The following is a 144,179-nucleotide window of genomic DNA, read 5'->3' as shown; positions in this document are numbered from 1 at the left end:
CCATCAATCAGGGTAAGGGGAACAAGAGGACCATAGTCCCTCATAGGAATTTGTCCCAATTGATATTCTGGGCAAGACATGCAAAAGCAACAAACCTCCTCATTAATTCCCGGCCAATAATATCGGAGCTTAATTCTCCCCAATGCTTTCTCAGTGCCCGAATGGCCTCCTAGGAGATGGGCATGTGCTAATTCACAGACCTGCTGCCGGAAGGTTTGGGGAACTAGCAGCAGCTTCTGCATCTCCCCCTCATGCTCAGCTACCTGATACAACAGATCATTCTCTAAAACAAAGTGTGGCATGGGTTGATGAGTGTGCTGGCCATTAACTAGAGCAATTGCATTTTTTGTGAATTTAAGGTAATTGTCATTCCATTGTTCTCTTTTAAAGGAAGCCATCATTTCTCTAAATTGAAAGTGTAATTGGGAGAGAGGGTCCGGGCCCACCTCAATGGGCGTGGTTATCTCCTGTCCCGCTGTGGTGTTGGATGATGATGTTTTGGCTCACGACAGTCCTGGAAGTATCACGTCACACTGAGTGGCTGCTTCTCCTGTCTCGGCCGGCTGGTTACACTGCGTGGAAAAAGCTTGAGACGCTTTTTCTCCATCTATAGCTAGGCCTAATTTTAATGTAGGAGTGGGAAGTCCCACCCCAGTATCACTGCAAATGCTGGATTTGGAAGGACTGCTATGACTTATTTCACTAGTGATCCTTCACAGCCGATGAAACAGGTGGCGGATCAGTACAAGGCCTCGGTTTTATATCCATTTACAATCAGCACTCCTGTATGAGGAATCATCAGAGGGTTTATCAGAGCACACCAGCTCCTCCCCACCATCCACCTGGGCCAGAACCGGAAGTCTCTTCAGTCATGTGTTCTTCACCAGAAGTGATGTCATCAAGGTCAGAACCAGATAGTGACATCATCAAGGCTGGAACCAGAAGTGACATCATCAGGGTCAGGCAGAATTTCCCATGAACGGTCTGCAGGAAAGTGAAAAAAAAGATCAGTGCACTTCGCCACCTCCTGGTCTGGCGTGTAATTACTCTCATTTAGACCCTTAAGCTGCCTCCCACGCACAGATGTGTGACAATATATATATTTGCTTTAAAACATGTTAGCAAGAAACACAGTTATAGGAATATTGAAGATAATTTTTATCATGCAAGTATCTGATAAAAAATACAAAATAAATATATGCAAATTTATGCAAACAAATTTACATTACATAAAGTCAAGATTGGTTTTGATTTACATTTACAAAATGCATGTCCTTCATCATTATCAAAATTAAAATGAAACTGCAAAAGCTGACTATTGTTATTGCATAAGTAGACAGGAATATACTGTATACTGTATAGTAACAGAAATATCTTAGCTATTAAAAAGCTGAAAATTAAACTTTGGACGCATTAATTAAAAAATAGATTAACCTTAAGAACAATGATGCTGAGCTGAAGTGCAGAGGTTCCCAACTGGTGAGGCACTTGACAGGTGAGCTATGACAAGCTTTCAAAGCTCCCATAGCTTATGTCCTTGTAGAATTACTCTTTATTTAAGCACCCCTTGTCATTTAATTTAATTTCCTCCTTAATGAAGGTTTTTATGTGCTAGTCTCTCATCTTGTTGAACAAGTAGGTATTAATAAGGCAGGAAACAAAGTCTGTTTGAGGAGAAAAAGGAAATGTACAGATAACTAAAGTGTGGATCATTTAAATGGCATAATGAACACAACTGTTTCATGTTTTCGTTTAATTTTCATGTCTTAATCCATTCAGTAATACCCATAATCCTCGTAAGTATAGGAGTGAAAACAGCCCTTTTGTGTACTGTAATTAGCATAAAAAGACATAACTACTGGCCCTGTCAGTTAGTGACATTAATACAATTATAGTGACTTTATTCTTAGGGTTATATAGAGTGTTTAATTATGATTTATATTTGCAAACACAGACATACCAAGGGTTAATTGTGCAACAACTTGACAAAGTCAAGCCAATATGACATCAGTCTTCATCATTTCTAATTTAGCACATACTAGTCACATGTAGTCACCTGCATATGAAGAAGTGGGCTGCCCTTGAGCATGGGAAAGGTGCTATATAAATAAAATGTATTATTATTAAATTGTAAGAGAGCTACAAGTTGTATAGATAAAGTGGTTAAAAGGGTAAAAAGTTTTTCCACACTGCTTAATAACATCCCCTGCTATTTCATCAAATTGTCTGAATATTTATATCTAGAAAGCAGACAATGATTAACAATATATATAACACAATGGTCTGTTTACAATGATAATAATAGATTTAACAAAGTTGTTAAAACACAATTGATCTGACCAAATTCCCTAAATGCTAGAACTAATACCTTTAGGCTCACTTCCCTTTGGAGAATTTATGAATTACTGTATGTTGCAGCGAAAACAGGCCCTACATCTGTAAAGATTATTTTTGAAATCAACAGCATCCGGAGAGTCAGATCTATTGAGAAAAGTGTTTAGTTCATTAACTCTGTACAGAAGACATCCTCCCACACAGACGCAGGAAGAATGTGCCAACTGCTCACAGACAGTGAGTGCCCTGTCTGAAGGAACAAAAAAAAAAAAATCACATCCGATGGAATCAATATACTAAATTTAAAATACAAGCAAAAAAAATTTTAGATCATTATCAGATGTCAAAACATATGGTGTATAAATAAAAAAGAAAAAATTAATATACAGCACAAGAAATACAAAGATGCAGAAAAATATATCTTTAACCAATAAGCCGTTAAGACATGACCATGTGTTTGCAACGTGAATGGGGGGCAAAGTGGGACCACTAGACAGACTTTTGCTCTGTTCAGTGCTTTTTCCTCACCTTGCACCACCTTATTCTGGATTAGAGCTTGATTTCCATGACCTTAAAATGGAGTATGCAGAATTGAAAATGTGATAAAATTAGATGAATAATTGAGTTTTCTGAATTTGCACACTCTTACTTATGAATTACAAAAGAAAATTAAAAAGGAAATGCAAGCATAAACAAGCAGCTCATTCAGTACAGGTCAGCTAACCCAGGTCCATTTCTTTGAAGTATTTCTTTTCCAATATTCTGTATCTATGGGAGGTATATTCTGCAAAAAAGACTAAACAAAATGCACTATTTGCATGTTGTGAACTTGAAAATGTAAAATGCAATGAGCAGCAGGAGGCGCCAGTGCCTATTTGCATTTTGCTTTTCATTTTTGCAGCTTTATTGCTGTTCAGGCTGAAAATAAAATTGCAAATGCTGTTCATTCTTTTTATTTTTAATTTTTGCAGCATTCTTGTGCATTGATTTTGAAAATGAAATTGCAAAAGAGAGATTGCATTTTCATTTAATGATTTTAATTTTCATTTCCCTTTTTGCAGAAAATACCTCCCCATATATTATCCACTGAACCACAGTGCCTTTAAAAAGTATTCACCCTCTTGGAAGGTTTCACATTTTATTGTTATGCTAAATTGAACCACAGTGGCTTTTATTTGGTTTTTTGACTCTGAGGCATTTGTGGTAGCTCGAAAATTGTTATTGATCATTTGCTGGTGAAGATCTACAACCCTCAGCAAAATACTTGGTGTATTTGATCATGATTCGCCATAATAAGTGACTTTTTGATTGTAAGGTGGTAAATTTCATTTTACAGTCACTCTCAGGTCTTAGCACAGTTTTGACAGCAACTTCTAATTACTTGTTTGTAGAGCTTAAAAAATGTTTAAAAAATAAAAAATTCAAATTCAATGCATTTGTTATATTATCTGTATCATTTGATGCAAATCAGTAATTATCTGTGACAAATTCCTTTTCCTAAAGATGTCCATATTTTTATATTTGTTGTCTTTCAGTTTAAAGTTACAGACATTCTCATATTCCTCCAGTTCAGGATGAATGGCATTTTAGTTGTTAGACTCCCTGAAGCTACTTTAGTCCCTTGAGCGGTGTGTCATGATCTCGCTGTAGTGGCTTTGAAAGATCAGTGCTACGAACACCCGACCACCCCTCTTTTCTTCAAGTACATGGAAATGTTGGAACAAGATAAGAAGAAGGGACATCTCTCTGGTGCAGACAGCGATTTACATTGTTATCTCATTGTGGCTGAGCTGAGGTATTGATTTTTTTTTTGGGGCTGTCTTCAATGCTTCAAAATGTATACGCTTTTTGAATACAAACTCACAGAAGGGAAGGTATCTTACCTTTCATGATATTTTTGTACAATAAATAATAATTTTCTATAAATAAAGGCTAAAATGTTATTGTTTGCTTTATAAAGCCCTTTAATAGCAGCATTACATAATACCACAAATAAATCAAAAGACAACTAGGGTAAAAGTTCTATGCAACAGTAAATAAAAGTCAAACCTGTAAACAAAAAAAATTCCAGATACCACAATTTTTGCTATATCTTTTTCAGAATGCTCTTATATATATATATATATATATATATATATATATATATATATATATATATATATATATATATATATATATATATATGTTTTTTCTTTTCCTAGATTTACCCTTCTCCTCCACAGTTTAAAGTTGCAAATCCAATAATTCTGACTTGATTAAAGTGCACATTACAGACTTTAATTTAACTGTATCTGCATACATTTCAGTTACACCATGCAGAACAGACAATATTTTTTCTACACAGTCCCCCCATTTCAGGGCACCATAATGTTTGGGACAATTGGCATCCCAGGTATTTTTGATTCCTCAGGTGTGGTTCATGGCTTCATAAGATTCTTTGGCTTGCTTCTACCCTTTAGAGTCTGTACTTGACATTGTTCAACATGAGGACAAGTGCTGCGCCAATGAAAGTCAAAGAAGCCATTATGAGGCTGAAAAAAGAATAAAACCACATGAGACACTGACAAAACCTTAGAATTGCCTAAATCAACTCTCTAGAATATCATTAAGAAGCTCAGTAATCACAAAGGAACTGGTAGGCCAAAGAAGATCTCCACTGCTGATGACAGAAGAATCCTCACTATGGTAAAGAAAAATCCCTGAACTCCTGTCTGGCAAATCAGAAACAGTCTTCAGGAGGTAGATCTGTATGTGTCAGAGACGACTATCTGCAGAAGACTTCATGAGCAGAAATATAGAGGCCACACTGCAAGTTGCAAACCACTAGTTAGCCACAAAAACAGGATGGCCAGATAACAGTTTGTGAAAAAATGATTTCAAAGAGCCTGCAAAATGCTGGAAAAAGGTCTTGTGGACAGACGAGACAAAGATGAACCTGTATCAGAGTGATGGCAAGAGCAAGTATGGAAATGAAAAAGAACTGCCCAAGACTTAAAGCATACCACCTAAAATATAGCTTGGGCATGTATGGCTGCCATAGGTACTGGCACACTCATCTTCACTGATGATGTAACTGCTAACACCAGTGGCACTATATAGAAACATTTTATCTGCTCAGGTTTCAGTGAATGCCTACAAACTCATTGAATGGCACTTCATCCTACAACAAGATAATGACCCCAAACTTACTGCTAAGGCAACAGAGGAATTATTCAAAGCTAAAAATTGGAAAATTCTTGAATGGCCAAACCAGTCATTCGATTTAAATTCAATTGAGCTGGAGTTCCGTATGCTGAAGAGACAACCTAAGAGGACAAGCCTCTGAAATACGCAGGAGATGAAGATGGCTGCATTTGAGGCTTGATAGAGCATCACCAGAGAAGGTACTCAGCACCTAGTGATGTCTATGAATTGCAGACTTCAAGCTTTCATTGCATGCAAGGGATATGCAGCAAAGTATTAAATATGACTGCTTTAATAGACCAACCATTGCTGTGTCCCAAACATTATGGTGCCCTGAAAACGGGGTAACCATGTAAAAAAAAAAAGTTTATAGGGGATTTATATATGGACTCCCATCCTCCTTAAGAACTCGAGGGTAAATATTATCTGGTCCTGGTAAGTTGTTTGTTTTTATCCTATTTAATCTAAGCAGTACTTCTCCCTCTACAATTTCCAGATTGTTTGTTATGTAATTGTAAACTGTGGAGTAAATCAAGAAAAATGTATCTTTTTTATTTGGAACAAAAAGCCTCTTACCTTACCTCCCTGTGATCAGGTACTTTAGCAATTCCTTCCTCCTTCCCTTCAATTCTATAACCTCAGGCAATATAGTAAAGAACAAGTCAGGTCAGGTCAGGTCAGGTCAGAGAGTATGCACTGGTACAGCGTGTTGCCGCACCCACCACATGATGAAACAGCTTGGGATCCCGGTTGGCAACTCCCCAGGCAGACACACAGTCCGGTCCCACCCTCTAGAATTGACCATCTACCTGCCACAGCCAGGTGATACATGAGCATCCCTTTGGGTCTGGTCCAGCCACTTGGGTCATCAACAGTGACGATCCTGCGAGCCAGATCACCCTCTGGGAATAGCATCACAGGGCCAAAGCACTGTAACTGATGCACCCTCACAATGCCATTAATGTGCCTCATTCGGGACTCTGTGAGCAACAACAAACAGAACACAAAGTCAAGCCAGCAGTACCCAAGGATTCTCTGAAGAGACACAGTACCGAAGGAATCCAGTCTTCTTCTCAGGTCACTGGATAGCGTCCATGTCTCGCAACCATATAGCAAAACAGCAAGCACCGGAACTTGGACCTTCGTCCTTTTGCAAAGATATCAAGAGCGCCACACACCTCTTTTCCAGTGACCTCATGGCCCCATGCCCTCCCAATCCGTTTACAGACTTCATAGGAAGAGTCACCAGAGACATGAATGTCACTGCCGAGGTAAGTAAACCTCTCGACAAGGTCGACATTCTCTCCGCAACAACAACAACAACAACATTTATTTATATAGCACATTTTCATACAAATAATGTAGCTCATAGTGCTTTACATGATGAAGAAAGAGAAAAAAAAGACAAATTAAGAATTAAAATAAGAGAACCCTAATTAACATAGAATAAAATTAAGGTTTGATGGCCATGGAGGACAGAAAAAACTAAAAAAACTCCAGACGGCTGGAGAAAAAATAAAATCTGCTGGGGTTCCAGGCCATGAGACCACCCAGCCCCCTCTAGGCATTCTACCTAACATAAATGACCTCAATCAGTCCTCATTGTATTCAGGGTTCTCATGAAAGGACTTGATGATGGTCACGTGGACTGCAGACAGACACACTGCTGATAGCTGTGCCCAAGAGGTCATTAAAGGACTGGATCTTGGTTTTTATCCAGGACACTTGCAAGCCCAGACACTCAGACTCCTCCCTCAGTCTCTCGAGAGCCCTGATCAGAGCCTCCATTGACTCTGCGAAGATCACAGTGTCATCGGAAAAATCAAGATCACTGAATCTCTGTTTCACGAACAGATGCCCCATAGCCTCTGGACTCCACGACCCTGTCCAATACCCAATCCAAAGAACCAGCCAGGAGTTACACATATAATTATGTATTATTGATAAAAATGGAAAAAATTTTTAAGGAAGTAGAATACTATGTGAAAATTGGCACAGGCAGGTCTCAGATTATCTTCAGTCTAGCTTGCCACATGTCCATTGAATGGAGTATTGAAACAGGCACATACCCGTCTCAATATGACTGCCGAGATAGAGCTGTCTTCTTTATGGTCTTCTCTTCATGTCCAGATAGTGAAAGAGAGAGGTATAGCAAGGTGATGAACTTCATACCATTCTTACCATAAAACACAAACCAATGGGCCATCATAGTACAGAATGGCCTTGGATACAAAACAAATCATAAACAGCCATACTTTAGACCAATAGAATTCAAGTACAACTCATCCCCCAGTTGCTTTAATCAGTCAGTTTATGGCCTTCCTGTAGGTAATGGTTTATAGGCTCTAAGTCCCAAAATAGCCACCCTTGCCAAAGTGGTCTGATGCTCCATCTCCCTCACCTTAATACCGACATCCTGAGTCAGTCTTAAAGATTGGGAGGTCGATTAGTTAACACTAGAATTACCAGAGCCTACAAAAAAACTTGTAGATCCGGCCCACCTTAAACCCCATCGCACCTCTCTCTGTCAGCGTCTTTTGTCCTGTAAATGTGCCGATAAAGACAAGCAGCAACCAGCCTGCTATTCCATCCCCCCACCGCTGCAGAACGTGCACAAAGTTCTCCCAGCTCATGCCTTGATTATCTGGGAGTGAAGTGCTGGAGTTTTAGAATGGAAATAATAGATCGTTATTTGGAAAACAAGCATTTCGTGTTTGTTCCATTTCTACAATAATCTGTGTAAACACATTGTTAAAACAGTAACATTTTTCATATTTTAGTAGTAAATAACAAAATGTTGGCATAAATTATATAATGTGTGAGGCCTAAAGTCCAAAGATCATATCAACACTTTCACAAAAGGTTCAAGGATAAAACAACAGCTTTCATGGTGTAGCGGTAAGATTTGCTGACTTGTAAATCAGGAGTCCCGGTTCGATCCCAACTGCCTCCTATATTTACTGTTTTGAGTAGTGAGCTTCTCTTATTGTTAATATTATACAGTAAACACATACATTTGGTTGGCGTCTGTAACAGACAGTGTACATTTATAGTACTCGTAAAAGTTACCATTTTTTTTTCACTTTTATTCTCTCAGTCACGATCACGATGCATACTACCACCCTAGGGATCTGACGCTGTTCGTTTTTATTTGAAACTGGGAATAACTGTAGATGTGACTGGTGTTTTGAGGCAATGGAACTGGACATTCTCTGATCTGGAGGGATAAAAGCTGACACACAAACACTAGTGAATCTGCCTTCTTCGTATCTCACCGTCACTTGATTTTTTTTTATTCAGTTTTATTGAGTGTTCCTGCTCATGGTGAATTAGTATGCACCTTATGATCCATGATGGCAAACAAAAAAAACAGAGACATAGGTATATATGATATTTGGAATTATTCATTTTATGGCATGTATAGTACATTTTGGAAAACATTGTGGCACGGATGCAACATTACTCATATTATTCATATAACATCTTGTGGATGTTATCAGTGAACGCGTGTTTTTTTTTTTTTACCCCTACGATCTTGCCAGTCTCCATGTTGCTGTATGGTGATGTTTATTTTGTACTCCAGGACATGCAGAGGAAAGAATAGTACAGAGAGGTCAGTTCAGCACTATATGCAATCATCAAATTCAAATGTTAACAGTTCACACACATGCAAGAACCGTACCAACATTTTGTCATTTACTACTAAAGTATGAAAAACATTTCTGTTTTAACAATGTGTTTACATAGATTATTGTAGAAATGGAACACACATGAAATGCATGTGTTCCAAATAACGATCTATTATTTCCACTCTAAAACTCCAGCACTTCACTCCCAGATAATCAAGGCATGAGCTGGGAGGACTTTGTGCATGCTCTGCGGCGGTGGGAGAATGGAATAGCAGACTGCTTGCTGCTTGTCTTTATCGGCACATTTACAGGACAAAAGATGCTGACGGAGAGGTGCGATGGGATTTAAGGTGGGCTGGATCTACGAGTTTTTTCGTAGGCCCTGATAATTCTAGTGTTAAATATCAAAGCACCGCTGTTCTCATCAATGAAATGAAACATGCCTCCTGAAACACTACCTAGTATTACATTTGCTTTGTCTAGTTTGCAAATAAAGACATACAAAATATTTATCAATATATATGCTATAAATCAGTCCACACAAGACAAGAATATATTTCAGCCATCCCTAAACCAAATTTTATATGCAAAAAAGTGTTTGGTATTGGGACACTTTATAGACTTTTACATTAACAATAGCTTTGCAACCTTTTCTTACATCAACACGTTTCTTCCAGTTCATGTAGTGAGTAGTGAGAATGCTTACACACAGCAAAATTGTCTTTTCAAAAATAAATCACAATTTTATGGACAAAAATATCTATTTTCCAGCATAATGTAAACATCATTGTTTTTTTTTTATAAGGAGGTTTTCAGCCTATTCAGACTGTCTAAGTAATTAGCCACAGAAATGATTGCAATGCCTGACATTTGTAGTGGTGCTACTAGGGATTGAAACCTCAACTCCCAGCAGTCCCTGCAGTGGCTCTGATTGGTCATTTACTGAGGGTGCAGGGGCTGTTTGGGTACAAGGAGGCTGGTGTGACATTTAAAAGGGGGCCAGTTATCCCAAAAAAAAAAAAAGTTTTTTGTGTTTCATGCCTGTCTGTCTGCCTTCCGTTCTGAAACCTGTAGATTCTTGTTTTGTCCTGGATCGCCTCTTGTTTTGGGCTATGGTCTGTCTGGTGTCTTCCTGCACATCTTGTGAAGAAAGTAGCACTCCTGATCCCATTCATCCGTCTTCATCTCATCAGGAAATACTGGTAAGACTATCTTTACATTCCCATTCAACGTGCTGATCTCTGGACTATTGCCCTCCGTCATTGCATTTCATCAGTTGCCGTTTTCCATGGACTTTATAGTGTGTGGTTTTTGTTTGTCGTTTGTTTGTGTTTATTGTATAATCGCTGAAAGGGAACAGCGATGGGATTGTTTAGCATGTAGTTATATTTCACTTATTGGTGTTTAATACATTATTTAATTGTTTTATTACCAGTTGCTTTATTTGTCTCTGTTTGTGAGTGTGTGCGGGTCAGGCCAAGGCTGGGTGTGTCCCTGGAATCTCCACCAAAAAAATAAATAAATCACCGTCTTATCAATGGTGTGCATCTTCGTGGCACTGGACCGCTAAACATTTGGATCATTAACTGTAACTCACTGTTTCATGTTGCTGGGGAAAAGGCTTATTATGTACAGTAGACTGATAACGCTGAACACTTTTAGAATTTGTGTTAGTGTGTCTGATAGATTGGTATCCCTATCTGAACTTTGTCCAACATTGATTGAGGTCACAACTGCCTACATTTCAGAGGGATGAACCACCAAAAATTTGTGAGACAGACTAAGATGGGGTTTTTCAATTTTAGAAATAGACCCCATCCCTTTAACACCTTGCCTGAAGCTCTTTTCTGTCTCCCTGGATGACTACAACACTTCACTGATCTTGTCATCTACAACCCTCTATTCCACAGGTCTCTGCTACTAAGAGGTCACTCCTTCTCCAGTTAATGCATTAATGCATTGTTTCTGTGCCTTCTTTAACATTATATTTGCAATTCAATGCAAAAATGTGTCGTAATCAAGTATTATGCTGACCACTAACAGCCAATGCTAGTTGTTGGCCCCTTAAACCCTCAGGCATACTTCATGCAGCAGTGATATTTTCCATACCTTGATAAACAAAATGACATTCTGAGAAAGATGGGAAATGACAACTTTTTTTTTTGGATTCACCATGTGTCATACACATTCCAGATGAGAGAATTTCAAGTAGACAACAGGACATGGCCAAGTGAACGAGTAAGTGGAGCTATGAAAGTTGGAAGGAATTTCACATTAGAATCTACATTGCTGATTTCAGCCACAGAAAGTAAAAAATTACTATATACAGTATGTATATGACAAACCTCATATGATTATTTTATTATTAATAATAATAATAATTATTATTATTATTATCATTTAAAGGTTTCTACATTAAACAATATTTAGGAATAGTAATTCAGCCTGGTTACATATGCACATGTCTGCTTTTTAAAAAAAATTGCAAAAGGCTACTGAGGAAATGCAGTAATCTTATTTCTCTGCTGTCACAACCTCTCTCCTCCTACCAGTTGTGGGGGCGGAATGGCCAATGCATCAGACCTGTTTTTTTCTCATTGAGCTCCACGTTTGACTGCTTCCAAACTGGTTAAACCTAAGATTGTCATAGAATCCAAATATCTGCCCAATGTTTTCTGCTCCTGCAAGTGCATTCATGGCAATGTAGTAGGCTGACAAATCAAAACGTGTTACTTTTTTCAAAAGTCACAACTTTGACTTGAATTGATTACAAAATTAAGGTTTTGGCTAAAGTTTTACAGCCAGGTGCCCTTCCTGACACAAACCCTCTCTAATTATCTAGGCTTGGGACTGACACCAAATTGTACTGGTTTGCCCCCCTGATTGAGGTGCATGAGAGAGAAAGAAGCATGTGACAATTGTCCAGGATGTGAGGGCTCAGGTTAAAGCAATTTCGGGGTAACAGACAAGATCCCAGTTAGAGTAGGTCTGCACCAGGGATCTCCTTTGAGTATTTACTTCTTTGATCTGGTTATGGATGTGTTGAGTCATAGGATGAAAGACTAATCTTCTGGTGCAAGCTTTTTGCTGCTGACATTGTGTTGTGTAGCACCAGAAAAGTAGAAGTGGAAAGAAAGTTGGAAGAAAGGAGAGGGGCTTTGGAATATAGAGGGTTGAAGATTAATAGGAAGAGAACAGAATATAGGAGGGTTAAAAATTAGGATTCAGAAATTAGTCTGCAGGGAGTGCCACTGAAAAGAGTGCATACCTTTAAATATATAAGATCAGTGGTAGCCCAAGATGGAAAATTCAATGCAGAGATAATCCATAGAGTGCAGTGTGGATGGAGCAATTGGAAGAATGTATCAGGAGTATTGTGTGATCAAAGAATTCAGGCGAAGGTTTAAGAGAAGGTTTTTAAGACAGTGGTAAGACCAGCAATGATGTATGAGGATGAGACATGAGCAGTAAAGGGAGTGCAGGAGAAGAAGTTTGATGTGGCAGTAATGAGAATGTCACGATGGATACGTGGAGTTACAAAAAAAGGACAGAATAAGACATGAGACAATCAGAGAGTGAAAAATAACTGTATATCTAAGAAAGTGGCATGGACATGTGATGAGGAAGTACAAGGGAAGAAAAAAAGCATGGGAGACCAAAGTCTAATTAAAAGAACATCTAAAGGAAAAGTGCTCGACTGGAGAGGAGGTGCAGGACCAAGCTGTATGGAGAAGGTTGATCAAGCACATTGATCCCATATAGAAGTGGGAAAAGATCAAGAGCAAGAAGAAGGAGGAGAATACTTTTGACTGAATTACTATATATACTATCTGTCATTTTAAATGATTAAATTGAGCAATTATTTTAAATCCTTTTCAATTAAAGGGAATGCATGTAGGAGACTTTTTAAGTAAAAAAAAGTGAAAGTAAACAGTCCAACAGATACAAACAAAATTGTAGAGCTGAGCCTGTACTGTGTCAGAATTTTCCAAATAGAGGTGGAGCATAGTCACTGAAGAAGCTTCTTTGTCTATATTTTAATCATCTTGGCTATGTGCTCACTCTGAATCAACCTCACAAACAAGGCCAGAGTATTTACATCTTTATGCAGCCATTATGATAATTCCCCAGTAGTCCAACTGGTAACAGATATGCTCTAATAATATCACAGAACCTTCAAATGAAGTAAACCAAAAACTGCTTATCCCTTTAAGAGATGAAAGTCAAGAAAGAGCCATAACCAGATAGCTTGGTCCTAAAGTTGCAGGATATTTGGTAAGTGGTGACCATCTACTATGATGACCAACTTGCTCTGTCCTGATTGGTTCCATTTAACTCTTCCTATCACAGCCCTGCCTTAGTAATTTAAAATATAAATGCAGATGATTCTACGGTATACATTCCATATGAACATTATATTTTTTTAAATGTTTGTAACACTACACAGATTGCTGACCTTCATACTCTGACAGACACAAAACGTTTTCACTCCTTTTCTTTATACTGGTAGCATTGTACATTCAGCTAATGCAGACAATAATTACAAATGGCAATATTCAAACCTCTCGTCCTAATGCCGGGAAACATACACAAGGCAGCATCAGTTCGTGGTGGTAGGCAAACTCAGCCCCCCACACAGAACACTCTCATTACCAAAAATTACAAACACACACACGCACACACACAACAAACTGTTTAAAGCTGAACATTTAGATGTAGTCCCCAAGAGCACCCTGGGATGTCAAGGCCTTCTTTTGCTACAATACTTTCTAATTTTTCTCGTTAAATTACTGTCGTCATTACTCCATAATATTATTATAGTTTACAAGAAGAGTTACAAGTAGTTGCATATGTATTTAAATAAGTAACACATTATTATTGCAACACGTATTGTTTTCTGTTCACAGCATAATCTGCTACAGTTTGCCACTTATGATTTTATTAACCTGTCAATTCAAAATTTTAGAATACAACTTATTGTCTGTTTTCACGTTTTATTTGAATGGAATTTTTCTTGTATCAAAACCTACTGGTTATTTAATATTTATTCATTTTATGCACAATAATAGCCTGTTCAATGTTCACTGTATGGTCTATTTTGACAGTTTTTTCACTGAATTCCTCTTTTACTACAGTACTGTAATATTTTATTCACTGTGTAAAATGTAATGTGATGTTGCTCTGTTTGGTGTGCAATAGAGAAAAAAAAAAAGATTCATTGATTTTGTTGTATTGTGTTTTGTAAGAAATCCAGTCAGCTGTCACACAGACTACCTCTAAAATCAGATAAGAAGTCAGGCAGCCACGAAGAGTGTGATTTCCTGAAGCCAGATGCCACTAAATGATCCATCCCCTGCTGCTACACATTGGCACAGAGTGCCGGCAGGAGTAGATAATATACAGTATCCATCATCACTCTATCTTCCATGTTATCAGATGATGAGATAACAGTGAAGCAGGCTGTCAAGGCTGTGCGTATGTTTCCAGAAATATGGACAGTCAAAGAAGTGGTGCAAATTTGTGTCATGTAGTGAATAAATTCAATAATATATCTGAAGGAAAATGCTCATATTGAAACAAATTTAACAGTAATACACATTTCACTAATCTACTGTATACTGCAGGTAATTTGGGAAGCAGGTCAATGTTCATTTGTACATTCATACTATCTATGAATGTATCTGTTGTTTCCTTTATCACTGTAGATGACATACTGGTGATGCTTTTTTATCAAATGATAAAAAAGAGATATACAGTACCTGGAAAAACTCTGTTTTTCATACAAAACATTACTACACTGACTAGTGACAGGATTTTAAAATGCAGTGATTGTTGTAAATAATCTACAGAATGGCTTAAGGCCTAAGAGAAAGAAAGGACACAGGGGAAATGCTGTTGATGTTCTCCAAGAAAAAGTGTGGTATTCATCAAACATGTTGGCAGAAAAGGAGAGATAAGCACTGGGTCCTGAAAAGTAAGAAAAGTGTAAGATTAAGTAATAGTACAAATGCAATGTAAACAAGAGCTACTTACCAGTAAGTATGTTTTTATTTGCCATGGATGCAGTGGCATTTTTGGCATGAGGATTCTGGTGGGGACATACTAGAATTTTCTTTTATGTGTGCAGATGTCTCTATTGTAAACATTAACTTACCTAACTTATAATGTTTGTCCCTCTTTTACCAGTGACTAGTGGAACATGCAAGTTTATGCACCGTTCATGTCTCAAAAATCAATCAAACAATAGGATGCTTGTGCCTGGTCTTTCTCAGCTGGCATCAGGTGATTCTTGTGTCCTCCAACATCACCGTCATTTGAAAAATATATCCATAAAGATTTAAACACTAAGTAAAGTGAATGCATATTCTATGAAATTAAAGAATGGGTTTAATTAACAACAAGACTCTTCACCTAATTAAGCAACTGGTTGGACTGAAATTGTTTGAAGTTTGAGGACGTGACTTAGTTGGTCTTCTGTTGACTCACTCACTTCACATCTCATTTCTGTTTGGGTGCCATTTAAGGAAAAACATGAAGCAATTCAGAGGAACGATGAAGAGATTCCAGGGAACAAATCTTAAAAAGACAAGTCAAGTCAATTAAAATTAATTCAACAGAAGTTAATTAGCAGCAAAACATGTCACTAATTAAGAAAAGGGTTAGAATGAAAACCTGCAGCCACTGTGGCCCTCCAAGACTTGGAGACTGAGATTCCTGGCCTAGAAGCTATTGCAGCAAAGCAAATAAAACACCTCAGGAGTGCCCGAATGCCCAGATGTCTCAGGGTCTGTTTATCTCTTTTACTTTCACCTCAGGAAGAAGTTAGAAGCTGAGAGCCCAAGACATGCCTATGTGGGATTACCAGATGTCCAGAGGGCTCAACTGTGTGGTAAAATGAGAGTGTGAAAGTAGAAAAGCATCTAAAAAGGTGGACTCATGCAAGGAACTTATCTCTAGCTTTTGCCTTGTTGTCTTTTACATTTTGTTCCTTGTCTTACCTAAGATGCACTTTTTAAGTTCCATTTGGAATTTGCTTTTTCATTGTCAATTATTCTTTCTTAAAAAGGTAATAGCCCCTATTTGCTGGAACCAGCTGCAGTTAGAAATTAGAATTATAATTTTTAACAAGTATATCAATTAAATCAAATACTATAAGCTTTGACCGTCTCATTTGCCTCCTGTTTATAGCAAAGAGGACTTAATCTGAGTGGGTTGTTTTGAGCCTCCAACAAAAGAATAAGGCAAGAAGTAAGCCAGCAGCTATACCACATGCACTTCAGAACAGTTAATCCACCTGAAGCTAAGCATGTTTGGGCCCAGCCACAACATGGATGGGAGACCAACCAGGAAAACCTTGGGTTGCTGCTGGAAGAGGTGTTGGAGAGGTCAGCAGGGGGCGCTTACCCTGTAGTCTGAATGCGGATCCCAATACCCCAGTGCAGTGATAAGCTGTAAAAATGGTGCCTTCCTTCAGATGAGACATAAAAACCAAGGTCCTGACTCTGTGGTTGTTAAGGATCCTTGGGCATCCTTAGTAATGAGTAGTGTGAATCCTGATGTCCTGGCTAAATTGCTTACCATTGTCTAGTCATTCTGGCCCCCTAAGCATCCCCTGTCTCTAATTGGCTAACTATCTCTCACTGTTTCACCACCTAACAGCTAATGTGTGTTGAGTGTACTGGTGCAAAATGGCTGCCATCATTAGTAGTGGTTGAAGTGTCTCCCCTCTTACTATTTAAAGCACTTTGAGTAGTTAGAAAAGCAATATACAAATGTACACAATTAATATTACGTAAAAAACTGACAAAAATCCAACAACTTCTAGCTGAGTTTAGTAACTCTGAAGCCAGAGCTTACAGCTTTAATAATAATAATAATAATAAATTTTATTTATATTGCACTTTATATTTTAGCAATCCCAAAGTGCTACAGAGTAAAAATAGAATAATAAAATAAAAAAAAGAACAGAAGAGTCTATAAAATACTTTAACAAAATGACTTTCTAAAAAGATGAGTTTTTAGGTTTCGCTTAAAGGCCTCAGTCGACTGTGGGGCTCTCAAGTGTTTGTCATGGCTGTAGGCCGAAACTTTTTCTTTAAAAATAATTTTTTACAAAAGATGTCAAAACACAAATCTCTTTCTCAAATTGTGCTAAACATACAAACAAAAATTTCCAGAAATGTGTGTGAACTATATACATACGTGGCAGTATTGAACTCTATGATGTGATTGAAAGCAACTAACTGCATGCATTGGTATACACCATTTGCATTACATGCTGAACTGGTTGTATTCTTTTTTGTTCTGCCTGCTGTTAGAGACTACATCATTGGACAGTTATACTCTCCATTCTGAAAGTGGTCTATGAGGAAAAACAATTTAAAGTAATCGTAGGTACAACAGACTCAGCTCATCTCATAAATTTTGCTGCCACCTAATGTACATGTAAATTTACATTTGTATCGACTTTTGTTGATAACTGCATTGAAGGAATTAAATACTGTAAAAATGTTCTTTATGGTGGGTTTTATAATATACTAGCAAAATACCCGCGCTTCGCAACGGAGAAGTAGTGTGTTAAAGAGGTTATCTAAACATATATATACATATACATATATACATATATACACATATCTACATATACATATATATATATATACATATACACATCCACATATATATACATATATATATATACACATATCAACATATATATACACATACATATACACACATACATAAACACACACATATACATATATACATATATACATACATACATACGTGTGTTGTAACACGGGCTGTGATTGTTACATGGGAGGGAGACGACAAATCACAGCTTCCCGCTTTCTAATCGGGCCTGTGATTGGTGCTTTGACTGATGCCTAGATCCCACAGTATGTCCCCTTAGGAGAGACGTTAGGCAAGTGTAATTGAATAGCGGTGCTGCAAGTTTAGCTTTACACCTGTTTTTAAGGCTTATTGACTGAAAGGGGCTTTCATGAAAAAACTTAGGGCTTTGCTACAGGATACACCCTCCACAAGTTAAGGAAGTAAAAATAAAGGTATATATTTCTGTTTTATCCATCCATCCATTTTCCTACCCGCTGAATCCGAACACAGGGTCACGGGGGTGTGCTGGAGCCAATCCCAGCCAACACAGGGCACAAGGCAGGAACCAATCCCGGGCAGGGTGCCAACCCACCGCAGTATTTCTGTTTTATTTAAACCTTTTAAGTTTGTATGTGGGCGGCATGGTGGCGCAGTGAAAGGTGCCAGTTAGGAGACCCGGGTTCGCTTCCCTGCCAGGAGTTTGAATGTTTTCCCCGTGTCTGTCTGGGTTTCCTCCGGGTACTCCGGTTTCCTCCCACAGTCCAAAGACATGCAGGTTAGGTGCATTGGCGATTCTAAATTGTCCTTGGTGTATGGGTGTGTGTGAGTGTGTGCGCCCTGCGGTGGGCTGGCACCTTGCCCGGGGTTTGTTTCCTGCCTTGTGCCCTGTGTTGGCAGGGATTGGCTCCTGTATTTAGGATATAGCGGGTTGGATAATGGATGGATGGACATTTGTATGCATAGCCCCATTTGCCTGTTTTCATTTTTTTTCTTTCTTCAGTAATATTTCAGCAAACCCGGAGCTTGTCAGTTCAAATCCTGGTACTGACACCACTGTGTGACCCTGAGGAAGTCACTTCACCTGCCTGTGCTGCAAAAAACAAAAGTAATGTAACAAATTGTACCTCAGATGTTGCAAGTTGCTGGAATAAAGGCATAAGTAAAATAGATAAATATGTATTATACACATAGGAACTATTCATTTATTTTCAGTTAAGTCATCTGCAGCAAACCTTTATAAATGAGGGTTTCTCCTTTTTAGATAGTGCAAACTGTTTCTTCTTCATTGAGGTTTTCTCTTGGAGAGCTTTTTTCATTTCATTGAAAATTAAAGCAGCAGCTGCCAAAAAATGTAGCTTTCTTATTAATTTTTCCAACATTGTGTAAAATAACTTTATAAAGTAACATAAAAGGTTTAAATACTGGTTATCCTTTTACACTAAAATATTACTAAAGAGATACAAAAAAAGTAAAATGCATATGTTCTTTTTCTTTAAGGAGATTAAATATTACTGAAGAAAGAAAAAAAAAAACTAAAACAGCCAAATGGGGCTATGCATACGAACTTAAACGGTTTAAATAAAACAGAAATATATACTTTTATTTTTACTTCCTTAACTTGTAGAGGGTGTATCCTGTAGCAAAGCCCTAACTTTTTTCGTGAAAGCCCGTTTCAGTCAATAAGTCTTAAAAACAGGTGTAAAGATATTGACAATAAGCTACGCAAACCCACCAAGACATGGAATCGTTTAAATCAAGTATCATTACATCTCCCTTTCTTAAAGAGAAGTAAGGCAGTACTTATAAGCTTAGTAATGTTATACATTTCAAATGCTACTTTGATAAACTTTATCACTTCAAACAACTGAACTATCCAGAACATTTCAGGCATACATCCAGCATTCAAACTATGTATAAAAAGCACAACTGTTAAAGGAATTCAGCATTTCTTAATTGAAAATGTTCCTTTAATCCTCAACATGTCTCAATGAGTCGTTCTGGTGGTTTTACTTGACGTTTTGACCTTCTGGTTAATTGTGTTTGCAGTTGAGATGTTCTTTCCTGATTTATACTTGTTTTCTCGTTAATATTTGTTTCGCTGGTGTTAGTGTTCTGATTAGAGGTTATTGGTCCTTTGATGTCTCAACGGTTTCTTCTTAGAACAGCTCCTATCACGCAATTCCGTCACATACTGGTCTATTGTTTCGCCGCTTTCTGGAAACATGTAAAAAACTTGTGCCGCTCAAACGTCACATTGCGCTTTGGGTTGCAATACGCTTCGAATTTTTCAACTAGTTTGTTCAATTTCATATTGTCTCCATCTTCTTCAAACAGAAAATTGTTATACATCTCTAGCGCCTCTTCGCCAATTACATGTAGAAGCATAGATGCTTTCATTTTTTTCACTTTTCCTATCTGCTTCAATCGCAGCAAGATACAACTCGAATCTCTGTTTAAATCTTTTCCAATTTTCAGCTACATTTCCCTTTAACTGGATATTTGGTGGGGGCTGTAATCCTTTCATATTTTTTTTTCTCTTTTGCTAGAACATCTTAGCGCTTTCTGACCACGTTTTCAGGTTACTCACAGACACAAGACTCGTTCAAAAGCTGAACCTCTTCTTCACATTCCTCTTCCAATCCGCCACTTCTGACACCATGTAGTGATCTTGCTAGGTTCGTAGTTTAATCAATACACAGGATTGAAAGATATAATAACTTTTTAATAGACAGACTTTAGAGACATTTACTGTACAAGTTACTACTCGTTCTTTAGTTCACGCCCATTCTCCTACTTGCATCGGCATTCACAGGCATTACTAATCATTCTGTAAGTATCCCTTAATAGACCTTACTAATCAACTATCATTACAAAATCCAACGTGGTTTGTGCCCTTCAGAATGAAAACAGTTTGCATTTACTTTTTTAATGAAAGGCGAGCTTTTAAGCCTGAGAAATCATCCCGTAAATGCACACGTTTAATTGCACATGTGTTAATATGTATGCTTACACAGTATTAAACCCACCAAGACATGGAATCGTTTAAATCAAGGCACTGAGCTACATTTACTGTACGTTACTACTCGTTCTTTAGTTCACGCCCATTCTCCTACTTGCATCCGCATTCACAGGCATTACTAATCATTCTGTAAGTATCCCTTAATAGACCTTACTAATCAACTATCATTACAAAATCCAACGTGGTTTGTGCCCTTCAGAATGAAAACAGTTTGCATTTACTTTTTTAATAAAAGGCGAGCTTTTAAGCCTGAGAAATCACCCTGTAAATGCACACGTTTAATTGCACATGTGTTAATATGTATGCTTACACAGTATTAAACCCACCAAGACAAGGAATTGTTTAAATCAAGGCGCTGCGCTACCTTCTTCCAGATCGGCCCCAAGGCGTTTCACGTGATTATGTAGGAGGCATGATGACGCGATACGCAACTCCGCCCCCGTCCATTACAGTATATGGACAAAAAAGAGGTTCCAGTTATGACCGTTACGCTTTGAATTTCGAAATGAAACCTGCCTAACTTTTGTAAGTAAGCTGTAAGGAATGAGCCTGCCAAATTTCAGCCTTCCACCTACACGGGAAGTTGGAGAATTAGTGATGAGTGAGTGAGTGAGTGAGTGAGTGCGTGAGTGAGTGAGTGAGTCAGTCAGTCAGTCAGTCAGTCAGTCAGTCAGTCAGTGAGGGCTTTGCCTTTTATTAGTATAGATCCTATTAGTTGCTCAATGATAGCCACAGACTGCACAAGGTTCAGGACATATATAGTACGTCAGCTCTACAGAATGTTGTCAAGATTTCTGTTCCTCAGGTGCAGGGATAATCCAAGATTGTATGTGAACTTATATGGTTAGCAGAATTGACGGTTTTGCATTTTTATGTTTGTTTACTTTATTTGGAGATCCGTGTAGTATTATTAAGCCATCGTCAACAACTCACAGATGGTCAAGTAAGGTGTGAAGCATAATAAAAGGCAGCAGAGATTTCATAAGAGGCAGTAGGTAAGAACAAATTCCTTTGGCATGACACTTATTTTGCCCATGGGCAGAATGCATGTACACTTTTCATCTTGCTCCTGGGACTGTTTTATTTATTCATTTTTTGTGAGATATTATTGTTTGAATGCTGCTGCTAAGTATAATAAGTATGATAGTTTGGAAAAAGTCTGTAGGTTAAGAAAATGTTAACACTTTATAAATAAGCATGCTGCTGACACTGATACAGTAGTTATGGACAACTACACACAATTTGATTGACATGAAAATTACTGGCCATTATGACAAATTTTATGGCGAGAAGCAAATATCTACAAGGGATGTTCAAAAAGTTTCTGCACTTTCATATTTTCATTGGAAGCGGTGAAGGCGTAGTAATTGGGCATTAAAAAGTTGGTATGACACTGGGAAAATTGCATCACAAAGACAGGTGACTATAGTATGTAGAAAAGTAATGTAATTTATTTTTGAAATTTTTAGTAATTGGGCATTAAAAACTTGGTATGATACTGGGAAAATTGCATCGCAAAGGAAGGTGACTATGTAGAAAATTAATGTAGCTTGCTTTGATCTCCAACCCCTGTGCTTGTGCTACGCTCTAGCCTCTTTGCGGTTTTGCCGCTTTTACATTACTGCGAGTAAGTAACTATATTAAAAAATATTAAAATGTAATAACTTGAATGTAAATTATTTTTCATGTTGCGTTGGAGTTATTCGTTGCATAATACAATTTCGTTCTGTCATTTTTGGCATTAATTCGTTTGACTTCATTGTTTCTCAGTGCTAGGATTGCCCGTGTACTTATTTTTACTGTTGATAACCCTTCATGATGAAATGTCTCGTCTCGTTAGAGCAAGAACTGTGTATGTCAAAAGCATTCACACGAATGAGAGGTGAGAGTACCGTGTGCGTGGTTTTCTATGGTTGAGAGAAGGACTTGAAAACATCTCATGGCCAAAGTCTAGAAAATTAAAGTAATTTGTTTTTGAAATTCTTAATAGAGTTAAAAAAAAAGTGCGGAAACTTTTAATCACAGCAAAGTTAGGAGAGGGCGGCACGGTGGCGCAGTGGGTAGCGCTGCTGCCTCGCAGTTGGGTGATCTGGGGACCTGGGTTCACTTCCCGGGTCCTCCCTGCGTGGAGTTTGCATGTTCTCCCCGTGTCTGCGTGGGTTTCCTCCGGGCACTCCGGTTTCCTCCCACAGTCCAAAGACATGCAGGTTAGGTGGATTGGCGATTCTAAATTGGCCCTAGTGTGTGCTTGGTGTGTTTGTGTGTGTTCTGCGGTGGGTTGGCACCCTGCCCAGGATTGTTTCCTGCCTTGTGCCCTGTGTTGGCTGGGATTGGCTCCAGCAGACCCCCGTGACCCTGTGTTCGGATTCAGCGGGTTGGAAACTGGATGGATGGATGAAGTTAGGAGATAGTAGTGGTGTTTTTGACATGAAAATTCTGGTGGAGTTAAATATCTGCAGACAATCAGAAGGGATGCCAAAACCCTGTGACACTGAAAAATAGGGATGAGTGAACTCCACAGTGTTTGCTTTGCCTCAAGTTCAGAGAAATTACAAAAGTGTGCGCAAATATCGCCGAACTTGGCGAAATGCATTTAAGTCAATGTGTAAAGACTAACTGACCTATATTTGATTGGATTATAATGGTGCAATCACCTTTAAAGTGTCCCCAATTCCTAGGGAAATGGCTGCCAATTGTGCTGGCCTGATTATTGTGGCTAAAAAGGTGACCTGAGCTGTGTGGCAGCAATGCCAACCACTGCACCACCATGCCTCCGTGAGGTCAAAGAAGAGGACAGTCTATAATCATTTTCGCCAGGTGCATTCCTATTTCTAAATGTAATTTTGATGAGACAAACACTTTGAATAGCATTAGAGCGTATGATACTATCTACAACTATTAAAATAAGTTTGGGTGAAATTCCACATGCATTCATTTTTAAACTACTGGTGATGGGATTTTAAGGCACATTGTTCAGAATCAGGAAAAGAGAGTATCAGTAGTTCAGCTCACTACTCGTGTTTGTGATTGAGTGAAACATTTAACAAACAACTGTTTAAATACTAAATTGGGCAATTCCTTGGACAACAGAATACAGATTTGAACAGATCTTTGACAAATGAAACTTAATTTGCAGTAATAAAAGCTTTAATATATAAGAAGGAAAATAACATATTCATGCAGAAAGGAGTCTGTGAAAGAAAAAAAATATTAACTGCTTCCAAGTTACTAAGGGATAAAAAAAAAAACTAACAAAGCTATTTTTTCTATAACGGCAGGTTATTCATACAGGCATTTGTCATAAGACAGAGTGCAGTAAACTGACAAAGGACAACTTCTTTTTATGGAACTCATCCGTTAGACACAGGAAAGATGACTTTTCCTTCTTCAGGGCCCCCTTTGCAATGTACACTAAATAGAAACGGTTAGCCGATTCACACAAGGTAAGGTTAAATGCTTAGATAATCATATTGTGCTTATTGATAAGTAAGGGGAAGGGAGAGGGAGGAAAAATATTAAAAGTCGATTCAAACAGGGGACTTTTGCTCTTCTGCCTTGCAACATAGAATCCATATACTCATCTCTGACTGAATAAAGACTAATTGATTGAAGCATTCCTGTCTTCCTCGGAGATCTCCTTCCACCAGTCTCTATGATGTTTTTGCCTTATCCTACAGTAAATCTTTTCAGAAAGAGCATGCTATTTTTCATTCTTATACATGTCACAGTTCTCAGTGCCTCTAGGGTGGTAGCACAGGTAAAGCCCAAGGGAACTTCCGATGCCTGAGAGTCTTATTTTTTTTTTCCTAGGTACTGCCCAGAGACCAACATCAGCCAGCCATACCCAGGCAGATCACTGCAAGACAGGAACCGAAGAACAGCTTAGAGAGAACCTGAGCACAGCAGATAGAGTGGAACAAAATAGGGGCTCTCATTTGACTGTCAAGGATAGGAAAAACTCCAACCTGTGAGAGTTTTAGAATTTGTTTATGGAGTGTCAGGTCATTGAGTTCTCACTGAAAGTATTTGGTGAAAGCTGTAAACCATGTTTCATTTATATACCATTTGCATTCACTCACTGGGGGCAATGTACCCTCCTCCTACATTATATGGTAAACTTTAATTTTTGCAAAGCAGGTTTCATTTGTTAAAGATCTGCTCAAATCTTAGATTGTGTTCAGAAGAAATTAAAAGGGAAAGTAAAATGCTGGGTTGTAAGCCAAGAGCTGTTAAACAATTAATGACCACATCTGCATTACTGTTACTCGGTGTTATAAAGAAAAAAATGTAACAACACTAGAAAAAGAGATCTCCCACAATTACATAAGCATGCAGACATTGTACAGAGAGTTTCCTCAGAATATTATGTACATTCTAAGGAGGTGAATTGTAACTAAAAATGGTTGAACAATGTTAATTTAAATCAAAATGCTTCTTAACCATGAAAAGAATTGTAAAATTGGTATACCGAGCCCTGGCAGTGTCTGTTGCAAATCTGTGTTGTCACAGTTCTAGGTCTCTGACTTGTCATCAATAGTTTGAGCTATTGCAGTGCTCCTTCTGTCATACATTTCTTTGCAGACTTTGTGTGATGTGTAAGAAACACTTCCACATAAGTCTGTTTTTTCCCAAGATCAGAAATGTTGTCATACTTCAGTGAACTTTTGTCCTCTTTTGTTAACAATCTGGCTGTTCACTGTCAGTCATTGCCCTTTGTAACACAAAAGCTATTGAACTGTCAGATTTTGTGGCTATTCATTTGAGTTCTGTAGCACTTTTTATTTTGCTTTACCGAAAGTGAAGATTCTTGGCTCTAAATCCAAAATCTTCAGCCCTCCTGGAGAATTAAAAAAGGAACCACTTAAAATTTTATAAGACGGATACTCTGCTTGTTATCCTTCTAGCTACGGTGGATTTTGAAACATTTTGAACACATTTTTGTATGCATGACACATTAGAGAGAAAATGTAAACCTGAAAGAAAGAAAGAAAGAAAGAAAGAAAGAAAGAAAGAAAGAAAGAAAGAAAGAAAGAAAGAAAGAAAGACCCTTAGTAACCTTTACATATTTTGGACTGTCAAAAGTCCTTCTCTGAACACTTGAAATACATATTTCTACCATCAACTCATGTGTAATGTATTAATATGTAATCCATATTAATATTTATTATTTCTGTCCACTGAATTTTGAAGATGTATTTTTAATTCTTTGAGCCAGAACACAATGGACTGAATGAAGTTACAGCAGTGCCGTGAGCTTTTATTTTATAATGACTTTAAAAATATAGTTAGGCAATAATCAGTTGGCTTGGAATATGTGTATTTATATCTAAGAGTTTGTTTAGGGAGAAAATGGTGCCTTATATAGGAAGTCATCTTCTCAATGCATTGAAAAATGTATCTTACTATAATAAAATAATTTTCCTCCCGCAGTCCAAAGACATGCAGGTTAGGTGGATTGGCGATTCTAAACTGGCCCTAGTGTGTGCTTGGTGTGTGGGTAGTGTTTGTGTGTGTCCTGCGGTGGGTTGGCACCCTGCCCGGGATTGGTTCCTGCCTTGTGCCCTGTGTTGGCTGAGATTGGTTCCAGTAGACCCCCGTGACCCTGTGTTCGGATTCAGCGGATTGGAAAATGGATGGATGGATGGATGGCTGGACTATAATAAAATATTAATGGTTTCTTAAGTTACATGATCACTGTTCAAAGTTCCTTACAACATTCTAGCTTTTACCTGTAATTTATTTGATGACATCTTGGTACTCTTGAAGCCATTATGCATTCTAATGAAAGTTTACTTCATCCAGTATAAATCTCATATTCTCCATGATCCACACAGTTCTTATTTATGTTGCATGAAAATTTTTACAGGTTGCTTTTTCTGATTATTATATCAATATTCACAAATTGGGAATGAAGTGATTGCATGTGCCTTTAGTATGAAAGCTTTTCACCCGAGCATATGGTGCTTGTCTTCATCCTGATTAGCCAAAGATCATCTCTACATGAAATATCTTTAAGCTCTCAGAAGACACAGGGATTTACAACTGTAAATAAACAGGTAAGGTTGAGGTCAATGAAATTAATTCTTTAAATTGGACACCAAAATATAGATGGAAGCTGTTCAACAGACAATTTTGCACAAAGATAGGACTGCAAATATACAGTATGACACCATCTACTTTATATAGCACTATAGCTGAAAGAAGCACCTTCAAGACAGAATCATTTCAAATCAACATGCCTCCTTTGGATGGATTTAGTGAATAGTGGAACAACATTTTGGCACAATAATTAAAGTTGCACAACATTTTCTCCAGTTTTTGAAACCTGCACCCAAGTATTGTTTGCAGAGCTTGCACATTCTCCCATGCCTCTATAGAGTTTCTTTCAGGTACTCAGTCTCTTCTCCCTCATCCCAAAGATGGTCAGGTTAGGTTATGTGACAAATCTGAACTGGTACCATGCGAGTATGAGTCTGAACGTGCAGTGGACAAGAGCCACATTCAGATTTTCATCCATTATTAAAAGGATGGACTTTGGCCCCCCCATGACCCCAAACTAATGTATGTAATGTAAACTAAATAATGTCTCGGGAACCTTAATTTCTCTGCTCAAAAATGTTAAGTGAATTGGAATTAATTAGCTATTCCTGGCTGAAATGCTCTCTCCTTGGGCACAATTTTCTACTGTACAAATTGCGTACAAATTGTATACGACGGCATAACCAAAAGCGCACTGAATTTAATATGTCTGGAAAACATAATGTACTCATTATAGCATTTCTGTGCATTAATACTTTGAGTAGAGCCATTAGAAATATTTATGGCTTTTTTCAAGTAGATAAAGTATGCATCTTTCCTAAATCTATTTAATCATCCATTTTCTGAATCCAGTTATTTCATTTTAGACTTATGAGGGCCTGAACAAAGGTGGTGCACATGATTCTACTCTTTCCTCCATATTAATCAGCCACATCAATAACACAAATATTCCTCCGAACTATGATGCTTTTTTGAAGCCTAACTGGGCAACACTGGGGGCAATGCAGGAACATCAAATGACATCCTAATCCACATTCACTTCAAACAGACTTCAATAAAAGTTACCAAACTTACTAGTAGACAGGCTTTCAGATGTGGGAAGAAATTAAAGTATGTGAGGAAAAACCTTGGAGAGTGAGGAAGAACATGCAAAATGGGTTGAAATTGGTATTGATGTCCTTAACCTCCTTAGCATTAGACCTAAGCATCACTCAGGCAATGGTATAGACGTGTCTTGCATAAGACCCGAGGCAACAGCATTAGTGCCAAGCATTAATCGGGCAACGGTATGGGTGTGTCTTGCGTAAGCATCAGGCCTAAGAGTTACCTGGGCAACAGTGTAGCCACATCTTCTCCTAGCCTCATAAAGGCGTCTCGTAAGAAATGCCTCACATCAGCAGTGATGATGAAGTGAATTTGTCTTCACGCAGTGAAATTGAGATGGAGAGTGAAACCAAAAGTGACACTCGTGTCACTCGTACATGCGTAGTGTGCTGTTCATATCATCATTATTATTCACCGTTATTATTATCATGTATATCCTTATTATACTTTCTAAACTTCTGACTTTGTATTTTTTTAGTGTTTTGCACATTTTCCACTAGAAAAATGAAAATAAAAAAATGTAATTTATCAAGCCAAAAAATGCAATGCTTTTAACATGTTTTTTTGACAACAAATGTAACGCTAAGGAGGTTAATGCTGCAATGCAGTAGCTGTAACATCTGTAACAGCAGCTCATTGTGCTTCTTTGTCTCCCCTAAACCTAAAGTAAATACCCATTTATTTTAACTCTGGAACATGAAAGTATGCAGGTGGTCCAGTCAAAAGCCTGGATTGCTTTCACAAACTAAATATTTTATTCTAAACCATGAAAGATGTATAAATCTTGGGGAAATGCTTTAACAACAACACATTACTATGTGAACAAGTAATGTACAATAATTTGTAAATTAAGCATTTAAATAAAAATGTTATATAAAATTCATGTCAGGTTAAATATTACCAATATGTAACTGCTTGAAAACTTTGTGATTAATGTGCACATTTTCAACCATACAGTATGTCCTCTATTGTTCACTTTAAGCCTGCTCTTAATAAAAATACATTATATAGAAAACCATAACACTGCAGTATTTTCTAAAACTTTGCTCATAACATTTAATGACCCCCAAAGACAATCAGTATTCATCAGCCAACTCTTTATATTGCACTTCACATAATTTATGTTAAGTACTGCATATTGTGTGGCACAATATTTAAGAAGGATTAACTTATAATAAGTGCTTTTAATGGGCAAATCCATATGAATAATATCACCTATTCTATTGTGTATGAAGCAATATTGTGAATTATTGTTGGCTACTGTATAAATTACAGCACAAGCTAAGTGGCACCACCAATAGTGTCATAATCAGGAGGTACGTCCACAAGATTTTTCTAATGCCTTAATATGGAAGACCAGGTGGGCTGATAACATTTAAAGTTCAAGTGACCCCTGTCTAGATCCCCCACATTTGTCAGGTTAACAAAGAACTGCTAGCCCATCAAATAATGGATCCTGACTTTTGTCAGATCCTGACTTGGATTAAGCAGTTTATAAAACTGGTGCTTGGATGAATGTGGTACATACACTTAATATGGCATCTACAACATTATAGACAGCTGACAGATGTTAAAAATTCATTACATTTTTCACTGTTAAAATCCTTATTTAAAAAGAAGGTGAAACACAAGTGACAGTTACTGTATTAAGAGACTAGTTAATTAAGTGTTTTGATAGATGCTATTGCTGGAACAAATATATCTCTCATACAAAATTTGCATATATTGAAAGTTGGATGTCTAAACTGTTACATTTTCTGAAAAAAAAAATAAGGATCTGAACAGGACAAAAGAAAAGTGGGATTGTTTCAAAATTTATGAATTATTGTGAGTTTATACTAATTTTTGAGGCTCTTTTCGCAATGAGGCATATTTTTTATGACGCCAACTTTAATTTTGAGGCTTTTTTTTGATTCTCAGAAATTACTACAATGGATGCTGCCCAGCAGTGTGGTCACACATATCATTACATACAGAAGTGGTGGGCCGAACGTTAGCCACACAAAATTACGCCACATGTGAAATCTTCATTACCACACAATATACACAAACATTTGACCACATATTTTTGTTAATTTTCATTGTTGTTTTATGAAAGTCCACTGCCTTGCCTGCTCTTTCAAAGGGAGGACTCAGAGCTTAAGTCTGTGTAGGTAGGAGAGGCACACAGCACACCACGGTGGACTTTACTCCACAGCCCCTAAGGGTGCACAGGAGCTCACCTTAATCTGCAGGGAACAGCAAAAGGCCATTGCTAGCCAATATCAGGGGGCAGGCTACTTATAATGTGTGCTCCCCTACCAAAAACGCTACATGCATTTTTTCACGTCTACATTAAATTCATTACATTTTTAAAAACACACTGTGATCCTAAAAAGTAATCTGAATGATGTACATTGGATAAAATTGATTTTACTGTTGTATTTGCGGATGCCCCGTGGTATGCACCCTGCTGAAATAGCACAAGATGGTACTGAAGTGTGAATGTAGATTTAAAAATATGGCTGCAAATGAATAAATACAGATACAAAAATCACATATTATTTCATATAACATACAAATACCATAATAATAAAGCGCCTTACAAATTTACAAAACAAATGTCAATTATTTTAGTATTGGTGCTCAAGGTCACAGAGTGAGGCAGACCTGTGCATTGAACTGGTAGTCTTAGCCACTGATCCACATTACATTTCACTCAGACCGGAGATGCAAAGTCGATACAAAAGTACAAAACACATAATAATACACTATTGTCTGCACAATTCAATGCCGCCTATAGACCTGTCGTCACTGTTTAGGGCACAACTTTTGAATGAATCACTATGTTTAAACTATTGCATGCAATTTTTCTTAGAGTTACAGATAATAGATAGATAGATAGATAGATAGATAGATAGATAGATAGATAGATAGATAGATAGATAGATAGATAGATAGATAGATAGATAGATAGATAGATAGATAGATAGATAGATGCTACATACAATTAAGCTGACAAAATATTAAAGAACACTCAGCTCTGCCAAGTTATACTAAACTTTTTATTGATGTCTTCAGTTCAAAAGCTTTTTCCAGTATTGTGACTCCAATCTTCAAGAAGGGAAACAAAGCATCCTGGTAGTTACAGACCGCTACGTCTTACTTCTGTGCCATGCATATATATAAATTATAACAAAAAATACATTAGAAATGTACCTATATGAAAATAACATACAAAAATGACAGTTAGCATGAGTTTTTGACAGGAAGATTTTGCCAAATCAGTCTTTTAGATTTTTTTCAACAGTCAACTGCAACAGTTGACAAAAGCAAAGCATTCACTATAATTTATTTAGCTTTTAATATGGACCCACACTGAGCATTAATGTTGAAACTAAAAGCTGTAGGCATCAGAGGTCCTACAAAACTGGATCTCAAGCTGGTTAACTGGCAGGAGACAAGTACAGATAAAAGGAGTGTGGAGAGAGGTCATCACTGCAGTCCCTTAGGGCCATTACTTTTTCTGATTTTTATTATTGACATGGATTCTGGTTTAGTGAATAAACTCATGAAATCTGCAGATAATACTGAAATTGGAAGAATGGTAGATGCTGTGAAGGCAGCAAAAACAGTTCAAAAACACCTGGACAAACTTTAAAACTGGGCGAACTCTTGGAAAATATAGTTTAATGCAGAAAAGTACTAAGTGTTACATATGAGTAAATTATAAATTGAAGATGGAAGACACTATCCTAAAGGAAGCAACTTCTGAAAAGGACTTAGGGGTTTATGTTGACACAATGTTTTCATTATTTAACTATGCACAGAAGCTATTAAAAAGGCAAATATCAATTTGTGCTTATATAGGAAAAACTGTTAAATATAAATCAAGGGCTGTAGTTATTAAACTATAAAATGCACTAGTGGCACTGCATCTGAAGTACTGTGTGCAATACTGGGTGCCACATTACAAGAAAGACAACCAAGTGCACAAGGAGACCAACCAAGTACATCCCAGGACTTAAGGATAGGTCCTACTCTGATAGACTCAGTGAAGTAAATCTGTTCAGCCTCGAACAGAGCAGACTGCATGGGGACGTAAATCAGGTCTTCAAAATTCTAGAAGTGATTGACAAAGCAGATCATGGTGAATCACATACTTGGGAATACCAGAGGAAAGTAAGGAGAAGTTCATTTAGGACTGAAGCCAGGAAGCACTTCTTTATGCAAAGAGTTATGGAAATCTAGAACACACAGCCAAGTCATGTAGCTGAAAGTATCTGGATGAGATATTGGGACAGCTTAGCCATTCACTAAACAAATGAGCTTCATGGACTGAATGGTCTTCTTTCATTTGTCAATTTTTTTATGGTTGTATGCATTTTGCAATGATGCAAAAACATACATTGACACTTGCCCTGCAAGGGGGTGCAGTCACATTGGCAGTAAAGAATGTGGACTATTTGTCAGGGCTTCTTCTTCTTTATATATTTCAGGTATATGTAAAAGTAATGAATGCATACTTATGTCTACCAATTTGTTGATTTCTTTACAATAACCAGACAAAGTAGCTAATGAGCTTTATAGGTGTTGGACTACCTTTGGAAGCAGTTATAATCATGATCATGACTAAGTGATTAATCTGTTAGGGTCCTCTTTGAAACGAGAAGGGCCACAATTACAACAAAGGCTTAAAGATTGACAGGGGGCATTTTTATTTTAAATAATAGATAGTATATCTAACCAGGTTGCCCCAGCTGTCTGTAATAATACTGTTGCTTAAATAGCTGTTTGAAAATATCTGTTTTGGCCATAGCTTTTATTGCACAAGATTCATCGTCTACATTTTTTGTTTCCTTTAAATTCTCTTGCATGTCTTGAATTTTAAACTGTAATAATAATAATAATAATAATAATTCATTACATTTATATAGCGCTTTTCTCAGTACTCAAAGCGCTATCCACACAGGGTGATCGAGTTAACAATGAGACACAAATAAAATAACCAGCTAACTTCTGATTATCTGAACTTATTAGTGTTTATCATGAAATTATATTAAAACGAACTATTTCAAATATTTTAAAAGGAAGTACAAAGTGGAGGAGAGATATAAGTTCTCATAGAACCTAAAGGCTATTTTTTTCTCAGTTGTCTGTAAAATGAAGATATTTACTTGACGAAATTTTTAAAGCAGCAGAATGTTACCTAAAACAATAAACAAGACCACATCTTCAACGGTCTGTTAACCACACTTTGGTTGTACTGAGTGCCACTTTCAAGTGGCGATCTGCTAAGGGGTAAAAGTCCAAAAAAAATGACCAACATGTAGTACTGCCACATAAATTTTATAGAAGCATATTATACATATGGGAAGCACAGTGGTGCAGTGGGTAGTGCTGCTGCCTCGCAGTTGGGAGATCTGGGGACCTGGGTTCGCTTCCCGGGTCCTCCCTGCGTGGAGTTTGCATGTTCTCCCCGTGTCTGCATGGGTTTCCTCCGGGCGCTCTGGTTTCCTCCCACAGTCCAAAGACATGCAGGTTAGGTGGATTGGCGATTCTAAATTGGCCCTAGTGTGTGCTTGGTGTGTGGGCGTGTTTGTGTGTGTCCTGCGGTGGGTTGGCACCCTGCCCAGGATTGTTTCCTGCCTTGTGCCCTGTGTTGGCTGGGATTGGCTCCAGCAGACCCCCGTGATCCTGTGTTCGGATTCAGCGGGTTGGAAAATGGATGGATGGATCTGCTAAGGGGTAAAAGTCCAAAAAAAATGACCAACATGTAGTACTGCCACATAAATTTTATAGAAGCATATTATACATATGGGAAGCACAGTGGTGCAGTGGTAGCGCTGCTGCCTAGCAGTAAAGAGACCTGGGTTTGCCCTCCGTGTCCTCCCTGCGTGGAGTTTGCATGTTCTCACCGTGTCTTCGTGGGTTTCCTCCGGGTGCTCCGGTTTCTTCCCACAGTCCAAAGACATGCAGGTTAGGTGCATTGGCAATCCTAAATTGTCCCTAGTGTGTGCTTGGTGTGTGTGCCCTGTGGTGGTCTGGCACCCTGCCCGGGATTTGTTCCTGCCTTGCACCCTGTGTTGGCTGGGATTGGCTCCAGCAGACCCCCGTGACCCTGTGTTATGATATAGCGGGTTGGATAATGGATGGCTATTATACATATGTGCCATATATTTTACATTGTTTTTTGTGTGCTGGTCAACACTGCCTGGGCTTTGACATATTTAAGTACAGGTGGGGGTGCTTTTCTCATGACAGGACTATGAACTGTAAGGTGGCAATTGATGGCATCGGCCTTTGTGGGTGGAATTTTGAAGTGTCTGCGAGGATCTGCTCCGGCCAAGAACCAATGACAGGTCAGACCGCCAAGGGAGGGGAGAAGGAAGGAATCTGAGATAGGATGACCAATCTACATTCAGGCATCATTTTCAGTTAAGGGAAGAAGTAAAGAGGCAGATTCTATCAAAGTCGATTTGAAAAGTACAAACAGTACAAACCAAATACTAGCTTAGCAGACCCTGTCTCACATTGCACTCGGCACTTTAGTAATTTTAATCCTGTAACTGAGCAGGAAGTCTTAAGTTTAATTTCTAAAATGAAGCCCACTACTTGTTCCCTAGATCCAGTGCCAATAAAACTAGTAAAAAGTGCAATGGATGTTCTTGCAGCGCCTATCCTAAACATTATCAATAGTTCATTATTGCATGGCACAGTACCTGATACACTAAAAGTGTCAGTCATTAAACCATTACTTAAAAAGTCAGACCTTGACCCACATATACTAAATAATTATAGGCCTATTTCAAATTTACCGTTTTTCTCTAAAATACTAGAAAAAGTAGTCGCCAGTCAGCTTCAGACACACCTTGCGCATTACAATTTATTTGAGAAATTCCAGTCTGGTTTTCGCACTGGTCATAGTACAGAAACGGCACTAACACGGGTTGTAAATGACATTCTGATATCCTCTGATGAAGGAAACTCCACTGTAATTATGTTGTTGGACTTAAGTGCAGCGTTTGACACCATCGACCATTCTATTTTACTGCACTGGCTAGAAAATGATGTTGGGCTTACAGGCACCGTTCTCACTTGGTTTAGTTCTTACTTATCAAATCGATTCCAATATGTACAGAAATGTGCTGACAGTACTCCATCATTATACACAGAAGTTCAATATGGTGTCCCGCAGGGCTCAGTACTGGGACCTTTACTGTTTTCACTTTACATGCTTCCACTGGGATCTCTCATTAGGAAACATAATGTTAATTTTCACTCGTATGCAGATGACACCCAGTTATACCTTTCATTTAAATCAAATGAAGTTTCTCCAATGTTGTCTTTAATTAGTTGTGTTAGCGAATTAAAGGAGTGGATGAATGAGAACTACTTGTCTTTAAATACAGATAAAACAGATATGTTAATTGTTGGAGGGAATGATGTTGATCACAACAATATTTTGAAATCATTTAACTCAGTTGGAATCCCAGTCAATTTTACTGAATCAGCCCGCAATCTAGGAGTTATCTTTGACTCTAGCATGTCATTTAAAGTGCATATTACAAAGTTGTCCAAAACATGTTTCTTCCATCTTAAAAATGTTAGGAAATTAAGGCGCTTTTTAAATAAACAGGATTCTGAGAAACTAATTCATGCATTTATCTCTAGTAGGATTGACTACTGCAATGCGGTGTTCACTGGATGTTCAAAGTGTTCTTTATACAGCCTCCAGTTAATCCAAAATGTGGCTGCAGGAATTATTACAAGAACAAGAAAATACGAACACATAACTCCAGTTCTTAAATCCTTACACTGGCTCCCAGTTAAGTTTAGGGCAGATTTCAAAATCCTCCTTTTAACATATAAAGCATTAAATGGCCAAGGTCCGGCTTACTTGTCTGAACTTATCGTGACTTACAAACCTGAGCGCACATTAAGATCTCAAGATGCCGGTCTGCTTATGATTCAAAGGATTAATAAAATAACAGTGGGAGGTCAAGCTTTTAGTTACAGGGCCCCTAAACTGTGGAATGGTCTGCCTGCTACTATAAGAGATGCCCCTTCAGTCTCAGCTTTTAAATCCCGGCTGAAGACTCACTACTTCAGTTTAGCATATCCTGACTAGAGCTGCTGATTAACTGTACAGACTGCATCTCTGTTGTTAGTCATTAGCACTTAAACATAAGTAACATGACAGTTATAATTGTATACTAACCCTCACTTATTCTGTTTTTCTTCTTGGTACTCAAATGTGGCACTTGGTGCCAAGGCCCTCCTGCCAAGTTGTTTTGCCTGCCTAAGGAAAAGTCATCCCAGATGGAGGATCACAGGAATCGTGGGAAAGAGGGGTCCTTTCATCGGATTGGCTGGCCTAGCACTGTTTCAGCTGTGGAATGGCCAAATGGGGGAGGCAGCTTGATGGCTGAGATCTCCAGGACTCTACACAAATCCAAATCTTATTATGGGATATATCATCTACTGTTAAATTCTGTTCTGTACTTCTAAAATTTATATTTTTTATTTCTTACTATATTGAGGAATTGTTCTGTTCTGTGTACTGCATTGTATTGTATTGACCCCCTTCTTTTGACACCCACTGCACGCCCAACCTACCTGGAAAGGGGTCTCTCTTTGAACTGCCTTTCCCAAGGTTTCTTCCATTTTTTCCCTACAAGGTTTTTTTTTGGGAGTTTTTCCTTGTCTTCCTAGATAGTCAAGGCTGGGGGGCTGTCAAGAGGCAGGGCCTGTTAAAGCCCATTGCGGCACTTCCTGTGTGATTTTGGGCTATACAAAAATAAACTGTATTGTATTGTATTGTAAAAGATATAAATGACTCAGCCTCTGTCGTCATGGACGAGGGTGGTGAGGTGGCCACCTACATGCCTTTTTAAGACTATCCTTCCCGCATTGGCAAGCTAATCATTAGAAGAGGGTGAGATCCAAACCTTTTTTGCCTTTAGGATTGTGTTGTCTTCCTATCTTCCTTCCTTTGCAACATTTGCCTTTTCATCTTCCTACATCCTCCCCTCCCCACAAGGACAATACGCTGTTTAATCTTGGACTATCATGTCTGAATTCGTGTGTAGATAAAGTCTGCATTGAATGTTTTTTGTGTATATTTATGCATATATATATGTGGGGTTATCTGTACAGGTGTGTCCTTTGTAGTTAAAATTTCCACTGGGTGTTTTTATGTATACTAAGAAAGAAAAACTAGATAACCCACACATACACTGGTCAGCAGCTGCACAAAAAAGTGCCCCTTCGCAATGTCTGCTTGAAAATCAATTTTCTGGTTTAACATATAACTAGAAATGCATAAAGCTATAACAACTCCCTGCATAAATATAGCAACAAAAATACCCTCAACTGTTATGGTGTGGCTATGAATGGTCTTCATCATAACTTTCAACAATTAAATTTGTGTAATTCAATGTAACAGAACATCTTTGAGATCAAACTGTATAAAGCTAACACCCCTCAGTGTCAGTGACAGTACCAAATGCCCATGTCTTCTGTACTCCATATTGCCTTCTTTTTTGCATGCATCACAATACATCTACGAGTATATGGATGAATCTGTTATTGTTCATTTAAACAGATATGTGTGATTCTAGGTTTACAGGGTCATTATTGTCATGTGTTTAGAGTTCAGTGAAAAATTGAGATTTCGTGGAACTGTTTTGAAAATATAAATAAGTGTAGTGAGTCTTTCTTCAGAGAAGGGCACAATCTACAAATTTGTTGAAAATGAGAAATCCAAACCTGTACAATGTTACAGATTAGCCAAGTGTACAAAGATTTTTATCATTTCAGTGACTCACGGTTCTCTTTGCTGCCATCAATAGGTGATAGAATGTTAGTTTAATAGGTGATGAAATCTTCATGACTAGTCATCCTGTGCCAGTAATATCTTTCTCAATGTCATATTTTAAAATTTAATTGTATATCTGTGCTCATTAGGGACTCATTTCCCCAGCTTATGAGACAGAATGATGTAATAAGCACCGGAAAAATCAAAGAACTTTATTCTGACTGTGGTTCCAGCTTTGTCCAAGTAGGAGTAGGCTCTGGAGAACATCAGTGGAACCAAAAGTCACTAGAGGGTGTCACACACGTGCACATGGAAGGTTTCTAAAGGGCTCAAGGGAAGGTAATTCCACACCAGACCAGGGGGTGGTGAGGTGCACTGATCCTTTCTCTTTTCCCACAGTAGACCCATTAACGGGAAATTCTGCCTGGCCTCCGTGATGTCACTTCCGGTCCAGAAGACACCCCTTCTGGTCGTGAGCCTGATGACAACACTCCTGGTTCATAATTACCTCATTTCCTTTGCTGCACTTTAAAAACCCACCATCTCAACCTCACCAGTTAGTTCTGTTTTGGACTCGAACCTGTAAACATCTGTACTAAAACATTTTCCATTTGTAGCCAGGAAAAATTATATAGGTGGCTGCCTCAAATCTTTTTTGAGGCTTTTATCTCAACTTTGACAAGGGTTTATTCTCACCTCTGGACTGGAAGAGTTTTGGAATTCCCAAAAAGTCCCTGGAGGTTGGGATAGAGTGGCCTTGGTTGTTCATCTTGGTGTATTACAACCACAAACCTCATCACTGAATGGAACTGAATGAGTGTCACAAGGATATTAAGTTATACATTAAACACCTTGTGGAATAAAGCAATGAGTAAAACTAAAGAGTCAACTGTGCTATTTCGATTAGTGTGTTATGCGATTTTCTTTTCGTTTTTGTAATTTAACCTGTCAACCAGAGTATATAATACTGAATACTATGGCGGCTAAAGTGACATTTCATAAAAACATCCCACTGATGTGAAAGAGGCACAACTTAACACTCACCACACGTAATTAATATGACTCATGAAATGTTAATGAAATTACAACTCTGATTAAATGTCATTAATCAAAGACGATAAAATATGCCAGCATTAATGAAAACACAGACAGGCGTTCTGCAACCCCTGTGGGCTTTCAGATTTATCAAACAACTGCAAGAACACTTCACTGCAGATAAAAACAGAAATATCAGAAAAATGTCATCAACCAAAACAAAATATCAAAACAATTAAAACACACAGAATTTGCCTACTACAAATTAAATATGAATGACTGGTGTTAAATCTGAAAAAATCATTTCCATCATCTATAGTCTTAAAAAATCCATTTCTTTTAAATTTCAGAAACTTGTTTCTACAACCATTTAAGCTGAGACATCAAAGTAAAGTGACTTCCTTTTTTTATAAATGGCTGTCCATTGCAAGGTTGAAGATTAGACAAATTCAGAGCACATCTTTGTGCACCTGAGCCTCTGAATTTATTATTTTAAATTATAATTCTCGGATTTTGTATTTTCCCGTAACATGTAATACACTACATTGTATTTTTATGTTCCAATCTAATTTTTCAGTAAAAGTATAATCCACTATTTTGTATAACCATAGTTTAGTATGATTAAAATGTAGATTGTCTCTATGTTACAAGATGGCTTTCATAATGAAGTGCTTTTCTAGGCTGTAGGGAAAACAAAAAAGTCTGTCACTTATTTGAGCGTAACAAATCTGATGGAAATATTGTTTATTTTTTATACATGACATGCATTTCTGTGTACCTATTGTTATTCTATAAATGTGCAGTCTTTCCAAACATCCAGTCTCTCCATGCTGTGATTTATAACTTTTACAAAAGAAGACAAATAAAGTTTGCTCAACACGAATAATATACTGAGTGTCCTTCTTAATAAAGTAATTTAGATTATTTAAATATTTACCCCAGTTCTCATTATTGAGATTTTTATAATGGAGTAGGTGCTTTCTGCTTTTGGATAACATTGTCTTGACATGTTAATGGCGACCAGCAATCTAGGTCGTTTTTCTTGTCATCAAAAGGATATTCAGTTAAATGTATTATATAATAAGAAGTGGTTCACTTAGAGTGTCAACAAACATTTCCAAAGTGGAAGCAAGCTAGTTGAATTGGTGATTCCAAATTAATGTGATTGGGAGTGTTAATGTGTGTGTATGTGTAAAATCACAGCTTATCTGCTAAAGTCCTGTGTGGAAATTAAAAGGTGTTCTCTGCCTTGATCTAAACTGCAATTGGGGCTGGTACAGTTTCAAGGAAATGGCTTATTAAAGATGAGAGAGATGACAGACTGGCAGATATGTGACAGATATGTAACAGATGAAGAGCTTGAAGGTTTTTTTCCCATTGTATTGTACCAATGTGGGGAACGTTGAAGAAACTCAGTGAATGCAGAGAACCCAGGAGGAGCTACTACTGTACATTACAATCGCAGTTTCAAAGGGAGACATGTCTCTGAATGAAACTTTGCGATTAATCCTGTTAGCCGATTCTTTTACAGTTTGTTATTGTTGCACCATTGAGACTTGCCTGTAGATTTGCTGCCGGAGCATTTCCTATGATGCATCATAAAATTCAAAGACTAAGTGTTTAAACTAAATGAGCTTCCATTTCATTAAGAAGAGATTAATTTTAATCGGCATCAATAAAGTAAAATGACCTCTCCTCTTAGGGAGTGAGTTTCCCAAAAACATTCGTACTTAACGAGTAACAAATGATTTAAAGAAGTTTATAGGTAATGAATGAGTAACTTTTACACTGGTTTCACAAAAGGGTTCATAAGGCAAGATTCAAATTTTAATGCAAAGTGGTGTCATTAGTCCTTTAATACAGTGTTTCTTAAACTATTAGTCGCGTGAAGTCTGAACTTGGGTCGCTCTGAATCATGAATTACAACAATACTGGAAGAGAAAGGGTTGCAAATTATTTCCCGGAAGCCTTGCGATGGATCGCCACTTGGGCAAGGTGACCATCCCCACCACCATGCGACTACTGGTGCCGCTGACACGTTGTGAAAACACACAAAAGGCTAAATTAGGTCACAAGAAAAAATGTTCAAGAACCACCGCTTTAATAAGATATGTTGGCAAAGTGATCATAAAAATGATAACCATGTGCTTAAGAAAGCTTGTGTTCATGAAAAAAGAAATTAAGCATCTGTCAGATGAAAAGCAGAATAATAGAAATCTGTAGGCTATAAGTCTCTGTATTGATGCCACAAATGGGGTTGTCCATTTTTTGTAAGTTTGCTTTAATGTTATGCATATGTTATAAAAAATTATGACTGAACAGATGCCTTGAATGTAAATGTGAACTACAGTATATAAATGGGAAGTGAAAGATGCAATATGTCCTTTAACTTTTTCTTCTCTGTCTTTTTAGTGAGTTCATACAACCCCAAAGCCATGATCAGAAGCATCTGTCTATAAGGTAAGTAGAGGGTGCCTCTTAAGCACTCCAACCCCTAATAAACTATATATTCATTGAATTATCATGTTCTTCAGGTATTTGCCATTTTTATTAATCTCTACTGTTCTCTGCTTTTTTCCACTCTTTCTGTAGTTGTGCACAATAAGTTACTGTGCAGCCACCTGTGGTGCTCGAATAAAGGCAGGACCCCCAGCTGCCCACAAGACCAACTGCTTTGAATCCTCTCAGATGAACCCTGAAAACAATGAAGAATGAATTAAGAACATTTATATTAGGTTGAATGCCAAGTTGTGGCAGGGTGGTCTTTTGGCCTTGAAACTCCTGCAGATTTTGTATTTTTTCTCTGGCTTAACTGGAATTTATTTTTGTTTTTTGTCTGCCTAGCCATCTGGCCTTATCATCCTACTCATCTTTAGTTGTTTAGAATAGGATATTACATACTGTATATAAGTACTCCACTTTTCTACTAATTATGTGTTTATGTTATTTAAGCCTGTACTGATTTATTTTTTCATTACATATTCATTATTATTCTTACCTAATTTGTTTTTCATTTTAACAGTTTCTTTGACATCTTGTAAAGCACTTTGAGCTAAATTCTGTGTATAAAAATGTGCTATAAAAATAAATGTTGTTGTGATTAAAGCAGGACATTCCTTCGCATCAATGGGCTATAGATATAGCATTAACAAGCATACGGTTAAATTCATGTACAAGAAAGAAAATGAAAATTGCAAAGGTTTTGATGTTGGTACATGAATATCTGAGAAGACAATGTTTTGACTATGTGATAAGACTGTAGTAAAATCCTAAATATTTGGATTGAAGACGTAACCAGAAAACTAATCAGTTGTAAAATTACGAGTCCCTGAAACTCTTTCTAAACCTGCTTAATCCTCAAAACAGTTGGACACAAAGCAAGAAACAACTCTGGGTGGGACACCCAGCAAGTGATGGACACACACACTCATGTTGACCTAATATGGAATTACCAAATTAGTTTCTATGTTGGAAAATTCATATGCAACATCCGCCATCAGGTAGCTGAACATAAAAGTATCATTAGAAGAGGTTATGATAAACTTGCAGCCCATCACATCAATCAATATAAACATTCACTTAATACCTCAATAAGATGCTGATGACCATTCCAGTTCCAGGTTTCTTCTTTTCTTGCAGGCTGTGTTCTCAAGAAAAGCTAAGCTATAACATGCAAAAAAGCACCTGGTAGGAAATGGTGTCTCCTCAGGCATCAGCTCCCAGCTTCTACCACACAAATAAACCAGCACAGACTGATACCACAGCATGTTGGCATTATCTTTTGCAGTTTCTCACAGTACGGTAAAAACTTTAGACATTGTTTTCAGAAACCTCAAGGTTAGTCCTCTAAGATTCCAGGCTAAGTAAGCAAAAGTATAAAATAATGAAAAAAAAAACAAAACTGTAAAGTCTTGCTTAATGTTCCAGCTTCCCCAGCATGCACTGCATTTCTGTTCAGCTTAACAAAACCTCAAATTAGAAGCAAAAAGCTGCATACTTGAACAGTTAAAAAAAGTCATATTTGATTTCATTATTTAATTTTCCTTGCAACCCCTCTGAGGTGATAGGTGAAATCCACACATCTTTTGTGGGGTTTAGAAACCCAAAGAATTCAATTTTGATGTTTATTTTGCTATTTAAGATGTCCTGAGAAAGTTTATTATTATTATTGCCAGCCCATTTTAAGATTCAATCTACTTCCCGTGCCTCTCGACTAAGTCAGACAGTCACATTCCTTATTATGGTCCCAGAATATCACCGCCCTCTGTTACAGTGGAGGGATCTGAGGGATGTGAAATCCAATCTGTTCTTGACTCACGTCATTGTGGCACTACGGTAGAATACCTAGTGCATTGGAAAGGCTGCAGCCCTAAAGACATTCTTGGATGTATTCTGGGGATGTCCATGTTCTGTACCTTTTTTTCTCAGTTTGATGCTAATTTTCTCTGGAAACCGACAGCCATGTTAAGGAGGAGGGCTATGACACGATTGGTCTCTTTATTTAATTTTTTTGCACTTCACTGAAGTAACTGGGAAAAACCTACACATCTTTTGTGGGATTTGATACCCAAGGAATTCATTTTTGATGTCTATTTTACAATTCAAGACATTGTGTAAAAAATGTATTATTTTTTGTTGTGCTGTAATTGCATTTTACTTTTCTTGTGGGTACAGCCATTTTCTGGCAACAGTTTTGGTATTTGTAATGATCATGTATCCCAGAATTCCCTGTGCTGCATGTAATGTTATCTATACAACCATATAAACATGGGTGCATGTATTAGGTTGTTCTAGTGAATTTGAAAATTTCTTAACTTTGATTCTTATTTTGCTCTTTTGTTTGACCAAAGATAAGCTTGATCTTTGCACATCTCTGGTTTATGTATCCCGGTCCTTTACAAAAAAAAAAAAATAGTGTCTGATAAGGCAAAAGATAAAGTATTTCCAATACATCATCTTTCATGGGTTTACGTGGTCATTGCTGTTTTTCTATAGAGGTTTTTCTTTCCTTACCTAAAACATTTCTTTTTTCAGGCACCGGAGACTCACCTTTCAGGCTCTACTGGTTGGAAAATAAGGGGTTATGTAGATGCGAATATGATGGTTGTACTGATTGCACTGGGTAGTAGTAATTTTAAATAGAAAGGAGATAAGAAGAAGTCATAAAGTCAAAATAACAAGCCGAAGGTCATAACTGCTAAAACCTGAAATAAATAAAGCTCAGGATGTGAATCAAGGATTAAAGTCAGAAAACAATAGCAGGAATTCATAGCTAAGATGGAGCATGTAACAAGGTCCAAATCAAGTAGACATTAATTGTAGTCAAGGAACAGAAGAAATTTTCATAACCTGAATAGACTAACAAAAATGATTGCTAAAGGGTTTTCTTAGGAGGAATACTGAAGTCTCCTATAATCATAAAATGCACAATGTCGTGCTGATGATGTCATTCATCTCCCACTACCAGTAGTCTTGCTTGTTAACGGTATAGCAACCATCAACAGAAAATGCCTAACATGGCAGTGTCCATAAGAAAAAAAGACAGTGCTGTGGGAGAATGTAATTCAGTTTCAACAGCATTAAAAACACTTTGCAGTAAAAAAAGATGTAACTAATGAATTTCTTGAGTCTTCAAAATCCTGGAAACAATGTTCCAAAAAACTAAAATGACCAAAGAACAGTCTGTAAAAATTAGTCATAAGAAAATCATGACAATAGTAGGATTTATTTGCCTAATGACAAATTCACTGGGCTCTCTAAAATTGATCTGTGATAATTCCTAAGACTTCCATCTTTTCTTTTGTTTCACATTCTTCAAATATGCACTGCTATTTTGCCTATACTGTGTTGCTTTTTCATGTACATGTGAATATGTCTAGTTTATACCACCACCCAATGACAGGGGAGAGGGGAATTATGACAGACGGACCCACGCCTTAACCAGTCTTTGCAAGATTCCTTCTCCTCACCATTTACTTTAATATGCAGTTGCATTTAGCCTCATTACACAGTTTTTGTGTGTCATTACAGCTTCATTTTTTCATCTTTATTTATTCAAAGAAAGTATTTTTGTTAATTAAAAATTGTTTCTGTGTTTACTGTAAGATATTAAATTATGTATTTTTATTTATTTAGCTATTTTTTGTTATTAATGTTATTAAAAAATACAGTAATCCCTCACCTATCGCGGGGGTTACGTTCCAGAGCCCCCCGCGATAGGTGAAAATCCGCGAAGTAGCGACCTATATTTATTTTATTATTTATACATATTTTAAGGCTTTATAAACCCTTCCCACACTCTTATAAACCTTTCTCACTCTCTTGTTAACCTTTCCCACGCTCTTATAAACACTTCCTATGCTCTTAAACACTTTCTACATTCTTAAACACCTCAGACCAACACTGCACACTGCATGCTGCGATCAGACGTCAATGTGTCTGCACTCGCTTTGTGAAGGGGGGCAGCTGAACTGACGCTGAGCAGAAATGGACTTTGTGCTGCTTCTGCCAAAATGCCTGCTTGTCGCTCTGCGCGTTCAGAAGGAGGAGTGTGTGTGTGTGTGTGTGTGTGGGTGTGTGAGAGCTGAACGCACCTTCGCTCAAACCCCCCCCTCCCCGGAAGCGCAGTACGCTCCTGCCACTTCGCATTGCCAAGGGGGTGGGGAGCTGAATGAACGCTAAGGAGAAGTGGACTTTGTGCTGGCTTTGTGCTGCTTGTCGCTCTGCGTGTCAATAATTTAAAAGCCTGTACAATCAGGCTTTTAGGTGTACATCACCTATTTTCCTGTCTCACTGTCTTGTCTTGCGTGAAGTTAAAATGTTTTATAATAGTGAGATGTTACTCATATCCTTAGCCCGACATCCACATATCATATGTGTTAACAAAGTGTGTTTTATAAGTTTACATGTGTTTAAAGCATGTGGGATGGGTATTTTAAGGCTTAAACTATAAAAATGTTTATTTATATGGTCTTTCTATATCGCGGATTTTCTCCTGTTGCTGATGGGTCTGGAACATAACTTCCGCGATAGGCGGGCAATCACTTGTATTTAAAAACCCGCGAAGTCGTGAATCCGTGAAAAGTGAACCGCGAAGTAGCGAGGGATTACTGTAATTGGTAAAGTTCAATTTGCTTAGTTTTTTTTAAATGTTCCATAGAAGCACTGTACAAAATAATCATTACAACCATTAGGCACTTGACTTAGAGATATTTAACCACAGAAAAATGTAATTGTAAAAAAAATATATAATAGAAATGGTCATGTGGCCAAGACAAGACAGTAACATTTCTGTGGGGGGACCTCCCCCCTTAACTCCCTAAAATTGATTCCCCCATTTCTACCTGATTTTCATTAGAAATACAGTTAACATGTACGTATACTAAATACACAATATATACTGGTTACAATCAACAGAAAAAAAGCCCTAAAACTTATCATACAAGTGCTACATTATAGGTTTATAGAGACATTAGTGTGCCATGTATAGAGCACAGTGAAATTGATACTTTCATGAACTGATCAACATGCAACACATCACCACCCTCCAGTGCCATGATTAGTGAGCAGAACTGCCTCATCTCAAAACTTACATCTTTCTTACATGACAAATCTCAGGTCACAGTTTATGTAGTTATATGAAAAGTCAGTACAAGAGATAGTGAAAGGCTTTATATAAAAGATTGAGAATTAGGCAGGAAAGTTACTAAATAATAGAAAAGCACAATATAATAAATAGTGTAAGGCTTTCTTTGAGAGGTAAACATGAATTAATGAATACCACGATAATTCAGGATACGCTCATTTCTCTTTAAAGCTGCTTTTGTAACCAGTTTTGAAATCAGGTTTTACGGAGAAAAAAAAAATCACATTGTTAGATTTTTGGCATTTGCTGTTGTGAGATTTATGCCTGCATTATTAAATGAAGGAGACATTAGCCAGTTAACAATACTTACTCAAGAGTTACATTTAACGCAGCAGATTCTAATTTAAAAAGTCACAAACTACTGATTCTTTAATTTTCCACATCTCTTCCTTCTTTTCTTACATTTGTCCCAACTTAAAGGCTACCTTTGTGAAATTGTTTCAGAACTCCTGTAAAAGAGCCTTTGTTCTGTTGATTTGATGGCACCCATCATAAGTATGAGGCACTCTTTATAACTTAATTCTTTCTTAAGAATGCCTACACTAATTATACTGAAAAACATACATTATATACTGAGATTGTATCTCATTTACAGTAACACATACACTTTATACTGAAACACTTCACCCTGGGACCTTGTCTCATACATTACTTGCTGAAATATATACAACATATACTGTACTACGATTTTCACTGTGGACAAATACTGTAAATACTAAACATTTTCTTGCTTGATTATAAAAGACTTATGCGATACATACATTTACATAATGTCCATAGTGTGGGCAATTAAGTAACAGCTGGAAAAAAACCTAGGTTATAAATTTGTGTGTATTATACCGTAATCTTCTTTAGGATCCATGTCCAGGCCAGCACAAGTATGTTAATTCTGCTGTGTTGTAATGTAATGTAAAACTGAGCACATGTACTGTCTCCACTCCTAACAAAGAATAATCTCTCTGTCATTGTTTTTTAGATATTTTCCATGAAAAACTGACAATTTCATTGTCAATCATGTAATATCATTCTGAAAATCAGGGAATGTAGCATAGGACAGAGCCCGCCCTGGCTCTTATTACTGAAAACATGTTTAATCACACTGTGCTTAAATTAAATATGAATGATATACAGTAAATTCCAAAATTGAGTCACTATGCTGCACTGTGGAGAGTGTGGCTTTCACTTTTGACTTTCATGTATTCCAGGATATGGTCTATGTGTTTGAGGGTTTCAGAATTAACTATGTATGTTTCTTATAGAGTTTTTAAATTTCAGTTTACAAAACGTGCATCACTACAGAGTGTATACAGCTCAATTTACAGTACATGCATTTTAGTATTTAGTAAAAGCATTTCAAGATAAAGTGCATGAGCAGTAAAAAATGCATTATGTCCTAAATGTCACCTCATACATACATACATACATGATCAGTCTTCACTGCTTATGGCTGAGAGATAATCCTGAGTTGGACTGACTGAACCAAACTGTGATAGTTACTCGTACCTGGAGACCGCATCTCATTTGGTTTCATGCCATTTGAATGTGTGTGGTGGGTGTTAAGTTCATCACATTTTAGTTGTTACACTAATCAAATACTTTGCCTTAAAAAAAAATCCCATGAATGGCACAAATTTAATGTTTACTGATTCGTATTCAGCAATGAAGTACACTGTTTCACTGTGTGTATATGTGTCTGAGATCATGTTTGACGGACATAGATGTTTTTAAATGCTAAATATATTTTATTTTGGAACGAACATATGGAAAAGTTCATCTCGTCATCATTGATGACTTGCTACAGGTACAATAACAGTCTGCACATTGTTTGCAACTTGGTTCGATAATTACTCACTAAAGCTACTGTTGGTATTGCCCGATACTCTGGACTCCCCCATCTCAAAGATATGCAGGTTATATTTTCTGATTATTCTAAATCAGTCCAAATATAAGTAAGTATGTGTGAATTTGTGCGATTGCAAGCACGGTGCCTCAACCAAGGTTGGTTCCTGTAAGGTGCCCTGATGTGCACCCGCTCCCGGAGTCCATGATCAGGATAATTAGTACAGACAACGAATGGAGAGCTGAACAGAAACTGGAGACATGTCCATTACAGTAAGAGGATGAATGATATGTATGTGTTTATTTGTTAGGGTGGTGTGGGGCTGTATTAAAAAGGAATAATCTTGCCATTATTTGAATTTATTAACTCATAAATGTGTGAAACTACAATTTAAAAAGATTTGCAACTGACTTGGTAATATTAATGTGATCGCAAAAGTATGAATTAATCATGTTTTTTTTATTTCTAAACTATTTTTTTAAATTATTTTTTAGCTTTATTGGATCTAGGCTGAGTGACTTGTTTTTCTCGTCATTCACATTTCATTGTATGTTGACCCTGTGTTAACCTATATATGACAAATAAACCTAAACCTAAACCCAACCTAAACTTATTTCTTAAAATGAGGTTTTTAAATAACAAACACAATTCCCTGAGTCTTGTGGTGAAATTCCAGCCTTGATAAGCATCTGCGATATTATTAAACAATATGGTCTGTGTGTCCAGTCCCCCTGGCTTTGGTGTGATTGGTCAGTTTGGCCTTGGTGATGTGACCAAAGTGTAAGTGCAAGTGCCAGACGCACAAGGAGGATTAAAGGTGCACGCTGACAGAGTTGCCTTCAAGGACAGAAAGTATAAAACCACACAGGAGGTGAGAAAGTCGCCTCAGAAATAAGGACTGAGTCTGAGAAGCAGACTTTACGGGAGCACGCTCGAGAAAGGCAGCACTGATGAAGAGACATTCACACACAGGCAAATAGAGAGGAGAGGCACTGTAGGTACACGTAGGGTTAGGGACAGCAAATATTTTATAACTCTTCTATTACCTGTCTTCAACAGATACCGTGGCTTGTTCAATTATTATTGATGCTTAATAAAAGCATTGTACAAAAAAGCATATTTACCTGTAATCTAGACTGTTAGAGTAAGTACCTCAGCTTAGGCATCAAGACGTGAGTGCCTGGCCGGTCATCGTGTGGTAGTTTGCACGTTCTCATTTGGGATTTTCTCTGGGCATTCCAGTTTCATTTCTCAAGAAAAGTGCACGCTAATTTTTAATTCCAAGTTAGCCCTGTGTGAGTCTCCCTTTACCCTTCAATGGACTGGCATCTCATCCAATATTGTTTGTTGCTTTGCTCCCTGCAACAGCATTCTGGATTATGAGGATTTAAAAAAGGGACGTGAACTTTATGTTGTTTTGTGACTAATTTGTCTCGTCATGTCTTCAGTTCAGATCCTGAGATTTCTTTCTATTTTCACTAGAGCCTTTGTAGTTTTTTGTGCACCAACAGCAAAACATTCACATTTTTCTTTTTCTTTCTTAGAAGTGCAGTAGACCATGAGCTCTTTCATGCTACAGTATTTCTAAGGTCCACAGATGTGAAGAAATGCACTGTTTTTATAACATTTTATAATATTTTAGCTACACACTCACTTGCACCATAACAGCCTGCACGTTTAGACCATATACAGTGGAACCTCGGTTTGCGAGCATAATTAGTTCCGGAAACGTGCTTGTAATCCAAAGCACTTGTATATCAAAGCGAATTTCCCCATAAGAAATAATGGAAACTCAAATAATTCATTTCACAACCCACAAATATTTATATAAAAATGATTAATACAAAATCTTTACTCTAACTAACGGAATCACTGCTATCTGTTGGCTCACTGGAATCTTTTTCTTTTTTTGCGACTTTAACAAGGAACCTATCCAATGACAGTTGCTTTTGCCTGAAGAGTCACTACACTTGGACACAAAATTTAAAAAATGCTTTACGCACTGTAAGGTTTCTGAACTCTTTTGGGATTCCCCCCAACGGGACAACACGTGGAAGAGCGTCCCAAAGCAAGCAACCGCAGGCTCGCTGCACTGTAGCAGTTCGCCATAAAAGAGAATCAGAAAAGATTGCAGTCAAGCTATAAGTGCCTACCGTCGATGAGGGATGCAAGGAACATTATAAATGCAAGAGCACAGTATTACTTAGCCACTAACCTGGTCACGACCCTGCCTGATTGCTGTGTCTATGTATAGGAGAGTGGCAGATCCCACTACAATAAATAACCGTGCTGTTCCTGTTTCATGCTGAATGAAGCTGGTTTTGCTAAAGCACTGAGACTCAGCCACGTGTTTTGGGGTGCATGACAGGAACTTGCATGTTACAGCACACACACATGGTCACCATGTTATAGTAAACAGTATACACTCATACGGATGTTGACTATATTAGTGAGGCACGCCGACTGAGAACGAGCATGGGAGACCCACAATCCCCACGTGACGCTTGGCAGACAAAGCGTATATGTACTATTCGTATTGCAAGACCTCGCTCGTATATCAAGTTAAAATCTATTAAAAATTTTAGCTTGTCTTGCAAAACACTCGCAAACCAAGTTACTCGCAATCCAAGGTTTCACTGTACTTAATAAAAGTTGCAGGTAACTGAACCTCAAAAAGCAGCACAAAATGCACAATGATGCTGAATGCAGGAAAGTGTGAATAGAGAATAATGGGGAAGGTGGTTGACCGCAGAACCAGGGAGACCTGGGCTACTTTATGCTTACTGTAGACTGTGTTGATGTATTTTATATAACTTATGGAGTGAGATTCGTGTCACCACACAGTCAAGGCGCCATACACACCTATAAGAGTTACAGTTGACAATAAATCTAAATTGAACTCATTACACCACATGAAACATCAATTCAAAACCTTAAATTCTTTTAAAGATTCCACGCCAGTGGTCACCCACATGTACTTATTAAGGTTCACAGTGGCAAACAACAATTAATATTAAGAGCTTTCCCTGGGATGCGCACACTATAAGAAAAATCTTGAGGAAATTAAAAACACCATAGAGTTGTAGAGGTGTTGAAAATATAGATTATACAAAGTAGCTAAACTGCTCTTGTTGAGAACATCATAGAGAAAAAGACAGCAACTGAGAATGGTGTGTTTGAGTGAGTTCATCTCATTAATACCTTTGATTGCTTCTCACCAATAGAAATTTATCAAGTCCATAATATGATCAGGCAATTCTGCTTTTATGCTCTTCAGCCAATATAAAGTTATTATTTGCAGCGAGGTTAAATGAACTTCAAATGATTGCTTAGTAATTTTTATATGACTGAATACCGATAACAAGCTTCCTGAAATGTCTCTTGCAGCAGTGCATCCTGCCGTAACCTCTATGTATTGTATTCCCATGGCTGCAGGTGCTTTCCGTGGTCCATGTAATGGGGGAAGCTATTTTTTTAGCTTGTGAAAACTGGTAAAGAGTAAGGGTTTAGTGCATATATGTACAAAATACCAAAAACAATAACAACAAAAACAATCTGATTTGCTGTCAGTCACAGTACTCTCTGTGCTCTCCAGCATCACAGACCAGAAGTATGATGGTGAGTTACAACTATTAAATGCAAAATGAGCTAGCAGTTTTTCCAGGTTTTTTTACAATGAACCTAATTTTCAATAAGGTTGTATTTTTTAGAATTTTTTGTCAGTTAATCAGTGAGCCAATCAAGGATATGTACCTTTACATATACAAATGACATAAATTGAGAACTAATGCATACTGCACTTTGTCTAAACTGTAAAATTATTATTGATTTGAACAAAAAAGGAGAATAGGCAATAAAGCACTCAGCTCAAGGCCAGATTAAGACCCCTACAAGATCCTGGGTGTTTTAGCTCTTTAACAGAGAGCTGCTCAAACTTTTAACAATGCAGCACACGGACACGGAGTCATTTAATGCAGCATAGTATTTGTCACACTTCATTACAATTTGAGACTCGATCATTTAATCAAGCAGGGCGTCACCCTTGGTCTGGCAGCACACAGATACTAGATTGTTTACTTTAGCTTGACCATTTGGCCAGTAGAAACTCTGTTGTTTCATCAAGCATATTGGAAAAAAAGCTTCTTGCGATCATGGCAGCCCTGACTAAACTTATTTTTTATTCAAATCAAAGAAATTTTCCGGTAATTCCTGAAAATAATATTGATTATTGCTAAAAGATTTTAATACCTATATTTTTAAAAAACTTCATGAAAACGATTATAATGTTAATGTGACTGGAAATAAAGAAAGATTAAGGAAAGTGCCAAAGAAGAAAAATGTTTATATATACCCAAATGTAAATGCTATGCAAACACAATAATAGAATCCAGTTTAAAGACAGCAAAGGTGACATTTGGCCTTTTGCAAACTGGCAGAGAATGAATGAAAGCAGTTTTAAAGCAACTGCGGTTACTTGCTTAATAAAAATTAAATAAACTGAGAGAAATTCTATTGGCAAACAATCAATGTCCTTTCAGATAGGAATTCAAATGAGGCAATCTGGAGACTGTTTTTATGTATGCTAGAGTCTGCACACATGAAGGTACTAGGTATAAAGAACAACATAAATTTAGAGAGTTATTGCTCAATAATAAAGTCAATGCACAGTCAATTTAAATACCATGTAAAAATAACAGGAAAGACTGCTCTGTCGGTAACCTGCATTACAGAGTTAAAATGAGTTAGTAATTGTGATGTCAGATTTGATATAAGCTTTGTTGAAACAATGCTGTTTGAAGGCTCTGCACTTTACTGCAGGCACATTTTTAAATGGGCTTTCTCAGTTGAGTGGCTAGTGCTCATTTTGTATGCATTTGCTATGGCGTTTTTAAAGTAAAGTAATTAAAGTTTATTCTGAAAATTATTTGGAAACATATTTTCAGCTGTTTAATAATCCCTGTAAAGATATTGACAAGTCATTAAATATTATTAATGTGAATTGTGATTCTTCTGGAAGATTTGTTCATAACCTTCGCTATAGGTTTTAGGATTTGATTCGATCCTCGAGTTCTTATGCCTGTGCTCACCAACTTTGTTGTTTGCCCCCTGTCACCCGTTAAGTCTGCCCCTAAGGCTCCAGAAAGTGTTGCCACTGTGGAAAATTACCATCATTGTTACTGTTCAAAAGAAGGCACCTAAGGATTACAGACCAGTGGCAGTTACATTTCACATCGTGAAGACCTTTGAGAGACTGATCCTGGACTTTATGAGTCCTCTAGTGTTAGATCACCTGGACCCACTGAAGTTTGCTTATCGTACAAAGATTAGAGTGGACAATGCAATTATCTGTATGCTCCACGGGCAACCTGGTTTTCTTAGAAAACTGCATTCCTTTAATGTGGGTAGAGACATCCTCCAGGTCTTCTACAACTTGGTGATGATGAATGCGATTTTCAATGCTGTGGTGTGCTGGCCTGATGAAATCACTTCAAAAGCGGCCCGCCTATTCAACAAACAAATTAAAAGGACAGACCCAGCTATGGGACATACTCTGGAAGGATAAAATAACAGAGTTCAACAACATAGTCCGTCTTGAGAAGAGGCGTTGTTTCTCTAGAATTATAAATAACAATGCTAGTAATCTGAGAGTTTTACTCTCTGCAATTGATTGTCTGCTAAACACAGGTCACTCAATGGAATGAAATCCAAAAAAACTTCCAGGGAAACTTGTGAGGCTTTTGCTGTATTTTTTAATCACAAAGTTAATTATTTAGAAATAAAATACTGCATATCCCCAATACTGATCCTCTTAAATCCTAGTACTACATTTTAAACAAATTTAATTCTTTCACCAAAATAGATTTACCTGATTTATACAAAATAATTTCTCAACTGAGACCCTCCATCTTCGTCCTTGGCCCAATACCAACAAGTTTTTTCAAAGAAGTATCTGGCGTGCTAATTGATAGTATTCTTGACATAGTAAACTCATCATTATATACGGGGGTCTTCCCAGACTGTCTTAAGAATGCTGTAGTTAAACCCCTGCTCAAGAAAAATAATCTCAACCTATTTCTAATCTAGACCTATTTCTAGCCTGCCTTTCTTAAGTAAAATCCTCATGCAGCTAAATGACCACCTCAATAAACATGCTATTCTTGATAAGTTTCAGAACAAATCACAGCATAGAAACTGCATTTGTTAAAGTAGTAAATGACTTGCAGGTAAATGCAGACAGAGGCCGTTTATCTGTTCTCATCTTCTTAGATCTGAGTGTCGCATTTAATACCAATGATCACAATATTCTTAGAAATCACCTTAGTCAATGGGTGGGCCTCTCTGACCATGTCTTAAATTGGTTTGAGTCCTACCTGGCAGGTAGAAAATTCTTTGTTAGTTGTGGTAATTATATTTCAAAGACACATGATATTCTATATGGTATTCCACAAGGATCTATCCTGGGTCTTTTCGATTTACATGCTTCCGTTAGATCAGATTATTTCAAGGCATAATGTGAGCTACCACAGCTATGCTGATAACACACAACTGTATTTATCAATAGTGCCTGATCGCCCCAATTCTCTTGATTCACTGACACAATGTCTTACTTGTGTTTCAGAATGGATACGTAGTAATTTTCTCAAACTAAATAAGGAGAAAACAGAAATTTTAGTGATTGGCAAAAATAGATATAATGAGGGTATTAGAAATAAACTTGATCCATTAGGATTAAAAGTCAAGATAGCGGTAAAGAATTTAGGGGTAATTATTGACTCTGACCTGAATTTGAAATCACATATTAATCAGATTACTAGAACAGCATTTTTTCACTTAAGAAATATAGAAAAAGTTAGATCTCTTATAACACTGCAAGATGCTCAGAAATTAGTTCACGCTTTTGTCGTCAGTCGGGTAGATTACTGTAACGCACTCCTCTCAGGACTACCCAAAAAAGACATCAATTGATTGCAACTAGTACAGAATGCAGCTGCCAGAATCTTAACTCGGAAAAGAAAATCCGAGTACATCACCCCAGTTTTGATGTCACAACACTGGTTACCTATGTCATTTAGAACTGAATTTAAAATACTGAAAATGGTTTACAAAGCCTTAAATAATCTTGCTCCATCTTATATGTCGGAATGTCTTACACCTTACACTCCAAATCGTAACCTTAGACCTTCAAATGAGTGTCTGGTTATAATTCCAAGAGATAATCTTAAAATAAGTGGTGAGGCAGCCTTCTGCAGTTTTGCACCAAAAATCTGGAATAGCTTATTGATAGGAATTCGTCGTCCTGCGGTGGCTTGGCACCCTGCCTGGGACTGGTTCCTGCCTTGTGCCCTGTGTTGGCTGGGATTGGCTCCAGCAGACCCCCGTGACCCTGTGTTCGGATTCAGCGGGTTGGAAAATGGATGGATGGATGGATAGAAATTCGCCAGGCTAATACAGTGGAGCATTTAAAAAAACTGCTAAAACACTTTATTTTAACATGGCTTTCTCATGGCTTCATTTTAGTTTAATCCTGATATTCTTTATATGCATTTAATTATCATTATCATTCATGGTGGCTCCAAAAATTGCACCAACCCCTAATTTCTCTGCTATTCTTTTTCCATTTTTCTTTGGTGGTGATCTGTACCACCAGCACCTAATCAAAACACTGTGATGTCCTTATGTTGATGGATTAAAGACCAGAAGTCCACATGACCATCATCATCAAGTTCTTCCATGTGAACCCTGAATACCATGAGGACTGATTGAGGTCATTTATGTTAGATAGAATGCCTAGAGGGGGCTGGGCGGTCTCGTTTTTTTTTCTCCAGCCGTTTGCAGTTTTTTGTTTTTTTCTGTCCTTCCTGGCCATCGGACCTTACTTTTATTCTATGTTAATAAGTATTTTCTCTTTCTTCATCCTGTAAAGAACTTTGAGCTACATCATTTGTATGAAAATGTGCTAAATAAATATATATTGCTGTTGTTGTTGGAAAATGAAATTAAAACTGAGTACCATTATGAACAATGCTGCACATCCTCTGTCTGACACACAAACACTGAGGACTTCCAGCCAACAAATTATTCAGCAGAAATGTGTCAAGAAACTACTAGGGGCTCCTTTCTTCCAACAGCAATACACCTACATAATGCCTCACTGGGACTGGGACTGCCAAATCACAACTCTTTTTAATTCTTTTCAATTTTCTTGCTTTTTAGTTAGTTATTCTGGTGTGTATATATATATATATATATATATATATATGTTGTCACACACGTGTGCATGGGAGGCAGCTAAAGGGCTTGAGTAAGGGCAATTCCGAATCAGACCAGGATGTGGCAGAGTGCACTGAATCTTTTTCTCCCTTTCCTGCAGACCATTCACGGGAGATTCCACCTGGCCCTCTTGATGTCACTTCCGGGTCTGAGCCAATGGAAGAAGTCCTAGCCAGCTCCGGCCTCTGTGATGTCATGTCCGGGCTTGAGCCTATGGTTAAAGACCCTTATGAGCCCGACCCCTATGACCTCATTTCCTGTCTTCCCCTTTAAAAGCCTCCAACCTTTCCCTATTCCCTCAGTTCTGTTTTGGACTCGGTTTTCTCCACAGCAACGCTATCATATTATCAATCTGCAGCCAGGAAACCAACTATACGGGTGGCTGCCCCAAACTTTGCTATTGCTCTTTGTGGAGTTTGTGACAGTATCTATTTATTTAATGAGCTTCTGTAAAAAGCTAAATTTCCACTGGGGACAAGTAGATAGATAGATAGATAGATAGATAGATAGATAGATAGATAGATAGATAGATAGATAGATAGATAGATAGATAGAGTCGTCTGCTTGGATAGATAGAGTCGTCTGCTTGGTTTAAACAACTGGCTGCAGGGCTTCTGCAAGAATCAAGACATCGGGTTCATTAACAACTGGGACCTCTTTTGGGAAAGACCGCGTTTTTTCAAGCGAGATGGCCTGCATCCGAACAGCTTCGGCGCCCGGGTCCTCTCCGAAAACATATCGAAGGTAATTCGTTTATCTTGACTATCTATCTCTGCTTTTAACCCCTTCCGAAATGCCACTCCTGTGTTTGGTCATGATAATTGTTTAAAAAAATCTTCCATAAAAGTGCGCAACATAAATACTGTAATAACCAATCTTAATGCACATAGAAAATCTAGGCAATACGGCATAAACGCCAATAATTTAATTAAAGTTACTACTTTAGATGAACAATGTATTAAAACTGTAAAAACAGATCATAGATTAAACAAAAAATACACACAGAGCGGCGCTAATAAAAATAACTTAATTCCTGTTCCATATATCAATAACGCACATAGTATTCATCTCTGCTCCTCCGAAACGTTGAATATGGCACTATTAAATATTAGAGCTTTAACTAACAAGACGTTTTTTATCAACGACATTATTAGTGAAAAAAAAAATAGATTTTATTGCACTAAGTGAAACGTGGCTTAGCTCAGATGGCGCAGCTGTTTTAATCGAATCTGCGCCTCCGGATTACAGTTTTACTCGTGCTGATCGCCAAGGAAAGAGAGGTGGAGGGCTAGCAAACATTTACTCTAGCAGGTTAAAATGTAAAAATATCAGTTTTGGTAAATTCAAGTCTTTTGAGTATCTCGCCATTATTATTCAGGGAGATTCTCACGTTCTAGTATTATCCGTGTATAGACCTCCAAAATTCAACGCGTCTTTTTTTGAGGAATTCTCTGACTTGATGTCAATCTTAATTACGAACTATGACGCACTCTTAATAGTCGGCGACTTTAATTTTCATGTAGATAATCAATGTGACCAAAAAGTAAAAGAATTTATGAACCTCCTGGACTCTTTTGATTTGAGACAGCTCGTTAATCAGCCTACACATAAAGCAGGTCATACGTTAGACTTAGTAATTACTAAAGGACTAAAAGTTGATATAAAGCAGGTCATTGATACGGGTCTTTCAGACCATTTTCTTCTACTTTTTAATATAGAAATAATGATAGAAAACACTCATGAGAAGCATATTGTTAAAAAACGCTTCTTTGACTCATCAGCAGCTTTAAAACTTACAAACATTCTAACCAATCAGTCCGTTTATAGTGCCAACTATAATAGCGAGGAGAATGTAAATAGTAAGGTGGAAAGATTTAATACTAAAGTGAGGGCTGCTGTTGACATAGTTGCACCTGAAAAGACAGTTAAAAAAATCTTCTAGCATTGTTATACCTTGGAAGACCCAAAGAGTGTCTGATTTAAAGAGAACATGCCGTAGAGCTGAGCGTAAATGGAGGAAGACTAAACTAACTATTGACTATGAGATATTAAAAGTTAAAATAACAGAATACAATAACACAGTCCGTCTTGAGAGGCGCTGCTATTTCTCTAAGATTATAAATAACAATGCTAGTAATCCCAGAGTCTTATTTTCGACAATTGATCATCTGTTAAACCCAGGTAACTCAAAGGAATGCCACCTAAGTACTTCCAGTAAAACCTGTGAGGCTATCGCTGTATTTTTCAATCAAAAAATTAATGATATTAGAAATAACATAGTATATCTCCCCAACACTAAGGATCCCCCGAAACCCCAGTACTCCATAATAAATAAATTAGAGTCTTTCACTAGGATAGATTTACCTGATTTACATAAAATAATTTCTCAAATGAAACCATCCACCTGTGCCCTTGACCCAATACCAACAAATTTTTTCAAAGAAGTATCGGGTGTGCTTATTGATAATGTTCTTGACATAGTAAATTCGTCATTAGATACGGGGGTCTTCCCAGACTGTCTTAAGACTGCGGTAGTTAAACCCCTACTTAAGAAAAATAATCTCGACCCCTCTGCTCTTGAAAATTATAGACCCATCTCTAACCTGCCTTTCTTAAGTAAAATTCTAGAGAAGGCAGTCATTATGCAGTTAAATGAGCACCTCAATAAACATGCTATTCTTGATAAATTTCAGTCAGGTTTTAGAACAAATCACAGCACAGAAACTGCACTCGTTAAAGTAGTAAATGACTTGCGGGTAAATGCAGACAGAGGCCATTTATCTGTTCTCATCCTCTTAGATTTGAGTGCCGCATTTGACACTATTGATCATAATATTCTTAAGAATCGCCTTAGTCAATGGGTGGGCCTCTCTGGCAGTGTCTTAAACTGGTTTGAATCCTACCTGGCAGGGAGAAAATTCTTTGTTAGTTGTGGTAATTATAACTCAAAGACACATGATATTCTACATAGTGTTCCACAAGGCTCTATCCTGGGTCCGCTGCTCTTCTCCATCTACATGCTTCCATTAGGTCAGATTATCTCGGGACATAACGTGAGCTACCACAGCTATGCTGATGACACACAGCTGTATTTATCAATAGCACCTGATGACCCCAAATCTCTTGATTCGCTAACACAATGTCTAACCTGTATCTCAGAATGGATGAATAGTAACTTTCTCAAATTAAATAAAGAAAAAACCGAAATCTTAGTGATTGGCAATAATGGATACAATGAGGCTATTAGAAATAAACTGGATGCATTAGGATTAAAAGTCAAATCGGAGGTAAAAAGCTTAGGGGTAACCGTTGATTGTAATCTGAATTTTAAATCGCATATTAATAAAATCACTAGGACAGCATTTTTTCACCTAAGGAACATAGCAAAAGTTAGACCTCTTATATCATCGAAAGATGCAGAGAAATTAGTTCATGCGTTTGTCTTTAGTCGGCTAGATTACTGTAATGCACTCCTCTCAGGACTCCCCAAAAAAGACATCAATCGTTTGCAGTTAGTGCAGAATGCAGCTGCTAGAATCCTTACCAGGAAAAGAAAATCCGAACACATTTCTCCAGTTTTGATGTCACTACACTGGTTACCTGTGTCATTCAGAATTGACTTTAAAATTCTGCTTATGGTTTATAAAGCTTTAAATAATCTCACCCCGTCTTATATATCGGAATGTCTGACACCTTATATTCCAAATCGCAACCTCAGATCCTCAACTGAGTGTCTCCTTAGAATTCCAAGAGCAAAACTTAAAAGAAGTGGTGAGGCGGCCTTCTGCTGTTATGCACCTAAAATCTGGAATAGCCTGCCAGTAGGAATTCGCCAGGCTAATACAGTGGAGCACTTTAAAAAACTACTGAAAACACATTACTTTAACATGGCCTTCTCATAACTTCACTGTAATTTAATCCTGACACTCTGTATATCCAATTCATTATAATAACTATTCATTCAAAATTTGTACTAACCCCTACTCTCTCTTCTGTTTCCTTTTCCGGTGTCCTATTGGTGGTGGCTTGAGCCACCACCATCTACCCAAAGCACCATGATGTTCCAACAATGATGGATGGATTAAAAGCCAGAAGTCTGTATAACCATCAGCATCAAGTGACTCCGTGAGAACCCTAACTACAAAGAGGACTATTTCATTTATGTTAGGTAGAATGCCCAAAGGGGACTGGGCGGTCTCGTGGCCTGGAACCCCTACAGATTTTATTTTTTTCTCCAGCTTTCTGGAGTTTTTTTTTGTTTTTTCTGTCCACCCTGGCCATCGGACCTTACTCCTTATTATGTTAACTAAGGTTGTCTTATTTTAATTTCTTTTTTGTCTTTTATTCTTCTTTTCTTCATTATGTAAAGCACTTTGAGCTACTTTTTGTATGAAAATGTGCTATATAAAGAAATGTTGTTGTTGTTGTTGTTGTTGTTGTTGTAGATAGATAGATAGATAGATAGATAGATAGATAGATAGATAGATAGATAGATAGATAGATAGATAGATAGATAGATCTAAAGAATGTCTGTGACCATCTCATAATAAATGAGTCAATATGTAATTAGTTATTATGGAATTAGAATCAAATATCATTAAATAAATGGGAAATTCACCAAGAAATAAATAATAAACATTATACTAAATACATATAATTTTAAATTGATAATCACAAGAGGTTTCTTTGTGTATATAAACTACTTGTTATTATACAACACTACTTCTACCATAACTGTGCTTTACATTGAACTTTCTGTGATGTTTTTTTGTAATTTGTTTCCTAGATAATAGTGTATTATAGCTAGGACAGAGAATGAAGATCTAGTATTTTTTCTTATAATAAGCACTATAAATATTTATATATAACTTTAGGTAGTTGGAAAAAGACTGTATGAATGCTTGAGTTTATTTCACTTATTTTACAATATTTTCTACTTGCTTAGCACTTTTGTTGCATTTCCGGCTGCATTTTTTTTATTTATCATTGACTAAGTATTTGTGTATGGATCAGATAGCATCCATTAGGTAAGTATGGTTTTACTTAGTTAAGAGCAAACCGCCAAAACATCTGGTGACAGAATAGGACTTATTACAAAAGATTCATCCTGCCATTTTGGCCATCTATTTTTTCCCTCACACAGTCTACCACCTTACATGTGCCATTTACAGCTTTCCACATTTACTTTTGTTGTTTAAAAGCCTTTTTAAGTAAGGTTAAAATGTTTAATGGCAGTGTAAACATTAGGTAAGATTCCGGAAATGTACATTTAAATTCCAGTCTTAATTAATAGGAGAAGGAAGCAGGCATGTTGTCAATATTATGCCAACAAATAATCCATCCGTTCTCTTTTCATTAGCAGCAATCAAAATTGGAGACCTACTCTGAAGTAAGGTGTTATGCCTTAACTAATATAGGTACAAATATTTTTAAATAGATATTGGAAAATTAAATGAAAGCCTAAACCAAGCAAAAGTTTGCAGTAATATCTTTTTTCGGAGCTGAATTAGAAACTAAAAAGTGAAGTCGACAAACTACACTTTTTCAGAAAGTAAACACAAGCATATAGCAAAGCACACCACACGTAAAGTATTTGTATTCACATAAACCACACATAAAATATTTTCTAAGCACACCACAAATTTAATATTTGATCTAATCTCAGATAAGAAGGAAGTGCATTACCCCAGGTCTCTTTTCAGTCACATCAGAGGTTCTGACCTCCAGTTTTTCTGCATAGCAATGTGTCTAGAAACCATAAGCAAGGTACATTTAAAATGGTGTTGCCCAAAAGAAAAGTAAGATGTGAAAATAAACAAAAGTCATTAAACACATTTCAAATGCATTTTAAAGAAGCAAAATTAGATTCAGCACATGTCAGAGCCTTACAGTAAAAAAGAAATCCAAAAAAGTTACATAATAAGCCAAGAACAAATTTAAAAGAAAACCAAATCATAACCATAATCATAACCAGAAGGCATGGAAAGAAAAAGCTGAGTAAGGCAGACAGGAGCCTTCTATAGTCCTCTCAGGAAGAGAGAGAATTATAGATAACAAAAATAAAATGACTAGGAGAGAGGCACCACTCACAACTAGTGCATTCAAGGTAGAAAAAATAAGACAGAATGGGTGTTTGACTAGGAAATGATGGCTTAACTGAAAAGGTAGTCAAAAGGCAGTTGTTGAAAAGTTTAAAATATCATCAAACAACCAAAATGTGAATCAAAATGCAAAGGCCCCAACTGTGACACAATATTCCTTGCCCTAACTAATTAAATGTAGCAAGATTTCAGCAGCACTGCTTTTTATCCAAAGACTGAACACAACTTAATTTTGTGCAAGCAGTATAAATCTGTAACCATGCATAATCAAAAACAAATTATACCAATTGTAATCTTTAATAAACATTTTCATATACATTTTTGATAAATACATCATTATGTAACAAATTTGGTGAACTTAAAAGACTAATCAGTTGTAAAATCTTTCATGTTCTTATGCTCTACTGAATGTCCCACTTACTTGCTTCATGACACTCTTTTTCAAATCTTATTTTTTTCTTTCAGAGAATTGTATTTAAGTTTAAGTTAAGTTTATATTTGTGTGTTTTTGTTCTGTTTATGTCAAGATCTTGTTGGAATCATATTTTCAGATTTTAAGTCTGTTTATATTTTTCTTTTTTTGACTGTAATTTACTCCTCCTCCCTTGTTTGTTCCATTTAATTTTCCTGTTTGTGAGTTAACCTTGTTTAGGGCTGCCTGGTCAGGTGTTACCTAAAGGGCTCTGTTGAAGACACCTGATGCTCTAAACACTTCACTGTGGCGTTAGCTCAGCTGTGTTCTTTGGCTCCCTTTTGTGCTTTCCCTATTGTAAGTTTTGACCATTTCCATTTTGATCTCCAGCTTTTTTGATCTCTGGCTTTTTCTTTGGATGAGTGAATTTAGTGAGTTATTTAATTGCATTGCATTTGTATTTATTTTGCTTTATACTTTGGTCTTCTTTTTATATATTTTTGTATTATACTTGGGGGGTATTTTTCGTACGTCGCGTAAATCATCCGAGATCAGGTGCCTCATCTTGGATAAGTTAATGCTGGTGACACTCATCCGGGATAGGTCGGTTTTTCAAACGCAGCCGTGTATTAGATTAGTCTAGCTGGATCTAATCATACGAGATGAATGAGTCTAGAAAACATGATCAGCAAGTCTTTGATGGGCTGTAACAAAATGACGAAAGAACGGGCGCATTTTTTTTTTCACACACGCGGCGCAAGACCTTTTATTCGAAGGACATGAAGAATTTCAAGATTTAATATGCACAAGTGGTAACACTGCAAAAGCAGCCCAGACCAGAAAAGACGGCTGGCAAAAAGTGTCCGACAAATTAAACGCTAAGTACTGTGCATTGTACTTACTGAAAGCAGCATTTCATTTCCTATGTGTCAAATTAATTATTATTTAATATGTCATAATTCCAGATCAAACGTGAGCACAAGGAGAACATGGGAACAGGTTAAAGTGAAGTACAAGAATATACTTCAAACTGGTAAATATTGGTATATAACTATTTAAAGAATTGTTGACATAAATAATCATATATAATATAAAAAACATTAATTTTAAAGCTAATAAGAAGGCAGACAAGCAAAAAACAGGTGGAGGTCCACGTGGTCCAGACCTAACCCCTGCAGAAGAGTTAGCTCTCCAGCAAAATGCCCATTGCCCTGTTTCTGAGGGCATTCCAGGGGGAAGCTCCACCTCAGAACCAGTGGCAGGATGCAGTGGTAACTTCATTTCAGGTAAAGGATGGTCATTGCATATATTTGTCCTCCATGTGTGCCATAGGTATGTTCCATAGAGCCCTCTTTTTTGTTGGGTCAGTTGCAGGGAATATCATATCCCTTGAACCTGTGTCTGACCAACGAGATATTGACGAAGGTCAAATATTTGATGAAGACACTGTGTCTGATTATTCATCAGGAGGAGAGGTACATTTTCCAAATAATGTTTGATCAAACTCCACTCTGATCAGTCCCATGTGCCCCAATCACATTTGGAAACCCTGGGTAATGAGAATGTTAGGCTGATTGTGAGATTCTTTATGGAACTGTGGGTGTTTTAGCCTGTGTATTACCTACCTGCAATGGCATGAAACGCCTCTTTTATTGTCTGCACACACAGGTGTCCAGGAAACACTATGAAAACCCGAAGGAAATATTTCAGAGCCAAACAAACTTTACGAATTGCCAGGCAAACTGCACTTTTAGTTAGATTTTCTGCATCGCCTACAGTATATAAAAAAGTGCCGCTTGTAAAAAACCTCAAAGCAATGCCTACTGTCTGTGTGGTTGTGAAAGCCCGACTTCGCCGAGTTTGACTTCGAATATAAGGTGCTAATAAATCTTTGAGGTACAATATTCCCCCTCGGCTAAAGCGGTATCTTTCGAAAAGAATTTCCTCTAGGAGCAATAAAGGATCTTGCCGATTGCGCGAAACCCTCTCTATATGAAATTCTCTTCGTATAATTTGCGCACCAATATCAATTGGTCGCTCATTAATGAGCAGCGAAGCCATGACTAGATGACTTCCACGCACCGTCACCGATTGCGTGTGTAAACTAATCCTTGTTTACATAGAACAAACCAGCAGGTTTGAGGATTAGGATGTGTTGCTATGACAACACTTCCAGCAAGAGTTTCGAAAAACCGACAGATCCAGGATCAGGCCAAATCGTCAACAATTACATCCGGCTAAACGACTAATCCACGTACGAAAAATACCCCCCTGATTCTTTGAATTTAGTTTTCTATTTTTGTTTTGTTTGAAATTGCCTGGATTTATAATTTTGGATATTTATGTTTTAAAAAATATTTTTGTAACATTTATTTATAAAAAAAATACACAATGGTAATGTTTTACATTTGAGATTAAATGCTTTTATGGAAAAGAAAATGGTAGAACTAGCTACCTAGAACCCCTCATTCACTCTTGGACTGGCTTTTGAGTTTCATATCAGTTTGAAGGACCGTGTCATCAATGGAGAATGTTGACCTTTTCTGCAAATTTTCTTTCATTTTGCATCTGGACTTTGTAGATTTACATTACATTTCACTAGGACAGCATTTTTTCACCTAAGGAACATAGCAAAAGTTAGACCTCTTATATCATCGAAAGATGCAGAGAAATTAGTTCATGCGTTTGTCTTTAGTCGGCTAGATTACTGTAATGCACTCCTCTCGGGACTACCCAAAAAAGACATCAATCGTTTGCAGTTAGTGCAGAATGCAGCTGCTAGAATCCTTACCAGGAAAAGAAAATCCGAACACATTTCTCCAGTTTTGATGTCACTACACTGGTTACCTGTGTCATTCAGAATTGACTTTAAAATTCTGCTTATGGTTTATAAAGCTTTAAATAATCTCGCCCCGTCTTATATATCGGAATGTCTGACACCTTATATTCCAAATCGCAACCTCAGATCCTCAACTGAGTGTCTCCTTAGAATTCCAAGAGCAAAACTTAAAAGAAGTGGTGAGGCGGCCTTCTGCTGTTATGCACCTAAAATCTGGAATAGCCTGCCAGTAGGAATTCGCCAGGCTAATACAGTGGAGCACTTTAAAAAAACTACTGAAAACACATTACTTTAACATGGCCTTCTCATAACTTCACTGTAATTTAATCCTGACACTCTGTATATCCAATTCATTATAACTACTATTCATTCAAAATTTGTACTAACCCCTACTCTCTCTTCTGTTTTCTTTTCCGGTGTCCTATTGGTGGTGGCTTGTGCCACCACCATCTACCCAAAGCACCATGATGTTCCAACAATGATGGATGGATTAAAAGCCAGAAGTCTGTATAACCATCAGCATCAAGTGACTCCGTGAGAACCCTAACTACAAAGAGGACTATTTCATTTATGTTAGGTAGAATGCCCAAAGGGGACTGGGCGGTCTCGTGGCCTGGAACCCCTACAGATTTTATTTTTTTCTCCAGCCTTCTGGAGTTTTTTTTTTGTTTTTTTCTGTCCACCCTGGCCATCGGACCTTACTCCTTTCTATGTTAACTAATGTTGTCTTGTTTTAATTTCTTACTTTGTCTTTTATTCTTCTTTTCTTCATTATGTAAAGCACTTTGAGCTACTTTTTGTATGAAAATGTGCTATATAAATAAATGTTGTTGTTGTTGTTGTTCAGTCTCATCACCCATCCCCTTTCCAACCTGGAGAGCTATGTGATCACAGACCCCAAAATATTTTCCCTCATAGATACTGATACAGAAAAAAAGGTTAACAAGGACCCAGAACAGTATTAACAAAATTCATGCCAACTTTTAGAAAACTTTGAACTGTTTTTCATGGAAAAGATTGGATATTTTCCTAATTTTAAATACTCATTTTTCTCATTTGGTATGGATTTTTCCTATTCATTAAGATTAAAGTACATAAAAGTTATGCAGTAAAATTTCACAATAGATTATTTGTTACAGAAAATTCTCCTCTGGTTTATTTTAAAGGATGCCGTTAGAAAATTATAATCCCCCGAATATCTGCCATTTATGTAGATGAACAGGCAAGGGTTTTGAAGCAATAGGAAATATCATTTATGATAACAGGCTGTCCTAACCAGCTTTTCATTCTAAGTCCAAATTCATATTATTTATACAATAAGAAATGGTTTGGCTAGAATAATAGTTTAATTCATGCGCACATGTCAGGTCCATACCCTGATTTGTGTAGTAAAGTGAATTTTCATCCCCACTGAAATTTATCAAAGACTTTTTTCTGTGTCCAGAGGAGACAGACTTCCTAGAAGCTCAGATGCTGAAGGGGTGTACATTGCACTGAACAACTGTTAAAGCTTTGATAGTAAATGTTTGCCTTTAACAAATCCCTTTTGAACTTGTGATATTAAAGAAAGCAGCACATTCTCCTTTTTTTGTACTAAAGTTCTTGCCAAAATCAAGATATCATAGTTCAATTTAGAAATTGGTCCTTAAGATGCATGATCTAGGGGCTTTTTATTCTCTTTTGGGAAAACAGTAATTGATGCCAGCCATAATGTCTTTAGTAGAAGGTTTCTAGGTCTCTAGCTTCCTTAAATATAGCTAACAATAACTGAGTTAAATTTAATAAATAGCTTTTTATGAAATTCAGCCAAATGGCTGTCTAGGCCTATTTATTTCCTGGTTTGTAAGGATTTGATAGCATCTTGAATTTCAGAAAGCCTCAGGGGTTTATCCAGCTCCTCCATGTTTATTGCATTGAGTTTAGACATTTTTGAGTTCTTTGAGCATCACACTCATTGTATTTTAATGTTTATGCATTTCTGTAATAGTTCTTAAGCGTGTTACTTATTTCTTTATGTTCATTGACTTTACTTTCAGCTGAATTATTAATTGTTGTGATTGCATTCTGAACTTCCCCTTTAGGTATTTGTTAACCTAATTTTGAAAGCGCTGTCAAATATAAGAAAGGCATCATAATTGTTAGATTTCAGCAATCTGTTATTGAATAAAGTAGCTGATTCCTGAGAAACAGGAATATGGAAGAAATGTCGATGGATCAGTCAAGCTGTTATCGCTGGTAAAATATGAAGGTTTAATATTGTAGTTATAGATGACCCATCTACAGCTGGAATTAATGCACAGTTAAAGCTCTACAACTTTTAACAGTGCCTGTTGGGTGCATTTATGTTATCCATAGTCAATTTAGTTCTTTTCAGTTTCTCCACTTTAATAATACAGTGTCATTAAAATTCAGAGATGACCACAGTAACTATAAAACTGACCAGAGTTACAGCAATAAACATGGCCAACTCAGTCTTTTTCCAACATAGTTTGATCCTAATATTTTAAAACGTTCTGCTTCAGGAAGACTGTATCTGACTTCAGTGGGCTGAGATAGCACATTTTTTTCTTTTTTTTTTTTTTAAGAGTGAGACTTTTAACATGTCAGCTGTCAAAATGTAATGAGTAATCAATGTTATATTTGTATATGTTATTTTTTTAAATCTCAGAATATATTTTTCCAGACAGAAAAACAAAAATGTCATCTTTTGAAATGTTTCATGTTTTCAGGGATTTGCTCAAAGGCCTAGCAGCATAGGATTTCTTCTAGCAGTAACAGGATTGAAACCAGCAACCTTCTAGATCAAAGCACAGATCCGTAGCCTCTGGGCTGCCACTCCATGTTTAGAATGAAGACAGAGTCCTCCAGGATACGAACCCAAGGCTCTTTAATGGCGGGCAGCTAGAGGTTTGGTCTGTATGTATTTTATTTGCTTAGTATTGTGGGGTTTATTAACTATTATTCAGTTTTCCACTATGATTAATTTTGATGGCTTAATTTTCTTTGTTTATACTGCCTCTAGTATGTAGAGCCTGGTGATGATATAGCTGAAGGACTGGCCCAACTATGTAATAAGAGAAACTTAGGTTATTTCGAAGCATGGGCATGTTTTTAGATTACTTTTTTTTTTTTTTTTTTGATTTTGCTGTTTTTGTTTGTGTGGATCCTCTAACTTTGAGCCCAAACTGCTTTTTTTTTAAGCCGGTGTTTTTGTTTTGCAATTTAGATTGATTGCCTGTTTTTTCCTTTTGTTTATGCCTTATCTATTTGTTCAATTTTTTATCTTTTTAATAAACAAATATTAAAGTAAGTGTGTTTTGACCTTTGGTCAGAGGTATCTACAATTTATCTTCTTTACATTTTTGATATTTTTGAACATTTAGCAGCCGAAGCCATATTTTGAGCTTTTGCGTACTACAACTCCTGACATTTCAATTTGGGGCTAGATTACCTGGGGTGAGGCCAAATCCGGAGATCAGACCTGAATTAAGGGCAGGTCTGGCCTTTTCTGTGACTTTTGGTGAGGGGTTTGGGACCTGCTAGCCTTTTTGTTGTGGCAGAAAAACAGCACAGACAAAAAGAATGAACAGAAATTAAACAAACAAACAGTAATAACGACAACAGACAACTGACCTTTTGTTAATGGAGTTTCACCACATTTAACAAGGAATCTCAACATAAACTTAACAGGATTTCTAGCTTCTGCCACTTCAAGTATCCTATGTACTATTAAATGTTTCTCTCTGTGATATCTGGGTGACCCACAGCTTGCATCTTCTCTTTAACACTAGAATTACCAAAGCCTATGAAAAAACTCATAGACCTGTCCCACCTTAAATCCCTTCACACTTCTCTGCCAGCATCTTTTGTCCTGTAAATGTGTTGACAAGCAGCCTGCTATCACATCCCCCCACTGCCACACAGTTTTCTCAGCTCAAGTCTGTTTACCTGCGTGTCAGTTGCTTAGAGTTGTATAGAGTGAGAAGTCAAGCAAAATGATACCTTTTATAAATACTGTATGGTTATTTGGAACACATGCATTCATGTGTGTTCCGTGTCTACAACAATCTATGTAAACACATTGTTAAAACAGAAACTTTTTCATGTTTTAGTAATAATTGACAAAATTAGACATGAAGTGTTTAATGTGTGAAGCCTGAAGTCCAAATATCAAATAAACACTTTCACAAAAGGTACAAATATAACAGAACAAGTGCTCTTCTATTCAAGAATATAACTGCAGAAAAAGAACCCGCATTAGGGTGTGACATTCACATCCCTTCTATACGACCGCTTCGGTGTCGCAACGGTATCAGCTGTTGATTGGTAATCAAAACTTCATGGATTCGACCCTGGATGAGTCCATTTTGAGAAGTGAGCTGCTCTTATTCTTAATATTCTAGAATATAAATATACATTTGATTTGAGTCTGTAACAGCCGGTGTAAATTTATGATACTTGTAAAGGTTAGCACTGTTTTTTTTTTATTCAGTATTATTCTCTCAGTCGCGTTCACGATCCCAACCCCCCACCTCCCAATCTGACACTGCTGTTTTCACATAAAGACGCACTATAACAGAGGTGAACTCAGATGATGACGACGGTTCTACAGCGGAGAAAGAATGCACGTCACACTTTTGCCATCGCTGTACTTTGTATATGTACACGGGAAGGTCTGCAGTCTGCTTGTGACTTTACAATGTAGGAAAATAAGTAAATAAATTAGGGTAAATAGGTAAATAACATCTGGCTCTTATATACAAAGTACAGCGCCAGCAGCTTCCACCTGCAGCTATAGACTCTTCAGTATGCGAGCGACTCTCCATTCTAGTGTTTAGATCTTACTTACTCTGTCTCCCAGCTTACTCTGCAAACTTTTCTCTATCTGCTGTTCAAAGTTCTTTTATGAACACTAACCCAGGGTGAAAAGACAAACCAGAGTGTCCAATGTCTGGTTTTATATGCCAGGGGAGATTGTGGCACCCAATCCTTGCCAATGCACACCTGTTCCCACCAATATGGAAGCAAGCAGCAATGCTGCAAACATAGTATTAGCCAGCATTCATTTCATAAGGCAGATGACTTGCCTAACTCTTTTACTCACAGTCTAAATTCTCTCTGGTTTGTGCTTCTTTAGTTTTTAAACGTTTTCCCGGGAGTTTGGTACATTTTTGCAGCTCCCTTTGTGTTAAAGGCACCATCCGTACTGATTCTTTTCTACTATATCATTCTGTCATTTAAATTTCAATAATAATAACATAAGTATGTAATAAATACACATAACTGTTAAAGTGGTTAATGTTAGTATGAAAGTGCTTTAAAACCAAATAGAACAAATATAGCATTTTATGCAAACATACTTTTCGATTTTATTTTGTTTGTCTACCCTTCAATCTTGAAATATAAAACATGAGGTATGAGAAATGAAATATTCAGGAACATTGGTACCTCAAGCACAAATTAAATTCAGCCTGGTAACTTTGCGCTATGTAAGAATAAATAGACTTAAAAATGTGGTCTGTCTACTGTGCTTGAAATTAAAATTCAGACCACATTAGCATGATTCTAACAGTATGCATTAGAAGTTGAATATATTAAGTTGCAAGCAGTCATTTCTAAGAATATGGTAAAAGCACCTTAGAAGCAGTATGAATCATAGAATTCTTAGAAATTCAGCATTTTAATTGAGGAGCATGTAGTTTCAGTCTGCACTTACTGAATAAAGTGTATTTGTAGTTTTCATCTGTGGATTGCATTAACATTTTATTTCAAGTAATTGGAGCCCCAAGATTTTGGTATATGTTGTGCCCATAGCTGACATACATTACATAGTGAGTTTATTCAGGCCTTACCGAACAAGGTATTCTTAAGGGAAACTGAAAAATAATTCATGAAAATGAATAATAAAGATTAAAGTACTATTTCATGTGATCAGGCATGTGGTCAAATGAGCAAGGAGAGTCTGAGGGAACAAGGCTAGGGTTTAATGACTCACTGGGTGAATAATGTATAAAGAATCAAAGAAAGGCCCTCTGAATCAGTTTGAACATTACGTCAGTAAAAAAAGTTGAGAAGCAGTATAAAATCAACATTTTTATAAACAACACTGATAGATTTTTTTGTCCATCAATTATCTTACACACAATTCAATTAAAAGGTCGGGTAAGCCTCAAGACTACTCCAGGAACAGTGGGTAAAAAAAGAGCCAACTCTAGATGGCATCAATCCAGCACAGAGTATATTTGTTCAACGCTAGGCCAAATTAGAATTAGCAATTAATATAAACTATAAGTGTGTGGGATGATGTAAAAAAAATCAGAGTGCTGGATAAATATACATACAGATAGCGGGAGAATGTGCTAATCTCACTAGAATTCAAATAGAATTCTAACCCAGTTTCATGGAGCTATGAGCGGGGCTGTTGAATTGGAGTCAATTATTTTTGGTGTAGTGAGATTCAGTGTTGGAGTTGGAGTAAATTTCTTATCTGACTCCCACTCTATCACTTGAGTCTCAAGTGCTTTTATAGGTAGGGCTACACCTCCAACTGTGACATCTGGATTGTTCATAAGGCGCCGCCGCAAGTGGCAGCCTTTCCAGCAGCTCCGTGTACGACTTTATCTTTCTACCTTTTTCTCTGTTTCACTGATCACTCCTACCACTTTCTTTTATGTGGCCTCGTTCCCTGGACACTTTTTACTAGTTTTTACTACTGATCTATCTATCAGTTTTTAGTGGCTAACACACTAATAAAAACATGCTGATACGCCAACCACAAATGCAATTTGGTTCAAGCTTAATTCAAGAATGTTGACACTGTCACAAAGCTGGCCTACAAATGTGGTCCAGGGAATGCCTTGTAGTTTAAGCTACAGCTGAAGCAAACCATGCAAATAAAGTTATGGAGTGGACGCGAGTGCCAGCACAGACACAGGGTGTGCATTTATTTTATCCACATTATAGTTGTGTGCCAAGCTGTTTTTAATTTGATTCCTACGGATACCCTGACTGCTCCTTTGCATTTTTTTTAATGAACTTGATCCAACTCCCAAATAAACAAATAATAAAAGTAAGATAACATTTATTATTTTAATGAAAATAAATTTCCTTTATTTCACAGTTGTTGTCAACAATGTGTTGATAAAGATGTACAAAGCCTTTTATTAGCTACAAAATCCTAGAAACAAATGTCTTCACACATAAGTTCAACACAGTTCTCCCTTTTTTCTTGCTTGATGCTGCTAGCCTCAGTACCTGTCAAAGACATTTAATAGAATATTTTAAAAAAGATTTGCTATATCTTGCCATATGTGCACTTTCAGTGTCTTTCCTTTGTATTTGCTTGTGTCTGCAAAGACATGCAGGTTAGGTGGACTGGCGATTCTAAATTGGCCCTAGTGTGTGCTTGGTGTATGGGTGTGTTTGTGTGTGTCCTGCGGTGGGTTGGCACCCTGCCCAGGATTAGTTCCCTGCCTTATGCCCTGTGTTGGCTGGAATTGGCTCCAGCAGACCCCCGTGGCCCTGTGTTCGGATTCAGCGGGTTGGAAAATGAATGGATGGATGGATGAACCTCTCTTCACTGGCGCCCCCTTTCTCAAGCACGTTCTCATACTGCCTGCTTCTCAGAATGTAGCATTTTGACATGCCTTGTTTGCCTCCTGTCCGGTTTCATAGTTTTCATCTTTGAAGGTTACTCTCTTAGCTTTTACATTTATTCCTCCACCTGCATCTCACAATTCCATTTTCATCACGTCCCCAAAGCCTAACTGATCAATCAGATTGCTCTGAAGGACTGGATACACATATTTTAGTATTTTATTTTACAGTAATTCATTTGTTTTAGCCAGAGAGCGCCTTCCCATTTGAATCTATAACCAATGAAAGCCTTCTCGAAATGCCTGACTTCCTTTGTCTTGTGTACTGTGCAATACTGACCATTTTAATTGTCCTTTGAACATCCCCCAACAGAAATCGCATAAGAGACACAAACATGGCAAAATAAAACTTAACAAGGAATACAACGTGACTGTAACACTAGGCTGTAAAAGCTTTGCTAAAATCAAAATATAAATGTCTCCCAAAAACGCTTACATCATAACTTGGCAGATATTGTCTGTCATTCATTGCCATCTATGAAATGGTCGATAACACTCTTCACGTTTGCTCCTGACTTGTTAAAATGTTCTTTGTAGTTTTGTTGTTTAAAAAAGTCTCTGACATTGTGCATTGAGTGGATGATGATATTGCATTCTCTGCATATGCTGGCATGGACACAGCAAACAGGAATTGAGTTTTAAAAGATGATTATTACATTTTGATTACATCTAATTTTGAGTTTATATCAGACTATTCAGTTAATTTCAGGAGCCTAAATTAAATGTATATGTTATGATTAATGGGGCTACTTTGGTATGAATATGATTTTGTGGTTACTGTAATCCTAACCCTGGTAAGACTGAACAGGTCCACCTTTCTACAGTATATAGCCTGTAGCAGCATATAAACTCAAATGTGTCTGGTTTGAACCTTTTAACTCAATTTCACTAGTGTGACATTTTTAGCAAAACAACCTAATGCTCCACCAGTGAATGGAACCTATAGAATTATCTATTCACCTTCTTCTCTAAAATCTTTGTTGTATAATGTGCATTTGAATTTCTATATTTATATTTTGTATGTCATTGTACCTGTAGCAAAACAGTACCAAATACTATTTTGACCAGCCTCTGATGCCTGGAAATAGTGGTTTCCATTCTATTTTTTTGTACAGCATTTATAATTTTTATATTTGTGACAAGGAATAAACCTTTTTGTAAATATGCATATCATTACACCTTTACTGAAGAAATTACATTCAGACCTGTATATGCTGGTATAAACCACTTTCGAACATATACTGTATTTTCTTCAGTCTCATATTTAAGCTACTCCTAGAAGAATTGTTTCTTGAAGAAGCCTCAGCTTATATTGTCAACAACATTTAAACATTTCCCAGTAGAAGCAATACTACAAATTATTATGTTGTCAGAATTAAATGTTCAGCTTTTGTCACTATTAAACAGACCATTCTATTAAAAGGGGCTTGAAAATGATTCTGTGCTATAAGACATTTTTCTTTTGTGGATTACCTAATCATTTACAATGTGTACAAAAATGTGATTATAGTTGTCAGGGTTTAAACATCATTTGCAGTATTTAGTTGTCATTTTATTTATTTTTGTATTGTTTCATGTTTGTTTTGTAGTTTTCTTGTTATGTTGATGTTGTCAGTGACATTTCTGTTCAAGAGTAAGTGATTGCTATGACTATGCTTTGCTTTTAAACACATGCATTTGTAGAGCCATATTGTGTTTTTATTAAGACACAGTGCTTAATATATATATACAGAAGGGAGGACTAACTCCCTTGGAATTAAGTTTATTTTATGGATAGTATTTGGTGGCCAAGGAGCAATCATTTCTCCGGAAAAGAAAAAAAAATATAAAATTAAAATGAAGGAATGCACTTAACTTGTTTTTCTTTTAAATGTTGATCACTAAAACTTTCTTCTAAGATCAGTTGAATAAGGACAATTACACAAGTCACATACTCAAATAACTGCATGTTGCATGTTAAGTAATTCATGCAAGTTAAGAATTTCATTGTACTCTATACATGTGACAATAATGACTCTATAAACAGTTTGGTAGCTAAATAATCCATCTAGTTTAAAATGGTGCTGGAATTTTAACCAGATTGCAGAGTCGACAGAATTGGAAGAAAATAAAACCAAGAAGGGGTGAAGTGGTGTCCTTCTCCAGTGAGTTAGGAGAAAGACTTTAGGTTTTTTGACTTTGATTTTTGAATTGTCATTTTGGTTTTGTCTTCTGGTATTCTTTTCATTGTGTTGTTTTTGGTAAAAGTCTTTTATATTTTTTCAGCTTATTTTCACAAAAATCAAATTGCTTTCTAGTAATATTTGTACATCAGACCAAATTTTGGTTTAACAAATATCTCATACACAAACCACAACTGCCATTTTGTGACAGACTCTGCTCGCCCATATCGTTTACTGACACTGTGCCCGTTGCTGGTAACATGACACATGTTCAATTCATGTATTATGTCATTGTGTTCTAACTACATAAGATGGTGGCGCACTACTGCAAAACATCCCTGCTTTACACTGAAGAGCGACCCTTTTTTCAAACACATTAGGAGAAGGCCATTAGACACTTTGTCTTTGATTTTTAAATTGTCATTTTGGTTTTGCCGCTTGGTTTGTTGTCTTCTCGTATTCAGACCCATGCTTTTTCTCTTCTTTAATTTTTCCTTGTTCACTTGCTTGTTCCATTTCTTGTGCCCATATTCATTAGAATTACTTCTAGGAATTCCACTAAAAGTCTGACTAGGATAAGGTTTTGTTTTACTTCAGTGTAGGACATGAAAAGTAATTATGAAGTGTCCAAAAGCTAATCCCAGCAAGAAGTAGGAGTTCAGAGTTGAGAATGAGTGACATCTTGATTTTATAACACCGCAAGCCGCAAAATGGCACTCATGAGGGTGTTTTGCAGTTTCCTGGGAAATCATAATGACAGTAGTTTTTTGATACCAGCGCTAAGGCTTCACCACAAGGATGATGATGATGATGATATTCCGACTCCTCTTACTACTATTACTAGTACTACTACTACAACTAACAATAGTAATATAATATTCAAAGGAATGTGATTACAGGGCAGCACAGTGGCGCAGTGGTAGCGCTGCTGCCTTGCAGTTAGGAGACCCGGGTTCACTTCCTGGGTCCTCCCTGCGTGGAGTTTGCATGTGCTCCCCGTGTCTGCGTGGGTTTCCTCCGGGCGCTCCGGTTTCCTCCCACAGTCCAAAGGCATGCAGGTTAGGTGGATTGGCGATTCTAAATTGGCCCTAGTATGTGCTTGGTGTGTGGGTGTGTTTGTGTGTGTCCTGCAGTGGGTTGGCACCCTGCCTGGGATTGGTTCCTGCCTTGTGCCCTGTGTTGGCTGGGATCCAGCAGACCCCCGTGACCATGTGTTCGGATTCAGTGGGTTGGAAAATGGATGGATGGATGTGATTACATTAAAATACAAGAGTTTTGCCACTCTCATGAAGTAATCTACAGTCTGGAGTTGCACTGGGCCAATTCTTAACAACATCAAGAATAATACTGTAACAAACACCAAGATGGAAATATGGAGACACATACACACCAAATGAGAGTAAAGCCCAAGAATGGGTGTGTTTATTTAACAATAAATGAAACACAGCCATACTTTTTTGAAAGATCATAACAGATGTGACAAACATAGTCCATCATTGAATTGCAGTAAATATGTTATCCCTTAGGACCGGGGTACTCAATAGGCGGACTCCGGTCCGCATCCGGACCCAAATACGGTTAAATCTGGACCGACGCCAAAACAAACATGCAAATTTAATCATAATCCAAATGAGTTCTCAATGAAGTGCGCAATTGTGATTCCGCGCGATATATCTTTGAGGTTTCTACTCAAGCTTGGTTGCTTCATCTATGTCCAATCACAGCAGCTGTAACAGTATCGTCATAGCAACGTTCCCACTACTCCCCGCCTCCCCCCCAATACTCGCTCGCTCGCTCATTCACAGCAGCCAGATTTATGTACCGGTCACGTGCTCTGGGTCAGGCCGGTGAACAGGCAGTCTCATCACTCGCAGGCAGTGCAAATTTCGATAACTGAATTTTTTTTTGCTGACTGAAAGTGAAGATGGCTGGCTCAAGACAGTACATTGATAAGAAAAGAAAAGTTGATTTTGAAAACCGCGAATTTAAGAGTGAGTGGACAGAAAAATATGCGTTCGTGCTCCCCGTGGGAAGCAGAAAACCAATGTGTTTAATCTGCAACGAGACGGTAGCAATAATCAAAAGTGGTAATGTGAAACGCCATTATGAAACCAAGCATGCACATTTCGAACAAAATTACCCTCAGAACTCAGAGGTAAGGACCATAAAAATAAACCAGCTGAAATCATCATATGAAGATCAGCCACACAACAGGAGCGGGCAACAGAAGCCTCACTAAGAGTAGCATGGGTCCTGGGAAAAAACAAGAAACCCTTCTCTGATGCTGAAGTAGTCAAAGAGTGTATGAGTGAAGTGGTGACTGCTCTGTTTGAAGGGACTCAAAAGGATGAAATAATCCAGAAAATAAACCAAATACCCTGTTCTGATTCCACTGCTGCAAGACGAGCTGAAATACTCGCTGATGATTTGCTTGAACAACTTAGTTCTGCTATAAAAAAAGCCAAATTCATTTCATTGGCTGTGGATGAATCCACAGATATCACGGACAATGCACAACTCATGGTCTTTGTCAGATTTTTTGATGAAGAAAAGGGAGAATTTCATGAAGATGTTTTGGGTCTCACAAACCTCCATGGACACACAAGGGGGGATGATATCTATGAAGCAGTGACACAGATGCTTAGAGACAGAGCGATAGACCTGAAGCATGTTGTTTCCATTGGTACTGATGGCGCACCATGTATGATTGGGAAAGAGAGGGGATTAGTGTCACGCTTGAGAACTCACCACCCTGACCTCATGGCATACCACTGCATAATTCACCAGATGGTTTTGTGTGACAGCCTTGGAGAAAGGTACTCAGAAGTCATGACAACAGTCATGAAACTAGTCAATTATCTGAGAGCATCCTCTGCTTTGCAACATCGTTTATTGCGCTCATTTCTATTAGAGGTGAATGCAACATTTGATGATTTGCTCCTTCACAACAATGTCCGGTGGCTTAGTAAAGGCAAGGTACTGGAGCGTTTTTGGGCACTGCGGAAAGAGCTGGAGACATTTCTGTTGGATCAGAAGAGTGCAAAAGCCAAACCGTTTGTGGATTTCATGAAGAATGACGAGAAAATGGAAATTGTTGCTTTTCTAACGGACATTACTTCCCATCTTAATGACCTTAATATGAAGCTCCAAGGCAAAAACAGCACAGTGTGTGACCTCATGTTAGCTGTCCGTGCTTTCCAGAGGAAGCTGGAGGTGTTCAAATGTGACTTACAGCAGGACCTGCTTCACTTCCCAAGACTTTTGGATCAGACTGCAGGAAAACATCACCATCACAATTATGCTGAATTCCTGGACAAGCTGATTAAAAATTTCCAAACTCATTTTGAAGATTTCCCTTTGGGAAAACAAGTCTTGCTGTGCATCGAAAATTATTTTTCTTGTCAAAAATATTGCAGAATTCTCAAATGAAGCCACAAAAGTCTTCCAATGGGCCAGTGCTGCTTCTCTGCAAACAGAGTTAATTGAACTACAAGAAAACCTAGCACTGCAGGAATCTCACTGTGACCTTGTCACCTTCTGGACAAAGATGGTTACTGCGGCAGGTGTTCCTCTCCTGCAGAAGATGGCCCTTCAGATTCTTACAATGTTTCCCTCAACGTACTGCTGTGAATCTGCCTTTTCCACTATGAACATGGTGAAAAACACATACCGCAACACCCTCACCAATGAACATTTACATCAGTGCCTCCGCCTTGCCCTCACACCTTTTATGCCCAAGTTCAAACAACTGGTGGCACAAAGAAGGTGTCTCCTTTCACACTAAAAGGCCTACCATGTCATTTTTTTGTGTATAGTTCTAAAGTTTGGGGATTGCCTTTTTTTGGAGTTCTCTATTTGGAATTTGACCGTCACTTTTCCGGACCTCAGACTGAATGGAAATTTAGTAAGTGGACCTTTCAAATTTATATTTGAGTAGCCCTGCCTTAGGATCATTACAGTGATGTTTACTGTTTCTGTTGATGTAGTGCACTAAGTCGATCCATCCATCCTTTCATCCATTTTCTAAACCTGCTTTATCCTGAACAGGGACACAAGAAAGCTGAAACCTATCCCTGCAAGCAGAAAGCCCAAAGCAGGAACACTCCCTGGATAGAACAAGACAGGACAATCCATTGCAGGGTGAGCACAATTTTAACATTGCCAATGTCTGCACGTCTTCAGAATGTGAGCAGAGAGAACAAGCTCCAAAAGGGGAGCATCTGGAACATGAATTCTTGCTTGCTTGTTGCGCCACCGTGTCGCAACCATTTAGGACATACACTTTGAAAAAGTGATATTACTCTTTACTCATATGCAGCAGCTGCATTTATCAAACTGTTTCTCCACTCGTATTTTGAATTCATTGTTAATTGTTTAAAAATTTGAAAAGTGACATTTAAAACACTAAATCCTATCCACGTTTCAATCCCAATTATTCATAAGCAGGAATTAATGTTTATTCTTGTTCTTCATTTTCTCAGGATTCCCATTACAAGATTTCATTTTTAATATAAGCTTTTTTGATGTGACATATATGCATTTTATATTATAATACTATGTTTCCTTTGATACACACTTTGATATCATTTTGATTGTGAATGGTGCTATATAATGTTTGATTCAGCTTCTTATTACACCACATTAAATTTTGCGTCTCTGTGACACATTGTCCACTGAAGTTGCCCTTTAAGTAAGAATCTACCCACAGGTTAAACAGAGCTGTCAATTTCTTTTTAACAAGCTGCTGATTTAGACTTTTGTCTGGGACTAATTTAGAATCCACATGTCTCGCTGCTGAGTTTGATCAGAACCTTTACGGCTGTCAATGAACTAAATGGCTACATCTGAAGTCATTATTGTAGTACAACTAATTTACTACATGCTGCTTTTTACCTCTGGCTAAAGACAATTCAGGCTGTGCTAAATGTTTTCTCTTTACAGCTTAATTAAAAAGTACTTGATATAGTGGCGCTCCTCCTGTCATTTTGAAATTCTCTGCAAGCCTGCTATGGAATGCGTAAAAAAAAAAAAAAATGTCTCCAGTAAAGAACGATTCCTGTCGTGGCTAATGGTGAGCTTCAGAATATTCTGACATTAGTTCCTACTGAGATAAATCACAGTACTTAAAATAATTATTAGCTTGAATACAATTTGCATATTAAGTACGTTTTTAATCATCTTCCTATGTAAAACAATATTTGATATTTTAATTTAACCAACCAACCAGTTAAAAATGTTGTCATAATGTCCATTGCTAAGTATAAATTTAACTAATCAGAGGAGGAAGAAAGGTTTTTTGCAGTGGAAAACGAGGCTGAAACTATTAAGCCTTTCAAAAGAGCACAGTGCCGCTTTCAAACAGCTTTCTTAAGGATATTCTGAAAGAAAAAACCAAAAATTCAATTTATTTTTACCCTAAATTCTAAATGTATCCTAGCAAAAATATTTTAAGTGAAACTTGTGATTAAATAACAAGCCTATACATTTTAACTATTTAACTGTTTGTGTTTTCTTTATTTTAGCATTCAATCAGTTTGACGTAGATTCATTTTTTTCTTCCACTTTCTCATTTTTTTCTCATTTGCTTTTTAGCTCTTAAATGAGACAGTAACATTTTGAGGCACCACAGAACCATCAATATGTGCAGAAGTAAAAGAAGAAAGTCACATCAGAGAGTAACTGCAAAAGAAAGAAGCTAAGCAAGTGACGCCCCTGCTCCTCCTCCCTAGGTTCTACAATTTCTACACTTATCCACATATTTGTTTCATTGTTACACAAAGACATTCATCCTCATCCAGGAAGAATCTGTGCCAGTGAACAGCAGCTGAAATGTTAGTGTGTTCTCAATACCACCATCTGTTAGAAGCCGTGGACAACCCAAGTCATTTTTTTAAAGGTCCATAGAAAAGGAAGCCACCAAGTGTGAGGTACGAGTTGTGAGGCTGTGCCTCTTCTGTAACATCTGTGCTTGTATTGTGAAATGCATTATAGCAGACATAGACCTGTTTGTGTGACACGGCAGCTAGACCTTCTCAATCTTCCACTTTGTGATGAATTTAAATGTGTCCTTCACGCGCAGAACTCAAAATACCTTACATACTGTATATACAGGTTAAATCAAATTATGAGACATCCTGTTCATAATTAAAGTCTAGACACAAGAGCAGCTTCTCAGTCACACACTCTGGTAGCCTAGAGCATAAACATATATTAACAACAAGATCTATTCAGGCAAATTTCACTAAACTCTGTGTTTAAATTGAAAAGGTTTGCCACCTCACAGTTTTATAAATAAAGCCCATAACATAATTTTACATTTAATAAAGTTTTCTCTTGTAAAAAACATGGCAGTTTTATATTAAAATTCAAAAAGGATAATATTGACCTACATCTCAGGTGTGCTACTTGCCAGACTTGTGAACTGATTCCAAAGAAAATAAAAAGGAACTTGCCAAAATGCGTAATTAACAGCAAGCAATATTTCAAATCTAGACAAACACAAGAATAACAATATGCATGACAGGATGTTTTCCAAGAGCTTGTTTCCACACACAAATGAGGTTTCCTGCCCACTTACGTAAAAAAGGTTCTTATCTGTGCCTGTGGTTTTCCTAATGTTCAATTAGATGTACCTTCTGATGACAGCATTAACATGAAGGGATCTTTTTTAATTTTACAGTTACAGTAAACAAGCCAGCATCTTTATCCTAGCAGATGGCATGTTTCTGCTTGCCAAGGTACCACAGACATGTTGGATTGTTGAGTAAAGTATTACAGAGATATCTGCAAAGCAAAGCAGAACTTAAGATGTAGTTAGATGTAAAGAAGTAGTCAGGGAACATGTTGTCATATCAGTGAAAGTAATATTTTATGTGGATTTAAATGTTTTCATCAAGCAATCTGTGTGGATGCTACTGTAGGGATCACACATGAAATCTTGGTCTAGTGTGCTGGCTTTTTTTTTTGTTTTGTTTTTGAGATATGAGCAGAAAGTGAAGTTTTAGGAAACGTTTTTTAAGTTACTTTCACAATGAGATTTTTAATTTAAACTATAATACGGTACAACAATAAAAATGGAAATGTTCTAAATTAGTTTGAGGCTCTCGATTAATGTTTTTATTATATTTATTTTTATACATTAATTATACATTAATTTTATACTTTCTTGTTTGCAATGGTGATGGACAGGTTGATAGATGAGATTAGACCGGAGTCCCCATGGACTATGATGTTTGCTGATGACATTGTGATCTGTAGCAATAGTAGGGAGCAGGTTGAGGAGACCCTGGAGAGGTGAAGATATGCTCTAGAGAGGAGAGGAATGAAGGTCAGTAGAAACAAGACAGAATACATGTGTGCAAATGAGAGGGAGGTCAGTGGAATGATGAGGATGCAGGGAGTAGAGTTGGCAAAGATGGATGAGTTTAAATATTTGGGAACAATAGTACAGAGTAATGGGGATTGTGGAAGAGAGGTGAAGAAGAGAGTGCAGACAGGGTGAAATGAGTGGAGAAGAGTGTCAGGAGTAATTTGTGACAGACGGGTATCAGCAAGAGTGAAAGGGAAGGTCTACAGGACGGTAGTGAGACCAGCTATATTATATGGGTTGGAGACGGTGGCACTGACCAGAAAGCAGGAGACAGAGCTGGAGGTGACAGACTTAAAGATGCTAAGATTTATGTTGGGTGTGACAAGGATGGATAGGATTAGAAATGAGTATATTAGAGGGTCAGCTCAAATTGGACAGTTAGAAGACAAAGTCAGGGAAGCAAGATTGTGTTGGTTTGGGCATGTGCAGAGGAGAGATGTTGAGTATATTGGTAGAAGGATAGAGCTGCCAGGGAAGAGGAAAAGAGGAAGGCCTAAGCGAAGGTTTATGGATGTGGTGAGAGGTGACATACAGGTGATGGGTGTAACAGAACAAGATGCAGAGGACAGCAAGATATGGAAAAAGTTGATCCACTGTGGTGACCCCTAACGGGAGCAGCTGAAAGAAGAAGAAGTAACATATTGGCACAGTGCTGCTGCCTTACAGTCCCCGGCACTTTACTTATTACCCCATTCCAGCTTTACTTATTACCCCATTCACACTCTTCATGGAGTTTATACATTGCCCTTACGTTTTGCTGCTTTTCTCTGAGCACTGCATTTTTCTTTTAATATTTAACAATACCCTTATCTGGTGATGTATCAGTTTGAGTGTTTGGTGACGTATGTGTGAATATGTCCTGTTACGGAATGGTATCTTTCAAAGTTGATATCTGTGCTGCACCAAATGCTCCTGGGATAGACTTCAGCTCCTTCTAGTCTGGAAAAAATTGACAGCTAGACATTCACTGAAGATAAAAAATCATAAGAACGTAAAGTTTACAAGTTAAAGGAGATAGCTCAGCTCATCTGGACTTAACGTTTTTATCATTTACTCTTGTTAACAGGAACATTTTAATCCTGAAAGTATTGTTATTCTGGGCCTAGTCTTTAAAGAATGAACTAACATATACAGATTAACAGGGTGATTTGTGGGTTATACAATACAAGGAACTCACATGAAAAAGAATCATTCATCCATCAATCCAACAATTTTCCAACCCGCTGAATCCGAACACAGGGTCACGGGGGTCTGCTGGAGCCAATCCCAGCCAACACAGGGCACAAGGCAGCATTCAATGAAACGTAAACTCCACTAAACTGCTGTGCCCTTCACAGCACAAGTGCTAGCTTATTGTTGTTTTATTTACAATTAGCACTCTCAGTGTGATTTTGGTCAAAAAATTAGACTATGATTACATTGTTTTTTGTCAGTTTTAATATGCGAGAACATTATTTTTAAAAGTAACCAATTAAAATAAATTGACAGGTAAGCTTAGTACAATATACTTCATTTCCAAGCAAAAAGGACCCTTGTGATTCAAAGTAAGAATTTAGAGAATATGGAAATTTAGAAAATTCAGAGAGCGGTTATCAGTTTTGTCCTTCAGTGATTTTTTATGATGGAAAGACCTGGCTGTTATTTAAACAATTAATTTTTGTAACTTAAAAACACCAGGAAGGCCTTCAATCAAAGTGAGTGTACCTGTTCCAGGTCCTGATGTAAACATCATCCATGAACCACAACACTGCCATCACCGTGCTGGATTGTTGATATGAGCTTCCTAATGATGATTGCAGTATTATAAGCTATCCAGACATTACAGGGCCTGCTTCAGTCAGACCATTCCACTGTTGATTTTCTGTCTGCCGAACACTGTTCCAGAACTCTTAAAGATTGTCTGTTTAGTACACCTTTGATAAAAAATGTGTTCTCATTTGTGATCAGTGTACTTCTGAGAGTGAAGCAATGAACATTAATCTTAGGAAAATCAGCAAGACCTTCAGATCACTAGATGCAGATGTGGGGTTCTTTCATAGAAGATTTTATGACTTGTTCACAAAGAGATTGTGGCAAGGTTATAATGCCTGGGAAAACTGACTAAAATCCCAAACATTCTTTATTTGGGAATATGGCACTGAGTTTGCATTGATGAGGCCCCAGATGAGATTTGAAATGTATTAAGACTAACAGGCAGCAACCTCTTTCTCCTAAAATTGCACACACTCACATTCTTTTCAGTATACAGTAAACTCCCACATTCAAAGTTCGCGGTCTCAGTCATTCGCAGATTTTTCATTACGACCTACCTAATAATTGTTAGCGGAAACCGCAAATATCCACTGCAATTTTTATGGCTTTTTTCGTGGAAATACTGTACTGTAGTGAGAACAGGAAGAAACTGTAGTGGAGAATGCAGCTTGGGATGGTGAAAGTTGCCAATAGAATTTGAAACTGCAACTCCCAGCAGTCCCTGCAGTGGCTCCGATTGGTCTTCTGCTGAGGCTGCTGGGGCTGTTGGGGTCAAAGGATATCAGCGTGGCTTTTAAAAAGGGGGCAAAAAAAAAAAAGTTTTTGTAATTTGTGTTTCAAGTTCCTGTCTGTCTGCCTTCTGTTGGATTACCTGTACTTATTCTTTTTGTCCTGGATCATTTCGTGATTGGCGTCTGAATTGTCTGCCGTCTGCCTGTGTACATGAGGACTGTAAGTGGATTCATGGCCATCCTGCAAAGAAAGGAGCACTCCTGAACCCGTCCACCTGTCTTCACCATTTCAGGAACTACTGGTAGGACTATCCATCCATTCTATTTTCATCATTACATTACATGCTGTTTTTCATGAACATTTTTTGTTATTTACTGTGTGTGTTTTCTTTGTGCTTTGTTGTATTTAATGTGTAATTGCCGTAAGGGGAACAGGGGTGGTATTGCTGTTTTCATTTGTTTTCATTACATTCTTTATTTGCTGTTTGATTACTTTGCTTTGTTTTTGTCTCTGTTTGTGAGTGCGTGCGGGTCGGGCCAAGGCTGGGTGCGTCCCTGGAATCTCCACCATAAAAATAAATCACCGTCTTCTCGATGGTGTGAATCTTAGCTGCACCGGACCGCTACAGCATTATTCATTTCTCCTTGCTGCTGATTGACTGTGATGCATCTCCAGCTGAGTGTTCTTGTATTTTCCGTTTTGTTCCTCTGAACCCTTAAACCGCCACGACCGGCTATAGTCGTTTCCCAGTGCCATTCACAAGCACGCAGGAGCTGATCAATCAGTGCCATACTTTCGTTGAGCAGCCAGCTCATGACCACTGCCAGCCCCTTGTGAGCCCCTATCTTCACATTGCTCCCTTACTTGCTGGGCTTACTTGCGGCTGCTTTGTCGCATGATATGCTTCTCATGCGACGCTACGCTTACTTAAAAGCCTGAACAGCACGTGTCCTTTTTGGCTGATTGATTTGTTTCTCTCTCCTCCCCCAGACATCCTCTGCTCCTGTTGCGGGTCCCGCTCCCATTGTGCTCCCCTATGATGTTTGCGTATTCTTTTAAACGAGAACTAACTGCATACTGAGCTCATTTTGCTTCTGAAAGAGACATGTTTGTTTGAACTGTCTGAATAAAGTTCCTGTCTCTACAATCTCCTGTGTTTCTGTGCAATTCTGTGATCCAAGCATGACGCCCTGCAGCACTGCAGCCTCACTGTCCCTGGGATTGAGCTGCTGCACTAGACTAGCCTGCCAGCATCAGCGCTTACCTCTGTGTGCTTGCCTGCAGCCAGTTCAAGCGCAGTTGGCTCGGTGATTTCACCCATGGCGTCAGTTACACTTTGTACATATTGTTCCAGTAGTTTTTTAAGTAGTTTTTACAGTTAATTAGCAGTGTGTAAAATTATCAGTGTTGCAGTAATTGTGATGCTCTTTGCATGAAAAAAAATGTGATCCATTAAAATTTCACTTTTTCTTTGTAACTTGTGATGTTTACTTAAAGTGCAGCAAAAAAGTATTTGGCGTCCAGGGATGCATTAACCTCCAAGTATGTGGCAGTTTAAGGGTTAAAGCCCCACGATGCCGTCGAAACACCCTGCACCTTCTAAGGCTTCTGGCAATGAAAACGCACTTGCATGAATTACAGTACATATAGCAATAACATCGGTATTTTACATTCAAGCACTGTGGGAGACATAGCAATACAGTATATCTATCAAAAAGTATTCAACCCTTGCAAGTTTTCACATTTATTGTTATTTAACATTGAAGCAGAGTGGATTTAATTTGGCTTTTTTAATCCTAATTAAAAATCAAAGGGACAACAGTTCACAAAATAATTGATAGCATACATTTATATGACACCCGTAAACCACCAGGGGTGCAGTCAGTTGTTTTTAGAAGGCGCATCATTAGTTCAATGGAGATCACCATGTTCGTAGCCTAGGAGTTTCAGCAGATTGTAGTATAAATGACCTTTAACTGGTGAATCAGTAACATGGCCTGACCTACACAATGAAGACAAAAGAACACTCCAAGCAACTCTGTGAAAAGCTGATTGAAAAACATAGGCCACAGGATACATACAAGACAATATTCAAGTCACTGAATATCTCATAGACTCCAGTTTATTCAGTCATTAATAATGGAAAGAATATGGCACGGATGTAAATCTGCCTAGAGCAGGTCATTCACAAAAACGTACTGATCATGCAAGAAGAGGGCTAGCAAGGGTAAAATGAATGCAGCAAAATTCAGCGAAATCCTGGAGGAAAACCTCATACAGGCTGCACAAAATCCTGCACTTCAAAAGATTTGTTTTCCATGAAGGCAACAAGCATAAAGCTAAACCTACACAAGAACAGTTTTAAAACAACAACTTTAATGTCCTGGAGTGACTTAATCAGAATCCATATCTCAATTCAGCTGAGCATTTGTAGCTGTCCGCTCTCCATTCCTATGGAACATGACAGTTTTGCAAAGAAGAATGGGGGAAAAAGCAGTGTCCAGATTTGCAAAGCTGACAGAGACCTGCGCACAGAGAATCAAGGCTGTCATGGCTGCCAAAGGTGCATGTACTAAATACTGACTTAAATACTTATGCAATCAATTATTTTGTGTTTTATATTTGTAAATTATTTAGACCACTTTGCAGAAACTAGGACTGGACTGCATGTCTGCCTGGGGGGTTGCAAACCGGGATCCCGAGTTGTTTTGTTGTGTAGTGGGTGCGGCAACACACTGTACCAGTGCATGCTCCCCAACTTGACTTGCAGAGAGTTTTCACTTTTTCTGTTGAATAGTGTGAAAAATCCAAATGAAAACCATTGTACCCTAAGTTCTGGTCTATAAGCCACGGCTTATCTAAGGAAAAAAGTTGTGAAAATGAAAAAATAGAATATCGGTTTATACATAAATCCGGCTTATACAGTAATCCCTCCTCCATCGCGGGGGTTGCGTTCCAGAGCCACCCGCGAAATAAGAAAATCCGCGAAGTAGAAACCATATGTTTATATGGTTATTTTTATATTGTCATGCTTGGGTCACAGATTTGCGCAGAAACACAGGAGGTTGTAGAGAGACAGGAACGTTATTCAAACACTGCAAACAAACATTTGTCTCTTTTTCAAAAGTTTAAACTGTGCTCCATGACAAGACAGAGATGACAGTTCTGTCTCACAATTAAAAGAATGCAAACATATCTTCCTCTTCAAAGGAGTGCGTGTCAGGAGCACAGAATGTCACATAGATAGAGAAAACAATCTCTAGCAAACAAATCAATGGTGATGTTTGGCTTTTAAGTATGCGAAGCACCGCGGCACAAAGCTGTTGAAGGCGGCAGCTCACACCCCCTCTGTCAGGAGCAGGGAGAGAGAGAGAGAGAGACAGAGTTTGTTTTTCAGTCAAAAATCAATACGTGCCCTTCGAGCTTTTAAGTATGCGAAGCACCGTGCAGCATGTCATTTCAGGAAGCTGCACAAAAGATAGCAACGTGAAGATAATCTTTCAGCATTTTTAGACGAGCGTCCGTATTGTCTAGGTGTGCGAACAGCCCCCCTGCTCAATCCCCATACGTCAGGATCACAGATAGTCAGCGCAAGAGAGAGAGAAAAGTAAGCAATCTAGCTTCTCAGCCATCTGCCAATAGCGTCCCTTGTATGAAATCAACTGGGCAAACCAACTGAGGAAGCATGTACCAGAAATTAAAAGACCCATTGTCCACAGAAATCCGCGAACCAGCAAAAAATCCGCGATATATATTTAAATATGCTTATATATAAAATCACAATTTAAATGACCGCTACTTGCGCGTGTTGACTCGGCGACGCCCAGAGCAGAAAGAACGCGCTCCGGCCGCTCCAACCGCGCCATGCGGGGAGTGAGAGAGATGCCAATATCTCACACTCTCTCCCCCCTTAAAGAAATTAAATGGGTGCGAGTGAGACCACTGACCTCCCTCCCTTCTATTAGTTATAGGTTATAGTACGTTCGGCTTATCCATGAGTCCGGCTTATCTATGATAAGATTTTATTTTAAAAATTCGTATGATTTTTGGTCTCCGGCTTATACACGAGTCCGGCTTATAGACAAGAACCTAGGGTAATTAAATGTATAATAAAATATTAAAATGTCCAAGGTTCTATAGGTTCTGTAAATATATGTACAGTTTAGGTGTGTGATGAAAACTTCACTTTTGTGGTAAGGTCAACGTTAATCATGTTTGTTCTGATCAGGGCTGACCTAAATCATGACAGATTAGTAACAAATGTATTTGATCAACTGATTCTCATCATTATCTCTCTAGCTGAACTGACTTTCTCAACACTGTTTCCATCTTCACACCTAAGGATTGCATATTGATATCAATATTTAGTTAACCATAAATATACAGTTCATCAATTTAATTTAAGATCAAGTAAACCATTTTTCCCTATTATTCTGAATCTCAAAGATTTGGTTGTAATTTTCAGTTGCACACCTGAGTGTGCAGCTAGCTTGACTAGTGATGACATGGTTACATCACGTGCCGGATGATGTCAGCACACGTGGCTAGCAACAGACATTGTTGTCAAACAACACAGTGGAGCCCATAAAAAAACTAAAAACACAGTTGTGGTGACACAAGAGCAATTGCTAATAGAATGGCACAGTGATGACTGCACCATGATGAAATATTGACAGAAATGGAAACTAGCAAATAGTATAGAGACATTTTCATCTCAGACTTTATTCAGCAAAGACTGTTCAGTGCTGAAAATGGCATACTTGGGGAAACAGCCTGTGTTTTTGGAGTGCTTCTAGCTTTATATCCGGTGGACTTGGCACTCTCTTTCCAGATGGCAGATGAACAGCTTGAGAAATGCAATTGTTGTCACCTAGTGCAAAGCAGAACTTTAGAGCCACTATTTCAAAATATAAAGTCATTTGGAGAAAACCAAGGTAATAAACTGGGAAAGAAAATGCTTTTCAAGCCCAACAAATAATGGAGAATTCAGTGTGGGTAGGGAACATCTTAAAATATCTTACTAAGGGGCCTTATTTAGTTACTATTACAATCCAATTATTTACTATATTAATTACTGTTATTAATATTCTTAACTAGTGTGTAAGATTCAAGAGGAAATAACCTACAGAAATCTAAGTTTCTTATGTGCCTAGTTACAGCACTAAATCTTTTGACAATTTTGACATGGTACAGTCGAGCAACATATATTAATTGGCAAAAAACAGGAGACCTTAGCACCGTAGGTTGTGATTGTCTGTTAAGCATGGTGGAACATTGCTCTGTCCCTTCTGATAAAAGGGATTTCTTTCAGGATGGCAATGCTCCAAGCCACAGGGCACAAGTTGTCAATGAGTATTTATAGGAGTAGAAGAATAAAACTACTCATGCTCACTAAATTTCAACAACATACAGCCTTTCTGGAACTGTCTGACAAGTGCTAAATGAAGGAAATAGAATGACAGATTCATGAAGTAAAGGATGTTATAGCTGGAAAAAAAAGAAACAAAAATATCCATTTTTCCTGGTTGTACAGTGAAGTCTTAAATCCTGTTTAAATAGTTTTGCTGGTATTTATATTTTTATGCATTACCTTGAGATATTTAAAGACACAATTGTGTCATTTTGACGAGATGACGAGTCATTTGACATCAGTACACTTTATTTTTCTTTTTAGAGTAATATGTCTCATTTTTTTGCCTAAGCAAATGAGGTTCAGTGTGAACTGTAAACCTGCTGATCTTACAGTGTACTTTATAGAAGAGGTGTTCTAAGTGGAGATAATTTACATTTACACGAGGTGAAACTAGGAGGCAGAGGGTCACAGATTTCAAACAAAAGATGCCACAAACAAAAAGCAGGAGTTGTGGTAATGGAGGATTGATCTGAGATGTTGCTTCAGGAGGCAGTCCTTCAGTTATATTGATAGTAGTATCACTAAGTCTACCAAAATCATCTATTCGTGATAAAAATATAAATACAAATACTGTTCAGCAAAGAATGGATTTCCAGTGGCAAAAATGTGACCAGGATGACTCAGGGTAAAGTACGGTTTGAAGTAGATCCTTCAAGGAAAAACAGAAACATGTATTATGGTGTGAACAGCTACTCTTCACTCCAGTTTGGGTGCACTGGATCACCAACAGGCAGTGTGATTTGCCAGAGTGAACGGTGCTCTGAAAGTGAGTCGCTGAAGAAACTTTTGGAAATATAAGGCAAAGCATGTAGGGAAACCCTGGGAAACTAAATGGCATACAGTTTAACAGTGTTTTTTTACTGATGACAAGAGGATATTTCATCAAGCAGACATCAAGAGTATCTGTGCTCCTCATAGAAAAGGCACTCTTAAAAAATAATGGTTCTTGAAAGGGTTAGGTGGTTCCTAATAGAACCTTTGCCTGACAAACTACCATTTTATTCTGGGAAGAATTCACTGCATATTTATTTGGTTCTCTGAAAAACTTCCTAATATCCATTCTTCCATTATCCAACCCGCTATATCCTAATTACAGGGTCACGGGGGTCTGCTGGATCCAATCTCAGCCAACACATGGCGCAAAGCAGGAAACAAACCCCGGGCAGGACACTGGAGGAAACCCACGCAGACATGAAGAGAACATGCAAACTCCACAGTGGGAGGACCTGGGAGGCGAACCCGGGTCTCCTAACTGCGAGGCAGCAGCGCTACCACTGCATCACCATGACGCCCACTTCCTAATATGTAGGAAAAAAAGCATAAATCTTAATGCATGGTCTCACCAACTGTGGAAAAACCTAGTATATCACATCTTTCGAGTTTTCAGCAAAATGAGAAAATTATGTCGCCCCTATAATTAACAATCTGTAGATTTCATTTTTCCTGAGCTTCACGTACACAATATTGTTTTTTTTCACGAATCAACAACACCTGCCATTTAAATCATGCAGCCAGTGCATTTGAATCATGTGATCGTAATCCAACATTTTCATTGGTAGAGGGTCTTTCCTCATTGGTCAGTGGAGTTTCTAAGTTTTTTACTAGCTTCTTCCATCATGCTCTGACCAGAATGAAGACATATTTGGACATCACCACTACCTTATAACATCAGGAAAGGCCTAGTAACTCCAAAAATGAAATAAAACTCAATTTTGAAAAAAAATGGCAGTTACTAGGTTTTTCCATTGCACGTGAGAAATTAAGAAAACCTGGGCTTAGCTTGTGTTTTTGTAAGCAAGAGTCATAAAATCACGAATCATGTAATAGATTTCACAAATCTATTATCATCTATTCATGGCTGTTTTATGTCGGTAGCCTGTTACAGATCTTATTAGCAAGGAGGAAGTAAGGACAGCTATGAAGAGGATGAAGAATGGAAAAGCTGTTGGTCCAGATGACATACCTGTGGAAGCATGGAGGTGTTTAGGAGAGATGGCAGGGGAGTTTTTAACCAGCTTGTTTAATGGAATTTTGGAAAGTGAGAGGATGCCTGAGGAGTGCAGAAGAAGTGTACCGGTGCCGATATTTAAAAATAAGGGGGATGTGCAGGACTATAGTAATTACAGGGGGATAAAATTGATGAGCCACAACATGAAGTTATGGGAAAGAGTAGTGTAAGCTAGGTTAAGAAGTAAGCTGATGATTAGTGAGCAGCAGTATGGTTTCATGCCAAGAAAGAGCACCACAGATGCAATGTTTGCTCTGAGGGTGTTGATGGAGAAGTATAGAGAAGGCCAGAAGGAGTTGCATTGTGTCTTTGTGGACCTGGAGAAAGCATATGACAGGGTGCCTCGAGAGGAGCTATGGTATTGTATGAGGAAGTCAGGAGTGGCAGAGAAGTACGTAAGAGTTATATAGGATATGTGTGACTGTGGTGAAGTCTGTGGTAGGAGTGACGATTAGACAGGAGTCCCCGTGGATGTTTGCTGATAACATTGTGATCTGTAGCGATAGTAGGGAGCAGGTGGAGGAGACCCTGGAGAGGTGGAGATATGCTCTAGAGAGGAGAGAAATGAAAGTCAGACAGAATACATGTGTGTAAATGAGAGGGAGGTCAGTGGAATGGTGAGGATGCAAGGAGTAGAGATGGAGAAGGTGGATGAGTTTAAATACTTGGCATCAACAGTACAGAGTAATGGAGATTGTGGAAGAGAGGTGAAAAAGAGAGTGCAGGCTGGGGGAAAATGGGTGGAGAAGAGTGTCAGGAGTGATTTGTGACAGACGGATATCAGCAAGAGTGAAAGGGAAGGTCTACAGGACAGTAGTGAGACCAGCTATGTTATATGGGTTGGAGACGGTGGCACTGACCAGAAAGCAGGAGACAGAGCTGGAGGTGGCAGAGTTAAAGATTTTACGATTTGCATTGGGTGTGACAAGGATTGACAGGATTAGAAATGAGTACTTTAGAAGGTCAACCCAAGTTGGACAGTTGAGAGACAAAGTCAGAGAGGTGAGATTGTATTGGTTTGGACATATACAGAGGAGAGATGCTGGGTATATTGGGAGAAGGATGCTAAGGACAGAGCTGCCAGGTAAGAGGAAAAGAGGAAGGCCTAAGAGAAGGTTTATGGATGTGGTGAGAGAGGACATGCAGGTGATGGGGGTAACAGAACAAGATGCAAAGAACAGAAAGATATGGAAGAAGATGATCCGCTGTGGCAACCCCTAACAGTTGCAGCCAAATGAAGAAGAAGGCCACACAAGTTTTTTTTATAACAAGTTATTTGAAAGTCAATCCACATTATCTTTAAAGAATATAAAAATGTACAATTCTTCCCTCTAGGTTTTTGCGTCTGTCTTGGGTTGTTAGAGTTAAAGATTATAGATGCTGAGGTACAGTTTCCTGTGACCTTCTGTGGGTATCATGATCTGGCTGGGTGGATAACAAATGTTTTGTGTTAAGTGAGCAGTAATGATGATACATTTTACTTTGCAATCCATAATACAAAGCAACAGTTTAAAATGAGAGAGTCACAAACACAAATATATTTATGTAAAAAAGTATATTAGACATAAAAAGTGTCAGAACCAAAAAAAAAAAACATTTCCAAAGCAAGACATTTACCTAATGATTGTGCTGCCAGATTAAAGAGTAAAGCTGTGCCTGGATTGGAATATCTAGCTGCGTAGACAAACAGGAATGGGACTGCCGATGATTGGATGAGAGAAGGCCGACTTTGCAGACAAGACTGCATTCCCTTAAGGTGGGGATTTGCTGCATATACAATGTAAAGGAGAAGGAGCTTATAAAGCAGGAGTAGGTAAACTATGGCCCACAAGCTTCTCATAGAAATGTACAATATTCCGGCAGGTAATAGGGTGCATGTGGTGTCATCCAAAAGATAAACAAATAAGCCAGGGTATAGTACTAAAGTGTGTACATTTTAGCTACTTACTTGCTTTTGTCCTGTTTGTGCATTTTTAAAGAATATAAGTTGGCGGATGGAGGATTTTATCAGCAATTGATTTGGTTGGCAGTGGCATCCTTGAGAATCCAGGTCTACGTACTGTTTACAAATGTAAAAGAAAGAAGAGAGCAGTTCTCTGGTAGTGGATTAACAAAAATGGATTGTCCCTGTACTTCAACTTGCGTGTATGGTAAAACAAGAAGTAAAATGCGCTTGCCGGCAATGGCGTCTCAACTGTACCTTCAGGGAACGTGTAATTATATATTATATTATATATTATATATTATAATTATATATTATAATTATAATAACTATTCATTCAAAATTTGTACTAACCCCTACTCTCTCTTCTGTTTCCTTTTCCGGTGTCCTATTGGTGGTGGCTTGTGCCACCACCATCTACCCAAAGCACCATGATGTTCCAACAATGATGGATGGATTAAAAGCCAGAAGTCTGTATAATCATCAGCATCAAGTGACTCCGTGAGAACCCTAACTACAAAGAGGACTATTTCATTTATGTTAGGTAGAATGCCCAAAGGGGACTGGGCGGTCTCGTGGCCTGGAACCCCTACAGATTTTATTTTTTTTCTCCAGCCTTCTGGGGTTTTTTTTTTGTTTTTTCTGTCCACCCTGGCCATCGGACCTTACTCCTTTTTATGTTAACTAAGGTTGTCTTATTTTAATTTCTTATTTGTCTTTTATTCTTCTTTTCTTCATTATGTAAAGCACTTTGAGCTACTTTTTGTATGAAAATGTGCTATATAAATAAATGTTGTTGTTGTTGTGTTTTTTTCAAACTAATCATCCTTGAGTCAGAAAAGAGGGTTACAGCTTTCCAGGTGAGCTCATTACAATTTTGTTAATTTATCTTTTACTTTATTCTTCATATGTTACATTAGTTTGAGTCAACTGCAATGGGCAAAACCTGTCCATTGTCCCAATTTTAAGGATCAGTATTCAGACAGAAGTGAGGACTTTGCCACATAAGAAGCTCAGGTTGCCATCCTTCATAGTGATTTTGAATCTTGCTTTCAGGACTCGAGGGACCACTAGACAGATTTTTCAAATTTTCCATCCATTTTTGCTGTTAATGTGGACAATTCTGCAGAGGATTTAATTTAAAATTGTTAAAACTTTCTTTGATCGATTTCAACCAAGTGGACAATACTCAGGCTCTGCTTCCAATGATATGTAACCTGCTGTGCATCACTGTTTGATAGCACATAGAGTTGCAAGCGGGTATTTTCAGAAATTATTATCAATTTACTTTACAATTTGTCTCTTACACTGGTCAAACAGCCTTTTGCTACTGGAATTCTTTCACCTGTACTTTAACAAATTTCACTTGCTGACTCCAAATCTGAAAACCATTTTCGTCCAGCACGTCCCATTTTTTAGTTATGATGTTTCAGGTCTTGGACAACTAGGTTGACTGAACAGTAAAGGCAATGCATTTCAGCATTTAAGAAATATGTTTGGTCTCGAGAAAAGTGAAGCCAAAATTAAGGAAGGCGTTTTTGTTGGCCCTGAAATCCGTGAACTGATGCTTGACAATGAGTTCAAAAGGAAATTGAAGCCAACTGAATCAACACGCTCATTCATGCAGGTTGCCCAGAATTTTCTTGACAGTCACAGAGCAGAGAATTATGCTGAGCTTGTGGAGAATATGCTAAAAGTATATTAGCTTAACGGGAGCCAGAATGTCACTGAAGACGCATTTTTTACACTCTCATCTCGAGTTTTTTCCATCAAATCTGGGTGATGTCAGCGATGAGTATAGGAAAAGATTATATCAAAATATAAAGGGGAAAATTCACTCCAAGCATGATGGGTGACTACTGTTGGTTCTTGCAAAGAGAGATGGATGTGCAGTACAAGCGCAAAAGTGAGTGCCTCCAACATTTTTGGGCAGGCTGACCTCACTTTTATATTGAGGTAAATTGACATAAATATACTTTAACGTGTCTCTAGCATCATCTTCTAGTTTGTTTTCAGAATAAACACATCAAAACAATTTTGGTGGGACAGTGTTCAAACTCCAGATATTGTGTTGATATATTATATTGTTATTCAAAAGTGTCAAAACGTCAATGATATGTATTTCAAAAACCTGATGTGGTAGCTTAATTGCAATTTCATATATGAAATCAGTGTAAAAAACTTAATAAAGAGCTGCTCTGAAGTTCCCAGTAGCAAACAAAAAATATTTTTTTGAAGACAAGTGTTATTGGTGTTTGATATTTGCTATTAATATCTTATATTAAAAATTCTTAGAATCAAAAGCGCAATTTGCAAACTAATGTTAGCCATTAATACATGTGCTAGATTACCTTGTTCATAGGCACATCTTGATTTAATATACGGCACACTGCATGAGTCATTATTGACAATTTGGTCCACCACCACAAAGGTTTACCAACCCCTGTTACAGAGGATTAAATTGAAAAATTGCTTAAATAAATATGCATATAGCTGATGAATGGTTAACAATAAGCAAAGCTGAACAGACAAGTAGCCACACAGTGATGTTGTCCAAAAAATATTGAGAGTCACCACTAAAAAAAAAATCCCAATTAAACTAATACTTTCAGCAGATTTCAGGACCCACTCAGAGGGAACACACCTGGCTCAACTGAACAAAACATCAAACACTCTGAGAAAGATGGCCAGTTGGGACACCTTTTCAGTTCAGCTTTCCATGCCTTACACTAAATAACAAAACCAACAAAGACAAAAGAAAAAAAAAAGAAATGAGAGTACTGTGTTTACAACCAGGCATTTGTAACACCAGTCCATGTCATTATGTGTGACAGAGCACTGCTGCTACCATCATCAAATAAGCAAAATATCAGAATAAAGAAAAAATACATAGAGTGAAACTTTCATCTTCAATCAACTTTTTATAAGCAAATTCCCATACTGCCCTGTTTATTACATTGCTGCCCTTTTTGTTATGTTTAACTACTGTATTGATTTTATCATATTGATTACTTTAAGTATATTATAGTGTGTTGCTCTATAAAGCTGGATGGGGGCAATTGGCTGAGGTCTCCAGGACTTTGTGACTTTGTATTTGACTTTCTCTTTTAAAATTTTAATCTTCTCCATTGTCAACTGGCCATAGTTCATCAATGAATTAATGGACAGATGTACCTTCTTCTCCATGTGTTTTAACAAATATGCTTTTATATGTGATCCAGTTCTGTATTTAGTAATTAGTATAAGCTGTACTTGTATTCATCCATCCATTTTCCAACCCGCTGAATCCGAACACAGGGTCACGGGGGTCTGCTGGAGCCAATCCCAGCCAACACAGGGCACAAGGCAGGAACCAATCCTGGGCAGGGTGCCAACCCACCGCAGTGTACTTGTATTATAACCGAGAATTGTTCATACTGCTATACAAAAAATATTGCATTGTAAATATTCAGGTAGCACAGTTGCACAGGAGTTAATGCTGATGCTTCACAGCTGTCTGGAAGGGTTTGCAGGTCTTTCAGGGCTTCCGTGCTTTTCTCCCACATTCTAAAGATTTGTGCCATGTTAATTGTTGATACTGTAATGGCCCAATGGGAGTGAATATGGGTGTGCCCTGCAATAGACTGACAGCTTATTTGTATCTGCTGTCACACGCATGCTAACACGTATATTATATATTGTGATGGACGACCGGCTATGGACTCCGGTCGCCATCCCCAGGCCGCTAGGAGGAGCCCTCCGGACAGCATATTCGTGCCCCGAGTTCCAGCAGGGCCTCATGGACTTTGTAGTGTTGTGACACAGCCCTGCTGGATACTTTGGGGGCCGCCAGGAGTCGCTGTAGGGGGGCTAGTGGGCTCTTGCATGCCCTATAACCCGGGAGTGCGTCACAGTCATGTGACTGGAGGAAGCGACGTGCTCCCGGGATGAAGAGGAGGACTGTTTGCCCTGACCCGGAAGGAAATGGACTTGTGGGTTGTGCTTAGAACCACTTCCGGGTCAGGAGCTATAAAAGGACTCTGGGTAAGCCCAGACATTTGAGCTGAGCTGGGAGGAAGGGTGGCGAAGTGTCTGGGAGTGTGGAGGATTATTGTGTTTATTATTATTATTATTATTGAGTATTGTGGAGAGGAGGGTGCTTTGTGCACAATTATTATTATTAATAAATCATTATTTGGACTATTACCTGGTGTCTGACGTCTAGTCTGAGGGTTCAAGGGGTCACGGAGACCTCAATCTGTCACAGTTGGCGTAGTCGGCAGGATACTCTGGCCGTCTGGAGGCAGAGGATCTGCATTTAACATTAAATTTGTTGTGGCAGAGAACCCTAAGAAGGTCCCTCTAGTAACCGCGGAGGTGAAAACTCCACCCGCGAAGAAGAGCGCTGCAGCTGTAAGCCAATCTCTACAACAGGATAGAATGGGGAAGAAAACTGGGAAGAAGGCTGGAATTGTCCAGAAGACTTCTGGCCCGGATCCGATGGAGACACTGTGGACTTACCTGACGGGCAGTGAGGACGATCGGGAGCAGCTCAATGCAGAGAAAACCCAAGCGGGACGACAGCCGGAACGTTGCAGGATTGCAACTCCCGAAGATTATTACAGGGAGTTGGAGCGAGACCGCATACGTTCCGAGGTAAGTGCTGGGGAAGCACGCGCACCGCCGGGAGCTTGTTTTACTCTATTTGCAGAGGCTTGTCTGCACGAAGCAGGCAAAGAGCACGCCCGCCTCACAACTAGACAAGATGGCCGCGAAAGAAAGGAAGCAAGCCAGTCTAGGCGTCCGCAGAAAGGGAGTCCATTGGCTGAAGATGTCCACGTGACCTCGCGCGCCGGCGACCAGGAAGAAGAGCAGTTGGGAGCCGTCGGCGAGGCGAATACTTCCCCAACGCGTCTGCGCTCCCTGAAGGGGAAGGGGGCGCCGAGCGAAGCAGCGCCAACTTTACATAAAAAGAAAGAGGGGCGGGATCTGACTGTAGGATCTGCCATCAATGGTAAAAAGGCAGACCTCAGTCGGCTTGTTGCAGCCACCCGTCCCTCAGAAGACTCCAAATCCCAGAAGACCTTGCGAAGCCCAGCAGAGCACGTGCCAGGAGTGGACGTGCTCATTGGTTCCCGGTCGGCAGGTGACCAAAATAAGGAAATGTATGTCCCTCCGGCCGAATTAACTGAATATATGGTACGGGATCTCGAAGAGGTACTCGAGCCCGTACAGGCTTTCTTACAGGGGATCGCGGACTTGAGGAAACGTCTGGAGGAGCTGGTAGCTACAGTCAAAGCGCCGTTGATAAGACTGGAAGAATACCTTCGGCGCTTAGGCCATGAAGCCCCGGCCTCGATTAATGCGGCGGTGCAGGTAGGTGCTCTCTGTACCGTATATCATAAGGGGACGCAGTGTGAATCGGCACCGCGTTTAATAAGTTGCGGTTGCCAAAGCGCTGTGTGCCCGACAGTAGAGTGTGGCGTGATGACTGACTGGACAGGGGAGGAAGCGATCCATCCGGGGCTTGCGTTTGACGCAGGTCCCCGGAACGAGACGCCACTCCAGACCCCGATCGGTCTGATGAAGGGGTTGCCGTTGGTTACTGAAGGGGCGGGGGAAGTACTGATCATCCCGGGGCAGCTGAATAGTGCTGTTACCCGGAGCGATACGGTACTGATGACGCCGCCTCCGAGTTTGCATAGGACAACGGGCGTGCAAACAGCAAAGAGGCTCTCTCTTTTCCACAGAGAGCCTCATACTGTGCACAAGCCCCAGAGAAAGCAGGAGATCCCCGAATTAAAACGAGGGTCTCCTGACAGATTAAAGAAAAGGGCAGAGAGCAGCAAAGCGGCCGTTAAACCCTCCTTGGCGGAGGACAGGGTGGAGCTGACGGAATTCCCGAGGTGTTTCCGGTCTCGGGAAGAGAAGCCAACAGGAGGACGTCGGCAGTGCTACAACTGCCGGCAACCGGGCCACGTGTGGCGTAGTTGTCCCCGGAGGACAGTGGAGCGGTGGGATAACAGATACACCGTTCCCCCAAGGTTCGCTGGGGGATCTAGACAGCGGAACCACGGCCCGGATCTCGCGTCCTCCTGGAGGAGGACGTCCCTCGCAGGAATCAACGCTCCGCCCCACTGGTCGTCGCTAAGGGGGAGGGACTGTGATGGACGACCGGCTATGGACTCCGGTCGCCACCCCCAGGCCGCTAGGAGGAGCCCTCCGGACAGCATATTCGTGCCCTGAGTTCCAGCAGGGCCTCATGGACTTTGTAGTGTTGTGACACAGCCCTGCTGGATACCTTGGGGGCCACCAGGAGTCGCTGTAGGGGGGCTAGTGGGCTCTTGCATGCCCTATAACCCGGGAGTGCGTCACAGTCACGTGACTGGAGGAAGCGACGTGCTCCCGGGATGAAGAGGAGGACTGTTTGCCCTGACCCGGAAGGAAATGGACTTGTGGGTTGTGCTTAGAACCACTTCCGGGTCAGGAGCTATAAAAGGACTCTGGGTAAGCCCAGACATTTGAGCTGAGCTGGGAGGAAGGGTGGCAAAGTGTCTGGGAGTGTGGAGGATTATTGTGTTTATTATTATTATTATTATTGAGTATTGTGGAGAGGAGGGTGCTTTGTGCACAATTATTATCTATACTAATAAAAGGCAAAGCCCTCACTGACTCACTCACTCACTCACTCACTCACTCACTCACTCACTCACTCACTCACTCACTCACTCACTCACTGACTGACTCACTCATCACTAATTCTCCAACTTCCCGTGTAGGTGGAAGGCTGAAATTTGACAGGCTCATTCCTTACAGCTTACTTACAAAAGTTAGGCAGGTTTCATTTCGAAATTCAAAGCATAATGGTCATAACTGGAACATATTTTTTGTCCATACACTGTAATGGAGGAGGCGGAGTCACGTATCGCGTCATCACGCCTCCTACGTAATCACCTGAACTAAAAACAAGGAAGAGATTTACAGCATGAGTCGCACGCGGGAACGAAGGTAAATGACGTTAATTTTTGACTGTCTTTTAATACTGTGTAAGCATACATATTAACACATGTGCAATGAAACGTGTGCATTTACGGGGTGATTTCTCAGGCTTAAAAGCTCACCTTTTATCAAACGCGGGAACAAAGGTAACTGACGTTGTTCACTGTCTTTTAATACTGTGTAACCATACATATTAACACATGTCCAATTAAACGTGTGCATTTACGGGGTGATTTCTCAGGCTTAAAAGCTCGCCTTTTACTAAAAAGGTAAATGTAAAACTATTTTCAATCAGTTTATTGAAACGCTCCCGTTAAGGATTGCAATAACATATTCGCGAGATAAAAGAACGAAGTAGGGGGAAATGGAGGAATGCCGCAAACAGCGAAGAGCAAAAAATTAATTAAACAATTCAGAACGGACCGAGTTAAGCATACAAGCATGTTCATAAGGGAAACAAAGCACGGTGTAAAACGTAAGTTTAAATTAAGTTTATAGAAACGCTCCCGCTGCGGATTGCAATAACATATTCGCGAGATAAAAGTTTAATGAGAAGACACGAGGTATAAACGAACCACACGCCATGGCGCAACGTTAGGGGCAACAGTTTCAACCATTCTATGATCTGCTCCTCGCAACTGAAAGACGGCACATGGCGGATGTTAGCCGACTTGCTGACCGCAACGTTAGGGGCTTCAACTATGGCGCTGACGCCACATCTCAGTGCCAACACTTTGCAGACTGTACTTAAAAGACACGCCCTCCTCACTGGACAGTTAAAAACACCAATCAAACTAACGATGACATCAAGTATTACCCAATCAAAAGTAGGAAAGGAGGCATCTTCATAAAATGCGTGTGGGATGATTTGCATGAGACGCTGCTTTAAAAAAAAATGATAAAAAAAATACGGGATAAATCCCGTCCAGTATTGATTCAAAACGGGACGCGCAATTTCATTCTCAAACGCGGCACGATTCCGTATTTTAAAGGAAGGGTGGCAACCCTACAGTGCCAGGTAACCACCCATACAATCAGATTGTGATTCAGACTAGGAATGCAATGAATGTAATTACCCCGATCTACATACAAGGCGAAAGTCTTGCAACATTCAAAGATGATGGTTTGGGATAATTAGTACTTATTAAGTACACCATGGCACATAAAAGAGCTTATGAAGCCTTGAACCGAAAAAAGCAAGATCTCAGAGATCGTAAAAAAAAAAAATAGGAGGTAATGTCGTTTTACTCGCTGTAGATTTTACTCAAACATTACCAGTTATTCCACGACGGAGACCAGCAGATGAACTCAACGCGTGTTTAAAATCCATGCTTCTCCCACGCTCAGTTATATGTCGCGTGTTCTCGGGTAGGTGCACCAAAAAATGTATACATTTAAGCATGTAATGGGCAAACAAAAAATGAGGTATACCCGAAGGCACTGCAGTAGTACTTAATGTAACTTTACTTCTTAAATGTTAATGTTTTACTGTTTAATAATTTATACGCTTCTTATATGTTGTTCAAATTCTTTTATCAAAATACCACTGACAGCGCAATGCACGATAACATGGAGTGAATACACCATACGCATCCGCCCACGGCTGCCCTGCTGTGCGCAGATAGGAGTTGATTCTACAATAAAATAAAATAAACATAAAAAGAGTAAAACAGCAAAATACCCGCGCTTCGCAGCGGAGAAGTAGTGTGTTAAAGAGGTTATGAAAAAAAAAGGAAACATTTTAAAAATAACGTAACATGATTGTCAATGAAAGCCCGTTTCAGTCAGTAAGTCTTATGTGTGTGTTTATGTATGTGTGTATATATATGTAGATGTGTATATGTAGATATGTATATATATGTATATGTATATAAATGTTTATGTGTGTGTGTATATTATATATATAATATATATATATATATATATATATATATATATATATATATATATATATATATATATAAAAGACAGCAACAGTTATAACAATGACAACACAATTACATTGACAATCATGTTACGTTATTTTTAAAATGTTTCCTTTTTTTTTCATAACCTCTTTAACACACTACTTCTCCGCTGCGAAGCGCGGGTATTTTGCTAGTTATTAATAAATCATTATTTGGACTATTACGTGGTGTCTAGTCTGAGGGTTCAAGGGGTCACGGAGACCTCAATCTGTCACAATATATATATTATATTATATATATATATTATATTACACATATATAATAGGACGACGCTGAGTGGACCGAAAGAAGGTAATTCCACACCAGGCCAGGGGGTGACGGGGTGTACTAAACTCTCTTCTGTTTCCTCTGCAGACAAGATACAGGAAAATTTGCCTGATTTCTCTGCAAAGATGTCACTTACGTTCCAGCGCCCCAAAAGATGTCACTTCCGGTTCCAGTGCCACCAGGAAGTTCACTTCCGGTCCCGGCATTCAAGATGACATAATTTCCAGGACCTGGTCTATAAAGACACCATTTTAATTAAATGATGCAGTTCAACTTGAGAACTCGACTTGTGTACTTCAGTGCTTATTTAAAAATTATTGCAGCCAGGTATAATATATGGGTGGCTGCCCCAAACCGTTCTGTGTGTCCGAGGCTTATTTCACACTGCATTACACCTACTGCTGCCAGGATGGTATCTGACACTATGATGAGTAAAAATAATTCAGATGGTTTGAGCTTGCTGTTATTTGAGGACATGTTTTTATATTTGAGTTATTTTTTAATATAGATCAGGCTTGTTCAGAAAAAAATTTGTGAAATGCATCAAAACTCTTAAAATTTTTAAGGTAAATCAAACATCTTTTCTATATAGTGAAAAGTACTGTAGGAGGTACTTGATGGTGAAAAAAGTTCAAAACTTAAGAGGACTAGTTATAAACATTATTAATGACAACACAGGGGCTTAGTTTATAATGATAAATATAATAGGATTTTTACAGGAAAATCACTTGAGAACAAAAAACACTTTCTCCTCAGATCTAAAACAGCCAATGGCACAAACACGGTGTAAATGTACGTCTGTTAGAAGGTATTACAGCAAGAGAAAAGCAAGTTAGCCTTGAAGAATCCTTATATTACCAGTAACTGATAAGATGCTATCAATTTATGAAGTCCTAAATCATAGTAAAGCTGCAACAGTCCTAACAATCGGCAAGCCTATTACACATACATCAAATTTTGAAGGTTTATTTCCTTTCTACACCTCCATGACCAGTTGGCAAAGGTAAATGGCTTGAAATCATCTGTGAGGAGATTAGCTCAGGAGTTTCCTGGGGTGCCAGTCTGATTTTGATGGAAATACTACCTTTAGGTTATCCAGCAGTACCGAGCAATACTTTTCAAGAAAATTGTTGTGTTGCTATGTGACAGTTTTATACCTAAAAGCTTTAGCCAAGCAATTGCTGGCAGAATCCTAAAGCTAGATAATGACACTTCAATGCCTAAATACAAAGTACAAAATCCAGCAGACCCCAGGGTGTTTTGGGAACCCCTAATTAACTCTTTAGATGCCTTGAAAGCTTCCAAATCATAATTGTGAGGGGTGCCTGAAAATACATTTTAAAACCCTTTTATATAGAAGTGAACCTATCTAAGGTGTTATAAATAACTTGCTGCTTATTACTAGATTTGTGAGAAAGATCTACAGAGAGAATGCAGGGAAGGGCACCTAAGGGCAATAAGCTCCCAGGCTGGGTAGGCATAGGGAGAATTCATGAATGAGGGAGTAACCTTTCAGAGAAGAAGTATAAATAAGAGCCACATGCAGCCATTAATGCTTGCCTTGGTCTCAGTAATGCTGAAAATGGTAACAGTGGAGAGCAGAAAGTGCTGGGAACTGCTGATAGTGACAGTGTTCAAGTTGCAGGGGAATATTTCCATACCGTCAAAATTGCCAGAATCTGCCTTCTGTGCTCTTAGCTGTGCTCAGAGTAGCAGCACAGGTCTGTGGCAGTGTGGAAAATTGGTTCACAGCACATGACTACTTTAATTCACAAATGAAATAAACTTTGTGGCATTGCACACACAGCATTTACTGTAAGTGTTTAAATCTCATGAAAAGTGAAGGTTCTGCATGATGCTGCTCAGTATGGATTTTTTGTATGTGATATATCTACTTGCGATATTCATATCCTAAGTCATGGCATTCTGCTTAGCTAATTTATTATACAGTATATTCCACTGTACCAGAGGAAGATTTCAATGTTTAGCCAACAATGGAACAGTAATAGGACTGCTTAATTGCTACACGGTATTTCACACTCTGCCTAAATTTGCTCCCTAATATTTAGGTTAAACTTTAGTTTTTACATATATGGACATCTATATATATCTATAGTAATAAAATAACAAAGCTTCCACAACGGAAAAGAGTGGGGGACCGTCCCCATATAATGTCCAATGGACAAAGAATTCAAAAAAGGCAAAATCGTGGATCAAATACTTTTTTACAGCAGTTGACAATGGTGAATTACAAAGATGGCGTTTTTATACAGTAAAAAAATGGCGGGCAGAAATGATATGACAGGAGATGACGTCGTAACTGGCAGACAGAAGTGATGTAATGGTGGACGTCTCATCTTCAGGAGACCGGATGTCCCATCATTGAGATGGAGCCGGAAGTGACGTCTTTGGGATGTATCCGGACATGACGTCATCAGTGGGAGCCGGATGAGGAAGTGACATTTGGTGGCCATCTTGGGAACCGGGAAGTATGGGAGGTATGTTATTTTTCTTCTTTTGGTCTGACGAAAAAGAGAGAGAGGCATAGTATCACAAATCAACCCCTTGTCTCGCAATATTTCACTCACTTCAGGGCTTGTTGACTGCCTCCTAAGTTTCATGTGTGTGACACTATATAAAATGACGAGGTGCCAGCCTGATAACTTAGAACAACAAATTAAAGCTACAGAAAATGAGGAGAAACCAAATGCTTTATATTCTGTAAACTAGCGTTTCATCCCATGTTACTTCCAGGAATTAATGCCTGCAGTGATCCCTCAAAAGGCTAACAGATACTGCAATCTCCTTACAGAATGAGGAAACACCACATGTTGCTATAGGGTATATTTGCAAGACCTTGCTCTCCCTCAGATAATGAAGGCATTAAGCCATCTGGTTTGGAGGCCAGACCTTTTAAGGGCAGTTGAAAGTTCATGTGAGCAGGGACATCAGGAGCTGCTAGAGGGATTTCTTGAAAAATAAAAACAGAAGGCTGCCCCTGTTTTGTCTAACAAGGTGCAAAACAATGGTTACCACAAAATCCTGCCAAATTACACCAATTGTTTTGTCTTGGTAGAGTAATACATATTGCTGTACTTTCCCCTATTGTATTATTAATATGTAGCCTTAGAATGCCTAATCTCACAGACTTACCACTGTTTATAAGGTATTACAGTATATAACTTATCCCCACCTTCCCTTCTATATCTATAACCTTAGGCAATTAGATGTAGTAAAAAGACAAGCAGAAGTTAAGTTACAGTTTAAACAATGTATTAGTATTATTGATAATATTCATAAATAATAAAAATGCAAAGTACATTTGAATATTGGCAACCATACAACCTGATTAAATGGTGATATGTAGTTCAGGCGGCACAGACTTGTAGTTACTTAAATGTCTCTAGTTGAGGCATCATTGGTGCTTAGCTTTCAGCCACATGTCTGTTCAAAATGGCTGCTGAGCTGTGCTCTTCATTGTGTTCTCTTCATCATCACAGGTTAGCAAGAGAGATGCTTCTTCATCATATGTTGGTTGGTAAGAGAGAGATACTGAGGTTAAACACATACATTTATAGATGTTCTGTCCAACCCCAAGAGCCAATAGGACATCATGGTACTTAAAGGCCTCTGAGACAAGCCAATTCCAAACAGCCATACCTCAGACCAATGGGGGAAATAGAACATCTTAACGCCTGCCCCCAAACCATATGTTAAAGTACACATTAGCCCATTTGCGGGGGTAGAAATGACTTTAGCAAGGAAACACTCGGCAAACTGGTTTAAAACACATCCCCCAAATCCTGTCGTAAAATTCAAACAGACCCATTCCGAAGGGGGAGGGTAAACACTAAATTACATTCCTTTGCCAAAATTAGAAATAAAGACATGCAAAACATTTATCAAGTTATATGTAAAATCTCACATCACAACAGCCCCTGACCCTGGAGTTAACCCACAGAGCAGTTAAATGCTGCCTTAATGCCAGTGGCTAATTTGTAGGTTTGCAGTGTCATTATTGTCACGTGTACATGGTACAGTGAAGTGCTTACTTATATATCAGTTGAGTGCTGGTGTGAGATCTCCCGGTTAAGTTTTGGTTTACATCTGCTTTCTCCTTACTGTTTTAGCTGACAATTGCCTTCTGCGTAGTATGTTTTGGTTGTCACACATCACTAGTTGATGTTTCCTTGCTGCTGTGGCTCCTGGATATCTGTATTTGATCTGTTCATATATGTTGGCCTTTACTGGATATAACACAAGAACCTCAAGACACCTTACTTACTTAGTAAGAGGTATACACAAAAGGTTCAGAGTAAGGATAGAACCTGAGCTCTACTTTGATGTCCACCTTTCTCCAAACAGATGATTATGCAAATAAAATAAAATCCAAGACTATTAAGATATTATGAATATCAAAATACCAACCCTTTGTAAAAAGACACAGTGCTGTGAAAAAGTATTTGCCCCCTTCCTGATTTTTAATTTTTTGCATGCTTGTCACATTTAAATGTTTCAGATTATCAAACAAATTTAAATATTAGACAAAGATAACCCAAGTAAACACAAAGTGCTGTTTTTAAGTGATGATTTTATTTATTAAGGAAAAAAAAAAATTATCCAAACCTACATGGCCCTATGTGAAAAAGTAATTGCCCCCTGAACCTAATAACTGGTTGTGCCACCCTAAGCAGCAACAACTGCAATCAAGCGTTTGCTATAACTGACAATGAGTCTTTCACATCACTGTGAAGGAATTTTGGCCCACTCTTCTTTGCAGAATTCCTTTAATTCAGCCAAATTGGAGGGATCTTCCGAGCATGAACCACTTTATTAAGGGTCATGCCACAGCACCTCAATTAGATTCAAGTCCGGACTTTGACTAGGCCTTCCAAAACCTTCATTTTGTTTTTGTAAGCCATTCAGAGATGGACTTGCTGCTGTGTTTTAGATCATTGTCCTGCTACAGAACTCAAATGCGCTTCATTTTGAGGTCACAAACTGATGACCGGACATTCACCTTCAGAATTTTTTGGTAGACAGCAGAATTAATGGTTCCATCAATCACAGCAAGTCGTCCAGGTCCTGAAGCAGCAAAGCAGCCCCATACCATCACACTACCACCACCATATTTGACAGTTGGTATGATGTTCTTTTTCTGAAATGCTGTTTTACTTTTATGCCAGATGTAACGGGACGCACACCTTCCAAAAAGTTCAACTTTTGTTTCGTCAGTCCACAGAATATTTTCCCAAAAGTCTATAGGATCATTAAGATGTTTTTTGGCAAAAGTGAGAAGAGCCTTTATGTTATTTTTGGTCCATTAGTGGTTTTCGCCTTGGAACTCTGCCATGCATGCCATTTTTGCTCAGTCTGTTTCTTATGGTTGAGTCATGAACACTGACCTTAACTAAGGCAAGTGAGGCCTACAGTTCTTTAGATGTTGTTCTGGGTTCTTTTGTGACCTCTTGGATCAGTTGTCGCTGCACTCTTGGGGTAATTTTTGTAGGTCGGCCACTCCTGAGAAGGTTCACCACTGTTCCATGTTTTCTCCATTTGTGGATAATGGCTCTCACCTTTAGAAATGGCTTTGTAATGTTTTCCAGACTGATAGATGTCAGTTACTTTGTTTCTCATCTTTTCCTGAATTTCTTTAGATCACGGCATGATGTCTTCCTTTTTGGGATCTTTTGGCTTACTTCACTTTGTCTGACAGGTTCTGTTTAAGTGATTTCTTGATTCAACAGGTCTGGCAGTAAACAGGCTTGGGTATGGCTAGTGAAATTGAACTCAGTTTTCCAAAAAATGTGATTAACCACAGTTACTTCATGATTTAACAAGGGGGGCAATTACTTTTTCACACTGGGCCAGTAGGTTTGGATAGTTTTTTTCCTTAATAAATAAAATCATCACTTAAAAACTGCATTTTGTGTTTACGTGGGTTATCTTTGTCTAATATTTAAATTTGTTTGATGATCTGAAACATTTAAGTGTGACAAACATGTAAAAAAATAAGAAACCAGGAAGGGGGCAAATACTTTTTCACAGTACTGTACATAAAAATACCAATTCCTAGTATGGTGTGGAGATAATTCCAAGGAGAAATATGAAGGTTTGGGGTGACAAACTCGTATACTTGAAACAAGGCAAAAATGAAACAATATTATGACATTTACAAATGCGATGTCAAAACAGAACTGAAGTACATTGAGCAAGATGGCATCTATATATCAGGTTGACAGGAAGGGGTGTGTCTCTGGAGTAAAGAACTGGAAGTGAGGTCAGGACAGTCAGGTGAGATTTCCCTCTGTGGGTATGCAGAAGAGGAAAGAGAGAAGGCATTAATGGACAGCACCACCCTCTGGTCTGGCATACCATTATACTTATTTAAGCCAATTGGTTGCCTCCCACGTACACATGTGTGACAATGGTAAGATTAAAATAAAAAGGTTAAGCAGTTTAGGCATTAATATTTAAACAAAAAACAACATATTATCAGTACTGTACTGTATCAAAAACAATTGCCATCCTTATTTTTCCCTACAACATAACCAACCACATAAACGCAATCCTTGTGGTTTTCTTCAGTTGTTTCCATTCAGCCAAACACTGTGTTTTGAATGACCGATCCACTGTAATAAGGTGGTTTTAAAAATAATTGGCATGCTTATCATATAAGTTGTAATAGATACGCCTCACAAGAATGGAGTAAAATTCTGCTCTTAAAGCAATTAAATGCCTGATCTGGGCAAAATGGTATTCTGCTGCTTTTGCATTTAGCGGCAGCAGTAGCATTGCTTTATAAGGGAAATCACGATAGCTTTGCAAATTGGATGTCATCTGATGATCCACCACACTACACCAACAACTTTAAATTGTGCACTCCTCTGTCTCTCTCTCTCTCCAGGTTCTTTCTACCCTTAAATAAATGTGTCTCCCCTTTAGAAAAATATTACAGTCCCTTAGATCAGAGCTCAGCAGCCCACGCCGGGAACCACAAGCAAGGACCATCCACTTACCCTCTTAAAGTGATACACACCCTATTACCATTACACTGGAAACATGTTCTAAAGAGTGCCTGTGGCAGGAACAAATAAAAAACAGAATATGTAGAACCTGTTTGGGGTCTATGATGGCTGTATTTCAACTGATTCTTAATAAACTCAGTTCAAATGAGTTATTCGCCAGCTTCTGCGGTGGGTTGGCACCCTGCCCTGGATTGGTTCCTGCCTTGTGCCCTGTGTTGGCTGGGATTGGCTCCAGCAGACCCCCGTGACCCTGTGTTCGGATTCAGCGGGTTGGAAAATGGATGAATGGATATTCACCAGCTTTTCTGATCCATTGGAATTGCTTGATGTCATCTATGCTCCTTTTCCTTTGTGCTTTCCTTTGCAATTATTGTTCGTTATATTTTTTTTGTGATAATAGTTTCATTCCTAGTGTTTATTTTATTTCATTACCATGTGTTTTGAGTAAGTTCTTAAATTTTTCTCGTAAGCTTCCTTAGCTTCACAAGGGTTTTTAGAATGAAGAAAACCCTTACAAGTTACCTTGCAGGCCATCCAGTGGCTGTTCTTCTGTTAGGCTTAGTGTTAGAGCACTGAACAGACCAGAGGCAGCCCTCTGTCACACAGAATAAAGCTCAGTAGTGTGCTATAATTTATTGACACTGCTCTACTGGCAAGCTGTTTGCCTGCCTGTGAAAAAGTCATGTCAGATAAAGAAGCATTGGAATCTTCAGATAGAAGGCCCAGCACTGACTCTGCTGTACAATGGCCATTAGTGGGGAGGCCACTAGATGGTTGAGGTCTCCAGGACTCCAATTGTGTGTGGCTTGTCTGACTCATTTTCAGCAGTCTGGCTGTAGTGCTTCAATTAGCTGATGGGCAGATACTGTTGTTTTTATTTATATTAATTACTTTCTACTTTATTTTTAATGTATTTGAGCAAATATGCATCCTTATATTTGAAAGTTCTGCATTTAGTGAATGATATAATTTATTTTTGCATTTTGTCTTGTGAGTTGATGTGGTGCTCTGCGTCTGCACTTGGTGAGAAGAGTTTTGCAAGAACAAAGTAGCTTGTACTATTGTGTTGTATTCCTGAGGTGATATTGGTAGATCTGTGAAGAGGATTACTTTTGTTCTGTTTTGTGTATTGCATTTACCCAATTGTTTGACACCCATTGTATGTCCAACCTACCTGGAATGGGGGTATCTCTTTGAATTGCCTTTCCCAGTATATCATCCATCGTTTTTTCCCTACAATGTTTTTTAGGGCAGTGCTTTCATGTCTTCTTAGGGAGTCAAGGTTAGCGTGCAGTCTAAAAACGGCCTGTTCATGCCAGTTGAGGCATTCCTTGTTTGGTTTTGGGCTATACAAGAGAAAAACTGTTGTTATTTACTGTGATGAGCTTTGTGATAATAACAGAGTGGGAGGAGAGGAGAGGGGAGAGCTGAACAAACACTACTGACACAAGATAAAGAGGCCAGAGCCTGGAGAGAAAGGAAGAGAAAGACGGAGGAAAGGGAAACCTCTATGGTGGTCATATACTGTAGTTGGCAATGTCAGCTATTGTGCGAGCCACCCACCTGATAGCTATGTTTAGTCAGTCCCAGAGAAGCATGCAGGTTCTAATTTTACTTTCTAGTTATTTCTACCACTCTTGCTTTAATCACCAAGAGTGAAAGGGAAGGTATACAGGACGGTAGTGAGACCAGCTATGTTATATGGGTTGGAGACGGTGGCACTGACCAGAAAGCAGGAGACAGAGCTGGAGGTGGCACAGTTAAAGATGTTAAGATTTGCACTGGGTGTGATGAGGATGGATAGGATTAGAAATGAGTACATTAGAGGGTCAGCTCAAGTTGGATAGTTGGGAGACAAAGCAAAGTCAGAGAGGCGACATTGTGTTAGTTTGGACATGAGCAGAGGAGGAGTAAGAGGAAAAGAGGAAGGCCTAAGAGAAGGTTTATGGATGTTGTGAGAGAGGACATGCAGGTGATGGGGGTAACAGAACAAGATGCAGAGGACAGAAAGATATGGAAGAAGATGATCCGCTGTGGCGACCCCTAACGGGAGCAGCCAAAAGAAGAAGAAGAAGTTATTTCTACCTTTCTGTGAGTCCCACTCCATAGTTATTTTCATTAAAAAGGCATTCATTTTTTGATTACCTTGGCAGTTTTGGAGTTTTGTTCTGTAAATTGCCAATTACAGCCACTTAGCATTTTTGTAACTCATTTTCTTAAGCAGTTAAAGCTAAGAGTGGTTAAGTGTCAATAAAAAAAACTACTGAAAACACATTATTTTAACATGGCCTTCTCATAACTTCATTGTAATTTAATCCTGATACTCTGTATATCTAATGCATTATAATAACTATTCATTCAAAATCTGTATTAACCCCTACTCTCTCTTCTGTTTCCTTTTCCGGTGTCCTGTTGGTGGTGGCGTGCGCCACCACCATCTACCCAAAGCACCATGATGTTCCAACAATGATGGATGGATTAAAAGCCAGAAATCTGTATGACCATCAGCATCAAGTGACTCCGTGAAAAACCCTAACTACAAAGAGGACTATTTCATTTATGTTAGGTAGAATGCCCAAAGGGGACTGGGCGGTCTCGTGGCCTGGAACCCCTACAGATTTCATTTTTTTCTCCAGCCTTCTGGAGTTTTTTTTTGTTTTTTCTGTCCACCCTGGCCATCGGACCTTACTCCTTTCTATGTTAATTAATGTTGTCTTATTTTAATTTCTTATTTTGTCTTTTATTTTTCTTCTCTCCATTATGTAAAGCACTTTGAGCTACTTTTTGTATGAAAATGTGCTATATAAATAAATGTTGTTGTTGTTGTTGTAAAATAAGCTTAAACAGAAAGGATGAAAACATACATATGGTGTTACATAAATAACCTGTATTATTTTTATTATGTTGGAGTATATGACAAAATGGCATTATAAAATTTAATAAATATGCAGAGGTCATCCAACTGAAATTTAGAAAAATACTAACAAAAATCTTACCGACTCTAATCTTGAAGTTGCTGTCTCATCTGTCCCCACTGAACTCCTAACTAAGATTCTGTAGTACAATGATGATTTGATAAACGGTTGTGCTTCCTTCATTTCCCTCCAGCAAATTTTTCTTCGCTCCCTTAATTTATTAGAAAATGAATGCAAGAAGCCACAACATTGAACTGGCTCTGAGTCACTGATTATTTATTAGAATTTTTTTCAAAATAACAATTTGCGTGGTTAGTCTCTTTCAAATTGTTTTTAATTATGGTTTAAAAAAACATTGCCATAGTAATCCATTCATGAGCTCCCTGCCATTCTGAGAAGCATGCCACTGACTAAGAGCACAGAAGTGTGACAGAGGGAGCATCCCTGTACCTAATCTGTGAGATGTGCTTAAGCACCTTGCCTAATGAAGCAATTCAGAAGCTGAAATTAAAGCTGACAAGTTCAATTCCACGTTTCTAATTGAGTGCATTTACCTCGATTGGTCTGCAGCACTTCTGTGCAGATACAGGGTTCATTCTCCTCTGCAAAGCGCCATAACTTCTCTTTGGTGTGTATCCAAGGGTGCACTCAATCTTCACGCTGTAACTTATAGTGTCCTGAGGCATTATGACATCCCATCAGAACGGTTGCTGGAAATCATTTCCAAATGTTTTTTCTTGCATTCTGTGTAACATCCACTGATTAAGACCTCTAGTCACAAAGAAACAAGAACAGAGGTTGGGAAAAATTGAGCACGGAAGCTACTTGTGGTAACTTTCTGGTAAAGAATCACACTTACAGGAGAAACTGAATAAATCAACATAATAAAATGAAAGAAATATGCTTCAGCATTCTATTCAGCACAAATGCATCAGCATTTTCTTCACCGTGTCCCTGCAGTTAATTGACCTCCTCCCCTTCATTTATTAGAAGATGAAAGTGGGATGTTGTGGCAGGAAATAGGCCCCCAGTAACAGATTATAATGTGAATAAAAAATAACAATTAGCATACATAAAACTTTTAAAGTGGGTATACGCAGGGTTTTTTACAGCTGTGCACAATTTTAGAGATCCTAAAATAATTAAACAGCTGGCATGAAGATGGGTTTGTTATTTCAAGTGCTTTACAAGCAGATTTTTTAATCATATTTTTTATATATGACTATATTGCACATACCCAGAGGTTGTAGACAGTAACTGGGAAATCACTCATTGTGTTACTCTATGGGGAGGATAAAAAACATATTGCTTCTTTGTGGGGGTGCAACGTAAAGACCATTTGAGATTTGAATATTGTCTTCTAAGTTGAACTTTGATTATTTTTTGTACTGTAGGTAGCTTATTTTCGTGATTTGTGCAATACTTATTATTCTCCTTCCTAGTTACATTTTTTTTCAATCTGCATCTGTTTTTACCTTCATTCTGGCTTCTGTTCTTAGCTTTATTAATGGTTCCCATCTCTGCTGTAGCATGGAGAGTATGGGCATTCCTAATGATCAATTGACACTACCCACCTTATTGTCCTTCTCCTCCAATATAATCAAATTGTTCAGACTTTAAAAAATGTGTGAAACGCTGTTCTTTTAAACACTAGTGACTAGTAACCTTAAAGTAAAATAAAAAAAAAAATCAGTTGTAGTCTGGGCCAGTATCATCATCATCATCATCATCATCATCATCTGCTAAAGTGATACTGTCAATACATCTATTTGAGCACTTATACACTCACCCATGCTTAGATCCCAGGTCTCCAACTTGGTAAAACTCCTGTACTTTATTAACCTTAAGCTCCTGCCTCTGCAAATCATCAATAGATCATCAGACAAGACCAGTGCTCTATAAGCACATACAGTGCATCCAGAAAGTATTCACAGTGCATCACTTTTTCCACATTTTATGTTACAGCCTTATTCCAAAATGGATTAAATTCATTTTTTTCCTCAGAATTCTACACACAACACCCCATAATGACAACATGAAAAACGTTTACTTGAGGTTTTTGCAAATTTATTAAAAATAAAAAAACTGAGAAATCACATGTACATAAGTCGAGAAGTACAGCAGTGGCCAAAATGAATACCAAGGTTTTTAGAGGAATTGGGTAGTAAACATCATCAAGCAGCACAATTAGACGTCATGTGAAAGGAAGGCCAGAGTGAACCCTAAAAAAATACGAACGATGTTGAACTACCATATGCTTTTCCTTCTTCTTTCCTAACATTTGTCCCATGCTAATGCCGGGTCTGCTGCTTTCGATACCTTCCTCCACTTCTTCCAATCTAGGGTATCTTCCAGGTCCTCATTGATTCTGTTGGGCCAGGGCTTTTTGGGTCTTTCACGTGATCAGTTGCTGTTTGGGCTGAATTGAAGGGCAATCTTGACCACTGTCTCTTCTTCGCCACGCAGGACATGTCCATACCATCTCAATCAAGCCTCTCACATCTTCTCAGTGATGTGCACCTACCCTCATTCTTCTCCTAATGTACATGTTCATGGCATTGTCCCACCTCATGAGTGTGAGAGACTATCGGAGCATCTTTATCGCCATCTTATGGAGTGCCTGTTCTTGTTGTGTGGTGGCAGCCCAACATGAAATGTCGTAAAGGGCCATTGGTTGAACAACAGTCTTGTACTCTTTTGCCTTTCATACATCGATCGCACAGGATGCCTGTGACTTGTTGCCACTTGAGTCATGCCATGGTAACGCATGCATGGGCGTCAGGGAGTGTACTACCTTGGGCGCTTACACAGGAACTCAGGTATTCCCAGCCCACAAGTATATAGACAGAACAAGCAACTAGCAGACTTCTGTGTAAGAACCAAGTTATTTTAATTCCTTTTTTATTAGTTTTTTTCCATAGACTGTTTTTACCCATAATTTCATTTTCAGTTTTGTTTTATGAACTTCTGACAATTTTTATTTATTTATTTATTGTGACCAAATATTTATTAAACCACAAAACAAACACCTTAATGGTGAACATAAGCCATTCTGACAGGAATTAAAATAAAATAAAACCCTATGGTCTTATTTTTATTTGTACTGACTTAATTCAGTTTTTTTTCATTTTGAGAGAATAATTCCAGTTCAGTTTTTATTTTTTTTGGATGCTTCAGTTTTTATTTTTATCCAATGAAGATTAGGAAATGAATGCTAAGCTTACATTGCAAAGAGATTCAAAAAACATATAGACATTCCATAAAACTCTTTTTACTTCAGCCATCTATGGAGAGATTTATCTTCTCCACTCCTTTTTTTTAATCGAGTGCCATTTGTGTTTTAGCACTGTCAATTTGTTCAAGGAGCAGGCTGTTTACTGTGGCACTGCTAGGCGTTTTAAACTTCTTACCAAGTACTTCATTATGAAGTAATTTATACATCCTTGTTAGACATTTCTGGTTTAATTAATAGTTGTACCACTTCAATATCACTCTTTTTTTGTTTCATTGACCAAGGTGACCAAACAGCAGATTTCCACATAGGCTATATAACTGTCATTTTACCTTCTTTGGAAGGTTTGTGTTTTTTCAGCATTTTACAGTTCTCAATCTCTTTGTAGACTTCTTTATGAAAGCAGTTTAAGAGTGTTTTTTAAATTTGTTGTGTTCTTTCACTTTACTTGAACTTTTCAAAGCAGCTACAGTATGTCTCTGTTACACGCCATTTTGTATGGGATTCATAAAGTATTGTTAATGTTTATGATGCACCATCTAATGAATGATAAATGCAATGCATTTTATTACAAGAAATGTTTGTGATGGACCATCTTTTGGAATGTTAGAGTTATAGTAACAGGACGGAAACACAGATACTTATCCTTTTGTTAAGGTGGATACGTGATCCTGCCATCTTTTATCACTTTTCTTTAGCACTGATGTAATCCGTCAATAACAACCAGGGGTTGATACATGTCAAAAATAGAAAAACTTAAAAGAGTCTAGGCTAAATTAATGTTAAACTTGCAGCAAAGTACAATAAAAGAAAACGATACTGTTGTATATATGAATCACAATAAGATCATTATTACAATTTAATATAAATCCAGTATACGTTAGAGAATGGATAACAAAGATAATAGGTCCTACAATCCTGTGAAACTGTTATAGAGATTTTGCTCTCCTCTATATTCTTTAAAAGAGCAATGTTTTAATTTTACAATTATCCATACTTTGTAATCATACTTTATACAAGCTTGTTAATAATTTGGTAACACTTTAGTTTAAGTACTGCAAAATGCTTCTATTACTCCTTTACTGTTATATAACAAGACCTTAACAAAGGCTGCTTTTGGTCTTCATAACACTTCTAAGACATCGGTAGATAGGCTATTCATCTCTGGGCTGTGTGGCATATTGAGATGATATTATATTACTTGTTAATATGAGAGATTCACAGGCCTTCTACTAAATATGTAATATCAAGAGAAATGTGTCTCGGTTAAGTCCCCTCAGACCACTCCAAAGTGACGTTTTGAGAGAGATTAAGAAACACTTCACTGATACTTTGTAAGAGTTATGAAGACCCAAGGAAGTGTATGTTAAGGTCATGTTACATAATAGTAAATGAGTAATAGATGCATTTTTGCAGTACCTAAATTAAACCACTACCAATAATTTTGCAGTTTTTAACAACATTTAAACTTAAAAGAACTCAAAACTGTTTTGTGTGAACTCAGCAAACATTTTCAACACATTCCTTTTTCTTACCTTTAATGAAATTAAAATGAAATTAAATATAAAGAGTACATTTCACCACATGATTACTTTTTAATTAAATTGGCTTGTGTCTTATCTTTGTATTAGTTAATTTAATTATAATAATTAAGTTATAATTTGCAAAAAAGGTTTCAAGCTTACTATTTAATTACTTTAAAAGCCCAACTATTTATTTTACTAAAATATATAAATTACAAATCGCATGACATAACATAGCAGGAAGGGGGCATGATAGATGTAAGGCAGCAATTACTTAATACCCTTTATGCCACAAAAAAGCAAATTAATGCCAGTGCTTTGCATACTTTGTTCGGGGAAACCATGAGAACTTTTTTAGTTCTCTGGCTGAGCAGATGTTTTCTTAATTTTATTGATTTTATTAAAATCAAATAACATTCCATACAAATAACTCAAGTTTTACAAAAAAAAAGGTTCTAAACAAATCAACCCCACACCCCTGAGAAAAAGAGCTAGGCCAGCAGAGTAAAACTTGAAGCTAGTAAAAAGAAATAAATAGATAAATTAATAAATGAATAAAGATAAATGGAGAGAAAGAGGGAAGAGAACCTGTTTCCTCAATTTAAATGCTTATTCTAAAATTTTATTGATTAGATCCTGCCAGGTTTTGAAAAAGTTTTATACAGATTTTCTAAGTGCAAATTTGATTTTTTCCAGTTTTAAATAGTATAAAACATCAGTTACCCACTGACTTAGAAAAGGAGAGTTAGGATTCTTCCAGTTGAGCACGATAAGTCTATGTGCCAATAGTGTAGTGTAAGTGTAGTTTTTTGAACCTGTGATTAAAATTTTTTGAACCTGTGGTTAAAATTTAAAACAATTCTAGCATGGCAATATTTTTATAGAATAAAGTTATTAATGCTTTCCATGTTCCTTAATGCACAAAGCAGATTAGAACATTGATTGATAGATGTGTCACAGGTGTCTGGTCACACTTATAGGTAATCTAACTTTGTCACCATTAAAATATCCGACTACGCCACCCAGTTTTATCAAGAGACTGGGAACTCCTGAAATTTACCAATAATAGCACACAGGTTTCTTTAAATTGGGTGGTGAGTAAACACACAATGAAAGACACAACAGTAATTTTAGAAAAAAGCAACAGTAAGTTCTATTACACAAAACAATATAAGGTACATTAAAAAGATAAACGAACATAACAAAAACTAAACATATCAGGAATCAATTTCCCTTTTTTAAAAAAGGAAAATACACAGTCCACCCTCTAAAAGTCCGTTAAACACAAGAATTGGAGGATACAACCTTTAGTGGTGCAGAGTCCAGTTTGTGCACTGTGTTACCCCAACACTTAATTGTTCAATTGTCCATGGATGCACTCTGTTTCCAGGCAGAAGTTGTATCAAATTGTTGACTCCCTGTTGGCGTCTCTTCGTTGTTCCTTTTTCTTCCATTCTGGGCTCCTTGTGTGGCTGGGACCTAGGCACGCCTCATTCCTCGTCTGTCAGCTTCACTTGGTCCTCTCATACAGCTTCCCTCTTTCGCTGGACCCATAACTGGTGTCTAATTGTGGAGCTGTCTCTTCCTCCCTGGAAGTAAATGTTGCCGTCCTTGTGCCTCACGTCGTGCCAGCCAGGTACCCTTGTCTGCCTGTGAGCCCCTGTGCCCTGTCCGAGTGTCTTGGCAGCGTTCCCTGTGGACTCTCCCTCCTGCCTTCTGCTGCCCAGAAGTTTATATTTACTTCAGTCCCTGCTGTTGTCAGTCCTGGACAAACAGTTTAATCAATGGCACATCTAAATTGCCTGGGTTTAACAATTAATAAAAATACAAGTTAACAAAATGTATGGTTACCAAACATTAATAAGTACAGATATGCTGATTAGGAACCAATATTTCCAAGCCAGGTAAATACAAACATTCTCTAAGGCCAGACTTCAAAGCAGTGACTCCCTTGCAAGACAGCAAATACCATTAATAAGTACAGACATGCTGATTAGAAACCAATGTTTCCAAGCCAGGTAAATACAGACATTCTTCTAAGGCCAAACTTCAAAGCAGTGACTCCCTTGCAGGACAGCAAATACCATTAATAAGTACAGATAGCCTTTTAACTTCTCACCCCCCTAGTCCCAACAGTGGGTGCCTAATGGAACCACCCAGTGCACAAAAAAATGTAAAAGTGTCCCCCTCTGACAGATGAGCAAATTTTACTGATTTAACTCAGAGATTTTGATAATTTTTTTACAAACAAACAAGCAAAAACAATCATAAATGGAGCAGTAAGCACCATCTCTAATTGTGGGAGCATCTACAATGATAGCTTCACTATACTGTAACCGACGCATTAAAAAAAAAAAACATACGTAGCTGGGAAAACTTATATTATCTTATATTAACTTATATTATCATCAATCAGAATACACTTTACCTTCAGACCTCAAAGATATTCTCTGATACTTGCACTTTTCTTGGTTGACTATAATTGTTTTTTTCATAGTCTTTCTTGCTGTGATGTTTTCCTTAAGCTGAAGATATGTAAAAAAAATTAACCTTGGGTGTCTTTTCCATATAGCACAAAAATTCATCCACCATTTCTACCTCTTGATCTCCTCAGTTAAGGTTAATTTTGAAGAACACTGTCTCACCATTTACGTCACAAGTGATAACCTCAAATGATGTTTGTACACATCTTTGTGTATTTACATTTGTGTTTGCCAGCTGCATATCTACAAAATTCTGTACCTTTAACATGTTCTTTGGTATACGCATTACAACAACAGAGACATCATCTCTGAACGCTTCATCTTTCCCAGTTATCCGTTGAACTCTTGCAGATCTTGTGAGTAAAAGAGGAACACATCAGAATTACCAGACCACTTCTTGAATAGCAGGAATGATGTATAAATAAATTTGATTGTGCTGCAGCATTCCAGACTCTTGTGTGATGTTTGTATAGTATTACATTAGCCCATCAGTTAAAGCCAAAGTTTAACTCTGAAGTAACTAAATCACAATTAAAATGCAGCTGCAAAGGTGAGTCATATTAGGTTGTTTGCTAATTAGTAGAGTATAATCTACACAAGAAGTCTGACGATTAGCACTTTGGGATGTGAGTTTTCAAAACAACATTAAGTAATCAGTTACAGTTTTAAAAAAGACCAAAGAGATGCATTTGTAATTTGGGCGTCAACTGCCACACAAACAGCAGTACTGTTTCACGTGTCAACAACAGTTTAAATATATTTTATTAGATTTCTCAGTTGTGTCTGATTTCCAATTTTGTGCAATACTTTCTGTTTATCCATTTAGTAAGCTTTCTTAGTGTGCTTTTCAATGACTTGTATGTTATGTTGTTGGGAGATTTGCATTTCTGGTAATGCTATCCTTGAATGTTTTTTCCTAAGGTTTAAGTTAACTACAATTTTCTGAAGGGTGTTAGGAACACTAGACACTTGGCCACAAAGCATTTGCTGGTGCTGGTTACATTTCTCTGTCTGGTGTAGCCACAGTATTCGCTGGCTCAAAGGTTAAACCTGCTTTGTCACAGCTCCAGGAACCTGGAATTTAATGCCATCCAGGGTACCATATGGATGTATGGAGTAGTCTGTATGTGTTCCCTGTCTGTTTAGACTTTTCTACCAGTACTAAAGTTTTCCTTAGATTAACTGGCAACTTGAAATTTGCATGGCATGAGTGAGTCTGGATTTGTGTACAAGAGTAGGGGCTGTGATGGGTTAATACACAGCCAGTGTTGGTTCCTTGTGCTCAAAGGCTGCAGTTAATTCAGTGAGTTAAAAAAAGGTGCTAAGATTTCTTCTTTTTCCTTGCTGCAGCACACTGATTAGCTCTACTACCTCAAGCATCCTAGTTTCAAATGCAGTCCCAGTTGCTGTTGAAGTGGAATTTTCATGGGGTTTTCACTGCAAATCCCCCATTTACTTACACATCCCAAAGGCACGTATGGTCAGTTTTTAATTCCACAATGTCCATATGTGAGTGTGGGTGTATGTGAGAGTGGACCCTGCAAAATATCCATCATCCAGGGCTTATTCCTACATTGTGCACAGTACTGCTCCCACCCAGGGAACCCCAAATTTGGTTAAGCATATTTGTGAAGAATATATCACATGTTTTATCATTAACTTCATTGTTTGTGCCTTTAACAGCTTGTACTTTGACACCTAATCTTTAACTATTTATCCATCCATCCATTTTCCAACCCGCTGAATCTGAACACAGGGTCACGGGGGTCTGCTGGAGCCAATCCCAGCCAACACAGGGCACAAGGCAGGAACCAATCCTGGGCAGGGTGCCAACCCACTGCAGGACACACACAAACACACCCACACACCAAGCACACACTGGGGCCAATTTAGAATCACCAGTCCACCTAACCTGCATGTCTTTGGACTGTGGGAGGAAACCGGAGCGCCCGGAGGAAACCCACGCAGACACGGGGAGAACATGCAAACTCCACGCAGGGAGGACCCGGGAAGCAAACCCAGGTCGGTCCCCAGGTCTCCCAACTGCGAGGCAGCAGTGCTACCCACTGCGCCACCGTGCCGCCCTTTAACTATTTATGTTTTCATTTATTTTTTTCAGTAATATTGTTTCTTTTGTACTTGCTTAAGATGTATTTTTATGTTGGAAGACACTTTTACTGAGTTTATAGGAGACATTGAACAAAGCAAGTCCTTGTGTAATCTACAGTACGGCCTTAATTCCAGCTACTCTGTTCAGGCAAAACCTAGGACCTATGAACAAATTTATCACCTTGTGCTCTTTTGTTGAATCTCCCATTTCTTGTAAGAAACAAGATAATGCAGCCAAACGTTAGTGTTGTGATCAACTAATGAGAGGCAGTTGTCCAGAGGAAATATGGAGCAATAGCTAAGAGATGGAAGGAAAGAATATGGGCAAAGAGAATTGTTATCTGGGCACAGGCAAGAGTCAGTAAATCAAAAGTAAGTGTATTTAATACACTGTTAAAAAAGATACATAGGTAAGTTAGCTCTACAATCTCTCTATTATATAAAAAAATCCAGAGACGAGATGAGATGAGACTTTTTTCAAGAGATTTTTTCAAGTTCCGTGAGATGAGACTTTGGCGATGAGATTTTTTTTCAGGTCCTGCCCTCCTCTCAACCATATTCAGCCATGCACACGATAATCTCATCTCTCATTCGTGTGAATGCTTTTGACAGACACAGTTCCTGTTCTCTCAGCTCTTATAAATTTGAACCTTTTGCTCACTTTAAGTTCCTAATTAAAGAGGACGTATTATGTCCAAATCTTATTGAAGAATTTCATCACGAAGGGATATCAACAGAAGAAATGAGTACACGGGCAATCCTAGCATCAAGAAATGATGAAGTCAAACGAATTAACGCCACAATTGACAATCGGTTACAGGGCAAATTGGTTAAATGCATATCAATAGAATATGCTGAAGCAGTTAGTGGTGATCATGTGGAAGATTAAAATATCAACTTAAAATATCCTGAAGAATATCTACAACCGTTAACACCGTCCTATCTTCCACTGAATGAATTACTGTAGAAATAGAATAGAAAGAAGGATGTATCCAAGAAAGGTAATGTAGTAAATCTTCTGCGGATAACATTAGACAACAAAGGAGATCTTGATATGCCATTCATATTAAAATGTTAACAGTTTCCCATTAGAATAGCTTTTGCAAAGACAATTAACAAATCTCAGAGACAAACATTCAAAAAAGTCATTGTATTTATTGGAGAAAAAGAAACGACGTTTTACGTTACTTTGTCACAATGAAAGTCCAAACACAGAATCAAAATTCAATGCGATATTGACGAAAATTGAATTCCAAAAAATTGTTTTTACTGAAGCTTTACAGTAAAAGTGTAAGCTTAAAAAGTATTTGCATGTTAATTTCAAAGCCAAACAGAACGAAATTGTAATATGCAACGAATAACTTTAACGCAACATGAAGCATAATTTACTTTCAAATTATTACATTTTACTATTTTTAATATGGTTAATTACTCATAGTAATGTAAAATAGTTAATTCTATTAGGCATACTGTATGTAACAATTCCCATGAACATAACAATCTGTTTAAAGGTACATCCGCATCCCCATACACGAGCGGCAGAACCACAAAGAGTCTAGGCAGACACAGGGGTTGGCGAGTGAAGCGAGCAGGGGGCTAAACCCCCTAGATTTTAAAAATTTCCAGAATGGAGCAATATTCAGCATTGGTCGAAATTCATAAATGAATAAATTGTTAATGCCTGAATAGTTCAAATAAATATGGGCATTTTAATAAGAGTAACATTTTCAAGTATGTGCTGTAATGCATATATATTTCAGATTATTACATAGGACTAGATAATAAAATTGTATAATATCAAATTATACTCACTGAAACTTTTTTTTCATAACAAGCTTCCCCTTAGAAGGAACATTGCTGTAGATCATCCCCCCTTTTTTTTTTTACTAAATTTCTATGCACTTTATGGCTATGTAGTTAGTAGTTAGGATTTGTTTTTGAAAATGGAACATATTGTTGTAAATTAGCCTCAGTACCTGTTGAAATCAGGTAATGGAATAATTAAAAGATATTTGCTTTCTCTTGCCCTACTTGTACAGTCAACACCTTTCCTTGTTATTTGCGTGTGTTTTTGTCAACGCCTCTTAACTGGTGCTCTTTTTCTCGACCATGTTCCCATGAAGCCTGCACTCTGATACACTTTCATTATTTTCGAGGTGCCTTTCTCACCTTCTGTCCAGTTTTATACTTTCTGCCTTTGATGACAGCTGTCTCTGTGTGGCTTATATGCCTTTACTCCTCTTCATGCATCTCACATTCACACTTCCGTTTTTGTCAAATCAGCAAAGCCAAACTTAGTGTTTTATTATATAGTAGATAGGAAGGTCCTGTCTTTGAGTACTTTGAATAAGACACTGACAGTAACGAGAATAAGTGCATAATCAATGGCACAGATACAGTATGCATTGCATGATGCCCTGAAAATGTTAACACTAAATTTCAACGTGTCTTATAGAGGTAGCATGGCCAGACCTGTATATACAGTATATCCTTATGCACAGTTTCAATTCTTTAAAGTCTAGATTGAACAAGAAATATTTCTAGCATGTTAGAGGTTTTGGTCCATGCAGAAATAATGCCATCATGCAGCTCCTGCAGTTTTTCAGACATACATTCTTTCTATGATCCCCCGATTTCCCCCTCATTCTAGATATGGTCCATTCGACTAAATCTGCAGAATGCACAGACCTTTGGAGTAAACTGAAGTCAATGCCACGCTCTTGGAAGTAGGCTGAGATGATATATGCTTTGTGACCAGACACATTATCTATTCCTGTAGTGTGAATTTAATTTGAAAAACAGTAGACTGTAGCCATAAAGGAATGCATCATTGCCATCAATTCTAAGGTATGTTGAGGCATTCAAATAACATAAAGAGGCCTAATGTTTTTTTTTTATTTATATAAGATTGGATGGATTAGATTCAGACTGCTTGCAAAAAATTCTAGCAGCAATTTTTCAATTTAAAGTTGTCCAGTTCTGATGACCATGTGTCTCATCTTCCATGTCATTAGATGGCAGGACTGGAAGATGGTGCAGCTTTCTGGTGCTCTAGTCCATGCATGTCAAGTTCCAATACTTTGTGTGTTTCAAAGATGGTTGTATGCAAGTTACTGTTAAAAAGAGCTCTTAATTTAGTATGTGTGCCTTTTCTGTTACCTTGAATAAATCAGGCTTGATATTCAAGCAGGTGGCATTAGTAAATTAAAGATAAGGAAAGAACTATTATACTGTCACATGCATGCGCACTGAGGACAGCTTAACACTAGAATTACCAAAGCCTATGAAAAAACTCGTAAATCCGGCCCACCTTAAATCCCTTCACACTTCTCCGTCAGTGTCTTTTCTCTTGTAAATGTGCCGATCAAGACAAGCAGCAAGCAGCCTACTGTTTCATCCCCCCACTGCCGTAGAATGGCCACAAAGTTCTCCCTGTTCCAGCCTTCATTATCTGGGGGTAAAGAGCTGGAGTTTTAGAATGGAAATAATAGATCGTTATTTGGAACACATGCATTTCATGTGTGTTGCGTTTCTACAACAATCTGTGTAAACACATTGTTAAAACAGAAACATTTTTCATATTTTTGTAATAAATAACAAAATGCAGACATAAACTATATAATGTGTAAAGCCTGAAGTGCAAAGATCAAATAAACACTTTCACAAAAGGTTCAAGGATGATGCAACAGCTTCTGTGGCGCACCAGTAAGAATTGCTGACTTACTGTATAATCAAGAGTCCCCCAGTTTGATCCTGACTGCCTCGTATATTTACCATTTTGAGTAGTGAGCTGCTCTTATTGTTAATATTACATACATTTGATTTGCGTCAGTAACAGCTGGTCTACATTTATAGTACTTGTAAAAGTTACCATCTTTTTTTTCACTTTTATCCTCTCAGTCATGATCACGATACCTACTACCGCCCCCCCCCCCAGGGATCTGATGCTGTTACTTTTTATCTGAAACTGGGAATAACTGTAGATGTGAGTGGTGTTTTGAGACAATCAAACTGGAAATTCTCTAATCTGGATGGATAAAAGCTGACACACAAACACTGGCGAATCTGCCTTGTTTGTATCTCATTGTCACTTTATTTTTTATATTCAATTTTATTGAGTGTTCCTGCTTAAAAAAACAGAAGACATAGGTATATATGATAATTAGAATTATTCATTTTATGACCTGTATAGTACGTTTCGGAAAACATTGCGGCACGGATGCAACATTATTCATAATTATTCATATTCATTTGCACGCCTTCTTGTGCTTGCAATCAGTGACCACATTTTTTTTTTCCCGATCTTGCCCAATCTGCACAGGACTCCAGAACATGCAGAGGAACCAATGTTCCTCTGCAAGGTGAGCCATGAATGCTTTTCTTTGCTCAGTGGACCCGTGTGGTGTTGCGGGTCTACAGCTCCCGTTCAAAAGGCCAGTTTTAATAAATAATCACCGCACTCGCGGCTTAGCGAGGGGGCATGGTGGTTGTGTGGCTGAAGCAGCTCCCGGGATGATTCGTGATGTGGGCGTTTCTCACCTAAGTGCACAGGTGAGAAACTGTCCGCATCCGTGATTGTTCTCAGGGCTACTGATTTTCCACAACTGCCACGTCCTCTTAATACATAGAAGTTTGAGGCGGCTAGGGGTGAAAAAATTAAAGAAAGAAACTGAGGTTATAGGGGAGCAGGAAGCAGTGACGAGAGAGAGAGCACCACTGTGGGTGAGCGAGAGAGCGAGAGAGCATGCAAGTGTGTGCTCGCAGGCAGGCAGCTGGAAGGTAAGCCCCGAGAAGGATGTCTGGCCAACACTCGGTGGGGCAGAAGGAAGCGGTTGCTCCAGCTGAGCGATCATGGAGCTGAAGTGACCAGAGATGAAGGATGGCTGGCCACATAAGGCCAAGAAGGCAGCAGGAGTCGGGAGGCTTGGTTGGTGAAGTCCCTGACATGAGCATCCTGCTCCTGAAGGAAACCAAGTCTTGGACTGGGTTGAATGCGCGACCGAAGCCAGGGATTGGGAGGCCTCCAGACCAGACGAGCGGAGAGAAGGCCAGCTGCTGAGAGGGCGACTCTCCTGTTGCGGGGCCCAGACAGGAGAAGCAGGAGAGCCGCCAGGTAAAAAGAAGTCACCGGGCTTTATTTTAAAGGACTGCTTTCAGCGTTGTTTTAACCTTGTTTTAGAAGGATTGTTTTTTTTTCTGTGTTGTTTTAACCTCCACTTCAGCACTTGGTTTTTACGGATTATTTATTTAATGATTTGGAAGTGCACTTTATTTATTTTGAACACTGTTTCTTTTTGTTGTTGCTTTTAAACAAAAGCACATTGAACTTTTTACACCATCCCCTTGCTCCGTTGTTGTGCCTCACTGCGAGCTCATTGGTAACATTACCGATGGTGTAGGGTCGAACCCGCATTGTCACAACCCGTACATGTCTTGCACAGTACATGTGAATTGGTCACCGCAAGGTGAAGCTTGTTATAGCACCACCATTTCTTCAAAATGTCACATATATTTGTCTCTTTCTTTTTTTCTCCGTACTGCGTTGACATTGTGCACCAGAAGGCATGAGCTTATTCAGTGCAAGCAGGAGCATGCAGGTGGCCGGTTGCTTGTGTTATAACAAGCTTGACCTGGCGGCAAACAACGTGCAAGGCATGTACTGGGTCCACTGAGAAAAGAAGAGTGTTCATGGCTCACCTTGCAGAGGAACATTCTTTCCTCTGCATGTCCTGGAGTCCTGTGCAGACTGGACAAGATCGGGAAAAAAAAACACGGTCACTGATTACAAGCGCAAGAAGGTATGCGAATTAATATGAATAATATGAATACTGTTGCAATCCGTGCCACAATGTTTTCTGAGATGTACTATATAGGTCAAAAAATGAATAATTCCAAATATCATATACAGTGGAACCTCGGTTTGCAAGCATAATTCGTTCCGGAAACGTGCTCGTAGTCCAAAGCACTCATATATCAAAGTGAATTTCACCATAAGAAATAATGGAAACTCAGATGATTTGTTCCACAACCCAAAACTATTCATATAAAAATGATTAATACAAAATATAAAGTAAAAATACATAAAACAAATTAACCTGCACTTTACCTTTGAAAAGAATCACGGCTGGTGTGAGTGAGTTTCTAAACTCTTGTGGGACTGCACCCAACGGGAAGACACGCGTAAGAGCGTCCCAAAGCAATCGCAGTCTCTCAGCGCTGTAGCAGTTCGCTGTAAAAGCAAATCCGAAAAGTTCGCGGACATGCTATAAGCGCCTGCCGTTGATTGGTCATACAAGGAACAAGGAACATTATAAATGTGCAGGGCCCTGCCTGATTGCTGTGTCTGTGTATAAATAACCGCGCTGTTGCTGTTTCAAGCTGAATAAAGCTGGTGTTGCTAAAGTACTGAGACTCAGCTTCGTGTTTTAGGGTGCAAGACGGGGACTCGCACGTCACAGCACACACACAAGAGCACACGCGTGCACGCACACATACACACACACACGAGCGAGCGAGCACATACCACACACACACGCGCACGCGCGTGCACACACGGTCACAATGCTAATGCTGTAGTAAACAGTATACGCTCGTATGGATGTTGACTATATGAGTGAGGCACGCCAACTCAGACGGAGAATAGGAGACGATTGCCCACAATCCCGCAGCAAGAGAGAGAAGAACCATCAGCTCAGTTGTGATCACATGACGCTCAGCAGACAAAGTGTATACATACTACTCGTACTGCAAGAGCTCGCTCGTTTATCAAGTCAAAATTTATTAAAAATTTTTGCTCGTCTTGCAAAACACTAGTAAACCAAGTTACTCACAAACCGAGGTTCCACTGTATACCTATGTATCTGGTTTTTGTCAGTGCGGCTTTGACATCATGGACCATAAGGCGCATACTAATTCAGCGTAAGCAGGAACACTCAATAAAACTGAATTAAAAAAATCAAGTGACAATGAGATATGAATAAGGCAGATTCGCCAGCATTTGTGTGTCAGCTTTTATCCATCCAGATCAGAGAATTTCCAGTTCAGCTGTCTCAAAACACCACTCACATCTACAGTTATTCCCAGTTTCAAATAAAAAGTAACAGCATCAGATCCCTGGGGGAGTGGTAGTATGTATTGTGATCGTGACTGAGAGAATATAAGTGAAAAAAAAAAGGTAACTTTTACAAGAACTATACATTAACAGCAGCTGTTGCAGACGCAAATCAAATGTATGTGTTTATTGTATAATATTAACAATAACACCAGCTCACTACTCAAAATGGTAAGTATACAAAGCATTCAGGATCAAACCGGGGGACTCTTGATTATATGTCAGCAATCTTACTGCTGCACCACGGAAGCTGTTGCATCATCCTTGAACCTTTTGTGAACGTGTTTATTTGATATTTGTACTTCAGGCTTTACACATTATATAGTTTATGTCTACATTTTGTCATTTACTACTAAAATATGAAAACGTTTCTGTTTTAGCGATGTGTTTACATAGATTATTGTAGAAATGGAACACACATGAAATGCATGTGTTCCAAATAACAATCTATTATTTCCATTCTAAAACTCCAACACTTCACTCCCAGATAATCAAGGCATGAACAGGGAGAACTTTGTGGCCGTTCTACGGTAGTAGGGGGATGGAACAGTAGGCTGCTTGCTGCTTGTCTTGATCAGCACATTTACAAAACAAAAGACGCTGATGGAGAAGTGTGAAGTGATTTAAGGTGGGCCGGATTTACAAGTTTTTTCATAGTAATTCTAGTGTTTAAGGCTCAGATAACAGGTAATTCCCCACCAGAACATACCATGGCACTGTTTACTAACACCTTAACTTGTCCTCTCTCTGCAAATTGCAAGATTGATGGCTTTAACACCCTTGACGTCACTTCTGGTGTCTGCCAGCCTGGATCCATTTCTTCCTGCCAGAAGTCCTTATCAGTGGAAGCTCCACCATTTTGAAAAAGTCAACTTTGAGACTCATCTGCAAAGGTGTTTTTCTTTTCTTTTCAATACGTTTATAACAGCCATTTTGTTTAAATTATATTGGGTTTGCCTACAGGTGCCCCAACACTTCACAACTGTCTGTATTTTTTCTTACAGTACATACGATTCAATTGCATAAACGGATACCTTCTAAAACACTGCACACTACTTCCGACCAGGAGCCTCTGCTCTATCTATTATTGGTGTTTTGTTTGGTATACAGTTAGGTCCATAAATATTTGGACAGAGACAATTTTTTTCTGATTTTGGTTTTGTACATTACCACAATGAATTTTAAATGAAACAACACAGATGCAGTTGAAGTGCAGACTTTCAGCTTTAATTCAGTGGGCTGAACAAAACGATTGCATAAAAATATGAGGTAACTAAAGCATTTTTTAACACAATCCCTTCATTTCAGGGGCTCAAAAGTAATTGGACAAATTAAATAACTGGAAGTAAAATGTTCATTTCTAATACTTGGTTGAAAACCCTTTGCTGGCAATGACAGCCTGAAGTCTTGAACTCATGGACATCGCCAGATGCTGGGTTTCCTCCTTTTTAATGGCTCTGCCAGGCCTTTACTGCAGCGGCTTTCAGTTGCTGTTTGTTTGTGGGCCTTTCTGTCTGAAGTTTAGTCTTCAACAAGTGAAATGCATGCTCAATTGGGTTAAGATCAGGTGACTGACTTGGCCATTCAAGAATTTTCCACTTCTTTGCTTTAATAAACTCCTGGGTTGCTTTGGCTGTATGTTTTGGGTCATTGTCCATCTGTATCATGAAATGCCGCCCAATCAATTTGACTGCATTTAGCTGGATTTGAGCAGACAGTATGTCTCTGAACACCTCAGAATTCATTCGGCTGCTTCTGTCCTGTGTCACATCATCAATAAACACTAGTGTCCTAGTGCCATTGGCAGCCATGCACGCCCAAGCCATCACACTGCCTCCACCGTGTTTTATAGATGATGTGCTATGCTTTGGATAATGAGCTGTTCCACGCCTTCCCCATACTTTTTTCTTGCCATCATTCTGGTAGAGGTTGATCTTGGTTTCATCTGTCCAAAGAATGTTTTACCAGAACTGTGCTGGCTTTTTTAGATGTTCTTTAGCAAAGTCCACTCTAGCCTTTCTATTCTTGAGGCTTATGAGTGGCTTGCACCTTGCAGTGCACCCTTTGTATTTACTTTCATGCAGTCTTCTCTTTATGGTAGACTTGGATATCGATACGCCTACCTCCTGGAGAGTGTTGTTCACTTGGTTGGCTGTTGTGAAGGGGTTTCCCTTCACCATGGAAATGATTCTGCGATCATCCACCACTTTTGTCTTCCGTTGACGTCCAGGTCTTTTTGCGTTGCTGAGTTCACCAGTGCTTGCTTTCTTTCTCAGGATGGACCAAACTGTAGATTTTGCCACTCATAATAATGTAGCAATTTCTCGGATGGGTTTTATCTGTTTTCGCAGCTTAAGGATGGCTTCTTTCACCTGCATGGAGAGCTCCTTTGACCGCATCTTGTCTGTTCACAACAAAATCTTCCACATGCAAGCACCACACCTCAAATCAACTCCAGGCCTTTTATCTGCTTAATTGATAATGACATAACGACGGACTTGGCCCACACCTGCCCATGAAATAGCCTTTGAGTCAATTGTCCAATTACTTTTGAGCCCCTGAAATGAAGGGATTGTGTTAAACAAAATGCTTTAGTTGCCTCACATTTTTATGCAATCGTTTTGTTCATCCGACTGAATTAAAGCTGAAAGTCTGCACTTCAACTGCATCTGAGTTGTTTCATTTAAAATTCATTGTGGTAAAGTACAGAACCAAAGTTAGAAAAAAGTTGTCTCTGTCCAAATATTTATGGATCTATCTGTATCTAATATATTCATAGTCCTGTGTCCTATAAAATTCAAAATATGGAAAATACTTAAATGTGTGTCTTGAAGTTTTAACTTCCATTGTTATTTTATTGTCACAGGTAGTCTATATAATAATGATTGATGCCCAGTGGAATTGTTAAATATTTCTCACATTTAAAGTTAAACTGCTATAAATGTTTGACTGGTAATAACTGTAATTGATGACATCTTCTGCAATTGCAGAGTGAAACAGGAAAATGTAAATAAAAAAATCAACATTGCAACATTGTTAGTTAAACAAGACTGAAAGCTGTCTGCAGTCGGCTAAATCTACGTATAAAACTTAAAATGCAACCACTTAAGTCTATCAGTTAATCTTTAATATTTAAAGACCTTTGGGATATCGCTAAGCAAAAATGATAGAATTTTCATTATCTTGACATTGCATTGTTTTGATACTGTGAGTTATTCTGCCATTTCTGCTACCTCTGGCTTAGTGGGAATAAAAGAGCATCTAACATTCTAACTATTGCAGTTTTTATTTTTAATTCACTAATGGAGTTTTCCCTTTTGAATTATTTATTGTATTTGCAATATTCTATAACAGCACACATACCTGCTTGATGGCATACCCACATGTGTCTTTATCCAAACAATTTGCTATACAATGATTTATAAATATTGTTTGAATAACCAGCTCTCCTTTAAAGTGCTAAAGCGCACTCTTTGTTATTAGAATAAACATCATAATGTCCACAAATAAAGTAAGTTAAAGGTTTATTTCATTATGTTTAAATATTTCAGATTTTGTAATGTCTGCTTCAATAAAGCCTTTGTCTCTTGTCTTTGGCATAATCACACATTCTAACAACTTGAAATTTTTAGATGTACATTCTATAAACATTTATGCGCTGTAGCTAATGAGTATAAAAATAGACAAGACGTGAAATTGTGCTAGACTTGACACATCATGTTGCAGCTTCCACATTGCCAGCAATATCAAAAGCTGTGAGTAAATCACGGAAATGAGTAATAAATTAGCTCACCTTCTCTGTACATCCTGTAGATTTTCATGCACAAAAATAACTGTTCTAGGCAGCCAAGCACATTTTGCCTAGTTTCATGAAATTGTAAAAACAGCTTTTTTATTGATATTTCATACTGACATTATGTGTCACTACATGCCTTTCTGATTTTTTACAGCCCACGAGAAATGTTTAGCTTTCATAATTTTATGTGTAGTCATTAAATCTTCAGAATTTTAATAGAATACATTGATTTGTATGCTATTTACCTTTTAGACCTCTTCCATTTTAACCCAGAAAATACTTTTTTAAATAAATTTTTACCACATTTTACTTGTACCTGAAAATATTTTAAACCAGAGATAAATACAGACCATTGTTGAAATAAAGCATAAACCTATTGACACACCAAAAAAAAAAATAAAACAATATGTAGGATCATCCACCATCACAGAGTGATGAGCTAACACTAGTAAAAGTGATAAAGTTAAAGGAAATGAAGAACAGTTTGATGTGGGCTTCACTTGACCTCCACTTATTGCAGAAAAGCTAGGTGCTCACATCACAGCTTCAGTGATCCTTTGATCAGTTAGAGAGGAGTTTGTCTTGGAATCCATTACACATTGGACCACCATCTACTTAAAATGATTTCTATCAAGATAGGCAAAGTTTTTCAAAAGTTGAATATAGTATAAATTGTCTGTCTTGATCCAAGTAAAAATACCAAAATACTGCAAGCACTGACTGGCAGGATAAAACTAAACATACAAACTAAAAGGTTAAAAGTTGTTTGTTTTGATACTAAAAGTACACACAAAAATACAGATTACAAGAACAAAATAAATCATTGAACACAAAGACAGTAACTTATAGATTTGGATCTGTACAGTAAGGTCAAAATTAATTCAGAAGTAGCTTTTGTTTACCTGGGTTAGCATTTAATTTCTCACAAATTAATATGAAGGATGATCAGAATGTTTTGATTCTGAATTTTTAAGCATTTTCCTACGTTGTTGATATCAGAAGTGGAACTTAGGTTAATTCCGATGTAGTAATAAATGTGAATCACAACTTTCTAGCACTTGTGGTTTAAAGTGTGTGTTCCTTGCTTCGGAAGTCAGCATGGAGACCAAACCTCTCAAAATCATGAGTTATGGTATCGTTGAATTTTTAATACTAGAGAACAATAAGGTTTCAGAGACTTGTTCTCACCCAGTCAACATATACTGGGACCAGTAGAGAGATGATTACTACAATTCCACTGCTGCAGGACATCTCTCAAACATAATCCAAGGTCTGGGTGGCCTTCAGCACTGGCAAGCAAAGAAAAAGGTGTCTTCATGGAGTGACTTGTAATGAAGAAGCAAAGAATATTAGTGTGTGAGATAACAAGCACTATAGAGATTAGTCGTGGATCAGTGGAATAAATTCTTCATGAACATGAACAACGTGTGTGCATGATAAATACCCAGAATGCTAACTCCTGAAATGAAGCCATTATACCTGTACATCACAACTTCATTCATTACGTATAGATGAGCTGGATTGACCTCTAACATTCTCTAAAATCCTAGACACTGTTAAATCTCTGCAAAGCATAAAAGCTACAAGATCCAGATGGTTATCAAGCAAAACTTTATAAAAAAAAACTGTTGAAGTAAGCCTGTTAATGAAGGCAATATTAATGAAAAATTGGACTCACTTTTTATACATTTTTTCTAGTTTCTTCATTCCAACAATTGAAAGCTTTGAACATCAGAGGTCATTTGGATATAAGTATAATGGACCTATTAAGCTTCCGGAATTATGTAATTATTATGTTATTTCTTTATTACAAGGCCATTTTGCTTTTTCAATAGGGAATATTCTAAAAAATTGAGCAGTGTGATGTCAACAGTAAAACAATAAATTGCTAGTGCATCGTGCATGACATATCTGATTTTGGGGATGTCACAAGAGCTGATACTTTGGTACTAACCAAGTATGAAAATTCCAAAAATATATTACGTGCTTTTTACAGTATCGGTAGCACCAAGCGAAAGTGAAAGTGAAGCCAAGTGAGGTACCCAGTGAAAGTCTGTACCACATTTATGCATGACTGCAAGTAGAAAAATTTAATTGGCAGGCACAATAATATGTAAGAAAAATGTGAATAAAAACTAAATGTAAAAGTTGCTCACATAGGTGATGTTACAGCACTACATCAACACATGTCCAAAACAAAATCAGCAGAAGTCATGTCTGGAAAAGCCTTTGGTTCAGGAATTCCACCACATGATTGCAGGAATTGTACTGTGTGCAAAATGCATACAGGCTTTTGTAACTGACACTTTTATCTAATTTTGCAGTTAGTCCAGATACAGATTTGTGTGTGCCTTGAGACTGCAATGATGTGACCAATCAAATGTGATTTGTAAAAACCTCACATTTAGTGTCAAAAATTTGTAAGACGAAATTAAATGATGGCAAGATATCATTTCCTACAAAGTCCTGATAAAGGAATGAAGGCTTTGCCTTCACACACATCTACAGAGCACATCTACAGATGGCTGCCCAGGTATACATTCATTTTCTAACTGGTGTATGTAGTTCAGAGTCATGGAAAGCCTCACACAATCCACAACTACACATAAAGGATTGTAAGAAACTGCATACTGGTAGCACTAATAACAGTTGTAGTATGTAAAAATCTGGAGAAGTTTAAAAAAATGGCTGTTTCACTTGTCTACCTTCACAATAAAATAAGATGCACCATTTTGGAATACCAAAATAAAACTCATTTATGTTTTAATAATTTGAAGTACAAAACATGGATCTTTCTTAATAATATATACTGTGTTAATAGAAATATTTACTGAGAAATGCAATTAGCAATACAAGCAAAACCACAAACTTCAGGCATTAAGAATAATATCACTGTGCACTGGGGAAATTCTGAAGGACTGGAAAATGGTAAATATTATCCTGTTATATAAAAAGGGTGACTGGGCAGATCCAAACAAGTATTAGCCAGTAAGTTTAATGTAATATAATATAATATAACAGGAAAATTAATGGAAGAAATTATTAAGGATGAGAGTGAGCAGTTTATGGCAAGTACAGGAGTTTTTCTAAACAGTCAGCATGGGTTCAGAAGAGGGAGGTCGTGTTTTACTAAATGGTGGAGTTCTATGAGGAAACAACAAAAGGATATGATCAAAGTGGAGCATATGATATTATTTACCTTGACTTTCAGAAAGTATTTGAAAAGGTGCCATATGAGAGGCTGGGCATCAAACCAAAACAAGAGGTAGTTCAGAGTGCTGCTTTTAGATGGGTGCAGAATTGGCTCAAACACAGGAAGCAGAGGGTGATGGTGTGAAGAACCTCATCAGAACTGGCCGATGTTAAGAGTGGTGTTCCACAGGGGTCAGTGCTAGAGCTGCTGCTATTTTTAATATATATGAAGGATTTGGATAGGAATATGCTGTAACTAACAACCTGGTTAAGTTTGCAGATGATACCAAGATAGGTGGATTGGCAGTTAATATGGAACCCATTAAATTATTACAGAGGGAATTGAATAGCATAAAGGCTTAGGCAGATTTGTGGCAGATGAAAATTAATGTCAGTAAATGTAAATTATTAAACATAGGAAGTAAAAACATTAAGTTTGAATACACAGTGGGAAGTCTGAAAATTGAGAGTACACCTTATCAGAAGGATTTACGATTCGTAGTGGACTCAATACTATCAACTTCTAAACAGTGTTCAGAAGCCATTAGGTAGGCTAACAGAATGTTAGGTTATATAGCACAATCTGTGGAGTACAAGTCCAAGGAGGTTCTGCTCAAGCTTTATAATGCACTAGTGAGGCCTCATCTGGAGTACTGTGTGCAGTTTTGGTCTTCAGGCTACAAAAAGGACATAGCAGCACTAGAAAAGGTCAGAAAAGAGCAACTAGGCTGATTCCAGAGCTACAGGGGTTGAATTATGAGGAAAGATTAAAAGAGCTGAGCCTATACAGTTTAAGCAAAAGAAGAATAAGAGGTGACATGACTGATGTGATTAAAATTATGAAGGGAATTAGTACAGTGGATCAAGACTGTTATTTTAAAATAAGTTCATCAAGAACACAAAGATACAATTTGTAAACTTGTTAAGGGTAAATTTCACATGAACATTAGGATGTTTTTCTTCATGCAGAGAACTATAGATCCATGGAATAAACTACCAAGTAGTGTTGCAGACAGTAGGACTTTAGGGACTTTCGAAACTAGATGATAATGTTTTAGAAGAATTAAGTGGACAGGACTTGCAAGCTTTGTTGGGCTGAATGATCTTTTCTTGTCTAGATTGTTCTAATGTTCTAACTGCCTTAATCACAATACATGCTCCTACTTTCAAGAAGAGACACAGTCTATACAACAAGTCATTTGCAATTGTTCGACTTGATCATCTTAAGAGGAAATTACAGGTGAAATTGAACGCTATGTGAAATTCATGGAATAAGTTATAGAAAAGGCTCATGTTCTACCAAGTACCACTCTGGGCCTCTGGACCTGATCTAATGAACAGTTTTGTCGGAGTCCTTATCTGATTTTGTTAGTACTGTGTTGCTCTTATGTGTGACATGGATCAGATTGTTCATCAATTTCATCAACATGAGCCTGGCAGGAATTACTTATGCTTCCTTTGGTGGAAGAAAGGAAATTTACATAAAATCCTCAAGAATTTCAAATGAAAGTACATTTGCTTGATGCTGTTTTTCTCCTGGATGTGCAAACCTTGGGCTTAAACATTTAGCAAAAAAGAAGGATTTTTATGTGGATGATGGAATTACAAGTGTAAAAAGGAAGAGGGCATTAAGCTTGTGCCAAAGGTGGCCTCTGACTGCACAAATTTGTTTCAAACACCAGAACTGTCCTAGAAAGCTTCTGAATGTGCAATTGATGGGGAAAAAAACTCAGTCTAGCATCTGATGACATATCAATGGGAAGAGCCTTAAGGATTCAATGGCATATTGAATCAGACTGTTTTAAATTTAGCATCAACCTCAAGGATCAGCCTGCAGCTCATTCTTTCCACTGTTGCCTCATTGTATGATCCTTTATGGTTAGATCAGTTCCTATTTAATGGCAAAAGAGTTTTCCAGGAGATGTGTATACGGATCATATCATGTTTTTTCTCATTTATTGAGAACAAAATATTGTCATTTTTTTCTTCCTCTTCATCTTCTCAGAATTCTATGTGTTACGACCAGATGTCTTTCCTGATGCCAACCCTCCCCATTTATCCAGGGCTGGGGACCGGCTCCAAAGTGGAGGCAGGGTTAGAACAAAATGTTATCATTATTATATGCTTATTTGACTCATTTACACTGTTTCCAGTTTTTTTTTAGGTATTGTCCCTATCTTCGCACAAAGTCCACATTCCAACATGTCATACGTCATGCTATAGCAAGGATGTGGTATATATAAACCAGGCAAACCAGTGTTCCTAGAGTCCAACTGAGTATTGCAATTGTGTAAAACTTGTGATTCTTAATGTGGCATGATAGGTTGTGCTCAGCATTTTGATCAGAGTGTCTCACAAACAGCTGTTCTCATTGATTTTTCACACAAAAATAATTAAGGGTTTTTGGAAAAAAAAATTTCTGGTGATTCTGTGGACAACTCAAGGTCAGAGAGGTCAAGGGACAGGAGTCATAACCAGGCACATCATTAGTATCCAGAATGTCATCTCAGAACACATTACTAATTAGAATTTATCTTGAATGGGCTACAACAGGCAAAAACTATGGCTGGTGTTGATACTATCAGCAAAAACAAGAAAGAAAACCTGCAGTGGACACAGAAGCATCAAAGCTGGATCATTAAATAGCATGAAAATGTTGTTTGGTTGGATGAATCCATGTTTACTTTGCATCACATAAATGAAAGCATCAGTATTTGGCACAAGTGGCACAGGGCAGTCCTGTTTGGTAACAGCTGTACAGGTCAATGATGGCAGTGAGATGTGTGGAGAAATATTCCCTGGCACACATTAGGGCCCCTTTTACCCACTGAAAAATATCTGAATTGTCAAGGCATATCTGAACATCATTGCTGATCAATTTCAATCTTTCATGGCTACAAATGTGGGGACATGACATTACATTTTTGTTGCTTCAATGGCCTATACAGTCTCACATTTTAATCTTATTGAGTGTATTTGGAAAGAGGCATAAATGTCAGTACACAGTAAGACTTATCAGCTGTCCAGTCTGTGGCATAGTACAAGATTTATAAACAATACAACCAGAATCTTGTAGAATTCATGCTGTTGTGAAAGCCAAAGGAGGTGTAACAAACTACTAGATAGGTATACTGTGGTATAGCGGGTCCACAGCTCATGTCAAAAGGGCCAGTTTTTAAAATAAATAATCACCACACTCACGGCTTAGCGAGGGGGCGTGGTGGTGTGTGGCCGAGCGGTTCCCGGGTAATTCGTTATGCAGGCGGTTCTCACTTAAGTGCACAGGTGAGGAGTCGTCCACATCCGTAATTGTTCCCAGGAGCTGCTGATTGCCACAGCTGATCCACATCCCCGTGATATTTAGAAGCACGAGACGGCTAGTTGGGAGAGAAAAAGAAAGGAAAGACAGATGGAGGTTAAGGAGGAGAAGACAGCAGGAAACAGGAGGGAGAAAGCAGATGCAGGAGAAGGTGAACGAGCGACCGCAGGCTCGCTCTGTTCACAAGCAGCTGGGAGAGGCGAGCCCGAGTGGGGTGTTTGGCTGGCACCCGAGGGCCGACGGTAGTGGTCGCTCCTGCTAAACAGTTGTTTAGAGCAGGAGTGACCAGGAGAAGGTTAGCTCGCCACAGCGAAGGCAGCGGGAGTCGGGGAACTGGAATAGAAGCCCCAGTGTGAGTGTCCTGATCACTGGGGAGCCCAAGTCTCAGTCTGGGTGAGCAGAACTGGAGCCAGGGATTGGCAGGCCACCAAACCAGTACTGTGAAAAAGGTCAGCTGCATGTAGGGTGACTCCCCTGGTGCATAGCCTGGATGGGAGAAACAGGGGAGTCACCAGTAAAAGAAGGCACCAGGCTTTGTTTTAAAGAGACTGCTCCCAGCCACTGTTTTAACCTCATTGTTTTTAAAAAGATTTTTTTAATTGGACTTTAACCTTCACTTTTCACCTCTGTTTTTACTGGATTAATTATCTAAAAGATTTTGATACACTGCACTTTATTTGGACACTTTGTTTTTGATTGTTGTTGGTTTTAATAAAAGCATTTGGCACTTTTGCACCATCCCCTCATTTCATTGTTATGCCTCACTGCCAAGCTCATCGGTGACATTACTGATGGTGTCGGGTTCAAGGGCTCCCGGAAGCAAGATGGGAGCGTGGAGCAGAACCCGCATCGTCACATATACTAATAAATTGGCAACTCAGTGTGTAACAGCCGACTCACTCTCCAAAACCAGCAGCTACACCACCAAGACCTGCGGTCTGGCAAGATAGATAGATAGATAGATAGATAGATAGATAGATAGATAGATAGATAGATAGATAGATAGATAGATAGATAGATAGATAGATAGATACTTTATTAATCCCAAGGGGAAATTCATATACTCCAGCAGCAGCAGCATACCAATAAGTTGGCAAGTTGAGGATGTTAGACCCGACAAGCTGCACTTCTACCAAATAAACTTTTCCTAATCGATGAACAAAAATAAGCCAAAAAACAAACCATATGTAAAATCATAAAGTGAGTATATATTGATAAAAAAGAAATGAACAAACTCCAAACAATATATATGTCATACCCTTACCAACCTCGACATAACTTTCAACCCCAAAAGTGTCTGGCAGAAAGTAATAATAAAAAGAAAAAGTGCAGCACAAAGTTAATATACAATTCAAACCTTCCCTTGACCCCACACTGAACACGAACTCAAAACACACAGAAATCATGAAACACACGTAAATGTCCAGAAGATTTAAACGGAAAATGGATAATGTTTGTGAACCTGGTTCAGCTGGAAAAATTGTCCTACGGAAATTACACGGATGAAAATGATGGTTGCTCCTCTCCCCAAACAACAAGAAAAAGTCTCACCCTGCTTATCCTCGGTGTGTGGCGTAATCCAGAACCCCAGGGTTGTTGTAGTGCAAAGATGTTGTTGTCGGGCATTGAAAGTGGCAGATAGACAAAGGGATGAATGATTTGAATCGGTGCTTTCTCCTGTCTCTGTAGTGTATTGGCGGTCTAGTAGAATGGGATGTTTTTTTTTCTTTCTGTCCTTAAATAGTGAATGACCGGATGCAGGTGATGGGATTGACAGGTCCAGTTACAACGAGGGACCACGGTTCCACAGTGTTATCCTTCCTCCCATTGTTTCCAGGGGAGCATATTTACATACACACAGACCATGTAAACAAGACAATGTGATGAAAGACGTGACTCAGCACAAAATACATATACGACAACATTAATCATGTAGCACCGCTACAAGTGTATATTAAAGTGTGTTAGGTACTGTCCATTAAATCACTTAATAAATGTAATGGGATTGTAACTGTCACAGTCTATTATGATCTGAGCAAACATAAAAGCCTTTGGGGTAATCCAAGGCCTTATATTTTCTGGGCCACCACTGCTGACCACACCAGGAAATTACAACACCCACTCCAGCACCTACAGCACTGTCGTTAGTCTCTGTTCCTTATTGTTCATCTCATATTTTACAATAAAACACAGTTAATACAAAATCTGGTCCACAATGAGAGGATCTTCAATGATCTTTACTCATGTTTTCTATCAACCATGTTTGTGAATACAATTTCAATAAAATAAAAATTTGATTCTTCGTTTTTAGTAAAAAGTTTTTTAAAAACAAATGTGTTATTAAAATAAAATGGAGAGCTTGACTAATCAAGCTACAAGATATAAAAAAAGCTCTTAGAAAATATAGTATTACTTTGCCGTAGGTTACAATTAAACACTAATGAAAAAAATGACAATATTAATTAATTCAATATCTCAGCACAGGGTATTTAATAGGGAAAGACACACTAAACTTTAAATTTTTTGCATATTGAATTGCTTAACAATGTATTGTACAAAGTTTTAATAAAAATTAGACATTCAATGTAAGTGTCCATGTAGAAATGTAGAACAATTTAAAAATGTGTAAAAAATTAAGTATTTCCATAAAACAAAAATGTGTAATACATATTTCACATACGGTATGAAAATCTTACAGCTTCATGTGACTTAGTTTCAGTCCTGGCTTGTTCACTCCATGTTCTCTGCTTGTCTGCAAGTGTTTTCCTCCCCATACTCTGGAATTCCTTCTACATTCCAAAGGGATAAAGTGTCATAACCTTTTTTGGGACTCTGTCTATTTATTTGTTTGCAGTTTTTTTTTAATTTTTTTTATTGTTCTTATTAATTTTTATTGTTACTTACTGACATCATAACAGCACCATTTTTTGCATGTTTTTCTCCTGGGTGCTGGCATTTTGTGACACATTTTGAATGGTTGCCGCCATACTGTTGTTAATAACAACACCAATTGCTAGTCATGTGATCCGTGTGACCTGTGATGTCATCAAGCTTCTCCTATATAATATGGCACTATTCTCAGTGTCGAAGGATTATAGTAACTTAAATAAAACAAATTAGTTTAGGAATCTAGATAGAGAAAGGATAACAGATAGCAGTAGGACCTTATTTGCTTTGTTCTTTTGAAGACAACATTTGATATCTGTCTTGTGATTTTGATGTTTAATTTTCTTTATTCTCTTTGTAATCTGTCCTAACTGGCTTCTGACTACTCTTTGATTTACAGGGGGGAAAGTAATTCATCTCTCATTCAAACCTTTGAAACAAATGGAAATAATCCTCTGGACTTTCAATATTTTTAGC

The sequence above is a fragment of the Erpetoichthys calabaricus genome, chromosome 12, assembly GCF_900747795.2.
Source record: "Erpetoichthys calabaricus chromosome 12, fErpCal1.3, whole genome shotgun sequence".
NCBI lineage: Eukaryota > Metazoa > Chordata > Cladistia > Polypteriformes > Polypteridae > Erpetoichthys > Erpetoichthys calabaricus.
The sequence above is the reverse complement of the archived record's forward strand: the minus strand, read 5'-3'. Positions refer to the sequence as shown.